The sequence below is a fragment of the Suncus etruscus genome, chromosome 7 (genome assembly GCF_024139225.1).
Source record: "Suncus etruscus isolate mSunEtr1 chromosome 7, mSunEtr1.pri.cur, whole genome shotgun sequence".
Lineage (NCBI taxonomy): Eukaryota > Metazoa > Chordata > Mammalia > Eulipotyphla > Soricidae > Suncus > Suncus etruscus.
The window spans coordinates 3559107-3703285 of NC_064854.1; positions in this window are offsets into that span (position 1 = coordinate 3559107).

Here is a 144179-nt window from a genome sequence, read left to right on the forward strand (position 1 = left end):
GGTAGGAACAAGGGTCAGTGTATAGAAAATAAAATTATGTATGTGCTTTTTTTATTTAACATTTTTGAAATTTCGATAAATTTGTGTGAGAAGAATAGCTGGGAACAAGCAAAATTAATATCTTCCTTTGTGAATTAATGTTTATGGGGACCAAGTTTCAAAATAAAAAAATCATTTAAGGGCTGGAGAGATGGCATGAAGGTGGGGCATTTGCCTTGCATGCAGAACGGTGGTTCAAATCTCGGCATCCCATATAGTCTCCTGACCCTACCAAGAGTGATTTCTGAGCGTAAAGCCAGGAGTAACCCCTGAGTGCTGCCGGGTGTGACTCCCCGCCCACAGATCATCTAAGAGCCATAACCAAAGAGAAAAATATAAATATTTTTATATATCTGAAATAATTTTATATTCTGAAGATAAATACTTGTTACTTTCATCTACTCTAGATTTATTTAGAAAAGTAGAAAATAATACAAATTATAAAATGATGAATTGTCTTAATTACTTCATAGATGAATAATGAAATAGGGTTAAGGAAAATAGGAAAAAAGCCCAAAGTTATCATGATTTAAATTTATTTAAATATTAAATTAGCAACTAATTATTGTTATAGTTGTGAGATATTCATATTCCCTGTTTTAATTGTATGAATAATTAATGGTGTGCTTGACATTTTCTATCTTAATAGAGTAATATTTAGGATTCATTTTTATTCTTACATAGAAAGAAAAGATACCTTGTCTGCTCATTTCTGACACTTCTAATACTTCTTTGAATTATTTAAAATATTTTATTAAACATATTAAATTGCATAAAAGTTGCTTCTAAAGCAAGATATTATTTTATACATCTGTCTCTTATGATAAATGAATGAGCCTGGCATTTACATGTCACAAAAATTTGCACAATTCTAAAACTCAGACTTTTTAACACCAGAAAAGTCAGGACGTGAGAAAAAGTGTTTACCATGACAAATAGGTATGTCAAATCATTCCATAACCTTAATGGTTACTGGTTACAGAGAAATATATTTATGTCCTCTTTCGATTAGTCTTGACATTTGAGAAGTGGCAAAATATATCTTCCGCACGAAAACTGATGGTAAAGATTTTCCATCATAAAACAAATGTGAAGTTGACACTGTTATTTGTTCAGAGATAATCACAGCCATCTATTTACCAGATCCAGCTAATATGATGAAAACATAATATTGTGATGCACACAAAGTCGATGACAATTTGCTGCACTGGAGTTTCCTACTGTAGCACAAAAAAGAATTGAGAAACAGTGTCAATTTAAGGAGAAATTTAAGGAGAAAACTGTAGCTACATTCGATAAATGCAAAATTGACATAATCACTTCCCATGAAGAGTGGTGGAAAACCAAAGTGACGAGCTAGCTGGTCCTTAGGTATGGGTTTCTGCTGCTGCAGCTAACTATTTACCTTATGATTTTGTGTACCTGTTTTTAAGTTTTGGGGTGTGGAAAAACAGTTGCCCTTTAAATTTCTTATATTATGGAGACAGTCCTCACTTTTTCTATAGGATTGTCAACTACATAAAACTGAAACAATAGGTAAGTAGAAGAAAGCGAAGGTAAGAGGAAAGGAAGATCCATAGAACAGACTGGTGAGTTTGTTTTTTAAAAGAATTAAATGTATCTGTACTTCTACTAGATTTTACAAACCACACTGGGTCAGTTTCTGTAAAAAATTTATTTTTAAGAGTAGCAGTGACTGAGATTGGAAACATGGTCCATTGGACATGACCCTTGGTTTACATGCCTCTGATGTAGGTTGAAACCTTGACATCCATACCACCCCATAGCAAACACTAGGGTGATCCCAGAATTCAGAGCCAGGAATAAGAACTGAGCACTTCTTGGTGTGGGCCCCTCCCAAAATAATTACTTTTTAAAATAAATCTTATCCCATACTTATAATATAGATAAATCATAGCCTGTGCATACATTAAAAGGTTAATTAAATGGACGTAAATACCATCATGAAAATATTTTACTAATTTTGCTTTATTTGCCTAAACTGAATAGGATATGAACCATTTATAATTTTGAACTACTAGAAATACAGAAATTCTCTTTGCAAGTAGGTTTAGGGCTCCTATAACTTTACAGCAGTGAGAAAGGTATCATTTTATAAAATAATTTAAATAGTATGGGTGAATCTTAATTTTGGTTTCTTTTGAAGAAACGACCATTTTTAGGAGGCATTTTCCTCTTTATAGGGGGAGTTGGTGGGTACACCCAGTAATGCTTGGGGTTACTCCTGGTTCTATGTTCAGAGATTATTTGTGGTGGACTTGAAGTAGTATAGGAGTGACAGAATTGACTCCAGGTTGAATATTTGCAAGACAAATCTCTCTACACACTGTACTCTCTCTCTCTCTAGCCCTGGAAATATTTTTGCTTTCCTTCTCTCAATTTATTAATCTCCTATTTCATTTCAGGTAAAGTCATGTATGATCTGTATTGCTTTCACCTGCTCAAAGATGTTACAGGAACTAACATTAGGCATGTGAAAAGTCCTAGCATATGTAGGGAGATAAATGGGTAGAGAGAGTAGAGGGCGTCTCCTGTAGTCTTACATACAATATTTCATGAACAACATTGGTTTTGTCTATTTCTTGAACTGTAAACAATTTGGCACAGAGAAGTATTGCTTATGACTATTGAAATTAAGAAATATGGACACATAAATACTGTGCCATATGCACAGTTAGTATTGATTCTCAATCCCTTTCTACTTTATAGCTAGTCTGTGAAATTTATTTGAACATGACAGTATTTTACCTACTGCTCATTTACTATCAACATTAACATCCATCCCTTCACCAGTGTACACTTCCCCCTGTCAAAGATTTCTATTTCAATTTCACCCACCTCCTGGCCAACCTCTGCATTCTCTCTATGGCAGACTCTCTCTCTCTCTCTCTCTCTCTCTCTCTCTCTCTCTCTCTCTCTCTCTCTCTCTCTCTCTCTCTCTCTCTCTCACCTTTTATTTTCAGGAACTGAGTTTTTGCAATTCTATTCCTCTTCTTTTTTATTTCAGAAAATAACCTGAAACATTATCTTTTGCCACAATATTTGAAGTAAAAATTTAAAAGTAAAAGTAAGCAAATTTATTCCACGACTTTACAAAATGTTCTTTGTATTCAACAATGGGGAAAATGTTCTCTTTACAGATGCTGAGATGATTTGCGGTTTCAGGAAAAATTTAAGTCAAATGGAGAAAATCATATAAAAATACTTTCATGAATGATATTAAGTATTTCCATTGTTTTCCATTCTTTCCCAATCCAATGTAATTCAATCAACTCAACAAAAATTTTAAACAATTACTTCATTTTTAATCTTTTATTAACATTTTTATTTTTAATTTTCCTTAAATTTAAGTTTCTTCAGCAGAAGCCCTCTTCACTTTATTTTATATGTGGCAGAATTATTGAATTAAATTTTTACATTTTGTCAAGATTTCCTTGCAATTAATTTATTACATATTTAATTTAGAAAATAGTGCCTTTTGTACTCAGCTGTTTTATTTTATTTTTGTCAGGTTTTGTGCCTTGTTAAATTTCAGATAAATTGTACTGTTTTCTTCTTGGCAAGCTTTCTATTTAACATTGATACTTTCTAAAGAAGAAAATATATAAACTTTACTGATATAGTTTTACTACCATTTTTCATCAGAGTTCATTGAAAATGCAACAGAATTTTAGGAACATCGTTAAATGTAGTTCAATACAACTAAACAGTTTGAATAACTGAAGAAATTCTTTAAAACTCATATAAGATAGGGACCTGAGTAGTTCTGATAGGGGACTTGTCTTGTTTGCAGCCAACCGGGGCTCAACCCTCATCATCTTATATGGTCCCTCAAGCCTACTCAGAGTGATTCCTGAGAACAGATCCAAAGTAAGCCCTGAATACTATTAGGTGTGGCAGCCACCCAAAGAATCCATAATTTGTATTTAATTCATTCACAGTAAAACTGTATATTTGCTTTGGCAATATACATAAACATAAAAGGCATTTATATTATTTATATAATACATGGCTTAATACCTATATCTATATGAATTCAGTGGGTATGTGGTTTGAATAAAGTAAATGTATGTGTATAATAGTCATTAAATTGATCAATTTTATTTGTTTGTTTTTGGGCCACACCCGGCGTTGCTCAGGGGTTACTCCTGGCTGTCTGCTCAGAAATAGCTCCTGGCAGACACGGGGAACCATATGGGACACTGGGATTCGAACCAACCAGCTTAGTTCCTGGATCCGCTGCTTGCAAGGCAAACGCCACTGTGCTATCTCTCCGGGCCCCAATTTTATTTTTTTATTAAAAGAATAATTTATCTGTTTAAGATAGAATATGAATTGTGTTTTTCCTTGTTTTTCATTCTCTTTCATTTATTTTATATATATTTTTTTTTGTGGTTTTTGGGTCACACCCGGCAGTGCTCAGGGGTTACTCCTGGCTCCATGCTCAGAAATTGCTCCTGGCAGGCACGGGGGACCATATGGGACGCCGGGATTCGAACCGATGACCTTCTGCATGAAAGGCAAATGCCTTACCTCCATGCTATCTCTCCGGCCCTATTTTATATTTTTTGTCTGGGGTGGGAGGGCTCTATCATCTTTTTTCCTAATAATATCTTTATTTAAGCACCATGGTTATAAACATATTCATAGTTTGGTTTCAGTCATAACATGTCTCTATCCTTAATCAGTGCAACCTTCATGACGACAGTGTTCCCCATCACTCTCCTCTTCCCACCCCCTGCCAGGCAGGCATTTTATTGATCGTACTATAATTCTGATGAGAGTTGTTATTGTAGATATTTCTCTAATTGCCCTCACCACTATTTGTGGTAAACTTCATATCATGGGCCAATCCTTCCAGCCCTATCTCTATTGTCTCTGAGTATATTAAAATACTGTCATTTATTTTTCTTAAATACCATAGGTGTGTGAGACAATTCTGTGTCTATCTCTCTCCCTCTGACTTATGTCACTCAGCATCATAGTTTCCAAGTCTATCCATATATAAGAAAATTTCAAGACTTCATCTCTCCTAACAGCTGCATAGTAGTCCAGTGTGTAAATGTACCACAGTTTCTTTAGCCACTCATCTGTTGTGGGGCATTAGAGTATTCTGGCTATTGTAAATAGATTCTGGCTATTGTAAATATTGCCACAGTGAACATAGGAGTGCAGAGGGCATTTTTCTTTTGTGTTTTTGTGTCCCACCCGAGGACTGGTATTGCTGAATCACATGGCAGCTCAATTTACAGATTTTTTGGGAAACGCTCATATTGTTAACCAGAAAGACTGAACTAGACGTAGACGGTATTTGCACCAGCAGTGAATGAGAGGTCTTTTCTCTACATCTCTGACAGCACTGATTCATTTTGTCCTTTGTGACATGGATCAGTCTCTGTGTCATGAGAGATACCTCATTGCTATTTTGATTTGTTTGTCCCTTATGAATATTGATTTCGAGCACTTTTATGTGCCTTTTGGCCAACTGTATTCCTTCTTTGAGCAAATGTCTGTTTACTTCTCCTTCCTATTTTTTGATGGGGTTAGTTTTTCTTCTTTTTGTTCTTGTTAAGTTCTTTCAGTAGCTTGTATATCTTAGATATTAGCCCCTTATCTGACACGTATTGGATAAATCATTTCTTTATTCTGTGAGTGGCCTTGTGTCCTAGTCAGTGAGGTGCAGAAGGTTCTCAGTTTAATGTAGTCCCACCTATTTATCTCTGTTTCCAATGGTGTTTCCTCCTTGAAGATTTCTTTAATCTAGATGTTATGAAGTGTTTTACAATGTTTTCTTATATACTCCTTGAAATTTAGGTCTCATAGCAAGGTCCATAATCCATTTTGATTGGACTCAGTGAGTATAGGTTATATCTATTTTTAAATAGGTTGTTTATGGCTTTCCTTATTGGCTACTTGGTCATTATACCATGCCATCTTATTCTTTTTTTCTTGTATTAATCATTTGCTCTTCTTACCATATTATTCTTAGCTTCGTACGTTGTCTTACCTGATCATATATATGCTCTATATCAGTGAAAAACTTGGGGATTTATAACATGATTTATGCTAGTTTATCTTCAAATTATGCTTGAGGTAGTAAGTTTGTTTTTCACTGTTATTCTACGTTGATATAAAATTCACCTTGTGAATGTCATTCACTTTATGACATGATTATTTTTCTTTTTTTCTCCCAGACACCAGTTATGTCAATTCAATACATGAACACACTTGTAACAGAGAGCAATGTGGTTTGACAGAAAAGTTATATCATCCAGATAAATATTTTTATAAGTGAACTTTTTACTACAAGCAAAAATTAAGTTTTCACTCTCAAAGAAAGTTTGTAACAATCCCCTTTGTTTTGTGGGATCTCCCACTTTACTTAATGTCACAAAAATTAAATGTTATGATCACATGAAACAAATATACCAGGTACAACTTATTTTTCTTTAGGATAAGTACCACTAAGTTTTGTATGAAAAAGTGATTGAATTAATGTATCTCCTTGTAAACCAGCCTCATGCTATGATAATTTCACACTTAAGAGTTTCTATAGTTTCAAGAATTTTAACCTAGCCCTGTTATCTTTGACAGAATAAAAAACTAAAAGTTTTTTGCTGAATCCCTGAATTACCCTAAATTATTTAAAAATTGATTATTCTTATAAAGCAAATACTATAAGCTATATAGACTACTAAATCATAATTGTCACTGAAGTCCACAAATTTTCTTATAATGCAGACTCACGTTACAGACTTAGTAGTTATTTTTCACACAAAAGGAACATTTTTCTTAAATTTAGATACTGTAAAATCATTAAATTATTCATTAAATGGTTTCAGGCATACAATGTTTCAACACCAATCCTTTTGCTGTGTCCACTTCCCTCTACCAAAGTCTCCTATGTCCATTTTCCTCTCACCACCTTGTCTCTACAAAACATATTTTATATACATATATATTAATAATATGTATATTACATATTTTGTGCACTGTGATTTATAGCAGTGTTACTCATGCCATTATTTACATAACTCTTTACCACATTTTATTGTCAGCTTCTACTGGAAAAAGGCTCCGCATTATTATAGAATTTCCCTTCTCTCTGTCCTATTCCCGTCACCTAATATGGCTATTTTCTACTGGAAGCCAGTCCTCATGTTCTTTATTTTAATTGTCTTTGTGTGTTCATTATTCTACCATTATGTGCTTTTTAATCTTGTATGTAAAATCTCTATCTTTCTATCTCCTCCTCTCTCACAAACATACCCTCCACACACATACACATTAACTTCACTCAACTCTCCTGGCCTTTCCATACATAAGCAACTTTCATGACTTTATCTTTTCTTCTTATTAAATAATATTATATATAATGTTTCTTGGGCTTCTAGACTTTGATTATTGAGGATAGTCCTGCAAGGGTCTATATGGAATATACCCAAGGGTCTAACAGCAAAACGAAGAAAAGACATTTGCATGCCCATGTTCAAGAGAAAACTTACCACTCATCAAAATTATCTTAGGAGAAAACTCAAAAACTAAAAATCAACTGGCAATTTACTACATGGAAAGTCAGGAAGTTAAATAATTGCCTGTTATTCTTTCTCCTTATATATGGATATATTGTGTTTTATCAATAGGGTTCTTGCATAATTTATTTCTTTATTTTCCTATACCCACTCTATAAATGAAAGTTGATCATGGTGGTTCTTGGGGTATTAGGCAGAACCAGGGATACCTCAGCCCTTTGAGCTCTTTACTAGTTTCTATACATGCTTCCTTAAAATAGGCACATTTGTTGTGCTGAGTTTGGAAAGGCTGGAGAACTAAAGGCTGGAGAACTAAGAAGGGTCATTATGATACATTTTTTCAGATTTATATTTATACCAAATTAATCACTCTGCTAGTCACAAATATTATTGAAAGATTTTTTGGGGGGTTGGGCCAAACCCGGCATCACTCAGGGATTATTCCTGATTCTGCACTCAGAAATCACTCCTAGCAGTTTAGGATTGAACCCAGATTAGCTGCATGCAAGGGAAATGCCCTATCGTCTCTGGCCTCTAAATTCTCTAACCAGGCAAAACATATATTGAATTCAAAAGTGAACAACAATATCCTATTGGAAGGAGAGCCAAGAACAAAAAAAAAATTAAAAGAGATGGAATATAGAATGAAGGTTTATAATGAACTGTGGTTTCTCAGCACAAATAGATATTGTATTGCAATTCCACATGAAAATCCATCTTGCAGTAATCCATGCCTTCAGTAAGAGTAGAAGGATACAAAATAATAGTAATAATAATGTTCCCACACAGTGAAGCATTAAAGAAATCCATCCATCTCTGGATAAAGAAAGGTTATTTGTAGACACTAGACCATAAGTCATTTCTCAAGTGAGTTTGAAGTCTGAATAATCTATGGCATTTCCTTGATGTCAAGTAAACAACCAAAAGAAGACAATCATATTAACAAAAAAATTATAATAGTAGCAAATTAATACTTTCTGTTTCAACATTCAGGAGTCTCCCATAAAAAGTACATGGATTCATAGAGCTAGAGATGTGCAGCTGGTAGCGTATTTGCCTTGCACACAGCGGACCCGAGTTCAATCACCAGTATTCCATATGGTCCCCAAGCACAGAACAGGAGTAACCCTGTGGGGAGCCTAGCTGATGAAACCTGGAACATAGGACACCTCAGTAATTCCTAATCTGGCCACCCACGTGACCGAAAGGCCCATGCCTTGAGAACAAAGGAAATAGACAAAAATAAAGTAATTCAGAGCAGCCCAATATATCCAGCCAGAAAGAAAAATATAGAGTTTGCCTTTGTGTTAGCAAACATTATTAAGAACTTTGTTTGAATCTTATGCCTTTTAGTAAAACGTGCTCAGGTCTACCTCTGCCCCTCCCTACTACCTGCCCCAATTTATGCTAATGAATGCTTGTAACTGTGATTGGTGTAAAATTTGTAACACCCCTGACGTGTTTCAGCCCTTAAAAGCTGATCCCCCAACAATAAACTTCCCTTTTTGAACAGCATGTGTTGTCTTGAAGGCTTCTTTTACTAATCTCTCTAGTTCTTCTTTACAGGTCGGTTCTGCTCGAGTGAACCCACTAATAACTAGCAACTTTCATCTCCACACCCCCGCGGGTCGGGGGACTCCCACGAAAGTTGCAGAGTGGCGCCCAACGTGGGGCTCGAGTTACAGAATCTGATCGGGTGGCAGAGTGCGACGAGTCCGGAGCTAATTACGTCAGGTAAAATAAATTAAAGCAACGTAATTTAGTTAGTCTAATGCCTAGGTAAAAACCGCCACCCCATTACAGTCCCAGAGTAAAGATGGGGACCAGCCCGAGTAAAGGGGCGAAAATTATTATATACAAGAGGAACTAAGAAGTAGGAAGGTTAAAAGTTAAAGAAACTTGTTAAAATTTTTGGATCTGCTCAAAAGCATTATTGTTAACTCAAATCTTAACCCTAAGAGCTTGCAGATTGTGAAAAATGCTCGGGAAAACTTAATAATGGCCTCCAGTGCCGGCTCCCAATCTCTCCAAAGGAAACTCAAAGAAATGTGCTCTCTCTCTACCAGCGTTTACCCCTCCCTTCGAGCTGTCGCCTCAGCTCCCCGAACGCATACTCGGCAACAACCTTGCTCTCCCCCCCTGCCTTCCTGGCCAGCTGCCGTTTTAGCAATCAGCTAGCAGGGCGAACACCCCTCCCCCCGCTAGCTCTAGCTCGCTGCTGGAGCTCCCACAGCCCCTCCGGCTGAAAATGTCGAGGCAGCAGCCCCAGATCCAAAGCTCCCCAGAGCGCCCCATTCATAAAACCTTTTGGTGTTTTAAAAATTTAAATGTACACACAGGTATTAAAATCTGAGTCTTTTTATATTTCTATTAGAAAATTTATTTTAATTCTTAAGGTATTTAAAAAAAAATGTTAAAAATAATGTGGTTAACCTTTTTAAATAATATAGTTAATTTTATTGCAGTTAACACCCAGGTGTGCTTCATAATACCCTTAGTTTTAATTTTGTGCTAAAGAAATTGTTCTTTACCTTTGCATTACAACAACTATCCTTTTAAGTGTATTCAAAAGGTCAGCACATTATACAAATCTGTACATTTGTGTCAAAGTAAAAAAATCTAGTATTAATAAAAATATATATATATTTAATTTTATAAGTAATATTATAAAAGCAAATTAACTAGTATCAAATATAATTTTGGTCTTAAGTTCTAGGTGTAAAAATGCATCAAATGTCTTTAACTATATTTTATAATGTCTAAACATTTTGTTAATTTGGTATCTAATATTTTTTACAAATTATTCACTTAAAGTCTTCAAAGTAAAAACAGTTATTTTTTAAGGTCAGTTTTTTATACCTTTAATAATCATAGTTCATGCTCTTGTGTTTAATCATAAAATTTTAACACTTTATTACAGCTGTCTTACTGTTCTACTGTGAAACCAATTTATAACAAACCTGTTCATTTTCAGCAAATAATATCATACTTCACAGTGGAAACTCCTTCTTCAGTGCTCCCCTAACCATTTCACTTAACAAAATTTTTTTTAATTGCTAACATTTTACTTCATGTTTTAAATTTCAAATTAGAATTGTTTTAAAAATGTTTTGTGTTAAAGCTAAACCTTAAAATTTATTTTCAGCAAAGTTCCACTCCAGCTACATTAAAAAAATTTTTTACAAACATGCCGGCTAAATATTTAAAAGCGCTTGTCAATTTTTCTAATGCAAGTTTTAAATAAATCCTCTTGTCTGTTCATGTGTGTGTGTTATGTGTGAAAGTGGCCACAATGTTGTGTTTCGTGTTGTTTGTTTTGTCTATTTGTTATTTTTGCATTTCATAATAATACAATTTTTAAAGTCTTATCCATTTTTGAAATTTCAATTAATTTTTTTTATCTGGCTTAGTCTGGTCATCTAACTAACTGTAAAATCCTGCTAAAAAATCCTGTGCTAAGCCAGCTTTGTCCTAACAGCATGGCAAAAAGTGTGGGGGATGGTAAAATCCAAAATTTTTCAATGGCCATCCGGGATAACTTTTCCCTGAAAAATTTCTGAACTTTACAATCCCCAACTTTCCTGCTATGTGTAATTTAAGGCCTATAAAATATAAATTTGTAGAAAAAAAAAATAGCATCTAGCTTTAAAATATAACTAATAAGTTTAAAAAAAAATCATTTAAGTTCAGGTTAAAAGTTTTTGAACAATTGGCTATCATTAATTATAAAATTTTTTAAGGCTAAAGTCTGGCAAAAGTCAGAAGGCATTCCTGTGGCATTCAAAAATAATCATTTTACCTCCTGCCAAGTTGTTTTCTTATAAACCTCCTACAGCTTCCTGCAGTCCTGTCCTCATTCACTTCAAAAAAGCCTGCCACCCCACCTGCTAGCTGCAATTCCTGCGGACCTGTTTCTGACTAACTCCACCTTTAACAATGCTGAATTTGGTACTCTGCCTGGCTGTCCTTAATGCCCACTGCCGCCAACCACCCCCTTCGCACCAAGGCTTCATTAATTTGTTTGCTACACTTGACTCTCCCTTGCAAGACGTTGACAACACCTCTGGTTCCTTCCCTTCCCCTTTTATGGCGCCGAAGCTCTTCAGAACTCTGCCTGCTTCCCCACCCTTCCAGCCCATGCTGTCCTCCGAACCCCCCTCCTCTTCTCAGCTCATCCTTGTCATAATCAACGCCTCCGCCCAGACGCCTTCGGTACCTGCTATTCACCCACCTCACCGGCCTAAATTGCTGCCTTGACCTGCCTTACTTCACCAATGACACCAACCTTCTGCAATGCGGTATAAAGCTTCAAAAACGTGGCTTAACTTTAAAACTAGTGGTGGGACTTGAACTTTGCCCCTTGGTACCCAATATGATTCCCCCTATTGAAAATTGTAATCAAATTCTTGTCGTTGATTTCTCCTTTCAGTTCATAATTGCCCCCAATTCAACGTTTCTTGCCTGTTTTCACTGGTTTATCTCCCCCATTGTTTTACATTTGTTTCTTTAGTCCTAGAACTACTGTGTTTTGGTTGTTTTAATGCCAAAATTAACTGTTAAATCAAAAATTGCCTTATTACCTCTTAAATATAACTTTGTCTCTCTCCCGCTGCAGTATAAAAACAAACATTGCCTCCACCCCAGCCTTATTGAAAGGCCTGGGTGTTACTGGTGTAAGCACAAAAATCTATTCATTGGTTCATACTCCAAAATCTGTTAATGCCTCATAACTGTTGTTAAGAATGTTTACAAACTTAGAAAAAGTTTACACTACTTAACTGTTCAATCCCTAGCAGTATTAGAGCAAAAAAACTGCCGTGGTTTAAAATTAACCTTTTTTGAGGGAGGGGGAAATTTGTGTCATCCTTAGAATAAAATGTTGCTTTTTAAAATAAACTTGACTTAGCTAGAGATAGCATTAGACTTATGGTAGAAAGTCTAGAGGATAGAAATAAACAGGGATTAAGATGAGTCCTGATATAAAAATTGGTCCTCTACCTCATCCTGGCTGTCTAAGCTGCTACCTAATTCGGTCCTTTCATTGGCTTTTTGCTAATTTTTCCTTTGGCCCCAAGGCATTCTGTCGCCTCACAAGTTTGTTAAAAATCCGGTTACTGAGATTGCCCTAATGTTCAGTATAGGTCCAATATCAGTGGCTCTCCTAAATGCACCCCGAAGAACTTGAAGCCTTGGATATACCTCTGAGCTTTAAGGAGTTTTGAGTATCTGGCTAAACGCCCCTGCTTGCTCTGCTCCTGGCTGTGGAGATGCCCATGACGGGGAATAGTTTGGTGCCAGTGTCTGGGTGCAAACATGGCATTCCTAATATTTTGCGCGCAAAAACTTTTAATTTGGTCTCTTGTTGCCATGTCCAGAACTGGAAGCCCACCAAATAACCTAAGACAGGTGACTCCACCCACTTTGCTCTTCTTCTTTTATTATTACAGTAAAGGGGGAACTGTGGGGAGCCTAGCTGATGAAACCTGGAACATAGGACACCTCAGTAATTCCTAATCTGGCCACCCACGTGACCGAAAGGCCCATGCCTTGAGAACAAAGGAAATAGACAAAAATAAAGTAATTCAGAGCAGCCCAATATATCCAGCCAGAAAGAAAAATATAGAGTTTGCCTTTGTGTTAGCAAACATTATTAAGAACTTTGTTTGAATCTTATGCCTTTTAGTAAAACGTGCTCAGGTCTACCTCTGCCCCTCCCTACTACCTGCCCCAATTTATGCTAATGAATGCTTGTAACTGTGATTGGTGTAAAATTTGTAACACCCCTGACGTGTTTCAGCCCTTAAAAGCTGATCCCCCAACAATAAACTTCCCTTTTTGAACAGCATGTGTTGTCTTGAAGGCTTCTTTTACTAATCTCTCTAGTTCTTCTTTACAGGTCGGTTCTGCTCGAGTGAACCCACTAATAACTAGCAACTTTCATCTCCACACCCCCGCGGGTCGGGGGACTCCCACGAAAGTTGCATAACCCCTGAGCACAGATTGATGTGCCCCCACCAAAAACACCCCAAAAATGAAAAAGTACTTTCATTCAAAACTTAGTCACAAAATTCTTAAGACAATGCTAGGATTCACCACAATCAGCAAAATAAATTTTTCAAAAATACATAAATTCTATATTTATTACATAGATAATAAAGTCATACAATCAGTCTAAAATATAAGGAAATAACACAAAAAGTGAGGATAATTAAAATTTTCCAAACTTTGTAGAAGATCAATGAAGTATATATTCGAAAAGTAGTTCAGTAATCCAAACAAATTTGTTAAATATCAGAATTCATTCTTTTCAGAGGAAAATCAATGATCAAGACAGTATGTCGAATAGCACATACTCGGAATGTAGCTCCGAGAGACAGGATAATGAAGCAAAAAATGTCAGAACACAAAAACACAAAAACCTGTCAGATTTCCTTTAGAATGGAATATAGAGATTGAAGTGGAGTGGCACAGAGATAATAACTGACATTTTTCCAGAAGTGCTATGAAGAAATTCACTGTCCTGGTTATTAAACACACTAGAAGTTATAATTTAGAAATTGGTATATTTGCAGGGATATACCAGAGTGCAGAATTAAAAGCTCAAAAGTTTACTCCTGGTTATGAGGATTTTTTGTTTGGTTGTTTTTTATTACTTGGCCACACCTTGCAGTACTCAGGGGTTACTTCTGGGCTTGCCTTCAGGGTCATTCCTGATAATGCTCAAATGAGCATATGGTTTGTCTTGGATCAAAGCTGGTCAGCTACATGTAAGTCAAACTCCATATCCACTATACTGTCACTCCATTTTAATATATAATTAGAGAGGCGATTTTAGATTAAAGGGAAATAAATGTTCCTGTTTTAAGATGCTTTTCATCAAATCAAAGGTAACTTTTAAAAATAATATTGTAACACTTACTTAATAGGCTAGGATCATAATCTGGATCTATGAGTATTAAAACATCAAAAATCACACCCAAGTATTCAAGTGAAAAAAGCTACATTAGTGATCATAGTATTGTATGCACATCTAAGTTGCATTCTGAAAATTCTGACAATGAAAAATGTACATAATCATATATTGCATATCCCAAGGGATCATCTGAGATTGATAAGGAGCAAAGGTATTTAATATTCACAAACCAATCACAGAAAAGAGGATGAATGATATTGTAGGAAGAAAGACTGAGGAAAAAGCACAGTATGTAGGATTTAGAGAACATTGTTCATATTTGCATTGGCTTAATTCATTTGGCAAAATATGATAATTCAATTATGATTTCATTTTTATTTACAGTAATTTCAATATACTTCTGAATCATCTATATTTAAATATACTTAATATATCTTTATTATAAATTTATGTGTACAATTTAATTATCTACCAATTCCAAAAATTCAACAACTGATGTCATGAAAGAAATTAGAGCATTTCTTTATATTTTTAGAATAGTTATAATAACATTAAATATTCTTGGGACAGGTATAGCTATTATATAGTCATCCAGAAAAACTGAAAATATGACATTTCTAAGGAAACTATTTTCATATCTGTTCCAATGGAGAACAATCTCTTCTACAGGAACACTTAATTATTCATTACAGTATTTTATATAACCTCATTTTTAAATTATTTAATGTTTTTAAAAGAATGTGCAAATACTAATAGATAGAACCAATATTTAGTCATAATACAGACTCTACCCTTGATTACTTAGAGAATTAAAAGGTGGTAAAAACAAATGTTTTGAAATGGAATTTAAAGAATAAATTTGGTACCATTATTTGAATAATTAATTTTTTTCTATTGATTATATATAGATTAAGGAAACTAAAGAACAGTTTTTTTTTTTTTGAGAAAATCAGTAATGGCTGTACTTATGAAAATAGTGCACTGATAGTGAAGGACAGGTAGGGAAAGACCACTCCCCAATTGCCCCAAAGGCAATGAACTCACCATATGTAATAAAACCACACTACAAGATTTGCAAGAGTTATTCTACCATTGATGAGTCTCAGTTGGCACAGCAGAAAGAGAAGACTGGACACCTTATCAAGCAAGCTTCAGCAAAAATAAAAGGCCAAAAGTAATATCAAAGAAGAACCCCAGTTGCCCACAACCTTCCATCTTAGTAACCACCCTAGCAATGAGAAAATCCCTATGAAAGTCAACTTGGAACAAAGCAAGTGCATATAGGTGCCACCTAATTTCAAGGCACGCAAGCACATGATGTCTGCACTATTTTCTTGAGATGAGGACATTCCTACCTTCCTTAGGGGTCGTATAATGGGGCTCTCTGCCATTGGAGAAGCTCATCCTCTCTCTAGGACATCTTTTCTTTCTTCTTTCTTTCTTTCTTTCTTTCTTTCTTTCTTTCTTTCTTTCTTTCTTTCTTTCTTTCTTTCTTTCTTTCTTTCTTTCTTTCTTTCTTTCTTTCTTTCTTTCTTTCTTTCTTTCTTTCTTTCTTTCTTTCTTTCTTTCTTTCTTTCTTTCTTTCTTTCTTTCTTTCTTTCTTTCTTTCTTTCTTTCTTTCTTTCTTTCTTTCTTTCTTTCTTTCTTTCTTTCTTTCTTTCTTTCTTTCTTTCTTTCTTTCTTTCTTTCTTTCTTTCTTTCTTTCTTTCTTTCTTCTTTCTCTTTCTTTTTTTGTCATATTAATCCAGGCTACTTTATCTATCTCATTATAGAAAATGCTATAATAATCAAATAGTAAGTATATCAAACATTGACACCACACTCAAACTTTTGTATAATATCAAGAATTATATAATAGACACTATTTAAAATATATATATATATATATATATTGGTTTTTGGGCCACACCCGGCATTGCTCAGGGGTTACTCCTGGCTGTCTGCTCAGAAATAGCTCCTGGCAGGCACAGGGAACCATATGGGACACCAGGATTCGAACCAACTACCTTCGGTCCTGGATCGGCTGCTTGCAAGGCAAATGCCGCTGTGCTATCTCTCCGGGCCCATATTTATATTTTTAACGTCATTGATTGATTGACTAGTTTCTGGGCCACATCCCGCAGAGCCCAGCTGTCACTCCTGGCTTTCCACTTAGCAGTCACCCCTGGCAGGCTGGGGGACCACATCGGATGCTGGGAATATAACCAAGTTTCTCCTGCAGGAAAACACCCTACAACTGTGCTATCTCTCTGGCCCCAATTTAAAATATTTAATAAATTACCCTTTTAGCTATATAAAATCTCTTCTTATAGAGTAAGTGTGATGAGAAATAACATGAATAATTTATTTTCATCTGTATAAAATAAAAAATACTAGTTAGCTTACAATATATTTACAACAATTATATATTGCCTATATATTATTTCAAAATCCCAAATATATTTCTAACATTTTCAGGATTTAAAAACGTGTATCATTAAATTTACATAAAACATAGCCATCTATTAGCTAGTAATTGCTTGCTCTACTTTACTGTTCATATTATAATAGATATAGCAACAATGATTAGAACCTTTTGTGTCTTAAGAAAAACCTTTATTTTAAGGGTAATGAAATTCATTGATATTTCTTATACTTTTTTCTAAATGGCATCTCAAATATTTCTCACATATATATTCATTTATATAATTATTTTTTGAATTACAGTGGTCCGAAACGAATTTATATTCTAATGAAACAAATATGTAGCTTGAATTATTGGGATGTGGTTTACTATGATAGCTAGTAGGAAAACAGCAAGCCACTTAAAGTTTACAATAAGAAGTTCTTTTTTTTTTTTTTTTTTTTGGTTTTTGGGCCACACCCGGTGACGCTCAGGGGTTACTCCTGGCTATGCGCTCAGAAGTCGCTCCTGGCTTGGGGGGCCATATGGGACGCCGGGGGATCGAACCGCGGTCCGTCTCCTAGGCTAGCGCAGGTAAGGCTTACCTTACCTCCAGCGCCACCGCCCGGCCCCAACAAGAAGTTCTTAACGGTCTCATAGCTTTCCAGGGAGATATTTTCAACTACCTGATGAAATAAATCTAGTCAAGAAAATAATAGAAACTAGAAAACTACATGTCAGAAATTTGTTCTTCTGAAGTTTGTGAAAGTAAGTTTTAGAAACATTGCATATTGGAATCCTCAAGTTATTTATATGTAGGTTTTGCATAGGTAAAAATAACAATCTCTGTCACCAATTGAGTTTCTTTTACATTCACTCATTTATAAGACATTTACTTTCCATTTACATTACATTACTAAAAGTTTTCTGTGCCATTGAAACATTTAAAACATAAATATATTTTGATTTGAGATATTTTACAATAATATGATACACAGATTACATAGTAGTTAATATTTTATGTGCTACACAATTTTGAACATTTTACAAGTGAATAACTCATTACCTCTCATAAGAGTAATGTAATATTAATATCTGTTTTATCACTGCTGTCAAAAAGCAAATATCATCCTGTTACATAGCTTGCTCAAACCAGGGAGTGATAGATCAGAGTTTCCAATAGAAGCAGAAAGATATTTTTTAGTCTAACTGTTGAACAACCGTACCCTAGAGTCATTTTAGAAAAATGTTGTTCATGGGTAGATGCCCAGATATGACTACCTGAAGGTTTTCTTAAGTGTTCAAAAATGGAAATTTTAAATGCTAAATTATAGTAGGTAGTATATCAGTGATTTTACTTTCTGCCAAGTACAGGTGTTAATGCCACATAAGGAGATATATATGAATAGAAGGATGTATTTAAAATTAAGTTGTATCTGTGATAGATTATGCATGGTTAATATGTTAATCACAGTCAAGGCAAGACATTTCACGGCAAGTATTTAGAACTATACTAGTGCTAGTACTGTTTTCAATTCAACATCTTAAAACAAATTTTATGCTTAGACTTACTAGAAGAAATATCCATGAGAATACTATAACTTATAATTACTATGAAATATCAAGTTTAATTAGATAATCAAAAAAAAAAGAAAAAATATAAAACCTTCTTTAAATAAATTAGTTAAGATTATCAACAAAGGTCAAAATAAAAGTCATCTTTGCAACAATCCTCAGAGATAATGAGAGGAGGGCTGGAACTTCCAGCTCACTTCATGAAGCTCACCACAAACAGTGGTGAGTGCAGTTATAGAAATAACTACACAGAGAACTACCATAATCATGTGAATGAATGAGGGAACTGGAAAGCCTGTCTAGATAACAGGTGGGGTCGGATGGGATGGAGGGAGATTTGGAACATTGGTGATGGGAATGTTGCACTGGTGAAGGGGGTGTTCTTTACATGACTGAAACCTAATCACAATCATATTTGCAATCAAGATGTTTAAATAAATAAAAAAATACTAAAAAAATATCCAAACAGAGATAGTGGGCAAATGCCATCTTTTCCTACTAAATTTTGATAAGCTTGAGGTATACTGAAGCAAATTCTTTTTAGGCCTGTAATTTAACTCAGCTTTCATTTCTATGCAGTACAGTTTTATAATTTAAAGAGACCTATGTGAATTAAGGAATTATAACATACTCTTTCCTATTTTCATACACTTGAACTACATGTATGCTTTGATATTTTATAGTAAGTGCGAACCATTTAAAATATTTCTGAGATTGTGTAGCTTCTATTGCATCAATATTCTCGCTGATGCTTTGGAAAAAAATGCTAATCAAGAGTAATATTCCTCCAAAGGGCATTAGTTTTAAGTAGAAGCACTCAAAATGAGACATAGTTTGGAACTATGTTTTCCAATTGACTTACTGTAGTGATTCCTATATCCTTAGCCAATGCAGGAGTTTGCCTAATAATTAAAAACTGTTTTTTTCCGGGGCCGGCGAGATAGCATGGAGGTAAGGCATTTGCCTTCCATGCAGAAGGACAGTGGCTCGAATCCCGGCTTCCCATATGGTACCCTGTGTCTGCCAGGGGCGATTTCTGAGCGTAGAGCCAGGAGTGACCCCTAAGCGATGCCGGGTGTGACCCCCCCAAAAAAAACTGTTTTTTACATAAATATATCTATGTCTTAAAAGTCCCATCCAACTTTGAGACTTTCTGTTTGCATTTGGCATCCCATTACCTGGTTTAAATGTTGAATGAGAATATGTGTTTCTTAAACTTTTTTATTACAACAGCAGAAGTTTTATGATTTGTTTTTACTTTTGTAACCTGGTCTGTTCTGCATTATGTTGTAAATATTCCTTCTGGATCTCTGTCCCTGAAAACTACATCCATCTAATCAAACATGAAGAGCAGAGAGTTCACCTACAGTGATTTACAGTTGCCTCAGGATTAAAATGTAAGAGCCTATTTACTAAACAATTTTTCCCGTGTGAACTGGTAAGTCTCCAAAGAGATGATCATGGTTGGTGACTTCTAATTTTGTAACAAAATTGATTAACACTCACTTTGGGTGCACTGAATTATAATCTTTATATATGCTCCAGTCATCACCTGACTTATTATACAGATTGTCATGGTTTCCAAGTTCCGAAGACTAATTGCAAGAGCACGTTTAATATATGAATTACCTAGAATTAATTTATCTGTTGTATTGCATTTTAAGTAGAACTGAACAGAAACCCATTTTTCAAACTTTGTTACTGTGAAAATCTTCAAACAAGAAAATAATGGATAAAATCTATATTTAAGATAGAAGACTCCAAATCATTACGACTTGAAAGGCATCAGTTAACAGGAGCTTTCAGAAAAATCGAAAGACAAAGGCAAGTGCAGGTTTATGCTGAAAATACCATAAAATGTTATATCAGCTTTTGAGTTGATAATACAAATATATTTCAGGAAAGATCATAGGATTGTATTTGTTAAATCCAAAAGGAATGAGCCCCATTCTCATTAACACAAATTTAATTTTTCCTTTTTTCCTTCTGATTGACTATTGGTACAATATTTTAATAGAATTGATGAAGATGCCTTTCATGTAACTAGCTTGAGATCTTTCTCTTTAGAAAGTTCAATTTTTCGGACTCTCAAAAGATAGTTCAGCAAGTACATCACTCACCTTGCATTAACTTATCTGGGTGCAATTCACAGAATCTCATATGGTTCTCTGATCTCTGTCAAAAGTAATACCTCTGTGCGGAGTCAGAAGTCACTCTTGAGCCCTTCTGATTGTGGCACAAAATACAAAAATAGAAAGAGTGAGAGAGAGTGTTCAATTTGTCATCAGGGCCAGATTAACACAGAAAAGGTATGAATTTTTGCACACTGACATAAAATTTCTCCCTAAATAGCACTGTAGATACTTAAATTTTGCACTTAATGCAGTAAATATTTAAAATCAACCTTACTCTTGAGTATGTGCAGTTTTAGTCATGGTGGACAGGGCAGGCTGTAGAATTCCCCTGAATAATTCTCTACACCGGGTCTCAAATGAACATGTAAGCAGAAAATCCTTTCAATAAATTGTTAATTGCTTGGCGAATTGTTTGCATTATGGACTCTAAAGAAACAACTTTGTAGATTGGTATTTAGAATCTTGTTAACCTAAGAAGTCTTATCTGTTTCTAATTTCCATTTCTGTAATACTTCTTTGTGTAAAAATACTTATATTCTCCTCCCCCTATGGATTAGCAGTCTTAGATCTTTTGGTAGTGTATCAGGGTTAGTTCCCATTGGTCATTTTATGGCCTTGCTTTATTTCTTTTTATTATACATTTGAGCCAAGTCACCAGTACTTACATTTCTTTTCTAAACTTATGTCGTTTAGCATAACATACTCCAAGTTATAATAAAAGGCAAGATTCCATCTCCTTTTATAGCTGAGTAATATTTCATTGTGCAAACACCACACTACATGTGTCTATCAATTGTCATTAAGCAGTTGAATCGTTTACATAAGCTGGATATTGAAGCAGCACTACAATTAAATGGGTGGTCATATATCTTTACAAATGAATGTCTGCATTTGTGAGGTAGATGTCAAAGAAAGAAATCACTGAACCGTGTTTTATTTTAATTTTTGAATACCTTTGTTACTATATTTCCTATATACATTGAGCAAGACAACCATGACATCAATAATGAATGGAGATTATGCTTATACCACATCTTTTTAACATTGATTTTTGCTGTATGTATATAAATATATATATATGTATATGTATATTATATATACATATATATGTATGTTTTGGGGTCACACCTGGCAATGCTCAGGGGTTACTCCTGGCTCTGAGCTCAGAAATGGCTCCTGGCAGGCTTGGGGGACCATATGGGATGCGGGGATTCGAACTACTGTCCTTCTCTATGTAAGCAAATGCCCTACCTCCATGCTATCTCTCCCCGTTTTATATTTTTTATGCAAGTCATCATCATTAGAGTGAGGGAACTACTCAATGCTATGTTGGTTTGCTTTTTTTATAACTAGTGATGATGAAAAACATTTTATTTTATAATTTAATTAATTAATTAATTTGTTTGTTTTTGGGTCACACCTGGTGACACTCAGGGGTTACTTCTGGCTCTGAGCTCAGAAATTGCTCCTGGCAGTCACAGGGGACCATATGGGATGTCAGGATTTGAACCACTGTCCATCTTATAAGGCATACGACCTACAAATGTGCTATCTGGCCCCTGAAAACTTTTTAATGACTACTGATAACTTGAATTTCTTATTTGAAGTTTCTGTTCATATTTTCATTTTATTCTATTGCTATTTGTTGTTGAGTTTTGTAAGTATTTACATATTACATAGTTCATATTCATATGAGCTTCATATTCACCTTTCTCAATTTTATGGTATACAACTAGTTTTTCCCTTTGAGTATGTCTTCTTTAATAAGCTAATATTTATTTAAATTTTATAGACATTTTATTTTTGTGTAATCATGTTTATATAAATTTGCTTTTAAATGTTTTTTCAAAGTACTTCATGAATGGCACCTCTGAGGTCAATATCATGAAGAGTCTGCCTGTATTTTCCATGACATATTTTGGAAATGTTGGTCTATTATTACAACATAAATAAAGATACATTTAAAGTTTTTAAAAGACATGAAACTATGCTTAAATTAGTATGTTTAATTATAAGCATCATAAATAATATTTAAAGAACAATATTATGAAATATATTACACAAAAACCATTGCACTGAAGCTTATCAACTTCAATTTATGATGAAGCAAATTTAAGAAAGAAGAATACAATCATTATGATGTTAACTTAAAATATGGTCAAAGAAATAAAATGCTATAGGCAAGTGAATCTGAAGTACACCATACAAAATCTTTCAAGAAATGTAGGATTTCTATAGTTTTCTACAAATAAGAACATATAAAATACATTAATTTATTTTTATGGAGTGGCTGTTCAGCTCATTATCCTAAATATAAATAGTTCTAAATTCGATGTTTTGAGTTTGTCCATGTTTATCCCAAGTAAAATTAGGAAAACAGTAAACATGGGTCATGAGCGAGATTCCAGGGCATAGGTTTTTTGCCTTGCAGGTGGCTAAGATGGGTTTGACCCTCAGCATTCCATATGGTTTTCTCAGCCAGCCAGAGGAGAGTGATTTTTGAGTACAGAGCCAGGAGTAATCTCTGAGTACTGACTCAGGCTGCAGCTCCACCCCTAAAACAAACAAACAAACAAACAAACAAAATAGCAAACAAAAATTATTTTTGCATCTGTCCTGCATTCTATGCATCCTCCTTCCCTGGAAAAATTTAGACAGTTATATAGATGATTCCTAACAAGTGAGTCAAAAGAAAATATAGAATTTCATTCTACCAAGGCAAATGACTGTTACTATAAAATCTGCTAGATCTTTCACATAAACCAATTAGAAATATTCTAGATAATAACTAATAATCTCTTAGAATTCAACCCATAAAATCGGGGTGAGATATATCTCTAGAAGTAATAACCCAGTGAAGCACCATATCACCACACAGTTAACTTCTATATTTTGCTTCAACTTTTCAAGTCTCCATAAATATTCAAAGACCTTTTCTTAAGATGACTATAAAGGCCTTAACTTTTATGAATTATAATCAATGTGGTCTATACAGCGTAACAGCTACTTCATTTTAATTAATTTGTTACTTGTGAAATGTAGCTACTGAATACTGCCAATTTTTTGAATTATTGAACTTAGTACATTTAAGATTGACAATATAAAAATCTGTATGTTTAAAGAAATATTACTTATATAAAAATTGCACTACTAATTTTACTCTGCTTTTAATAAGTCTTTTAATTTTCTACAAACTATTTTTATGATCATTTATGCTTTGATTAGCTAAATAAAATAGGTTTTGTTCTATTAGGCTGTGCTCAATTATACTGCATGGATAATACATCATGGATCTGGTGTTTATTTACAAAATACAAGGTTGCCACATTTCTAGTCCATAGATCCAAAACTTTACTTATATATAAGGTTTACTGTCCTCAAGATTTCCTCTGAGCTTCATATTTTGCAAAGTATTATTATTTTGATCTTGTTCAAATTGGACCACACTATCGATATGTTCGAGAAGTACTTTCTGCTTAGTCCTCCAGAGCTATTCCTGAAAGTTCTTAGGAACTTTCCAGTGTCTGGAATCAAGTCTGGGGCATAACACCCATGAGACAAGGAGGCTGTTACTATACAATATACCCTACCGTCAAAGGGAAAGTTAAGCATTTTGAAACTCACAGATTTTTCCCTATTTTTTTCTTTTCTTAATGTATTGAGACACTGAACTTTAAATGATGAACTATCTAAAATATAATCACTATATGGTACAAAACTGATACTTATATATTTCTATGAAAAACTGTAAGATTTCAAAAGATTAACTGTTTCACACTTTCAAAACGTACAATTACATGTGTATCTACAATTATGAATGGACTTCAATAATAAACAACTTTGTAAGTTGAACATCCAAAATTTGTTTTGAGTCAGATATTATCAATTACATTTGATGTGATCTTTAATAAAATTAGTCAAGTTCCTACAAAAATTTTAATTGCAAACTAAACAATATGTGTTACTTCCTTTCACAACTGAAGTGCAAAAAAAGTTCTTGCTTCTGCTTTCTTGTCTTAAAGTAAAAAATGAAAATATATTTAAGACATTGCCTGTGCATTTATGTTATATTATAATCCTGACAAATCATAAACCAGACTATTTAGAAAGATTAATCTTAATTAAGCTGTAATAATATCTGAAAAATTAAATATAAATGATTACACTTGTTTTTTAAGAATAATTGTATTTGTAACACGTTTTTATATAAAGCTCTTTTTAACTGAATCACCATGAGATAAGATTACAAAGATATTCATGAATAGTCATTCATAAAAATCTCCAACACTCAACTCTTCACCAGTGCTCATTTTCCACAATTAAGTGATATGAATGATACTCCTTCACTGTGTTGCAAACCATGGTGATTAAAAGGAATAAATGGAGGGTGAGAGAGAAAGACACACACCACCAGAGAGAGAGAGAGAGAGAAGAGAGAGAGAGAGAGAGAGAGAGAGAGAGAGAGAGAGAGAGAGAGAGAGAGAGAGAGAGAGAGAGAGAGAAGAGAACAAGTGTTTGCCAAAGAAACTAGTTTGGGATTGAGGTTGGAGCTATGGAATGATAACTGGAAAAATTAGTGGTGGTGGTAAACACCTTAAAAGGATGGCTTCGGAACATTATATGATTAAAACTCAACTATCAACAACTTTTTAACAATATCTTTTTTTTTGTGTGTGGTTTTTGGGTCACACCCGGCAGTGCTCAGGGGTTACTCCTGGCTCCATGCTCAGAAATTGCTCCTGGCAGGCACGGGGGACCATATGGGATGCTGGGATTCGAACCAACCACCTTTGGTCCTGGATAGGCTGCTTGCAAGGCAAACGCCGCTGTGCTATCTCTCCAGGCCCTTTTAACTATATCTTACAGTGATTTAATTAAAATATTTTATTCAAGTATGTTGATTTTCAAAGGTGTTTATAGTTGAATTTTAGACATAAAATTTTCAAGCACCTATTTCACCAATAATGCCAACTTCCCTCCAGAAAAGTTTTCAGTGTCCTTCCAATAAACCACTATCCAACCTGCAAATGTACCTGAATCAAAACCAATATACCTGAATTCCCTTGGCCATTCCTCAGTACTTCGCATTTGTCTCGTCTAATCTCCCCCACAACCCGCTCAGTTTTGTTTCCCTTAGTCTTTTCTTCCAGATTTATTCAGACTGTTCCTCCTGCTGGATTTGATCAAGATTCTCTAGGTATGTTCACAAAAAAGTAATTATTTTCTAATTCATATAATTTTTCTCATGTCATTTTATTTTTCTCTTAATACATTTTAACAAGCCCAGAAATTTTTATCTGAGTTGTAATCATTCTCATTTTCACCCGCTTGGTTAAAACAAGATTTTCAGTCAGTGCCAGAAATTCAGAATCCAAATTTTCCTGTAAGGAAAGGCCACAACTTTTGCGATTCACAAGTTCAATTCCATTTTTATAAACCTCTGGCTCATTCACTCCTGTTCGTCTTCCGATTTTAATCTAAAGGTCTCTCCCTCATAATAATAAAAGTAGTGAGAGCTGAACATGCTTTTCTCAGCTTCCTTCAAGTTATATTTTCTAAGTTATTTGATCATTTGTCTTAATACCTCATTCTTGAAAATGAAGCAGTGAGGGTCTGAAAAGTCCATGCTCTTTTACTATGTCACATATAGCATGAAGTTTGGACATATTTGATGTAATAAGTATTTATAAAAAAGGATAAAAACCACAAGTTCTTTTTTTTTTGTATTTTGTATTTTGGGGCCACACCTGACAGCATGCAATGGTTACACCAGGCTCTGTACTCAGAAATCACTCCTGGCAGGCTCAGGGAACCATATAAGATACCAAAAAACGAACCCAGATATGTCCTGGGTTGGCCACATGAGAGGCAAATGTCCTAGCACCATGCTATCTCTTGAACCAAAACCCACAATATCTATTTGAGCTACATGTAGGTATGAACAGGAAACATAATTTAGTATTATCAAAATGCAGACTTGGGTTTTTAGAGAAAATATTTGTAGAAAGAAATTGCAAATTTAAGTTTTACTCTAATCAAAGTTTTTATCAAATATATAGATGAAAAATAATTTATATTAAATATGGCACAATTTTATTGATGCTTAAACATTCTAAAAATAACCCCCATGGAAACAGGTTTCTTTATTTTCCATTCCCTTCTTAGAAATAAATTCATATTGATGGAATGAATAGAAAGTTTGCTATTAGGATCAATACTTCTCAGGGAATAGAAATTACCTTTATTCAGAGATATATTTATATGTAAATGCATATCTGACCTTTTATAGTCATTAGGAAATATATTGAAATCATTTAATTATGAGAAGGTGAAAAATAAAAAAAATTTTATATAGAGATTGTTGCTTAAAACTAATAGGAAAAAGTGAAGCAAGTTAAAAGAATGGCTTCCAAAATATGCTCTGGAAAAATTGCCACTAATTTCCCGCACAAAATCCAGTAGCAGCCATATATACCATCTGTATGAAAATTTGTAAGCCAAGGCTTAGTTGAAGAGTGATATGGTATTTTCTCAGAAAAATAGCTCAAGGATAACACTATCATTTTTATATTCTCAAATACCATAAACTTTCTTACTAATAAAATCACAACATTTTGTGATTCAACGCATTAACCAGATTTACAGATTCAGTTCACACTGCTACTTGCCCAAACTAGTTAAGAATATTTCCAGAAGTAGGGAATTCATTATAGAGCTGGGAAAGTATCGGTGATATATGAATGAATCTTTGTTGTAGTGCATGGTTTATAATGTCTAATGACATTATCACTGAAATTATGTTTAAATAGCTTTTGAGCTTATACCTTTCCAAAACTATAGTCATGGATTTTGGAGTTTTTATAGTGTGTTATTAAAGTTATTATTCCAAATGCCCACCAAGGGTTTAAATAAAGTTGTTTGTATCTCTGTCAATGATTAGCCCCTTCTTTCGCAAAGTCAATGGTTTCTTAGGGAGTACAACTTAATCTCATATAATTTTCGTAAAATCACCAGAATACAACATAGAAAGTTTCTTATTTAGATGCCAAATCTGATGAGTAATCAGTATGTATCAAGGAAAAAATCAGGTTGAGTTCTTCACATGTTAAGGTTTTATTTTTTTTACACATATTTTCTGGAATGTCAAGGATGTGTACCTGTTGTATTTGAGCTAAAAGTGAGTTTCTATGAACACAAGAGAACAAGGAGGAATCCTGCTACAAGGAGATGGTTTCTTACATTTATCCATTTGTCATTTCACTGAATTTAATATTAACTATTGAAATCATTATATATTTTTTACAAAAGTAACATTTTTCAGATTTTATTGCTTTGTATCTCTTATTTGATTCTGTGAAAATACTACCATATTTATAAATTATAATTTTATAAATCAAACTTTGAAATTAATATAAACTTATTTCTCATAATTTATAACTGGTGAGTATAATGAAGTAATGATCACTATGATTTTGTTAGAGAAAGCACATCTTTATAAAAAGAAGTAATAGTAAACTGTTATTTAACATATTACTCTGGAATTCAAATTAGATGCTCAAATGAACTAAAAATGCAAAATTGATGAAGAGAAGTTTCTAAGTTGGGCCAGGTGGTATTTAATAGGGCACTTCAATCATCTATACTTGCATTATAAACCCATAGTAAAGTGATATGAAGAGGAATTTATTTTCCCTCGGGCAAACGATTGAATCTATGAAAGCAAACTTTTGATCATGACAAGAAAAGTGTTAAGTATACAATACTAGCTGAGAGAGGCAATAGCACTGTGGCCAACTAATTATGTTTTAACTCAATATTTATTCAAATGTATTAAAACATTAAAAGAACCATAACATTATAGAAGGGATATGTTATTCATACTTACATAGTTAAGGTGAATGTTTTTGTTTTTGTTTTTCAGGCCACATTCGGTGACGTTCAGGGGCTCCATCTGGATATGTGCTCAGAAATTGCCCCTGGCTTGGAGGACCATATGGGAACCACAGTTGGCCTTAGGTTAGCATGTGCAAGGCAAATACCCTACCGCCTGCGCCACTGCTCCAGCCCCTAAGGTGAATGTTCTTAAAATAGATATATTTTTTTGATGATGGAGTTTTCTTTGCCTTGTCTCTACAACTATGATTTGATTCATGTAAACTGGATTTAAGTCAACCCTTCAAATGACAGCAACTAATGTCCACCCAATGGGTCTTCCCTCTTTATTCCCACTAATTTTGCATTTTTTAAAAAAATCCAAAGGTTTATTTCATTTGGCTTTATTTGTAGTCTAGATTATAAATTGTATTTGAGTGATGCCATGTGTTCTGTATTTTTCTCATTATAACATGTTTCACTTACTATGACACCACTGCTTATTCATGTTGTTGGGCAAGGCAATATTTTTTGCGTAACTAACATTCCATCATACATAATAATGCGTTTTTATTCAGTTTTCTGTTCTTGGTCACTTTAGTTGTTTTCAGATTTTGGGAATATCCTATAAAAATAAAGATAAGCCTTTCTTCAAATTCTATGTGGAATAATATTAGTGTCACATCTTTACTCTTAATTTATAGAAAAAAATGTTTAATTATATAGAATGATGTTAAATCTGAGTTATTTATATATCTACTTTAATATCTTGAGGTATATATTTTTCATCTCCATTAGAATTGTTTTTTTTTCTGGTTGCTTGTTTTATTCTGGGGGGGGGGGCACTCCCAGTGACACTTAGGAGTTACTCCTAGTTTTGTGCTCAGAAATTCCAGGCAGATTTGAGAGGGACCATATGGAATGCCAAAGATTGAATCCGGGTCAGCCACTTGCAAAGAAAATAGCTGTCCCTACTCACTGTGCTATTGCTCTAGCCCACAATTTTGATTGTTAATATTGTAAATAGAAATAAATATTTTAAAATATTTTCTTCATATACTGATAGATAATATGCCTTTTCACCTTTCTCTTCATTAATATGCTATATTGAAATAACTTTATGATAAAGGCTTTCTTTTTTCTCCTTTCTGATTTGCCATGTTCTGTCTCAGAAAGTATAACAATTTAACCATTTATTTCTAAAACTTTAGATTTGTCATTGTGCAGCAATGCTCTGTTATATTAATATAAGTATTTTATACTATAGTTCTTTGAAAGTATTTATCATGCTCTTTTAGAGCAGCTAAGAATTAAAAATCACAAATTAAAGATTTAATCACAGATTAAAAATGCACAGATTCCAGGATCTTTAACTACAGAAACTTGACACCAACAATAGCAACTGTGTGAAAAATAAAAGTGTATTGGCACTACAGACAATGACTTGGATTGAACAAACTAGTTTGCCTGGAGCCTAGAGTTGGTCTTATGCCAGAAACTTCAGGAGTTAGGTCACCTTGTATTTTGGCCAAGGCTTTTCCTTTCCATGTCCCCCATATTTTGTTGTGACTATGCAAACAATTGCCATCCTAACACCGTTTTTACTGTACTTATTTAACTCTTATCCTTAGAGAGAGAGAGAGAGAGAGAGAGAGAGAGAGAGAGAGAGAGAGAGAGAGAGAGAGAGAGAGAGAGAGAGAGAGAAAGGAAGAAAAGTTTATTAAACCTTCTGCTGGACCTTTAATGACTTAATTGGTCATTCAATGATTTTCAAAAATATACTTGCTACTGAAACTTTTCTTTCTCTTCCATCTCATTAGACTTCCTATTTTCTTTAATAACTTTGCCTTTTTCTTCCTGAAACAAAGGGATTATAATCAATTGTCTCAATTGTGTTATATTTTCTTTAAATAAAAAATCAATCAATATCTGAATAAAATTGAGATCTTAATAAAATAATATAAATTAAATAAATTATAAAATATAAAATAATATGTAAAATATAAATTAAATATAATGAAATATAAATATAATAATATTAATGACATAATATCTTAATTAACATTTTAATAATTATATTTTGTTTACTATTGGTAATCTGAATATTTTACGCATATCAATTTATATGCATAACAATACATACATATATGCCTGTCGATCTATACGTGGGGTGGGGAGTTTAGAGCCACACCTGTGGTGCTCAAAGATTACTCCTGACTCTGTACTAAAGAATAACTTCTGGCAGCCTCAGGGGATGGTAGAGATAAAAAATTATTTTGCCGCATGTAAGACATATGCCTTACCTGCTGCACTAACTCTTCAATCTCAATCAATCGAAAAGTTTTGAAATATTTTATTTAAATAAATGTAAAAATGGTCAACTGTCAATTTTGATACTATTTTAGTGATACTTTAATTTTTATTTTTCTGAGACAACTTTTCCTATTTTTATTATGACACCATAATTTACCAAATAGTTTTTAATGCAGTCATTAAATGGTCAAACTTTAATCTCACAACAAGTGTGACCTCCTCTTCACTAGTGTCCCCAATTTCTCATCCATCATGGTAGCCCATCTCTTTTGTAGGCACAAGCAAATTTATATCATACTTCATATGTTTTGTTTCCACACAAAGGAAATGAATGATCTAAATTTATATTAGCATGGTGATTTATAAATAATTGTTATCTTTATTATTGATAATAATGGTAATAATTATCAATGATAATAGTAATAATTGCTACCAAAATGCCTATGGATTAACTGGACCAGAGCTGATGGTGATTGAGCCTTCCATGCTACTGTTTAGGCACATTGAGTTTGGTAGATGACTACATAACATTATCATCGCATTTCCTGTGATACTAGATGGTCTGACACTATTATAAAATATTGAGCTAGTCGCCTAGTCCAGGATTTGTAGTTCTGACACTAATTTTGTGGCTTGACTGTTAGACAAGGTTAAGTCTCAGAACTGGGCCATTCTATCAAAAGATATGAGGAGTTGTATTTGAAGACCATAAATGGCAGTGGTGGACAGCAGTTGTTGATAGGCCTCACATTTTCAAGTGTACTAGAACTTAGGTAAACTTCAACGACATCATGTCAGCAACTCTTGGTCTCTTTATTAGCACAGAAAACATACATTCTATCACTCAATTATCATCTACACCAAACAGAATACTTTCCAGATCAAAGACAACAGGAAAGAATACAATAGCTTTTGAGACATAGAATATATATTTGACAATATCAGAATGTGAAACTTTTCAACATATGCTACCAGTATGTCAAAGGTTTCCTTTTGAAATCTAGTGATACCTCTGATATGGTTCTAAGCTTTGCCTTATAAATTTTAGGGCTTCAAGGCCTTACAAGCAAGGCTCAGTGGATCTGGGGCTACTCCTGGTGATGTTTGAAATAAATAAAACTTATATCTTGTTTCTCCCTAAATGCTGTTTGTTTGTTTGTTTGTTTTGGGGGGGCCACATCCACTGACACTCAGGAGTTACTCTTGGCTCTGTGCTCAGAAATCACTCCTGGCTTGAGGGACCATATGGGACGCAAGGTGATCAAACAGCGGTCTTTCTAGGTTAGCTGTTGCAAGGGAATCGCCCTACCACTTGTGCCATTGCTCTAGTCCCCCTAAATGCTGTTTCTATGTGGTTCTTGGAAACCTCCAGAACAGTCACTGGTGATGTTTGAGGACTCACATGGTGTGAAGGATTTGAACCTTAAATGTACCCTATCTCTCTAACATCCTAGACATCTGATATATGGGGTAATCTAATCAATTTATTTGTTATGATAGGGTGGAAAGACACATCTGGTTGTTCTCAGGACTTACTCCAATTATTCATTCAGGGATCAATTTCAATTTTTATGGTACTTGGGGATAGTATGGTGTTGGATAATCAAACTATTGCAAAATAAGTGCCCTCTGCTGTACTTCCTCTCTGGCCCACTTTGATTTCTTTTAATACATATGCTTCTTCTAGATCAAATTTCTGCATTTTCATATCGATTCCCATTGATCAAGCACAGTTCATCTTAACCTAAAATTACAAATTTTCTTTGTCTTACAGATCAAATATCAGGTCTATTATCATATATTTATTTCAACCCAGGAAAATAATTTAAGGGCTTAACAAAAATTAATGGAATGAGAAATTAATGGTATGAGAAAAGATAAGATGCTTGAGAAATAAATGTAACATTTTTTCAAAAGGTTCAAATTTTATTATAAAAATATAATTTTTATATAGCCCAACTACCCAAGCATATTACTGACAAATATAGAAAAAGTAGAATCCTCTGGAAAAATTTTAAGAATATACATGAAGAAGGTAAACCTTTATTTTAGATCATATAATAAAATCTAATAAGAACTGTTAGATGTATGCAAAAGTATTTTAAAGCTTCACAGTCTAAACAAACATTTTTAATAAAAGAGAAAACTGGGAGAAAAGGCCATATATCAAAGAGTGTTAGAGAGCTGTTCCTTTGTCAAGAGCATTCTTGGCATTTGCAACAAATTTGGGAAATTTCAAGCCAAAGTAACTCTCCAGATCAATAAAATATATGCCAATAAACAATGAACACCATACTGTAGCTGAACTTGAGATATAAACTAACCCCAGTCCACAATTTTATCAGAAAATATTCAATGAAAAATAGAATGGTTCCATGTATATGAACCCTTCTCTTGATCTGAACTACAGTTTCAGTAAATATGAGAAATATTTGAGACTGTATGCATGTGTTTATAGTAAACCCATTTTGTGCCTAAGTGGGACCTCCAGTCTTGTATACGAACTTAATGTAATCCATTTGGTCAAAATAAAAATTATTATAAAAATTAATGTACTGAATTCCTAATTTTCATAATCCTGTTTCCTATATTGTACAGTTTAAGTCAGTAGTTTTTGTTTCAGTCCAGCCCCTCATGTCCAGTCTTTCCCTAAAGACTTCCTGTTTATGAGAAACACATCCTGTCCTCTCACTCATCACTTACCAGTGAGCTATGTCATGTAGCCTGTCACCTTGTTGTCCTCTCCTATCTATTGTACAGGGTCACAAAACCTGTTCGCTGGTTTACTTTTTCAATGGACAATGTCTTCGCTTGTCTTGTTGCTCTCTGAACCAAGGCCAGCTATTTTGCAGTCTTTCACTGGAGATAACAGGCCAAACTCTTAAGGCCCCTCTACTCTTCATCTCTCTGGCTTTCCTTCTTTTGGGGCCACATGCAAGGATCTGTGTCCATCTTTTAAATATTTGTTTGATATTTCTATCATTTAATATTCCTATTGTCTACTTATCTACCTTACAAGTAGATAAAATTTCAGTGACAATTATAAATGTCCAATTGGATTTATTAACTAGAAACTAAACAACCTGACACTTTTCCCCAATCCAAATTTCATCATTATACTTAGGTTATTAGCATGTTATGGTGTTATGGTAGATGTCATTGCAATATTTCATTTGCCCTATAAGTTTAAATAGAACTGTCTTATTCAATTACACTCTTCTGCTAAATTGCATAACATAAGCTCAACTATAAAGTATTCTGAGACATCTAAAAATTGGAGGATGAGATAAAGACCATGTAAAGAATATTTTTTAAATCATAGAGAAGTGGACTTCAATGCAACCATTACCTATAGGAATGTAGTACATATATATGACCAGTGAAAGAAAAATAAAATAGCTTTAAACAATAAAAATATGACATTCAAAAGAATAGCAGAGTCCCATTATAAACAAACAACCTGGGGCCGGAGAGATAGCATGAAGGTAAGGCATTTGCTTTTCATGCAGAAGGTCATCGGTTTGAATCCCGGCATCCCATATGGACCCCCGAGACTGCCAGGAGCCATTTCTGAGCCTGAAGCCAGGAGTAACCCCTGAGCGCTGCCGGGTGTGACCCCAAAAAACAAAAAAACAAAAAAGTAAGCAACCAGAATAAAAGATATCTGTAGAGATATTTGATCATATTTCAGAAGATGTCCTTATTTTGTTAATTTAAAAACTTTCTGGGGTACGAGAGAAATATCTCAGTGAGTCAGCAGGAGTGATAGCTGAGTGCTTGGCGTGTGGAAGATATGGATTTAATTATTACCATTATATGGCTCTCTGAGCACTGCAGGGTATGACCTAAATTCCTAAATAAATTAATAAATAACATTAATTTAAAAACTTGCTATATTACAATGTATAAAGATAATTAAGATCATCTTTATAACCATTGGATATTAGTGACATGGTTTTTTATAAATAAGGAATATTAACTAAATGTGGTGGTAAAAAGTAAAAATAATAATTCATCATGGTTGTGAAAATTAATATAAGAAAAATATAAATGCATTTGGTTCTAATTGAAAATTAGTAATCTTTCTCAAATGCTATGTCATTAAAAACTTTGAAAAGGAACAAAAATATCATACAGTGAATATTGTGCTTTAATTACATGGAGTCAACCTATTTTCAATCCTGGCATTATGTATGGTACCTTGAGCCTTCTAGGAATAATGAGGTGTGGCCCAAAAGTCAAAAAAAATTATGATAAAAGGTAATGCATTATCTACATAAGGTATTTATCTACAATCTGTTTTATTTTATTTTTAATAATTATTTAATTTAAGCACTGTGGTTATAAAATTGTGCATGATTGGTTCAGTCATAAAAAATACACCACTCTTCAATGGTTTACATTTACTGCCACTAATGTCCCCAGTTTTTCTCCAACCCTCTCTCACCTTCCCCATTGCCTCCCTTCTTTTTTTTTTTCATATTTCTGACAATGGTTTTCAGAAACTATTTGATATTATATTTTCAATTTATTTTGTTTACATTTGGAAAGTACATATAGATTTGTATATATACAGATACATATCCTGAGCATAAATTAATGGCAATAAAATATTGCACAGTAAGTATCTAATTTATTTTGCAGTTTTTTTCTAACATATTCCTTAGGAATGGTTTAACTTAAAGCTAAAGTCATGAACTTCAGTAACTGAATTTACTTTAACATGTTGAATCTATCACGTCTTGGATGAAAGTGCTTATGAGGCATGATGTATTACATTGATAGCGCATGAAGATTGAGATCACTAAAAAGAATGGTTTGCTAATAATTCATCTAAGGAAACCCTTATTAAAATTAGTATTGTTTTTAAAAAATTTAAATTACTCATTCATATTTATACCTTTTAGCAAAGTAAACCCAATGACTGATAAACTATAAGATATTTTACCTTATATATGCTCAACATTATAATTTTTAATTTCATTGAAACAAAATTTCAAAATGTATTTATTATAATACTAAATTTTATTTTAAATTTATTAAATCACTTACATTCATACACAAATATATATGACTTTTATGAGTTTTGCATTTTGAAAATTTTTAATCAGTATAATAATATTTTCTCTTGATTTTTTTATATATAAAATCCCTTCCTCATACCTATATTCATTGCAGCATTGTTTACAATAGCCAGACTCTGGAAAAAGCCTAGATGCCCCTCAATAGATGAATGGCTTAAGAAACTATGGTGCATATATACAATGGAATATTATGCAGCCATCAGAAGAGATGAAGTCATGAAATTTTCCTATACATGGATGTATATGGAATATATTATGCTGAGTGAAATAAGTCAGAGATAAACACAGAATGGCCCCACTCATCTATTGATTTTGAGAAAAGTAAAAAAAAATTTGTGTAATGATTCTCAGAGACAAAATAGAAGAGGACTGGACAGTCCAGCTCACGACATGAAGCTCACCACAGAGATTGTTGGGTGCAGTCACAGAAATAATTACACTGAGAACTATCATGACAAAATGTGACTGAATGAGGGAAGTAGAAAGCCTGTCTAGAGTACAGGCCGATGCTGGATGGGGAAGAGGGACACTTGGGATATTGGTCATGGAAATGTTGTACTGCCTCACTTCTGAAATACATTTGACTTCTCTTTCTTTCTTTCTTTCTTTCTTTCTTTCTTTCTTTCTTTCTTTCTTTCTTTCTTTCTTTCTTTCTTTCTTTCTTTCTTTCTTTCTTTCTTTCTTTCTTTCTTTCTTTCTTTCTTTCTTTCTTTCTTTCTTTCTTTCTTTCTTCTCTCTCTCTCTCTCTCTCTCTCTCTTTCTCTCTCTCTCTCTGCCTTTCATTTATTTTCCCCTTTTGACACTGTGGTTTGCACAATTGTTAATGAAGCACTATGCATTATGCATATCATACTGTTTCCTTTTAACACCCCCATTTTTGTCCAGAGGGATCAATTTCAACTATCATCAGAGTGGTCCCTTCTCTACTTAACTGCGCAGCTACACTATTTGTGACAAGCTTCCTTCCCTGGAGTGGTTCTTCTTGCCCTTATCTCTGTTGTTTATGGATATTATTACTGTACTACATTTTTTCTTATATTGCCATGAATGATCAACCTATCTATTGTTACTCCATAACAAATATTCAGTTTGGCAATTATATTATGTTATAAGAAATTTCTGTGTGTTGATTTGTCATTAATTTTATTATGTACATTTTATCATATTATTGATACATTTGGCATACACAAAGGCTCCTAGAATATATATGCCTTATTGAGATTTTTGCATTGCTTTAAATAATTGCTTACTGATGATAATTTAATATTCTTTTCCATACAAACTGGTATTTTTACTTTTTATAGCTTTTCAAATATATATTTAGACCTCAATGAAATTGTAAAATGCAAACAAATATCTGAATAATTGTAAGAAGTGTCACATGTGAAGAAAATAATTGCGTAAGATTATGCAAATGATTGCTTCACTCTATAGAGTAAAATTTCTATCAAGTTCTGTTGCACATAGTGAAATGCTACAAAATTCATAAAGAATATGTGATTGTTTTATTTTAGAAAGGTCTTTACATTGAAGTCAATGATTGCTATGTAATTGTAAAACAAATATGTTGACACACAACTAATATTAAACATTATTTTAAAGAACAAAGTTAATCAATCATGTTTATGGAGCTAAAATGGATTTCTTCCTTTAGTTATTTTATACATATGCTACTGCATCCGAAATTAATACAACGGTACTTAGTATAAATATTAGTTCTATGTTCCAAATATATTAAATAAATCAATTTCATTTCCAAAAAAATCATTCATCAGATTTACATATCTCTACTGGAATCAGTGATTTCCTCAGTAGGAATTTCTGAATTAAAATCCTAATCATCATTTGGTTTAAAACTGTTAAGACTCAACAAAAAATATCTTTGATAACTTTAATCATATAATTTATGCTTAACATTTTAGTGGTTGCTATGGAGACATCAGAATCAGTTTCATATGTTAAATATAGCGCTATTTTACTTGTATCTAATTTGCATTTTAAAGATCTAACGTCAATCACTTTTCCACAAGTACTTTAGTAATTGTAACATTTAGGTGCTTAATATGCTATCTTGTTAATGCATTTAAATTTTTTTCTAATAAATCTTAATTTATAGAGTGTTTTAATAATCAATTACCATTTTTTATTTTTTACAATGGGACCACACCTGTCAATGCCAGGATGGCAGTGAAAGAAATGTGTTATCATACCACACATTTTTCAAAGGGCTTGCTCATGCAAGACAAGTGCTCTATATCTTGAATAGCAGCACTTACCCCTTTCAAAGAAAAGTAGGAATTGAATTTTCATTTAATCCAGCAACTCTTCATCTTACAAAGTAACCCAAAGGCAAAAAGAGAAAGAGAGAGAGAGAGAGAGAGAGAGAGAGAGAGAGAGAAATAACATTTACACCCCTATGTTCATTGTGGCACTAACCACAATAGCCAAAATCTGGAAACAACTCAAGCCCACAAGAATAGAAGACAGAATAAAGAGTGGTAGATATGCATAACAAAAAAAATACATAATGGATGGTAAAGTCATGTACTTTGCAACTACCTGGAGAGACCTGGAGTGTATCATGCTGAGAAAAATTAGTCAGAGGTTGAGAGATTGACACAGAATGATCTTTCCAATATGCAAATAAAAAGAAGCATAATGATGGAATAACAGAATAACAATTGCCCAAAGGCAGTAGAAAAAAAAGAATAAAAGAATCTGTACCCAGTAGAAAACAGCACTTGAGGGAACTGGAGAATAGGATAGGAGTAAGCAACAATTGGTGAAAAGAAATACTCAACCAAGAGGAGTAAGAAATTTTCAAAGGTATTTATTTATCATGTATGAAATCCAATCATCAGAGTACCATAAACCAGAGTACAAAAATTATAAAATGATAAAAAAAATAATACAGTTCTTCTTGAAGTCGAACCAGATTGCTATGTTGAGGCCAAGATGTGGGGTTAGACAATGGGCACTAGTAGAGGAAAGCGGATACTGGCAAAAGGAGAGATGTTAAAACATTTTATTCCTGAAAACCAATGATGAATATATTTGCAATTTTAGGTGACTAAATTTTTTAGTTGATATTTTACAGTCTTCACAGGAGTTACGCATTATTATTGACAAAATACATAGGCTTGTTTTAATTTTAAATTTTGTATTTGGAATTTTCACTTCGTATATTTCATAAGTAGCACAAACTTTTCTGAAAGAAAAACTCATCATAAAGATGATTTGAGGGAAGATGGCATAACTTCTGTAATCTTGACAACAATTATAAGCAATTGTTCTTTTAGCTCTCTGCTTATTAGTCTCTTCTCTGATAGAATAAAGAGAAAATATAGTACTTAGAATTTATAAGCATTTTTTAGAATTTTATTTTATTTTTTAATTTTTCTGTATTTGATTAAAACACCTTGATTACAAACATGAATGTGGTTGACTTTCAGTCTTGTAAAGAACACCCCCCATCACCAGTGCAACATTCCCAACACCAGTGTCCCAAATCTCCCTCCTCCAGAGCCCACCCCTGCCTGTACTATAGACAGGCTTTCTATTTCCCTCATACATTCTCATTCTTAGCATAGTTCACAATGTAGTTATTTCTCTAACTAAACTCATCCCTGTTTGTGGTGAGCTTCATGAGGTGAGTTGTAACTTCCACCCTTCCTCTCTTTTGCCTCTGAAAATTATTATTGCAAGAATGTCTTTCATTTTTCTTAAAACCCATAGATTACTGAACCATTCTGAGTCTTTCTCTCTCTCTCTGACATATTTCACTCAGCATAATAGATTCCATGTACATCCATGTAAAGGAAAATATCATGACTTCATCTCTTCTGACAGCTGCATAACATTCCATTGCGTATATGTACCAAAGTTTCTTTAGCCATTCATCTGTTGAAGGGCATCTTGGTTGTTTCCAGAGTATTGCTATGGTAAAAAGTGCTGCGATGAATGTAGATGTAAGGAAGGGATGTTTGTATTGTATTTTTGTGTTCCTAGGATATATTCCTAGGAGTGGTATAACTGGATTGTAGGGGAGTTCAAATTCCAGTGTTTGGAGGAATCTCCATATCGCTTTCCATAAAAGTTGGACTAGACGGCATTCCTACCAGCAGTGGATAAGAGTTCCTTTCTCTCAACATCCCCGCCAGCACTGCTTGTTCTCATTCTTTGTGATGTGTGCCAATCTCTCTGGTTTGAGGTGGTACCTCATAGTTGTTTTGATTTGCATCTCCCTGACGATTAGTGAAGTGGAACATTTTTTCATGTGCGCTTTGGCCATTTGTATTTTTCTTTGTCAAAGTGTCTGTCCATTTCTTCTCCCATTTTTGATGGGATTAGATTTTTTTCTTGTAAAGTTCTGTCAGTGACATATATTCTGGAATTTAGCCCCTTATCTGATGGGTATTGGGTGAATATGTTCTCGCACTCAGTGGGTGGCCCTTGTATCCTGGGCATTATTTTCTTCAAGGTGCAGAAGCTTCTCAGCTTAATATATTCCCATTTATTAATCTCTGCTTTCACTTGTTTGGAGAGTGCAGTTTCCTCCTTGAAGATGCCTTTACTCTCAATATCCTGTAGTGTTTTTCCTACGTGTTGTTCTATATATCTTATTGTATTGGGTCTGATATCGAGGTCTTTTATCCATTTGGATTTTACCTTCAAACATGATGTTAGCTGGGGGGTCTAAGTTCAATTTTTTTGCAAGTGGCTAGGCAGTTGTGCCAACACCACTTGTTGAAGAGGCTTTCTTTGCTCCATTTAGGATTTCTTGCTCCTTTATCAAAAATTAGGTGATTGTATGTTTTGGGGACATTCTCTGAGTATTCAAGCCTATTCCACTGATCTGAGGGCCTGTCTTTATTTCAATATCATGCTGTTTTGATAACTGTCTCTTTGTAGTAAAGTTGAAAGTTGGGGAAAGTAATGCCTCCCATATTCTTTTTTCCCAATGGTTGCTTTTGCTATTCTAGTGTGTTTATTGTTCCAAATGAATTTCAAAGGTAATTGATCTACTTTTTTGAAGAATGTCATGGGTATCTTTAGAGGGATTGCATTAAATCTGTACAATGCTTTGGGAAGTATTGCCATTTAAATGATGTTAATCTTGCCAAGCCATGAGCAGGATGTATATTTCCATTTCCGTGTGTCCTCTCTTATTTCTTGGAGCAGAGTTTTATTGTTTTCTTTGCATAGGTCCTTCACATCTTTAGTCAAGTTGATTCCAAGATATTTGAGTATGTGTGGCACTATTGTGAATGAGGTTGTTTTCTTAATGTCCATTTTTTCCCTATTATTATTGGTGTATAGAAAGGCCATTTATTTTTGTGTGTTAATTTTGTAGCCTGCCACATAACTATATGAGTCTATTATTTCTAGAATCCTTTTATTAGAGTCTTTAGGGTTTTCTAACTAGAGTATCATGTCACCTGCAAACAGTGAGAGCTTGACTTCTTCCTTTCCTATCTGGATTCACTTGATATCTTTTTCTTGCCTAATCACTATGGCAAGTACTTCCAGTGCTATGTTGAATAGGAGTGGTGAGAGAGGACAGCCTTGCCTTGTGCTAGAATTAAGAGGGAAGGCTTCTAGTTTTTCTCCATTGAGGACAATATTTGCCACTGGCTTATGGTAGATGGCCTTAACTATATTGAGGAAGGTTCCAGTCATTCCTATCTTGCAGAGAGTTTTTTTTATTTTTATCAAGAACGGGTGTTGGACCTTATCAAATGTTTTTTCTCTGTGTCTATTGATATGATCATGAGATTTTTATTTTTCTTGTTCTTGATGTTGTGTATTATGTTGATAGTTTACAGATGTTAAACCATCCTTGCATTCCTGTGATGAAACCTACTTGATAATAATGAATGATCTTCTTGATGAGGACTTGAATCCTGTTTTCCAGGATTTTGTTGAGGATCTTTGCATCTGTGCTCATCAGAGATATTGGTTTGTAATTTTCTTTTTTGGTAGCATCTCTGTCTGGTTTTGGGATCAAGGTGATGTTGGCTTCATAAAAGCTATTTGGAATTGTTCCCGTTTTTTCAATTTCATGAAAGAGTCTTGCCAGTATTGGTAGTAGTTCCTCTTGAAAGGTTTGAAAAAATTCATTAGTTAATCCATCTGGGCCTGGGCTTTTGTTTTGGGGAGACATTTGATTACCGTTTTAATTTCCTCAATAGTGATGGAGGAGTTTAGATATTCTATGTCCTCTTTATTAAACCGTGGAAGGTTATAGGAGTCCAGGAATTTATCCATTTCTTCCAGGTTCTCATTTTTATTGACATAGAGTTTCTTAAAGTAGTTTCTGATTAACCTTTGAATCTCTGCGACATTGGTAGTGATCTCCCCTTTGTCATTTCTAAATTGAGTTATCAAATTTCTCTCTCTCTCTTTGTTAGTTTTGCCAGTGGTCTATCAATCTTGTTTATTTTTTAAAAAACAACTTCTTTCGTTGATCTTTTAGACTGTTTTTTTTTTGGGGGGGGGGTTTCCACTTCATTGATTTCTGCTCTCAGCTTTGTTATTTCTTTCTGTCTGCCTATTTTTGGTTCCTTTTGTTGAGCACTTTCTAATTCTAAGCTATTTCTAATACTAAGCTATTCAAGTATGCTCCTTCTTCTTTCCTGATGTGTGCTTGTAAAGCTATAAATTTTCCTCTCAGAACCACTCTTCTGTGTCCCATAGGTTCTGATAGTTTGTGTCATCATTATCATTTGTTTTCAGTAAAGTTTTGATTTCCTCCTTGATTTCATCTCGAACCCACTGGTTATTCAGTATGAGGCTGTTTAACTTTTAGGTATTAAAGTTTTTCTTCTGTGTCCCTTTGTAGTTAATGTATACTTTCAGGGCCTTGTGGTCAGCGAAGGTAGCCTGCAAAATTTCTATCCTCTTGATATTATGGAGGTATGTTTTATGTGCTAGCATGTAGTCTATCTTGGAGAATGTCCCATGTACATTAGAAAAGAATGCATATCCAGGTTTCTGGGGATAGAGTGTCCTATATATGTCTACTAGGCCTCTTTCTTCCATTTCTCTTTTCGGGTCTAGTATATTGTTGTTGGGTTTCAGTCTGATTGACCAATCAAGTGTTGACAAAGCCGTGTTGAGGTCCCCCACAATTATTGCATTGTTATTGATATTATTTTTCAGATTTGTCAACAATTGTATTAAATATTTTGCCTGCCCCTCATTTGGTGTATATATCTTTAGGAGAGTGATTTCTTCCTGCTCTACATACACCTTGATTAATACAAAATGCCCATCTTTGTCCCTTTCTGTCGAGGCATGCAGCATGCATGTCTCCATTATCAAGGGAGGCACACCCCAGATGTGTCTTTTGGCTTTCCTGGTGCAGTGCCTAATTTTCCTTCCAAGAAATATTTCAGCCAGAAGGCCTGTTGGAGAAGTCAATCATAACCCCTGCGTGGATCACTGGCTATATTTCTGACATGGCTGTGACATTATGTTTCTCTTTTCCTTTTATTTGATTTTGTCTCCTTTGCTAACTACAGAAATTCGGCCTTAGTTATCCTGCAGTCATAAAGAAATTTCAGTACCAAAGAAAACTGCTAGAAGTTCTCTACTGGCTAAGTATATTTGCATCTCAAAGCCAACCTCTCTTTCTTTCAGCCTGTTTGCTTCCTAAGGCCAAGTCAAAACATGGTATGTTCATGACAATGGTCTTCTTCCCTGCCTTTCCACAGCAAAATGATATTGCCTCAGAGACTTTCCCTGTCACTTTGAATGCCTGCTTACAAACAGGTTTGGCCAGTGTAGAATTAGGCTATTTTACTAGGTTTAATTCTGTACCCTTTAGTTTTAATGGTCTTAGTCACTGCTAGAATACTATTTCCCTCAGGATAGTTGTTATCAGGATAGTTGTTATCAGGAGAAAAAGTGGATGTCCTGCTATTCCTTAATTTACATCAGTAATGACTCCTAGGGCCAGGTACTACTTTGATATGTAAGAAATTAGCCTTCCTTTTATCATCTGCTCTTTTTTCCCCTGGAAATATTTTGCAAACCAGAGTTGTGCTTAAAATGTCATCAGCTTAAAAGTAAAGTTTTTCTCTCTTCTCATAGATGTGGGTCCCCATACAAAGCATTTTGTGTGGTTTCAATTATTTCATATTTCATATTTGTCTGCTCCTGTACCCGTTTTCTTCTTGTAAAGGTTTTCTGACCCCACTAAGGTTTTGCTTAGAGATGCAAGAAGTCTGCAGCACCTTACAACTTTTCTGAGTATAAATTTTGCATCATCTGATATTAGTATGGCCACTCCAGCTTTTTTATGGGTGTTGTTTGCTTGGATAATTTTCCTCCAGTCTTTTATTTTGAGTCTATGTTTGTTCTGACTATTCAGGTTTATTTCTTGTAGGCAGCAGATGGTTGGATTGAGTTTTTTAATCCATTTAGCCACTCTGTGTCTCTTAATGTGTGCATTTAGTCCATTGTCACTGAAAAAAAGAATTGACATGGGATTTAGTGCCATTTTTTTGTTATAGTTTGATGTATCTATTGGTCTGTCTTGTCTTAAAGTAGGTCTTTCAGTTTTTCTTTTAAGGCTGATTTTGAGTCTGTAAAGTTTCTGAGCTTTTGTTTGTCTGTGAAGCCATGTATTCTTTCTTCAAACCTGAAAGTGAGTTTGGCTGGGTGCAGTATTCTAGGCAAAGCATTTATTTCATTGAGTTTTGTCACTATTTCCCACCACTGCCTTCTGGCCTTGAGTGTTTCTGGTGACATGTCTGCTGTAAATCTCAAGGGTGCTCCTTTGAATATAATTTTCCTTTTTGATCTTGCTGCTTTCAGAATTCTGTCTCTATTTCTGTTTCTTTTGAGAAACATCAAAGACTTCTATATTTATCCATTCAAATTCTTTGAGTAATTCTTCCATTGTCTGATCATTTGCTTTAAGGCTTTTTTCCAGTCTCTTCTGCTGTTATTCTCTTCTTCTGCTAGAGTTGTTATTCATCTCATATTCCAGCATACTAATTCTATCCTCAGCTGCTGTTACCCTGTTGGTGAGCTTATCTATTTTGCCTGTCAATTCGTCTACTGAGTTTTTCAGACCTGTTATTTGACCTGATATTGCAGTTTGGAGTTTTTTGATTTCTATCTTCATAAACTCTTGACTCTTATTAGTGTGCTCTTCTATACTTTGAGTTGCTTGAACATTCTCCATATTTCTTCTCTAAACTCCTCTGAGAGACTGACTAGTTCATTGGCCGTTTTCGGGTCATCAAAGTTGCCATCTTCATTCTCTATGTCTGGTGCTGCCTGCATTGTTTCCCCATTGTAACACTTGTACTGTGGGTTTTTCTACGTGTTGTGATGGTATCCATTGGCTAAATGATGTGCACGGTGCACTGCCGCTCTGCTTCGCTAAACAGCCCCGCTCCTCTGGCTCCTCCCTTTCTGGGCAGAACTACTCACCTCCAGAGAAGGCTAGCCATCTGCAGATGAAGCCACACACACAGAAATCAGGCCCACAGATACCGCAAAGAAGACAGACAGTTCAGAGAGATGTGCAGGACTTCAGCGTTCCATCAGAGTTCAACCAGCTCCTCCCTTTCTGGGCAGACCATTTATAAGCATTTTTAGCATTACAAACTAAGTACAAATAAAAAGCTAAGTTCAAAAACTCTAATGGAAAAGCAATGTAAGAGTTAGTTCATAACCATTTCCAAGATTCAACTAAAATAATTTATGAATAATTATTTTTAAAGAAAAAAATCCAGTAACCACCAAGGACTCCTGCATTGCAAATTCATGAGATCACTTTCAAATAAGGTGTAATACTGAAATTAAATTCTCAAGGATTTTTCTTTTGCATAAAATGGAGATTTATTCTGTCATACTATGCTTATTACTTTAATCACTCACTAACACACTGGAATTTCTTACTGAGTAAATCTGATTTATATTTATACTATACTTAAGTGGACAGTGAACATTTTCAACAAAATGAATATTAATTTTTAATTAAAATTTATAGACATTTGAAAGTCAAATACTTCATATCAATGCAAAAGAAAGTTTCATTACTTTTTTAAAATGACTATTTTTTCTTAAATATCTTTCAAAAAGAATTTTCAAAAGAAATAAGATTTTCTTAAGAATTTTATCATTTCTTTCCAGATACATTTGCAATAAAAATAGATGTGCATTTTTACAAAATTGAGGATTTATACTTGTTGCTAAATGTTAGTGAATAACCATACAAAAATAGATCAAACACACAAAAAATAAACTCCAAAAGAAGATAATGGATACCAATATTTCACAGGTAGCCTGGTCCAAGATGATACTTCTGTATAATTCTACAATGTTTGAAGCAAGCAGATTCCCTTTCTGCATGAACCAAAATAGCCCAGAACCTCACCATTCAATCTTCAGTAGAAACAGCCCCACTTCTTGACTTAAATTTATCATATGCCAAGCTACCAAGTTAAAAATCCTGGACTACATGGCTTCTTGAGGCTGCATGACACCTCAAAAATTTATAGTAGTATTAACCTATATGTACATATCAAAGTAAATCAGATGAGATAATTATGTAGTGAGCCTAACAATAAAGCGAAAGAGTCAACTAGCACAAACCACAGCCCAATAATTCATTAAATGCTTCTTGAGAGGCCAAACGAAATAACAGACTTCTGAATCTTAAATTTGGATCACCAAAGGAAAAGGATATTGGCAATCCTAAACTCACTTTGGATTCCCACCAGTTTCACAAGAGCAGTCAAATCCCTTTATGCCCTCTTAATACTGCTACAACTGCAACCCCATGCTTCAGGAATGAATAAAACCAACACAAACCAAAGATATATAATCAAATTAAATCACCTCACTACCTATTAGAAAAGTTAAGATTGTTCAGTTTTCTTGAGTGTTCTTTTTAAATAAATTTACAAAATGTAACAGGGGATTTTAAATTGATAATATGAACAAATGATATGTATAATAAATGACAACCTGAAACCACAAAGGGAGAAAGAATGCATTCTTCAATGTCCAATGTCCTATATAGAGAAGATAAAATTTAGTATCAGAGAATATAAAATTGCTATCATAAATAAACCAAAGAGGTGACAAAATCTCAGAATGAAAGGTCAATATGATAAAATAGAATTCTGGAAAGCCAATGAAAGAGATAACAACAAAACTCAGAAAAGCAACTGAATGCTCTTGAAAATGAAATCAACCATTAAAAAGTTGTCAAAAATAAAGTCAACACATAAAATTAGGTAACACTTTACATTAAAAATAGGCAAAAGAGGCCAAGTGTTCAGTAAATAATATAAAAAATGATAGAGATATTTATAGAAACAGTATCCAAGATGAGATATAAATCATTGAGATAGGAGATTGTGATGCAAAAATTAATCAGGTAGAAGAAGAGGGGGAAAAGGAATGTAAAAAATTTATAGCAATATAATGAGATATCTCCAGACTGTTTTCCATAAAAGTTGAACAGGAATATTTTTCACCAGCAATGCATGGGTTCTTTTTCACCAGATACTTGCCAACAAAAATGATTACCAATTTTTGATATGTGGCATTTCTCTGGTGAGAGATAGCATCTCATTTTATGTTGATTTGGAGTTACCTAACAATAAGTGATTTTAAGTTATAATTGTTACTAATTAGTAATTAGTAATTATTATTAAGTAATACTCACTTACATAATAAATGATAATAAACTTTTTATGTGCCTCTTGGCCATGCATTGGTCTTCCTCAGAGAAGTTTCTATTCATTTCCTTTTTCATTTTTGAATGTTTTTATTTTATTGCTGATCTTTAGGTACTTTATTTAATCTAGATTTCAACATGTTATCTGATGCAAATTATTTTCTTGCACTCCATTATTAATTTGAGCATGTTTCTCCTGACATGCATAATCTTTTTAGTTTGATGTAGTTCATTGTATTTGTTTACTTTGTATTCCATCACCATTTTTAATTTAATATATCATTAAAGAGATCTTTGAGTTCCAGATCTCGGAGATTTCTGCTTATACTTTCCTCATTGTGCTTTATAGATACCAGTCTGATCTCAAAGTTTTTGATTCTTTTTGAATTGTTTGTGCGTGTGTGTGTGTGTGTGTGTGTGTGTGTGTGTGTGTGTGTGTGTGTTTGTGTGAGGTGTGAGATATAGATTCTGTTTTAATATTTTACATGCTGTTATACAATTTTTGCCACAAAATGTGTTGAAGAGACTGTTTTTTCTCTATTACATGCTCTCAGGTTCATTCTCTAGTTAACTTATTATAAATGTGAGGATTTCTCTTTGGATATTCTATTCTGACCCACTGATCAGAGAGTCCTTAGACTAATACCACACTGTTTTGATCACTATGGTTTTATAGTATAACTTTCAGTTAGATAATGAGATACATACCAGTTTCTTTTCTTTTAACTATATTTTTATAAGATATATCACTATAGTAAATTACATAAACAGAAATGATAATTTATCAGTTTATTGAGTACTATTTTCCTCAGCCAGAGTACAGAAGGTTAGATATTTTCTTTGCATGCAGCACACCTGGGCTTGATATCTTGCACCATGGATGGTCATCTGAGCCCCTCCAATGAATTTCTGAGTGCACAATTAGGAGTAACCCCTGAGCACAGCTGGCTGTGGCCTCCCCCCAAAATATATGCAATTATGATAAAAAAGGATGTTTCATGTTTAAGTGGAAAAATGTTCAAAATATACCAATGGTATATGTATCTAAAATTAAAAATATAATTTTAAAAATATTTCAACTATAAGCTAGAAACCACCAAGTTACCCAGGTAGATTGCTTTCTGGGCTGAAAACTCTGAGGCCTTCATAGAATGGAACTGAAATATTCCCCTATTTTGTATTTGCAGATCAGTTACTAAGTCTTCTCCACCACATAAATCCACAAAAGAATTTGGGCAATCATTCATGTGCATGGCCACAACACACTTCCTCCAAGTTTCACAGTACCCCAGACCACCAGGGGTCTGGGATGGGAATGCTACATATACACTAAACAACTCAAAGAGCTAAAAGCAATTATATAATTGGCTGAACCAGCACCAAGCAGCTCAATAAAACCTCAGGCAATGACTTTAGTAGCACTAAATTTTAGTATTGGTAAATATAGCTATGATTACAAATCAACTTTGATTGTTCTATTTTCTAATAATTTCACTTGTCTCTTTATTGTAACAGGCAACTTGTAGTAAAAATCATTTATGATTGCTCTGCTCTTCGCGGGTCGGAGGGAAATTGGACACATTGGAGGAGGGCAGGTCAAACTGCTGGCAGGATTAGTGTTGGAATGTTGTATTCCTAACTCACCTGTATTATGATCATCTTTGCAAACCATTGTGTTATATTAAAAACTAGTTAAATCTAAATTTAAAAATAAAACAATTAAAAAACTAAAAATGGTGACTGAAAATAGTTTGAAACAAGAAAAATAAAGAAATTTTAAAAAAGATAAAAATTAAGAAATGGAAATTTTAGCATCTAATAAGTTAATGAATAAAAGGAACCAACTGACTTGTTGAAGGAAAATTATATCAGAACAAGAGATGGTGGAAATGTTCAGCAAACATGATGACATATCAATAGTCAAGATCCAATGTAAACAGCAGAGAGAAAATAGCTAACAATAAGAAAATTTCAAAGTTATGTTAATCACTAACAAAATCTATGGTTTTCCACTTAGGAGGAGTCCTAACTCTTGGATAAAAATCTCATACTAATGCTGGTTGATTTAGTATTGTACTTAAATATTGTGCAAGAATGTACTAGAAAAAATCCTACAAATACAGTATCTTCTATTCCCTAGACTAGCATAGCTAATTCACCATATATTTAACTCACAAATTGTAGGTTTATTTTGCTTGTTTAACTTTCAATATGTTGACTTGGTAATGCAATACTTAGAAATTTATTTTAGAGCATGCCTTGTTATGTAAATTTCCCCTGATTATATACTAAGACTATAACACTTTTTTATTGTCTACAATGAAACCATCAAATGCCTACTGCATTTTCTTAATGACTTCTCTATTTCCCTAAAGCTCTGTGAATTGATATGCTAGAGAACTAAACTGTAATGTAAAATAAAAGTAAAACTGGGAAATAAAGACTGGAATCATGAATTGTTTGAATCCAAGGAAAAATAGTGAACTAAAGTTTTAGAAACATTAAGAACACATGATATATGGTAAAGTTCAATGGGAGATTTTTTTCTCTGTGTTCTTTTTCTTTCTATATTACCTTAAAAATATGCAGGACCAGAAAGATAGCACTGGAATAAAGTATCAAGCCAACAATAACATCAAGAAAATTTTTTGGGGGAATCACATTCAGCTGTGTTCAGGGGTTAGTTACTACAGGCTCTCTACTCAGTGATTACTCCTGGTGAGATTGGCAGATTATATCAGACACTGGGATTGACCCAGGTTCACAATATGCAAGATAAACACCCTGCCCTTTGTATGATATTCACTAGCAGAGTAGCAGAAAACATGTCTATTCAGTACACCATAGAAATCTCAACTTGGGTTTTTGTGGCATGTTCTATGGATAGGTTTTCATTACTAATATTACAGAGGATTTGACCTATGTAGTATATATAGGATTAAGGCCCAGGATGTTCTTAGAAAAAAATACATTCATCAATTTGATTTGTAAATTAACTGAGAGCCCTCTGATTTCATAGAATTAGGGCATACAATTCTAAAAACAACGTTATTTCCTATGTCTGAGTAATCATTTTCTTATTGTGTGTCATTCTCATCAGGAATATCATGTTTCTAGAGCGATGTGACATGTTTTATCAAAGAAGGATAAATAAATTCATAATCAGAGAAGATACTAACTGAATGCATGCAGACATAAGTTTGCAATTGTTTCATGGTGCCATTTTTGTTACTATTTTTTGTTTAAACATAGCTATTTCTTAAATTACAGAAAACTTTTCAAAGCTTTTTGAAGCAGAAACTAATGGACCTTTAAATTTTTAAATAGAGACCATGTACAAATAAGAGGATCTTTGAATGTGAGGAGAGTCCAAAAATTATGCAACTTTTGAGCCAAGATCACTGAGGCATCGGGACTGATGATAACTTTAAAAGGCCCAGAAAATTTTAAAGCCTGACCCAAGTTAAATATGCCCATTCTGGAGAGAAAGTCAATTAAGTTCTGTATAACAAATTCCCCCCTCTATTTGTCTTATTCAATGAACTTGTAAAAAACATCTTATAGACCCCAAATTAAAGCCCACAAAACCCAAGGTCCCCAACCAAGTTAGGGTTTATTAACACTTTACTGGTCTAATGCATAATGAATTTATTTTTTTTCTTAGAAAGGCAGTGTCTTAAAAATTGACTTTTATGCATGTTGGGTAGCTAAATTCTTGCTCAGTTATGTTTTCACGTTTTTAATCTCAACATGAAATGAATTTCTACTTACAAATAAATTCATAATGAATCTGGCTCAAGGAAATGAGAAATGTAATTCAATATTAGAAATCAGAAAATGTTATTTAATTAAAGATGGACAAGAACGTATAGAGGGTTCCCCTTAAGGAAAAGAGAATGTAAAACTTAATCTGAAGTCTTCATTTGCAATGAAATCATGTAAAGAAATTTCACCAGACACAGATGAGTCTGAGATGCCTTGTAAGTGGTCTTATTTCCAAAGTTGGCAACTTTGAGCATATTAAAATCTCAAAGAACTCACAACCCCAAGGACAGCTAGGGACAAGTTTAAGTGTACATATGACCCTTTGGACAAAGAAGAGGAATTCCCTTTTCGAGGACTCATTATGAGAGAAATAAATATGTAGTTTCTTATGTCAGGAGCTCCCATTTCATTTTCCACCAGTTTTTTGAATATGGAGTCAAATTGTTGGTTCAACCATGTCATCCTCAAGTAGTTATATTTCTTTCTCAGAATTAAATATTTAACTGAATTGTTGCTATTTTGGACAAAATTTACAAGAGCTAAGACAAGAGCCTATAGTGAGCCTCAGAATAAGTGAGGTTAAATCATCGATTTTTAGTTGCTGCTAAAAGTGATGTAATTGGAACCAACTGACATAACAATAATTCAGAGAAATAGCTTTCTAAGTCTGAGCACCCAACATAGATAAACTTGGGGGTTTTACTCTCTTACTTTTACAAGCATGCCCAAGATGGTTTCTTGGTGCACACATAGTAACAATAATAATCAAAGAAAGTGTAATGACTAAGCTATTAATTGGATGAAATGTAATTAGCAGTTGATCAACTTATTGAGGGGAACAGAAAGGATGTGTTGTTCTGCCACAGTCCCCACTTTTTGATACCCAGAAAATCACGAGATTTTAGAGGACCTCATCTTCAGTATCTAAGGAACAATAACAAGCAAGGGGGTAGTTGGAATTTAGTCTTAATAATCTGGGTAAAGAAGGAAGTAGTGACACATGAAGATTTTCTTCAAGAATCCAACTTGCATAGAATGAAACAGAGATGGAGTCAATCTCCTTTATATTCAACCAGGGTAGGAAAGGGTTGTTTGAGTCCAGACTGGCTCTGGCTGCAAACAAACCTTATGACAGTGGACAGAACCACCATCTCTAGGTCAGGGACTACTCTATGTCTGGTAGGCCTCCAACCACTCTGTATGGTTGCTACCATCAGAAAACAATTTCATTTACATTATTAAATGAAGGGACAACATTATATTAAGCCAACTAAAGTATAACTGTCCTAATATTTCTGTACATCTTGGATCCAATTTACAAAGATGAATAAGGTTTCTCTAAACCTATACTAGTGATTAAATAAGTAATCACAATAACTGGTTGTTTCTGGTAAATATTGAGAGTAATTTTGTAGAAACATATAAGAAATATGCAAATTACTTTCATCTAAAACTGAGAATACTTATATATACTTATATATATATGTTTATATATACATATATATCATATCTATGTGATCCAGTCATCTATTGTTAGCCATCTAGATTGATTCCAATTCTTAGCTATTGTAGTGATTGCTGAGATAAAGAGTGGTGTGCATATATCTTTTATGAATGACTTTTGGGGGGGGTTGGCATAGATACTCCAAAATTTCTAGGTCATAAAACAGCATAATTCTGAATTTCATGAGAATTCTCCATACTATTATCTACAGAAGTGGAACCAAACAAAATTCCCACCAACAGTGATGAGAGTCCCTTTTTCACCACATCCTACCAACACAGATTGTTCTCAGTGGTTTTGATATGTGCTATAAATGATATCTCATTTTCTCCTTGATTTTTACTGAATTTACTTAATGGTAAATAATGATGAGTAATATTTCATGTGCCTAATGGTTATCAATTAGTCATCTTCAAAGAAGTTTCTATTCATTTCCTTCCCATTTTTGTGGGTGTTTGGTATTTCTGGGGTTAATATTTTTGAGTATTTTGTACAACCTAGATATTCACCTGTATCTGATGTGTTGAGTGCCTGTATTTTCCCCCAATAAATTAGCTGTCATTTAGTTTTAGCTCATGTTTCTTTTGCTATAAAGAAAAAAAATAGTATGATATAATCCCATTTGTTCAGATTTGATTCTGTAGCCTTTCCATCATATATTAAATATTTTTTGAGGTCTCAGCCTTGGAGCACTCAACTTGTTTTCCCTAAATACTTTATAGGTAGGTTTGATCTCAAGGACTTTGATCTACTTTGAATTGACTTGTCTGTAAAATGTAAGATATGGAACTAGCTTTACTTTCTTACATGTGTTTATCCAATTGTTCAATACCTTTTGTCAAAGAGGCTGTATTTATTCCATTTTATGTTTTCAACATCTTTGTCAAAATTTAGTTAACTATATCCTTGGGAGTTTGCTGGTGGATATTCTATTCTGACCCATTGATGAGAAAATCTATCTTTGTTCCAACACCAACCTGTATTGACATCTATGATTTTGTAGAACAGCTTGAAGTTAGGTGAAAAGATTCCTCCCATTTTCTTTGTTTTAGTATGCTTTGGGATATGATGGTCTTTTATGATTCCAAGCTAACTTTATAATTGACTGCCTATAGATATTTTTAAATCTACTTTTACATTTTCTCATTTTGCCTTTTTAATGTCTGTAGTAATTTCTAAACAGTATATGCTTCAAGATTTAAGAAAATTTCATATGTTAGAACACTTTAATAGTTTAGTTAATTTATGGTATTTTGATCTATTTATTATTTCCCCAATGAGAAATTTAGACTGAGATCTTCCCATGTCCAGTTGATAAACTTTTCAACTAAATCACCATCCAAAAGTTTCCTAGTAACCAAACAAGTTTGTGAACTGAGAGAGATAGGAATTGACACCAGTGGATTGTGGAATGAAAAAAAAAAAGTGAGTAAAAGAGAGAATTTGATGGGCAGGAGAAAGAAAGAAAGAAAAAGAATCAGGTGTTAATGATAACCAGTTCCTAAAGTGGCTTAATCATAAGAATTTATCTTCCAGGCCGGAGAGATAGCATGAAGGTAGAGCGTTTGCCTTCCATGCAGAAGGAAAGTGGTTCGAATACGGTCCCCCGAGCCTGACAGAGGTGATTTCTGAGTATAGAGCCAGGAGTAACCCCTGGTGTGACCCGGGTGTGCCGGGTGTGATCCAAAAACAAACAAACAAAAAAAAGAATTTATTTTCCAAGACCAGATAGAGACAGGACAGAAGAGACTTTAAAAGAGAACAATAGTCAAAATTGTAAGACTTAGAAATGGTGTCTGTCAGATGCCCCCAGCAACAGAGTTTCATAGAGATGGAGTTCACTGCCTACATCTGAGTCTCAAAGAGCCTGCTGAGGGATCTGATCTCCAAATGGATTGGCTCTACTCAAAAGGACATGTGTCTGATTTCAAAAATAGTTACTTGCATATTAAACATATCCACGACTGGCTATCAGGCCTCTGGAAAAAAGTTAGGGGCGTTGGCATATCACAGATGGTGTTTTCCCTCTTAGAAATTTCTGGTTCTAGCAGCCAAGTGTGGAGAAAAACTGCCTATGGTAACAAGACTCATCTTCCTAGGTCCTCTAAATATTGTAACGGAATTTCACAGGAAACAAAAGAGCAGCAGTAAAGAAAAGACTAAACTAGGAGTCTATTAAATGAGTTGACATCTTCTGTTTCAATTTGAGCACCTTTAATTTTCTTTTTTTGCCCCATTGCTATAACCAGTTCTTTAATTCAATCCAACATTGGATTAAAGAGGATATAGTCTTATGTCTGTTCTCAAAGGAAAATATTTTAGCTTTTCATCATTCAAAATGAGACTGAATGTGAGTTTATTATAGGTGATTATTATTATCCTGATGAAAGTTCCATTTACCCCTAAAGTAAATTGCTAAGGTTTTTTTAATCACAAATAAAAAGTGACATAGCCATATATCTAAAGCACAGACCCAATAACACTGAAAACATGAGATCAAGGCTACAATTTCTTAAAGGTTTTTAATATGCATGTCAAAGTGAGGTAATGACATCGTGTGGGAACACTGGTGGAAAAAGTTCACACTGGAGGTGGATTGATGTTGAATTATTATATGCCTAAAAATCAACAATAATAACTTTGTAAATAACAGTTATTTAAATAATAAATAAAGTTATTGTTTAAAAAGGAATCTGGAAATATAAGAGGACTCACATCCCAAATAATTTCCAACCTTGAATAAATTCAGAATAAATTTATAAAAAAAAATCACATACTTGACAGATAATGGATCTATTAGGTAAGAGACTATTTTTGTTATAATCAGCAAAGCAACTTAAAAAAGAAAAATAAGCTATTTATGTGTCATGTAGAACTCTTGGATTGCAGTAATGGAGTGCAAACAAGTCTCAGGGAGAGTGCTTAGAAGCTGAGCAGTTGTATTTTTTATGGGTTACACCTGACCTTAGAGCAATGGAGAGAGGAGTTCCATTCCTGCTGACAGACGAGGAAAAGAAATAAATATAGAATCATATCTACTATCATACATATGCCTCAGAAGACTAACAGCTAATGAATTTATTGAAGACCTTACACTGATAAGTCTGTAGGTCCTCATTCTTATAAATGTGCTTCCATTTTCTCTGTTCTATAAAAACACCTTCTTGTGAATGGAAAAAGTTGGGTACTTTGAGGACCTGGGTCTGCCCTTATTCAAACTTTGATTTTTAGCTAATTAAGTGCTCTCTTCCCTCATTTCTTGACCAGTTACCATGACTCTTGTTATGTGAGGCAGTAAAACTGAACTATATGGTCATAGTTATAAAGTAGTCAACAAATAATTTGAAGACATTCACATCAAAAGTCAAATATACAAATTATGAAAGATATAACTTATATCAGCGAAACCTGGGGACAATTTTTTGGGGGGGCCACACCCAGTGACATTCAGGGATTACTCCCGGCTCTGTGCTAAAAATCGCTCCTGGCTTGGGGGACCAAACCCAGGTCTTTACTGGGTCAGCCATGTTCAAGACAAAAGCCCTACCACTGTGCCATCGCTCTAGCCTCTGGGGGCAACTTTTTAATAATTCAAGCTTATAAAAATTTTCTGAGACATGGGCATGTGAGAATAATGGAGTTTCAGGCCAATGCAGGAGTAGTGATGGTATGTCCCTATACATGATTTCTAGGTTCTTCAAAAAGATGGTCAGGTTCAGAGTTAGAAAGTGCAAAATTGTGTTGGAAAGTAGAGTTGAAAGGAAAAGGAACTCTGTATGTAGAGAGAAACTTAGTATAAGCCTATGTTAGCTATTGTTCAGCTCCTGGTGGTTTCATAAGAAAACTGGGTCTTTGTGTTACAGAGCATTTAGGGAAGTTATAGATAAAGTTTAAAGTAGGCCCTTTTAAATAAAATTGGGCTTTTTGAATTTCTTATCAATTGGCATGAATGTTACAGAGATTACAAAGATCAACACAGGTCTGGCATTGTGCTTTAAAAAGCTTCCCATGTATCAAAAAGAGCCCAGGAATTGCAGAAATATTGAAAATGTAGGATGATGATAGTAATAAAATAACTATTCATTGCAGCTGGCAAGGGGAAACTGAGTCTTCCACTTTCAAGGAGAAATCCTTAGAGATATTTCCAAGTTGAAGGAAACTCTAGTTTTCTCAAATAAAACAAGACAATATGAACAAAAATAAAATAGTGACAGAGGAATAGATTTTGAAAATTAGAATAGTTTTGTGAACATTATATTTTCATGAAAATGAATTTGGAAAATTCTGAACTTGTAAAATAAAGTTGGATCACTTCAACATGGAGAAGATGATTACATGTTAGTAAAATAAAATATCACTACTGTATAGGTGAAAATATAATTGTATTTTCCTATATTTAGAATTTAGGGTTGCTTAGGTTAAGAATAATAGAAGAATTATTTAGTAGCTTTGTGAGCCATGCAATGCAATTGATATTTAAACTATTTTGAGAAGCAGGTCATTCTCCATAAAGAGTTGATTCCAATTGAAGTGTTAAAAGGCAGCACAACATTTGTCTTTTGATGAACTCAGGGCAATTTCCCACATTCTAGATGAATAAGGAAAAAAAGTGCAAGTTAGTATCTGTCCAAATGTGAGGAAATGCAAATCAAAAAAAAATAATTCATTAGAGGTTATGTTGCAAAAAGAGATGATCTTACTCTTCAAATTTTAGAGTAAGCCTACATTATTACAATAGTGTCTGAAAGGGACTGGAATGTAGATAGGCTAGAGTTGTCACTGGACATTCTGAGTTAAAATAATGTTTTTCCCACTGATGATGGTGGAGGTTACCAGGTGATTTTTGATGTGAAGTGGGCATGAAGCCCTGGGTTCTGAACAAGGAGGATGCCATTTTGTAAAGGACCATCTAGGCCAGGGGTCTCAAACTCAATTTACCTGGGGGTCGCAGGAGGCAAAGTCAAGGTGAGGCAGGGCTGCATAAGGGATTTCACAAAAAAAAGTCCTCAAACGTCATTATTAACAGTTTTAATTATTTCTTCTGAACATGAATAGAACGTTGAGTGAAGATCATGAACAGTTCTTCTGAACATGGCATCTTTTGCCTATTCCTTGCTGCCAGAGACTTGACAGCGCTTCTTCTCAAAAATCTGAACCACATTTGGCTTTAGAGAGGAAGCAGTTGAGACCCTCAGTATGGCTTGAAGATGATCATCATGAAGTCTAGACCTGTACTTCGACTTATTGAAGTTCAATGTGGAGAATAACTTTTCACAAATATGTGCTCCCTTTGACACATGGTGCGCTTGAACATTTGGGAAAGCTCAGGGAAGCTGGGGGGCAGTTCTCTCAAAAATTGTCCATGCATGTCTGCTTTTCCACTAATCTCCCTGAACTTGACTTTGAGATCAGAGTTGCATTGCAGGTCAAGGAGCTCCATTTAAATCACAGGAGGGGCATCTTGTACATCAAAGAAAAAGGGGTCCACAAAAATTTGGAAAGTGGCTCTGTGCTTTCTGAAGTCTGCAAATCTGCGATCAAATTCCTTCTCTAGCTTAAAAATAGCATCAACATATTTCTCACCACTGAATGGTATGCCTGATTCCACAAGTTCCTTGCATGCTGGGAAATGGCAAAGGTTTGTCTGAGAGAGATGGGATTTCCATAACACAAATTTTGTGGAGAATGCTCTCACGTTATCATAGGCAGCACTAATAAGATGCCCCGGGCCTTGTAACATCTTGTTTAGTACATTCAGCTTATGTGTGATGTCAACAAGAAAAGCTAAGTCCATGAGCCATTTGTGATCATTCAACTTAGAAACAGCATTTCCATCCTTCTCCATGAAGGCTTTTACTTCTTCTCTCAACTCAAAAAATCTTTTCAGGACATTTCCCCTGTTGACCCAACATACCTCGGTGAAATAGAGCACATCTCCATATTCTGACTCCATTTCCACTAAAAAAAGCATGGAACCTACTGTGCTTTAAGCCCCTGGATCTGATTTGGTTGATGCTTTTCACAACAAAAGACATCACATTGTCACACAGTAGGCATTTACTGCAGAGGGCCTGCTGATGGATAATGCAGTGAAGAGCAATGGCCTTCTCTACACCCTCCTCTTCAAGTTTTTTTTTTGAACAAGTGCCACCAGTCCATTTTTCCTCCCTGTCATTGATGGCACTCCATCGGTTATTATTCCAACAAACCTCTTCCATGGCAAACCTGCATTCTCAATGTCATCACACAGATGCCGAAATATCTCATTAGCAGTGGTCTGACCATGCATTGAATTATTGTGAGCAGCTCCTCTGTCAATTCAAAATTGCAATCAACACCACGGACATAAATTGTAAGCTGCGCAGTGTCTGTTACATCTGTGCCCTCGTCAAGAGCAACTGAGTATGCATCAAAACATTTGTCTTTCTCACACAGTTGATGATAAATGTCACTTGACATGTCAGAAATGCACTCTGCCACAGTGTTGGCAGAAAGGCTGATTTTGCTAAACTGACTTTTCTTTTCCAGACAGATAATACTTGCAGCCTATAACATGAATTTTTTAACAAACTCTCCTTCTGTGAATGGTTTCCCTGACTTAGCAATCATCTCACTAACCATGTATCTAGCTTTGACTGATGCAACATTCTCTGGTTGCTTTCTTGAAGAAAACTTGTTGCCTCATTAGACATGCTTTAAGACTGGCAACCAGTTTGGCTCTCTCATCTCCTTGATATTTTGCACATTCCTAAGCATGCTTAATTGAATAATGGTGTTTCAATTTGTATTCCTTGTGCACTGCAACTTTCTCTGAGCATATAAGATATGTGGGAATGCCCCCTATGCTCAACAAATGCTGTGTCTCCCACTTTTTCTGAAATTGTCTGTGCTCATCATCAATCTTTCTCTTCACTGCAGGCTTTGAAGAAATCATGATGAAGGTATGACAAAATCTAATTCTGTAATAAACTTTTCTCCTTTCTCTCCCTTCTCTCCCTTAGGCCTCCGGTACTGCAAGGGACAGCAGGCAAGAGCAGCGGAAATGACATCTGCACTAGGCGCAAAGTATTCGCAATTATTTGCTTACTAAATATTCGCAATAAAAATCACATTAGTAAGAAAAAATATCACAAAATATCGCATTAAATATTTGCATACCCGAACGGAACTGCTCAGTGTATGCGAATTTTTAATGCAATTTTTCTTACTAATGCGATTTTTATTGTGATTATTCAGTAAGCGAATAATTGCAAATATTGCGATATTTGAAGGCCGGCCGCAGGCCACAAAATGTTGTATGGAGGGCCGCAAATGGCCCCCAGGCCACGAGTTTGAGACCCCTGACCTAGGCTTCTCTTTTTCAATCCTAAGTTTTCATTAACACCATCACAATATATCTGCCCATACCACGTAACCTATCTAGAAAGGACGCAGAGACAGATAGGACAACAGTCAATCATCTTAAAGATCATCAGAAGCAAGAACCTCCTCATCCCTATCCTATCAATCCCTAACCTACCTCATCCCTACCCTAAACTGGCTTGTGACCTTGGCAGGGGTGATCTTCTCTGGTATATGGCCCTGGCAAGTCAGTTTGGGACCTGTAGCTGCTGTAATCAAGTTTTATTTTGCTGTACCCCAATTGTGTGATCTCATCCTTCAACTCTTGACCCTAAGATTTGGGGGTTCACCTGGGATTTAACAATAATGACTCAATTCTAGATAGTTTTTAACCTCCCTTATTTGGTGTATAACAAATTGCTCATCAGAAGTATTTAAAGTCAGGGATAGGTGACATATATAGTCTAAGACTACTCTGCAGACAGAGCAAAATGAAATGACATGAATGAACAAAATAATTTAGATCTGTTGATAATGATGATGAAGCAAGAAGGAAAAGAGGGAACCTTTACCTCGTGATGATGAGTTTTGGAATTGAATAAAACTTATTGTGAAACAGTAAAACTCTGATATGTAATTTGAAGAAGTTACTCCTGTCATGAGTCATAAGGATTCTAGAATACACCTTATGGATACTCAAACTATGATCTGATAAGAGAAGTCTCAGCAGGACAACAATCAGGAAAGGAAGATCAAAGATCAACTGATTCTAACTCTTCCTATTGGCAAACACCCCAGCAAAGGAATCTTACTTAGGTAGGATATGCAGCTTGGACCAGGTTGGAAAAAACCATACAAACCAATTTACTTATGCACCTTGGCCCCCACTTATATAAAGGTACCCCATGCACATGTCACTGCAACTCCCAAGATTTATATTTTCCTATTTTCTACAATGATTGATTGTCTATGTGGGCTCTCTACATCTTTGAAGAAGTTATGATTTTTTTTGAGCATCTTAACTCTCTCCTTTTCTTATCCTCTCCCTTTCCTTCCTTATAACCTTTGAATAAAATCTGTTTCTATTTCACTGTTCATTTCCTCCTGAAATTATTTTCTGTCAGTGAAGGAAAGAGACATGAAAAGTCTGGGCAAGGTCTAGGACTGACTTTCCTACAAAGATCAATTCCATACTCCAATTTCAGCCTGAGTCCATAGAGCCCTGAGAAATGTCAGGGATCAAGTCCCAAGCAGAGCAGATCAAGTGGATGTCAGGTCTGGCCTGACAGCCACCTATTAAAACTGGCAGGACCCAAGGTTTATGCCAGGAATGATCTTTTAGCAGATTGTATCTGTCCTAGTTCCTCCATCTATTCCCAGGCTTCAGATGTTGAGAGCATAAATAGCAGCAGATTCCTTTATCAGAGCAATTACCTCTCTCCTCCCTGCTTTACCTGTAACCTCCACTGGCCTCAAAATCGAGGAAGAGGTCAAGAGTAAACTAAGAAGATGAGTGTAAATTAAAACGTTCCCCCAATTTCCTTTATTCCTAACTTCTTCCTGTGAGATGTACAAAGCCACTGGATAGTTGGTTTTGCATCTGACTTGAACTTATTCCACCTGGTATTGGGCATTGGTTTAGAATAAAGGAAGAAGTCTGATTTGGGGCAAGAGAGAAGCAGCACACGGCAGAGGAAGGCCATGAAGCAGAAAAGCCATGGGTCAAAAAGCAGATTAACTTCAAAAATTCTTGTGCTGAGTGTCTTGGTATTATTTCTCCATTACTACCCTGCTTCATCAGATCTGTCCATCTAAGGACTTAGAAACATGGTGCCTGGGACAGTCTCACCCATCAGGTGGATATTTGTGTTTTTATTTTACATGTGAGGAATGAAGTAGAAAAAGAAAAGGCCAAAAAATAAAAAATAAAAAGGAAAGTCACTTAACCCGAGAAGACAGTAATGCAGTTAGCTGTGAGTGACCATTGTGTTACTCTCCCTTATGTAGAGATTTCTAATTCTGGGGTTGTCAATGCCTCCAGAAATATGCAAACATGAGTTGTTGAATAAAGTACTACTAATACTGAAGATATTTGATGGTTCTCCTACTAGTTTTTAGATCCTTATTTCAAGGTGCCAGGAGATAGCTGGTATTCACCATTGCAATACTATCTATACAGGCTAATTCACATATAATTAAGTGACTTTAGGCACTGACTTAAGACACACAAAATTTCTCCTTTGTTTCTTTTACAAGTCTGTTTCATATAGGCATTTTTCCTCATGAAATACTAGTTCTTATTTCTTATATAGCATATGCTGAAAAAGTGACATAATAAGCTATAAGAAAACTCTCAAACAAATTTGAAAAAGCAACATTTTCACTTCTAAACACACCTGAAGGAGACTCTCCTGAAAGATTAATACAAACCAGCAAGTGCAACTAATGAACAGGAACTTCTTTAAACAGGAACTTCTATTTTTATCAGTCTTTTTCAGATGCAATGTTTCACCTTTTTAGAAAGAAACAAGACAAACAAATGTCTTACATTAACATTCCTATTTCTTCATTCTTAAATACAGCCTGCAGATACTGGTTTATAATTGCAACTAAAATTAACATACCAATCAGAATTCCTAAGAGTAATATCAGAGGAATGAAAGACAAATAAAAGACAAATGAAAGACAAGAATATTATAAAGTTCACAGAGCTAAAAGTATGTTCTGAGAACTCATGCCAACGTTCTTTCCTTATAACTATAATAAAGAAATCTAATATTTTCGCAATGATTGAAGGCCTGCTATTAAAGAAAATTTGATTAAAATTTAAATATAAGCATTTGAATTGGATTATAAATATAGTCATTTATCAGAGAAATACAAAAAATCCATAAATTTTATTTGGAGATGGAAAAAATAAAATAAATAAATCTGACTTAAAAGAAATCCAGATTTTTCATTGTTTCTTTCTTCTAAATAGTTATGTTAACTTTGTTGTATTACTGAGTATTCTTGCTTTTTTTCTGTTGTTTTAAGATATATAATCACAAATTTACAGCTATAATTTTGAGAACTATTTGCTAATAACTTCAAAATGTTATTTTCATACTTTATTTTTTTAAAAAATCACAAAAATAAGTTCTTTAATGTATGCTTTGCCTATTATTTAACTTACCAAAAACATGAAAATAAGGCAAGCAGACAGTGCCTCAAATAACAACAAAGTCATAAAATGCAATAGAAATTTACCAAGAGAATGGAATTGCAGGAATTACCTGGGCAAAGATGCATCTCATCTGGCACCACCTCAGGCCAGAGAGAACTGGACCCAACTGAGAGAAGCTACAGCAGGAACAAAAGCTAGAAAAGTAAGATAAAAGAAGATCATCAATAACCCCCTGGAAACTACCCTAACAGGACTCTTGTCTATGTAGAAAACTCATAATAGGCAGGTTGGGAAAACCTATAAAAGCCAATTTAAAACAAATGAGTTGCACAAATGTGTTGCATAGATATAGGCTTCCCAAGCACATGTGTAATTTCATTCTCTCATACTTGCATAATGGGATGCTCACTGGGCTTCTGTTCATCATTTCTGAAGCCAGAACAATCTCTTGAACTACTTACTCTCTCTTTTTCTCTCCATTCGTCTCCTCAGAAGTTCCAAATTCAGCTCATTTTTACTTCACTGCTCCATACTCTCGTATTATTTTCTAAAAGAAGGGTGATGCACATTTAAAGGTCTGGGAAAAGTATAAGACTGAATTTACTTTTCAGTAAAAAGAAATACCCACAATCTTAGATCTCTCCTGTCATTGCTAGCTAGGTAGCAGAGGTAGGTAGAAAGTAGCATATATTTTTCTCAGGGTGCTTCCTCTCTGCTTCCCACTTCGCATAAATCACCCAGAGACCTTACCAGCATCAAAAAATATATATATTTATTATTTATATATATATATATATAAATGATAATTTGACACTGGTCATTCACCAACAGTGAGCCAACAGACACATGGAAAATGTTCATCATTACCTATCATTAGGTAAATTCAAATCAAGGCAACAATAAGATATCATCTTACACCAGTGAGGATGGCACATATAAAATATTGGGAACAATCTGTTCAAGTGGATGTGATAAGAAAGAACTCTTATCTATTGCTGCTTGACATGCTTCCTGCTCAGGCCCCTATGGAAAACAGCATGGAAGGTTTCATTAAACTCAAAATAGAGCTGCCATTTGATCCAGCATTCCTACTTTTGGGTATCTTTCCCCAGAACAGAAAAAAAAATCATCTAAAAGATTGTATGCACACCACTATTCATCGCAGCACTCAATATAATTACCAAGACTTGGAATCAACCTAGTTGTCCAACATAGTCAAGTGGATCATGAAGATGTGGCACTTATATACAATGGAATAGTGGGAAGGAAAGATGTGACTGCCATTTGCAGCAACATGGATACAACTGGAAGATATTAAATGAAGATTTTAAATGAAGTAAGTCACAAGAATAAAGGTAAAAGAGAATAATATCAATTATATGTGCTAGTTAGAAGAAGTACCTGAATAAATGCAATGGTTTAAATTGTAGCTGTCTTGAATATACTTGGCCCCAGAATATAGCAAAGAGAAGGAAAGAAAGTGAGTGGAATAGGAGAAACAGAAATATGAAAGGATGGGAGCCAGGAACCAAGCAGTCTCAAGTGCATAGGCAATATTAAAAAAAGGATATAACTAAATACCCAAGCCAAAGGCAATAATAAGGAAATCAAGACACCCAAACTTGAACAATTTAAACTTAAATTGGGCCTATCATACTGCCAAGCTTGGGGACAGGGGTGGTATGGGAGGCACTTAGGGAACATTGATGGAGGTAGGTTGACATTGGTGTTGGGATTGGCCCTGATTCATTGTCTGTTTGAAACCCAAATATGAAGGACTTTGTAATTCATAATGGTTTTAATAAACTTTAATAAAAGAGTGGTCAATCGCAGATAAAGATTGAATACTGAAAATAACAAGAAAAAAGAATAAAATCAATGGAGCATATTTAATATTTATATCCAGGCACATGTGTTGCTTAGTACAGGGGTCACATATTGCCTGCATCTCCACTCTTGATATTTGTACTTTCATTCTGTGTTGTACCCTAGGTATTTCTTGAGCACGTTACTCATTACTCTCTTTCTTATACTCTCCCCCCTTCTTCAGTACCTCTAAATAAAAACTAGATTACTGAAAAAAAGAGCCTTACATGATTTATCTTAGAAAATACTGTGATCCTGAAGACAGTGGTGGGATAGACTGAAATAGGTTATCAAAATAAATGCCTAAGAATACTTTACCCAGACAAACTCTCATTGAGATTTGATGGAATTAAATACAAGTTTTTGGATAAAATTATGTAAAGTTATATGAATGTAGATACCCCTATAGTAACAATAATGCAAAGAAGTGTCTAAATGATAATAAAGAAAGAATTACAGAAAAAAGAGAGAAAAAAGGAGAGAGGGAGAAGGAGAGATAATAAATTATCTACCACAGGCATGGAGGACTGCAGGGCAGAGGGCAGAGGGAAACAGGAGACCTTGGGGATGGAAAATGTTCTCTGGTAAATGGATGAACTCAATGGAAACTCAATCACATACAACTTTGTAACTGTACTTCACAATGATTCAAATTAAAATTTATTAAAATTAAATAACATTAGTTCCAAGGAAAAGTATTTCTTTTAAAATAAAATACTTTGGAATCCACTTAACTATAGAAGATGCGATATAAACTGCAAACTTATTGTTCAAAAAATAAGAGGATACAATGATATAGGAATACTTTTCCTGCTCAAGATTGGAATAATTAAATCTCTAAAATAGAAATATTCTCAAAAAAATTTAGTACAGATTCAAGGAAGTCCTTATAAGGATGCCCAAGTTGATTTTCTTAGAAATAGGTAAAACACTCCTAAAATTCGTATGGAATAATAATCCTCACTGAATATAAAAAACAATCTTCAGAAAAAATAAAGATGCGACCCATCATTTTCCCCAACTTCAAACTATAACATAAAGTGTTAGTAATTAAAAAAGCATGATATTGTACTAAACACAGACTCTTAGATCAATGGGATACAATTCAATATATTGAAGCAGATATTCAGATATACAATCAAGAGACACTTGTCATAAATACATTTGGTCACCTAAATTTCACCTAAATTTCAGAAGTAATCTATGAGTGCAAAGTGAGGTGTGGTTCAATTTTTTTAAGGAATAAAAATAAGAGTTTTTCAATAGGAAGCAAATAGTGAAGTAAACATTTTTATTTAGAGAAATGAGAGAATGAGAGAGAGAGCATGAAATGGACTTCTCCAGAAAAGAATTAACAAAGTATATGCATTAATACATCTAAGCTTAAGAAGTTAGAAAAGATGGAACAACTCTCTTGATTTCAGGTCCAGATATGATTGAACTTTTAAGGTTTAAAATTTGTGAGATTTAACTTTATGAATGAGAGCTAATAAGGGTGCTTTTCCCAAATTAATAATAAGTTGCCGTTGTCAAGGGATAGATCCTTTGATTTCTGATATTACAGTCACAAACAGAACATCCCCCTTCACCAGTGTAACATTCCCCCCTCCCAAAGCCCCCCTCCCCCTTTACATCCCCTGCCTGTATTCGAGACAGACATTCTACTACAATTATTTGTTTTTAAGTTCAGTAAACGGTTTTTTCCTTAAAGGATAAGTGTTTAAAAAAAATACAATAGTAAAGTTGTGACAGTGGCAATCGCCGTTGTTTGTATAGGCCCAGAAAAATATGGTGAAAATGGGGGAGAAAATAATCCTTGGCCTGATTACAAGAAGGCCTCATCCCAGAAGTTTATTGGCGTAAGACCAACTCAGGGCTCCAAGCATATCAGTCTGTCTAACCCGAGTCATTCTCCGTGGTCCCGGTGAAACTTTTGCACACTTTAACTGTTGTTGGTATCAGGTTCCTATATTTAAAGATTCTATGAATTTATTCCATCGAAATCAGGCTGATGTGGAGCATCCTCTGGTTTCAGCACAGCATTAGATGCAGAACGATCTGCCCTGCAAGCTGGTTGTTGCTGAGTTGTCTGGGTGTTGAGAGCACTCTTTGGAGTAAGTCAATGCCAGAGCAGTGGTAGGTCTTCCCTGGTAGAGGTTTGCATCCTGGTAATGTTATAGACAGTTGTGGTTGTTTCCATAGATGGTATTCATTGTTCAGGGGTGTATGGGCAATGCCCATTCTTCTGAGGCCTAAGACAAATCATTATGCCAATGTTCAGGATATAAGCCTAAGGCCTAACTGATTACAAAATTTGTGTTTCCATCTCTATTAGATAAGACTTGTTTGCATATGTATTATTTTCCCATTTTAATGTGCCTATGCAAAAGAGAAACAATGCCACAAGATATTGTTGGTGCATCTGGGGGCCAACAGATCAAGTCCAACATTCCCCGTAACTTGGTTCAAACATGAATTCCCTTTTACGTTTTAGAAATAGTTGAGGGGGAGGGTGTTGTTTCTAAGACACCACTTTGGTCTGTGATTTCATTATGAACTTTTGATATTGTTGGAACTTCTTTTCAGAGAGGATCTACCCTTGTCAAAATGATAGGGAATGGATCACATGGAAAAAAATAGTTAAGGCAATCAACTTCATAGAGCAAAGTTAAATTGGGACAATTCAGCTAGCTATCTTTCTTTCACTGGCACTTTTTCTGGAAGTTAGAATGACTGTAAGTCTAAATGCTGACTAACCTTTTAACTGCATATTATTTTCAAGGCCTTTAGATGATCCATTCTGAGTAACATGGGGTGTTCCTGAATCCTGCAATTCATGGTATTTACCTTGCTCATGTTTATGCCAACACTGGAATGGCGGGGTGGCAGCAAAGGTAAGTTACCAGAAGTATACTTAATTATGACAATCCTGCACTCAGGTAATTTATGAAAAATTCTGATTAACAAAAGCATCAGAGAAAGTAGCAGAGCTAGAAGTTTGGTTGGCTCGATAAGATCCAAAAGGCTACTCAATCCCCAGGCTGAAATGCACTTTATCCCATGACTTTGTCTTGGAGTGTGTGTGTGTGTGTGTGTGTGTGTGTGTGTGTGTGTGTGTGTGTGTGTCTGTGTGTGTGTCTGTGTGTGTGCCATTAGATGGGAAAAGGACATGTTTCTTAGTTATTTTGTCAGGAGTGATCACTGGCATTGTTCAGGGACAAATATAATATTGGGATTTGATATTGGTTTTTATACACTCATCTGTATGTAGTGTAAAAGTGTCTTACCTCCTATACTATCTCTCCAGCCCCAAGTACTTTAGTTTTTATTTATTTATTTATTTATTTTGTATCATTTTAAAGTTTTTTTTACTTTTTATTGTGGCCAAGGTAAATTGCAAATCTTTTATGGTGATATCTAAGGTACATAGTGACAATAAATGAGGGCTAGTCCCACCACCAGTGTTGTCCTCCCTCCACCACTGCTCCCAGCATGCATTCCATATCTCCCTCCTTTACCCCTCAGAATACTAGTGTAACTGGTCCCCACTTGTGCACCTTGTTGTAGATTGGGTATCAGATCTGTTGTCGTTGACTTTGTTTTTAATGAGTGAATCCACAGAGAGCACTAGTGGCCAAAATACACTGTATTAAAAACTTAAATAAATTTATTCATGCAATTTAATCTAGTGTATGACAAGTTTGCTATATAAAATAAGTAATAATTTATTCCTCTGGGGTTTTGTTAGAGGTTAGTAAAATAATCAAACAAGCATAAAACAGATTGATTGGAAAATTACACATATTTTTGCTCTCTTACATTGTAAAATAATTAGCAATTTATGCTTCTCTGCATTATATGATTATAAGTGGAAAATACTTTTTTCCTAGACTAGACCCACCTCAGTCACTCGAAGAGTGTCTGGTGGCTTAACACTGGGAAAATTAGCCATGAACACCTCCACACACATGACATCCCAACAGACTCAGAAGTAGTTGTGCCTGGCATACACTTTGTAACAAGGAGTGTTAACTGTTCCCCATCAGCCTCACCTGGAAATATATGTGCTGGGGACTCAAGCTAAATGTGTAACTGCTCATTACCAGAGAAGTAAAGTCAATTCTAGTCTATACTCAGGGTTTCCAGGAAGGATGCTTTCCCTTGACAAAAAAAAAAAAAAAGTCATCAGAAGACAAATAGTTTTGTTTAAAGAAAATTACTTACAGAAATGTAATGGGAGAAGGAGAAAGGGAACTAGATATACTATATGTTACAAGAGAGAGAACATCAGTTTCAGCTGAGAAGGTATTGCCAAGAGCATATATCTCAGAATGAAATTCTGTTGTTATAGCTGACTATTGTATTCTTTTAGTTCCTTTATTTCCATTTGTATAAACTCTTGGACACCTTGGTAAACTTCCTCTTTCAATTGGTTGAATCATTTTTCCAATGATTGCCTAATTTCCATAGCCATTATGAAGCATCATTTTAAGTTTCTCATACACGAAGGTTTAGGTTTTGTTTGAGATCAATGATTTGGTCCCACTGGTGTGACCTTGTTTACCAAAGCATTTGAGTTCCTTCGTTTATTCTTTTTTTTTTTTAGTAATTTGTGGTCTCTGTGGTTTGAGATTCAGAATCCTAATCGAATGAGTTATAAACTGTCTCATTTGTTTTTCTTTTTCAGCACAATTTTACTCTTTGTAAACTGTTGATCTAACACATCAATGTCCTAATATGCCATTTTATTCCCAAGTAGCATAACTTGTTATCCGATTTGGCTCGAGGGCAAGCGTTGAAGGATTTAAGAAAAGACATCAAAACCAGAAATGTTTGTATTAGTAGGATAGAGGTGAAGGATCTACCCAGTTTGGGGTTGTATAGGAGGGTGGGGCACAGGGGCTTGGCAGGGCTGGCAGCCAAGTAGAAGTGGCCCATCTCATGGGGGAGTAGGGCGAGATGGGACCAGAATCCTGAATCAATCTAGATGACAAAAGAGGCCATCATCTGTGTTATATGAGTGCGTTTAGATTTGTTCTGGTTTCTGCAAATGTTGCATGCTCTTATTCAGGGCAGGCAGGTAGGCATGGCATGAAGCCTAAAATGAATATATTTGAAATATGCTAACATAACATTGTTATACTAAGAGAAACTTATCTCTATAATGCATAGTTTTAGTAGTCTTGATATAAAAAATATAATTTCTGAGTAGTCTCTTTTTATAGTGATCTTTTTAAAGATTATATGCTTTTTTTTAATTTGGTTTTTGGGTGATACCTGGTAACGCTCAGGGGTTACTCCTGGCTATGCACTCAGAAATCACTCCTAGTTCGGGGGACCATATGTGATGCCGGGGATTGAACTGTGATCCATCCTAGGCTAGCGAGTGCAAGGTAGATAGATGCCTTACCACTTGTGCCACTGCTCCGGCCCCAAGATTATATGCTTTTCATAAAAATATTTTAGTTTATTGTCATGATTTTTTCGCAAGATTCTATGTTTCACATGAATAATTAAATCATTGATATTTTTAGTGTCATTGGTAATCTTTTTTGTTTGTTTTGTTAATCTTATCTCAAAAGTTCCAAGTCTACTTCTTTAGGATTTATTTTAATACATTTTTAATCTTTTCAATGGTTTTATAATAATCTACAAAATTGTTAATAATTGAGTTCCAGGCCAATCTCACCACTAGTCAGCTTCTCTCCACCAATGTGCCCATATTCCTTCGCACATGCCATCCTGTCTCCTAGACAGGTATATTGCTTTTTTATTTTTATAAATGGTGGTTTGCAATACTGTTAAAGGAAGGTTTTATGTATAACACAACATAAAATTTATAGTAGTAGTAACATATATCTCAACTTTTTGTATATGTGAAACTTTTTTCCACTTTCTATTAAAGCATATTCTAACTCTATAAAATTTAGGCTAACAGTTGTTTTATTTTATATAATATAGAATTAATTTATTTTGGGACATGAAAGGGTTGGGACATACCTAGCCATGCTCAGATCTTATTCCTAACACTTTTTAGGAATTCTCCTCCTGGTTCCCAGAGGACCACATCTATCAATAGTGGAAAACCTGGCCAGAGGGATAGCAGGTAGCGCATTTGCTTTATGACTAAGTTGGGTTCAACCCCACCTACCCCATCTTGTCTTCTGAGCACCGACAGAGATTATCCTTGAGTGCAAAACCAAGATTCACCACTGAGCACTGCCAGGGGTGGCGCAAAAGAACAACAACAAAAATGAAACTCTGGGAAATGCTTATATTCTTTTAAGAAAACTCTATATTGGGGAACTTGCACATCCGTGCTACATGCAGGGAGCATGCCTTGAACATATTCCTAAGCATAGAACCAGAATTAGACTCTCAGCAGTATTGGCTGTGGCCTAAAAACAAAGTGAAAACTGTCTTTGACTCTTAATATAGTCTCAGCTAACAAGATATCTTGAGTCTTTTAGTTATTCAGTTCATCTGAATTACGGTTTTATAGTTATGAAGCTAGGTATACATAAGTATGCACTTATGCTTATGGAAACATCTTTAAGGCTTAAAGCTTTTACCAGCTGCTTCCTTCCAGCCGGCCTTAGAAGGTTTTATTTCCCATCAGACAAATACATTCTCTCCAAATGACTCTCCATTTAGATGTGGCTTTTTTAAACCTCTTATCTGCTCATCTGATTATACACAAATCGGGAAAAGAACTTTTTCACAAGAAGCTCTATTAAGTGTGTTTTTATTGGGGGGAGCGCATACCCAGTGGCACTCAGGGATTACTCCTGGCTATGTGCTCAGAAATTGCTCCTGGCTTGGGGGACCATATGAGATGCTGAGGGGATTGAATTGTGGCCAGTCCTGGGTCAGTGAGTGCAAGGCAAACACCCTACTACTTGCAATACTGCTCCAGCCCCTACATGTATTCTTTTAAAAAAAATTATTTTGGAACTTGACCCACTTCTATTAGCTGAATTAGTGGAACTTCATTTCCCTTTAGCAGTTCCCCTGCCCTGTGTCCTTTTTTTGTATTAGCTTTCAGAAAGAAATTTGAGCTAATATGATAAATTCCTTTAGGTCTGGAAGGAGTAACCAACTTCATACAATATTAAACAGTACTCTTATTATCAGAGGACACTGAATAGATATACATTGAAATATATTTTAAGATTATCTAATTATCTTGTCAGTAGCATAATGATATTACACTGAATTTCTGAGTATGCTAAAAAGCTGATATTGTCCCGCTAAGCATTAGACTGCTGAAATGAAAGCAAAAATATTTCAACTTCTGAAGGAGTCTGAATAAGAAATTATTTTCTTCATAGCCTCAACAATGAAACCATGTAAGGTATTCCAAAATTTGTAATATTTGGAACTCAGCAAAAAGGAATGTCAATGTTATCTTAAGAACTGAAAGCAAAGTGGTAACATAGATTTCTAAAGAAAAACAATACAGCAAACAATTTATCTGTACCACAGATTGAAGTTAAGAAAAAGCAAATTAGAGATGTGGATAAGAAAAGTCAATCTGAGGACTTCGGGGAAAACTCCTATCTCTGTCTGCCTGAAACTGTGCTTCTGAACTTCCGAAGGTTTCCTCAGGGGCCTAGGGAGCGCACCCCCAAAAACACTGCATTTTGAAGCTGGTGAGTGCGTGCATTCTGGGGCCGCGGAATCGCTTTGCCCTGCCCTGCCTTTGTTCACTCTGAGGACTCCGGGGAAAACTCCTATCTCTGTCTGCCTGAAACTGTGCTTCTGAACTTCCGAAGGTTTCCTCAGGGGCCTAGGGAGTGCACCCCTAAAAAACTGCATTTTGAAGCTGGTGAGCAGCTGCATTCTGGGCCTGCGGGATCGCTCTACCTTGCCCTGCCTTTGTTCACTCTGAGGACTTGCAACTAGAGGCAACAGAAGCGCTCAGCCGCTTCGCTTCCCTTTGCAGCCGCGAACTCTTCCTAATCAATGAACCCCACCACAACACGCAGGAAAAACCACACTACAAGTGTGACAATGGGGAAAACTCGCAGGCAAACACCATCCATAGAGAATGAAGACGAAAGCTCGGTTGATCTAATAAATTACAACCACCTGATTAACCTTTCAGATAAGGAGTTTAGAGTAGAAATATGGAATATGTTTGTAGACCTCAAAAAGAGCATAGATCGATCTGAAGAGAACACAAAAACAGAAATCAGAAAACTCCAAACTGAAATAACAGATCTGAAAAATACGGTTGCTCAACTGAAAACCACAATGGATAGCCTCGCCAACAGGGTATCAGCAGCTGAGGAGAGAATCGGAGTACTGGAAGATGAGATGCAGAAAAGCTCAACACAACAGAAGAAATTGGAAAAGAACATTAAGACAAACGAACAGGCAATGGAAAATGTACTCAAGGCATGCGAAGAGATGAAAATAGAAGTCTTTGATAAACTCAACAGAAACAACATAAGAATCATTGGAGTCCCAGAAACCCAGGAAGGAGATCTCCAAGAAGAATCAACTGTCAAAGACATCATCAAAGAGATACTCCCAGAGTTAAAGCCTACATGCAATCAAATACTGCATGCCCGAAGAATACCAGCTAAAAGAGACCCAAAGAAAAACACCCCAAGACACATCCTCGTTACAATGACAAATCCCATAGATAGGGATAGAATACTGAAAGCAGCAAGATCAAAAAGGGAAATTACATTCAAAGGAGCATCCCTAAGACTTACAGCAGACATGTCACAAGAAACTCTCAAGGCCAGAAGACAGTGGTTGGATATTGTGACAAGATTGAATGAAATGAATGCCTCCCCAAGAATACTGCACCCAGCCCGACTCACATTCAGGTTTGGAGGAAGAATACACAGCTTCACGGATAAACAACAGCTCAGAAACTTCACAGAAGATAAACCAGCCTTAAAGGAAAAACTGACAGGTCTACTCTAAGACAAGAGAGACCAACAAACACAGCAAACTTATCTACAAAGATGACATTAAATCCTATGACAATCATCTCCCTCAATTTCAATGGACTAAATTCACCAATTAAAAGACACAGAGTGGCAAAATGGGTCAAAAAGATGAATCCAACCTTCTGCTGCCTACAAGAAACACATCTGAATAGTCAGAACAAACATAGACTCAAAATCAAAGGTTGGAAGAAAATTATCCAAGCAAACAACACCCTGAAAAAAGCTGGGGTGGCCATATTAATATCAGATGACACCAACTTTATACTCAGAAAAGTGGTAAGGGACAAAGATGGACACTATGTACTAATCAAGGGATATGTGCAACAGGAAGAAATCAGACTATTAAACATATATGCACCCAATGAGAGACCAGCAAATTATCTAATACAATTACTGACAAATCTGAAAGAAGAAATCAATAATAACACAATCATTGTGGGAGACTTCAACACAGCCCTATCAACACTTGATAGGTCAACCAGACTGAAACCCAACAAAAACATACTAGCCCTGAAAAGTGTTATGGAAGAAAGAGGACTAGTAGATATATACAGGACACTCCATCCCAAAAATCCTGGATACACATTCTTTTCCAATGTACATGGGTCATTCTCCAGAATAGACTACATGCTGACACATAAAACATACCTCCATAAAATCAAGAGGATAGAAATCTTGCAGGCTACCTTTGCTGACCACAAGGCTCTGAAATTAGATGTGAACTACAAAGCCACACAGAAGAAAAACTTTAACAATTGGAAATTAAACACCCTGCTACTGAACAACCAGTGGGTCCGAGATGAAATCAAAAATGAAATCAAAACTTTCCTGGAAACAAATGATAATGAAGACACAAACTGCCAGAATCTATGGGACACAGCAAAAGCAGTCCTGAGAGGAAAATTTATAGCTCTACAAGCACACATCAGGAAGGAAGAAGGAGCATACCTGAATAACTTAATGGCGCAGCTTAAACAATTAGAAAATGACCAACAGAATGAACCAAAAATAGGGAGACAGAAGGAAATAATAAAGCTGAAAGCGGAACTCAATGAAGTGGAAAATCAAAAAGCAATCCGAAAGATCAACGAAAGCAGAAACTGGTTCTTTGAAAAAATAAACAAGATTGATAGACCATTGGCAAAACTCACAAAGAAAGAGAGAGAGAGAAATCTGATAACCCGTATTAGAAATGAAAAGGGGGAGATCACAACAGAAATTGCAGAGATCCAAAGGATAATCAGAGGCTACTTTGAGAAACTTTATGCTACAAAACATGAGAACCTAGAAGAAATGGAAAAATTCTTGGACACTTATAACCTTCCACATTTAAGTAAGGAGGATGTAGCATATCTAAACACCCCCATCACTACTGAGGAAATTGAAACTGTAATCAAACATCTACCAAAAAAGAAAAGCCCAGGCCCAGATGGTTTTCCTAATGAATTTTTTCAAATCTTTCAAGAGGAGCTACTACCAATCCTAGCCAGACTCTTCCATGAAATTGAAAAAAAGGGAACTCTCCCAAACAGCTTTTATGAAGCCAACATTACCTTGATACCAAAACCAGACAGAGATGCTGCCAAAAACGAAAATTACAGACCAATATCCCTGATGAATGCTGATGCAAAGATCTTCAACAAAATCCTGGCAAATAGGATCCAATGCATCATCAAGAAGATCATACACTACGACCAAGTAGGCTTCATCCCAGGAATGCAAGGATGGTTTAACATCCGTAAATCTATTAACATCATACACAACATCAACAACAAGAAAAATAAAAATCACATGATCATATCAATAGATGCAGAGAAAGCATTTGATAAGGTCCAACACCCATTCTTGATCAAAACTCTCAGCAAGATGGGAATGGAAGGAACCTTTCTCAATCTAGTTGAAGCCATCTACCACAAGCCAATGGCAAATATTATCCTCAATGGAGAAAAACTAAAAGCCTTTCCTCTAAATTCGGGTACAAGACAAGGCTGTCCTCTCTCACCACTCCTCTTCAATATAGTACTGGAAGTTCTTGCTATAGCGATCAGGCAAGAAAAAGATATCAAGGGAATTCAGATAGGAAAGGAAGAAGTCAAACTCTCATTGTTTGCAGATGATATGATACTCTACTTAGAAAACCCTAAAGACTCTACCAAAAAGCTTCTAGAAATAATAGATTCATATAGCAAGGTGGCAGGCTACAAAATCAACCTACAGAAATCAATGGCCTTTTTATACACCAATAATAATAGGGAGGAGATGGAAGTCAGGAAAGCAATCCCATTCACAATAGTGCCACACAAACTCAAATATCTTGGAGTCAACTTGACCAAAGACGTGAAGGACCTATACAAAGAAAACTATAAAGCCCTGCTCCAAGAAATAAGAGAGGACACACGGAAATGGAAACACTTACCCTGCTCATGGCTTGGCAGGATTAACATCATTAAAATGGCAATACTCCCCAAAGCATTATACAGATTTAATGCGATCCCCTTAAAAATACCCATGACATTCTTCAAAGAAGTGGATCAAACACTTATGAAGTTCATCTGGAACAATAAACATCCTCGAATAGCTAAAGCACTCCTAGGGAAAAGGAAAATGGGAGGCATTACTTTCCCCAACTTTAAACTGTACTACAAAGCAATAGTTATTAAAACAGCATGGTATTGGAATAAAGACAGACCCTCAGATCAGTGGAATAGGCTTGAGTTCTCAGAGAACATTCCCCAGGCATACAATTACCTAATTTTTGACAAAGGAGCAAGAAATCCTAAGTGGAGCAGAGAAAATCTCTTCAACAAGTGGTGCTGGCAGAACTGGTTAGCGACTTGCAAAAAAGCTAACATAGACCCCCAGTTAACATCATGTACGAAGGTAAAATCCAAATGGATTAAAGACCTTGATATCAGACCAGATACCATAAGGTATATAGAACAACATGTCGGTAAAACACTCCATGACATTGAGACTAAAGGTATCTTCAAGGAGGAAACTGCACTTTCCAAACAAGTGGAAGCAGAGATTAACAGATGGGAATACATTAAACTGAAAAGCTTCTGCACCTCAAAAGAAATAGTGCCCAGGATACAAGAGTCACCCACTGAGTGGGAGAAACTATTCACCCAACATCCTTCAGATAAGGGGCTAATATCCAAAATATACAGGGCACTGACAGAACTTTACAAAAAAAAAAACATCTAATCCCATCAAAAAATGGGGAGAAGAAATGAACAGACACTTTGATAAAAAAGAAATACAAATGGCCAAAAGACACATGAAAAAATGCTCCTCATCACTAATCATCAGAGAGATGCAAATCAAAACAACGATGAGATACCACCTCACACCACAGAGATTGGCGCACATCACAAAGAATGAGAACAATCAGTGCTGGCGGGGATGTGGAGAGAAAGGAACTCTTATCCACTGCTGGTGGGAATGCCGTCTAGTACAGCCTCTATGGAAAGCGATATGGAGGTTTCTTCAAAAACTGGAAATTGAGCTCCCATTCGACCCAGCTATTCCACTCCTAGGGATATACCCTAGGAGCACAAGAATACAATACAAAAACCCCTTCCTCACACCTATATTTATTGCAGCACTATTCACAATAGCCAGGCTCTGGAAACAACCAAGATGCCCTTCAACAGACGAATGGCTAAAGAAATTGTGGTACATATACACAATGGAATATTATGCAGCCGTCAGGAGAGATGAAGTCATGAAATTTTCCTATACATGGATGTACATGGAATCTATAATGCTCAGTGAAATAAGTCAGAGGGAGAGAGAGAGACGCAGAATAGTCTCACTCATCTATGGGTCTTAAGAAAAATAAAAGTCATTTTTGTAACAATCCTCAGAGACAATTAGAGGAGAGCTGGAACACCAGCTCACTCCATGAAGCTTACCACAAGAGTGGTGAGCACAGTTATAGAAATAACTACACTGAGAACTACCATAATCAAGTGAATGAATGAGGGAACTGGAAAGCCTGTCTGGAGTACAGGTGGGGGTGGGGTGGGATGGAGGGAGATTTGGGACTTTGGTGGCGGGAATGTTGCACTGGTGAAGAGGGGTGATCTTTATAGGACTGAAACCTTATCACAATCATTTATGTAATCAAGATATCCAAATAAAGAGGAAAAAAAAACATTGCTTAAAAAAAAAAAAGAAAAGTCAATCTTTACTTGTGACATACTTGTAAAGACTGAATATTAATATCATGTGAGGCTGGGTCCCTGGGATATTTGTATCTAAAATTCATTTGATTCTTTCTTATAGTTTTTGTTTTCCAGCTAAATAATCTCATCAATCTTATATACTATTGATATTTTACATAAGTTAAAAACATAACATATTACTTAAATTTCATCTATGATAATTTAGACATCTCTACTGCATTTATGGTTCTTCTCATTGATATTTCTACCAAGACTGGAATATTTTCTGTCTATTTGCTTGCATCATATATTTTCCATTAAAATTTTTCTGCATTTATGGAATTTAAGTTTTTTATACTTTAAAAACTACAGATCACTTTCTGCTGTGACTCAACTTTGTACATTTTTTAATAATCTCTTTAGTAGGAAGACATGAATAATTTAAAGTTTACTATTACTATGGTTATCCCCAAATAACCTCTGGATTTCCCAGTGGTTTAAAATTCCTCTAGAAATAATTTTCCATAGTCTAGGCAACTTTCCAAAGGAGTTCTCACAGAATCTCCTAGGCATGGACATAGGTTACACCCTGAGCAAACTTCCTTTTTCATTCAGTTAGGAGAGGAAAGGGGACATTCTCTGATATTCAAGTTAGTTCTCCAGAGTAAGTAAACACAGACAACACAGCTCTCTTTTGCTTCTTTCTGTCTCTATTAATTGTCTTTTACTTCTTTGAGTATGGAAAGACTCTCCTTATAACACTTATTTCCATCTTCCAATGTTACAGGAGGGATATTGTGAAATGCTCAACAACAAGGCTATATCATGTGTACAGGAAGGGAGAATTGAGTTTTTAGCTCAGGCCTTCTGATTACTTTGGAAATAACTTTGAATTCATTTCACCTTTTATATCACAACCTCTCAAAATATGTTGACTTAATCCTTACGTGCATAACTTGTTGCTAATCATACAGGTTAAGAAAATACATAGTTAATTCATATATCTGATTGAACCTACCCCAGTTCTGAGAATGGTACTCAGAGTCAACACCTATACATACTTTCTCCCTTATTTATCACAAATTTGTTTTAATTTTTATTGTGACCAAAGTAAATTACAAATCTTTCACTGCATCATTTATGGTACATAGTGACAATGAATGAGGGGAATTCCCACCACAAGTGCTGTCCTCCCTCTGCCCCTGTTCCCAGTACGCATCCCATATCTCCCCCCTTTAACCCCCAGAATGCTAGTGCAACTGGTCTCCACTTTATAGCTTGTTGTAGATTGAGCATCCATTCCACCGTCATTGGAGATAAAAAGGATAAGAAAAAAGGGAGAAAATATTTGGTGACAACTACCAAAAAAAAAAAAAAAAGAAAGAAGAAGAGAGAGAGATAGAAAAAAAAAAGAAAAGAAAAATGGAAGAAAAAAGAAAAAAATGCACCCAGCAAATAAAAATAAAAATAAATCACCAAATAATAACCACAAGAGTGAAAAAGAAAGAGAAAAGTGGAAGAAAAAAGAGAAGGAAAATAAAGTCAAAAACTAACAAATCAAAACAAAACAAGAAAAAGTATGGGTGCTGGAGTGGCAGGGTTTGGCATTCCCCCACTTTTTTTTTTTTTTTTTTTTTTTTTTGCATAGGCACAGTAAGCATTGGGGAAGAAAGGGAATTCCTGTGGCCTATTTATCATAATTCTTAAAAACCTCTATCCCAAAACTCAGCATGAAGTTCTTCATTGAGAGAACTAGCAGACATGGATTTAGTATGTAGACTATCTCCTTAATAAAACCTTTGTATTATTTATTTACTGCGCCTTGTCCTTGCATTATTTCTCTAGAAATACAAAGAAATTCGTCGTTTCTCTTGGATTTAAAGAGGTATATTTGTTAACCCAAGTACCTTACTACTCTGAAATGCAATGTACAGCAGTAAATTCTTGGGCTGGACATATCAAGTGAACAGAAACAAGTGTGTGGCTGGTTCAGTCATCACCTTTATCAAATCTAAAATCCCCCTACTTCCTCCCTTCCCTCTGTGGTCTTCACAAATTTGTTTGCCAGCAATACGTGCACTGCAGAGAAAATTTTCCAGAATGCTAAATATCTTCCTTGTGAACATTTAGTGGGTGCAAACACCTCTGGAGGAAAACATGCAGAGCAGTGTCAACCTCCATATCTGTAGTTTGCAGTAAATATTCAAAAACACTCAACAAGTTAAGAACTTCAAGATATTTCCTTTGGCTATTTTCAGATTTATTGACGTCTTTCCTAATAATCATGTCTAAACCATATCACTCATTCTAGACATCTATTCTTCTACATTATAAATCATTTTTTGTGATCTTTTGTGATTGCAGAGAGTGCAATTTACAATGTATCTGTTTCCTTTTCTCTAGGGTTAATATGTCAAGGACTGCCCATATGCTTCTATTCAAGCCTAATTTTTCAAGTCCTTTCATTTGATAGGTTGAAACTTTAGCCTATAAATATTGAAAAAAATTAAATTTTTTTGAACAAGCTTTAACATTTCTTTTTTAAAAAAATTTATTGATTGTTTGATTTGTTTTGGGGCAATATCCAGTGTTGCTTAGGGCTTACTCGGGCTCTGCACTCAGAAATCTCCCCTGGCAGGCTGGGGGACCATATGGGATGCCGGGAATCAAACCAGGTTCCTCCCAGGTTAGCCATATGCAAGGCAAATGCCCTACCAATGTGCTATCTCTCCAGCCCCAAGCTTTAACATTTCTAAGCTCAAGGTGACATCCTTGGTCAACTCAGTCTACCTACAAAGGACTGCATAAGGAAACTCATGCCTCTCAGAAGTATTGGATATTTGTCCCAGTTAAATTCTGAATCTTATATTCCATTTTCTAGTATCAGGGAGAGGGTAGAATCCTAATTTCAATAAAGATCAGTTAACAAACACAGATGGATGTCACCTTAATTAACTCCCTGCTGATTTACATATTATTCTTAGTACCCAATTGACGCTTATGTAATTTATCCTTTTCCCATAAAGTAAATTTGAGTTCAGAATTTGCCTAACCTTTTCTTTAACGTATAGTTATTACTGATTAAAATTGGCCCTTATAACTTAAAGTTGTGTCTGATAATGTTTATATTTGACAGGAAAACATTTTCCCAACTGTCTGAATCTCTAAACTATACTATTTCTGTGTATTTGAACCCAATCATTGTCTTCCAGTTAATTCCCTATTGCAGAAGCTGAAAGTCAGCCCTATCTTATCTTACCTAATAATTTTTTATTCTTTAACTAATACAGAAAAGTAAAGCTTTCTATGTCTTAAACATCGGAGAAAATGTCTTTTTGAAAAATTTCTAAGAAGAGTCAAATTTCACTTTCCAGTCAGACATAGAAAAGATATAGCCCTCGGCATATTGACTGAAAGTCTTAATCTTAGACTTTTGTGTCTTACATATGAGTAACTCTCCGAAGTGAAGCGTTTGATGAAATAAATGTCAGATTCATTGGCTTGCAAATATAAAGTAAAATGCTTTCTGGTCAGCCAACTGTAATGATTTTATTACTGACATGATCACACTGATGATGAAATATAAAATTAATGAAAGCATAGTGGAGGGTGGTCTACAGTACTTTTTGTCTTATTTTAGGAGTACGGCTAGACTTTTTGCAGTAAAACATGCAGCTAGCTCTTTCTATTATAAATTCCAATTTACGTGAGTTTGTATCTTAGAACTGAGAGTTAAAGATGGACTTCAGCTTCAATTTCCAAAGCAATGTAAGCCAGGAGCTATATTTAAAAAGATTTGTCCATGTTACACAAGTCAAAAGAAGCAAAAATGAGCTAGAATTTTCCTTAACTGCTTGTCTTTTTTTTTTTAAATGACAAAATGCATGCCTATAACCAAAATGGTGTGCTGGCATATTGAATACAATATTCTTAGTCATATTTTGTGTGTTGAAGTTTTTTGTTTGAATTTGTTTTTTGGACCTGGCAGCACTCAGGGATTCCTCGTGGCTCTGTGCTCAGAAATAGCTAATAGATGGGGAACCATATAGAATGCTGGGGGACTGAACCCGCCTTCTTCCTGTGTCAGCCATGTGTAAAGCAAACACCTTACCACTGTGCTACCACTTCAGCCTCTATATTTAAATAAATTATGTTGCTTTATTTTGGAATTCAAAAGCTCTTAGTGTTGATGGGCCATATGTGTTTAGGACTGGCATCTGAATAAAAATCAGGAAAAATTAATAATAATTAAGGCTACCACTTTTCTGGAAAAATAATTAATAGAATGTATAATTAGCAATCATCTCTTCATGGACATTGTTTTACATTTACACTTGAAATAGTCAATACAGACTAACATGTAAATAACCTTGATTCTGCCTGTCTGGATAGCTTATCAAATTACAGCACACACAAGAGAAACTAAATTTGTAATTATATCAACTAATATGAAGGCAGATCTTATCTTTTATAAATTTGAAAAAAATTCTACTTTAAATTGTTCCTCCTTCTATATTATATAATACTTCCATATGCTGTGTTTCATGTATTGATAAAGCTACTAGAAAGTAGTCATCTATATATACTAATTATAAATTTTTCAAAAGGAAATACAAGCATTGTTTTTTTTCCTACTGCAGGACACTGAATGGAGCAAAGTTCCAAGAGATATTTATAAAAGATTTGTACCATCATGTTTCAGAGATCTAATCAATAACAGTTCAGGGTAATTGAGTCACAGCAGGAAAGGAGAGAGCCCCGGGGTGTTGTTTCATGCTCTAAAAAGCACCATCTCTAGCAATTTTTATAAGAGTGAGTTTCTATCTTCACTAAAGGACTTAGTTCCTGAAGGTACTTTCCATACTATCCCTCAAGAGTGACTAGGAGTTGAAGCCTCTTCTACCTAAAAAGGGGTTCCTCGACTTGAAAGAACACTTTCTCAACTCTCTTTAGTTGTGCTGAGCTGACACATTTTATTGTTTTAGAGGCTATTCTTTCTCACAGTGATTAAGAATTGTTTCAGGAAATTGGAAGGTACTGCAAGTAAATTCCTATCCATTCTATAGCACTTAGAAATGCATTGATATTAAAATGCATGAAGATTGTCTATATTAATAAAGTGTAAGAGTTGAGAGACCTCCAGACCTAAACACCCAACCTAAAATCAACAACAATAGAATCAAGAGACCCAAACTACAACAAGCTATACACAAAAGGGACTTGTTACCCAAGCAGTTCATGGGGTTAAGGGTGGAGGTCTGGGAGGCATCCTGGGAATTCTGGCAGAGGGAGGTCAACACTGGTGGTGGGAATGGCCCTAATTCACTGTCACTATGTAACTGAAATACAACTGTGAAAACTTGTAAATCACATTGGTCTCAATAATAATTTAAAAAGAAGGAATTGAGAGACCTCATAGGAATTGACTTACTACTCTGCCTAGAGTTTTACTTGATTTTATTTTATTTTACTTTTAGGGGTCCACTCATGGGGGGTTAAGGCTTATGACTGCATCTTACATTCATGGCTGTGTTCAGAAAACCATATGAGCAGCCAGAGTTATAGTCGGAATTCCTGCACTAGACAAGAGCTTCACATGCTATACTCTCTTTCTAGGCCTCTTTAGCTTATTTTTATTCACATCACACTGTTCCACCTACATGACAATGAATTTAGCTAATATAACTTCTATATGTATAAATTATAAGTTATATTCAGAGATATAATCAATAAATTATATTCATTCTTATATAACATTCATTATTTATATTATTATTCACTATTAATAACTTACGTTCATTATTTTATATTATTTTCTAAGTAAGAAAAATGGAATGGATAATTTTATATACCTACATGCACAATATTCACTAATTTATGGCATTTAGAAATTAAGAAAGTATTTGTAATTCTATCATAGAAGTGTTTTTATCAAAACATCTCATTTTTTTATTTGAAACAGGGACATAATCATTTAGACTTTAGCTTATTTATAAATACAAACAAATAATTATTTTACTAAGTTTTACTTCTGTTAGAGGAACTAAATAATAACATTTTCAATAAATAAAAGTTAATAAGTAATATAAAATAGATTAAAAAATTAAACTTTATGAATGCATTATTCTATACCAGGTAAAGGATCCATTATTTTAAAAGATATTTGTTGTGCAGACAAACAATACAGTAATCTGAGGTGAATGTTTTGCATTAATTAGAACCTGAGTTTGCAGTCTCGCACAGACAATCCTTAAGCAATTCCAGGTATAGCTCTGTAGGCTCCATCATTATAGGGAGACCATAATAAACCTGTACAGAACAGAATCACTGTAAGTCTTTAACTTGTAACAATTATATTAACAATTATTCTTGGGATTGACATCTAGGCACCCAAGAATTTCTTGGGAGATTCTCACCTCCTAAAAGGCACCTGTCAAAAGTATTTCTGGGGGGCTGAAGAGATAGCATGGAGGTAAGGTGTTTGCCTTACATGCAGTACGGTGGTTCGAATCCCATTACCCCATATGGTCCCCCGAGCCTGCCGGGGGCGATTTCTGAGTGTAGAACCAGAAGTAATCTCTGAGCGCTGCCGGGTGTGACTCAAAAAACAAAAAAAATAAATAATATAATAACCAAAAAATATTTCTGGGACTTTAAACTTGAAGATATTTTAAGCTATTGTTCTGCTTTACTAAAAATATTTTCTTTTAATATTTTTTTTATTTTGAGACACGTTTCCCAGAGATGCAATGAAATTCTGGAATCAGACATATATTTTTAACAAGGTAAATCCTTTAAATATTGATAAAAGAAATGTGGGATCTCCTGCTTTTAAGGTTTGTCTCATTTTTCACCGGTGTCCAAATAAAAACTGTTGGAATACTGTAGTAATTCATTCCCATAAATCTTAGCAAATTTAGATGTGTCAACCATGCCATAGCTTGGATTTCCATTTAGCTGGAGAGTATATTCTAGCAGTCTTTAAGGTCCCATTTTAATCAACTCTGGCAGACTATTCAAGTGTTCTTAAAACCCTATTTTCTCAAAGTCTGAATTCACAAAATCCTCAGAGAACCTAATAATATCTCCTGACTATCAAAAGAAGTGCTTTTCCTATTTGGTTGCTGCTTCCCACTCACGTGACCCAACTTTTAGACTCAGAATTGTACAATGGATGCTTTGATGTATGAAGGTTACTAAAAGCATTGATTTCAAACGTCGTACGCAACACAAGGGAACCTAATGTAGTATTTGTGTAGTAGACTTTCTTACAGAAAATAAGTTGTCCTGACAGAAACAAGTTTAGTGTGGTTGGGTAAGAGCAAAGAATAATTTATAGCATGACATGTGAGTTTTCTGATTAATGAAAAAGATCCATAGCATCTTCTTGTAATCATACATGTATTCCCAAAACAAGACAATAGGTAAGTTATTTCACAGAAGTTCATTACGGTTCATCCTCCTCTGTATGACTTTACTAAATTTTCTGTGAAACTCATATATACTGGAGTAAATAACTAAAATTTTGGGACCGGAGTGATAGCGCAGTGGTAGGCCATTTGCCTTGCACGCAGCAGATCCAGGATGGATCACTGTTCGATCCCCCAGCATTCCATATGATTCCCCAAGCCAGAAGCGATTTCTGACCACATAGCCAGGAGTAACCCCTGAGCATCACCAGGTGTGGTCCCAAAACAAACAAACAAACAAAAACAAAATAAACAAAAAAAGAACTAAAATTTCTTAAGGAAGAAATTTTTGCAGCAATTATGTGAAGGAAACCAGAACTCAAGCAAAAGTAAAAACTGGTTTGAGACTTTGGAGCCCTTACTATTAGTTATATAGAACATATGTTCATATGCTATCTGGTCATTTGTATTTCTTTGTTTAAGACCATTTATCTCTTTACCTATTCGTATCTTTTCTCCATTTTTTGATAGGGTTATATTTTTTGCTTAGAGTGTTTAATTAATGATTTATATATTTTGATTATTAAACTTCTAACAATAAGTTGTAGGCAACTAATTTTCCCGGTCTGTGGGCTGTCTGCATTCTGTTCAGTATTTTTTTTGAGATATTTATACTTCTTAATTTAATGTAGTCCCATTGGTTTCTCTTTGCTTCTCTTTCTTTGGTCAGTGGCTTTTTATTCTTAAAGATGCCTCTAACTTCAATGACATAGTGAGTTCTAAGTTTTTTTATATTCGATTAATGAATTCAGATCTGATATCTAGGTTTTTAATCCATTTTTATTTGACTATCCTGTATAGTGTTAGAAAGAGGACTGTGTTTTAATTACTATGAATTTATAGTACATTTTGAAGTCATGGAAAGAGATGCCTCCCCTCTTTTTATGAGGATTGCTATAGCTGTTTGATGGTGTTTATTGTTAATATACATTTCAGGAGAATTTAGCTACTCCTGGCATTCAACAAAAGAAAAACAACAATCAGTGTTGACAAGATGTGAAAATCATCAATCTTTTCTAATGGGAATGTTGACTGGCCTAACATTTTAGAAAACAATAAGGAAATTCCTAAAAGAAAACAAAACAAAATACGAACCTAGGAATAGAGTTTTCATATGACCCAACAATCCCACTCCTGGGAATATATTACAAGAGTTCTAAAGCACAATGCAGAAAGCAAGCAAACAAACAAGCAAGACATATCTGCACTCATATTATTGCAGATTTTTGTATAGAAAAAAGTCAAAATATTGAAATGCCCAAATGCACACAAAAAGAAACTATGGAGAGTTTATTTTTACAGAAGACTGACTGTGACAAACACAACTGGGCAGAATTTATCCTGGGACCAATAAAAAAGTTTCTAGTTTAGGCTTTGGCCTACGATCTGTACAACAACCAAGACCTCTAATTCCAGAGGTCTGACTATGACAACTGCAATCAAGCAGAACTTCTGGAAAAATAATAAAAGACTCCATCCTAGGCTTTGACCAAGGATCGGTGCAAAAACCAAGACCACCAACTACAGAAGACTGATTAAAACAATAGTAATGGAGCAGAACTTCTGGAACTGTAAAGAAAGACTCCATCCCAGGCTCCATCCTATGACCTGTGTAAATACCAAGACCTCTACTTACAGAGGCCTGATCTCATCATTCATGACTGAGTGGATAGTTTCCAGACACCAAAAAAGGACCTAGGGGAGAGTAAACAAACAGGTACAGAGCCTGTAGTATACTACAGGCACACAAATATAGACAAAAATTTTGGAAATTTCTTGGAAATATCCTCATGGGGAAGTTTTAGGCTAATGCTTACTGTTGTAACAGGAATTGTCTTGAGAGCAGTAGTGGATTATGAAACTGTTCCAAGCCTTTAAAAGCAAATAGAAGAAACCCAAGAAACTGAACAATTTGAGGGCATGATAAATGCAGTGAACTTTTATAATTCCTGGTTCCTTGAGACTGAAATGTTTAATTTTAAAAGTAGGATATGATTGTAAGTGAAACCAAGCATGGTGGGTGCTTCTCTTCTGCTTGGGCTTAAATCAGGTCAGTATTGTACCACACTGACGCAGAACAAATAAAGAAATCTTGGATATTTCTCAGGCACTACCATCTTAATTACATGAGATGAAGTGGAGGCAGATTCCCGCCTTCTGTGCTTCCCTCTTCCCTCACATTCTCACATTTGCGGGCACACACACACACACACACACACACACACACACACACACACACACACACATACACACACACACACACACAGGGAAGTCCCTTTTCTCTGCTCCTGCCAACACCAGATATTCCCTGTTCATGAAAATATTATTCATTTTCAATGCCTAGGGAGCCAGTGGTTGACAGCTTACTCTGAAAAGTACCTGCTGGAGATCGGCTAGCTGCTTTCATGGTTAACAGATAAGACAGACAATCAAGAGAATTTCCTGCTGAAACGAATAACCACTCTTTGTGCCATTCAATTAAAAGTTTAAATTCCTTCCACCACTCCATCTGTTGTTTTATCTCTACCTAGCTTCTCAACATGAGCCTCGCATCAGTCGAGAAAGAAATGCTAATTGCCTCCCTCAGACCATGGAGGAGTTAAGCATGATAATGTATTCTTAGCTTGACTATTATTTGATTATTCCACAATTGGCTGGCTTGGTACCAACGGAGCCCTTTTTGACCTACTTCTATAAAACTGACTGGAAGTATAATCTATTGAAAGGTTTGTCAGACGCTGCAATGCTCCCAAATGGCATACAGGAATAACTTTGCCCTGGAGACAGTTCTAGAACTCTTTCTCAGGAGTGTGTGTCAATGTGTGTGTGTGTGTGTGTGTGTGTGTGTGTGTGTGTGTGTGTGTGTGTGTGTGTGAGAGAGAGAGAGAGAGAGAGAGAGAGAGAGAGAGAGAGAGAGAGAGAGAGAGAGCGAGAGAGCATCAGCTGCCCTGGCTCCAGTCTTGATGAGTCAGAGAAATAGCAGTTGGACAGATTGATTTTGCATGTGCTGGTGTAGATTTCTGTGTAATCATTCTGGTAGTTACTCATCTGACTATGCATAGGGCTGCAAGATGTTAATAACAAGCTTAAAGTTATAAATGGTGCGTGAATAAAAATTTAAAAAAAATATGACAAACAACATGCACATATGGTTAAAAAGGAAATCAAAATTAAAGCATTAAGATAGTTCTACATCTAAGTAAGATTGGTCCTTTCTTATTAAAGAATGAGTAATAAAAAAGTAATAAAATGGAAAGTTAGAGAAAAATAGCAAAGCAACTGTTGACTTTCAAACTGAACTAAACTTAAAGAAAATGACACGTTGTTCTTTTCCTCTATCTTGTGTTTTTCAATGGTTATTTTTAAAAATACAAACTTAAAGTATATGTAAGACTTTTCTGATCGTCTAAGCTATATGAAACAGAATATGGCAGAACTTCTAAAATAGTTTTTAAAGTTTTTTTGAAAGTTTAAGGACTTTGGGGGGGGGTTAAGAAAAATTCTTCTTGAGGCCAGAGTGATAGCACAGAGCAGTTGGGTCTTGCCTTGCGCATACCCCACCCAGTATTGACCCAGGTTGGGTTCCCAGCATCCCATATGGGTGGACCTGAGCCTGCCAGGAGTAATTCCTGAGCTCAGTGCTAGGAGTAACCTCTGAGCATCATCAGGTGTGGCCCCAAAATAAAAACAAACAACAACAACAAAAACCTATTCTTAAGAGTTACTGAAAATTAAGATTTCTACATGAAATAATAAATTTGATTTTAGATTTTATTCTTGAAACATGTTTAATTTCAGGAAATTAAAAATATCCTTTAAGCTATCGCCTATAAAACTGTGGTAGACTATATCTATTAGGTAAAACATATTTGTTTTCTAACCTTGATACTATTTTTACATTATGCTCCATGACAATGTCTTGTTTGTACAGATACAAAAATTAGCCAATGTTCTGCATTTGTAATAAATGATTTTTAAAAATCTCTAAATTCTATTATTGCAGGTAAATCCTGATGGTAATTATTTTTTAACAAAAAGGGAGAGGTCACACTAGGTTAATTCACTACTGTTTCCTGAAACGAGTAGTTTCTAGTCACATTTTACATATTTTTTCTTCCTCTCAATTTCCCAGATGACTACCCTGTCCACTACAATCCTCAGAGTGAATGGGACAAATTGCTGACCTAGAGCAGAGGAGATGCTGAACTCTGTTGTCAGACTCACTTTTATGTGTGTCATTTGGATAAATCAAACCTGAGCACCATCAATGTAAGCATGGAAAAACATTTTCAATCTAAGCATTAGACCACACTAACCTCACATTCCTAAGTCTCGGACATATTGCTGCTGGCTTCAAGCTCAAAAGTTCCAAAGCGCAACCTCCCAGCCCTGCCTGAAACAGAAAAGGGGGCTGTACACTTAATGCCCACTTTAGAGATTGGAAGTGCTTTTTATCATGGAAGACTAAGCCATCCGCTTACAACATTTTACCTTTTCTAATCAGGGTTCCTGTAATCACCTTCTTTTTCATCACCAGAGGGTGAAAATACAGAGTCTAATCTATCATTCATATTATATTGAATTAATTAATAAATGGTTGGAAGCAGAAGCTGGAACAATAGTGTGTAGGGCACTTGCCTTGCACATCGATCACTCTGGTTTATTCTACAGCACCCCATATGGTTTCTGAGCCCTGCCAAGAATGATCCCTAATACCAGGGTTAAGTAAGCCCTAAGAATCACTTGGTGTGGCCCCAAACAAACAAAAACACCTATAAATAATTTAAAGAATAAGTGGTTGGAAGTAGAGTTGAGCAAACCCGAGAATACAGTTTTAGTATCTCCAATTGTGGTATGAATGGTTTTGGTGGCTAAGTTTGTCCTTCTATACCCTATCTCTGTGGCATGGAGAGTACAAATACATTTGAATAAATTACTCTTTATCCTCTTCCATCTCTTTCCCAAGATCATAATATATACCAATCTTTGCTTTGTTTCCTTGCTAGTTAAAAACAATATACACTATTTCTCAATACATATTTCTTAATACATTCATATTGTTATCCCCTGGGAAAAACTGTATATTTTGATTGCATTGTTCATGATAACTTGAATTACCATCGACAAAAAGCAATCTTTTCATCCATTGTTGTCAGTGAACTGATTGGGGATAGAGCAATTTTGTTCCCACACGAGCAAGGTGATTTCCCAAAAATCAACAAGGTTTATAATGGAAGAAGATATTTCATGTTATCTTAAAAATAATATTCTGCTTATAATTTTAAAGGATTTTTTCTTATATTTTGAAAAGATACTCTAGGCTAAGACTGTTGAAAATGTATGATATATTATTTTGAAAAGATTGGTTATTTAGAGTTATCTCTTTATTCTATTATACATTATGTAATTATAAGTATTTATATGTTTCATAAAATAGATATGTCCATATCAAGCATAAATAATCATATAATAATAGACTGAAATAACTATAATAATGTATAATATTATACATTATTGAAGTTGTATGTTTATAATAAGAAAAGCAAGAGAGCACAAATTTATGTAATTAAAAAATGTACAATAACTACAAAATATCTATTAACAGTTTTCACATTTAATATCAAAAATTTCCTATATCACATCATCAGTCATAATTGTAAAAATATGTTTTCTGAAATTCAAGCTGTCTTTATTTTAAATCTCACAACTCATTGAATATATTATTTTTAAAGTTTTTTCTGTATTTCACTTGGTAAAATATCTTAATTAAAGTGTTCTTTAATTAATTTAATCTAATTAATTAAAGTTTGTTTAACCTATGTTTATTGAAGCACTCAGCCAAGATATAGAAAGTCTAATGAAAGATGAATAAAAGAGTTTGGGTATATAAACATGCTGGAATACTAAGAAATAAAAAATATAAAAATCATGCAGTTTATTTTAACCTGAATATAAGAGAAAAAAACATATTAATTGAAGAATGGTGAAGTTATCTATGGTTTGTATTGACAACATGAAGGAATGGAAATGTTTTTTGTGTGTGTGTGTGATACCATGTCTGCTTTTTGGTTTTAAAATGATATTTGCTTCAGAGAAACTGGGATGATTCCTGTCTACAACTTTATAATGAGTCTGAAAAGGATCTGGAATAGATCTTGAAAAGTGAAAAAACTCACTAGAAAACCCATCTGGGATGGCGTTTTGTTTTAGGGACACATTTGACTACCATATTGTTTTCATTGATATTCATTGTACAGCTCTAATTATCTCTGTCTTCTTGATTCAAATTTGTGAGGTTATTTATAGGTATTTTAGAATTTAGCCATTTTTCTGGATTCTCACATTTTGTGATCTAAAGTTTTTCAAAGAATCAATGATGATACTTTAAATTGCTGTGGTATTGTTGTGACATTATTCTTTCATTACTGAGTTTGTTTACTAGAGTTTTCTCTTTTTGCTTCTCTGTAAGTGTTACTAATAGTTAGCTAAGCTTATTTATCTTTTCAATGAACCAGATTTTGGTTTTGTTGATTTTTTAAAAATATTTTTTCATTTAATTCATTTATTATTCCCGTTCCTCTGCTTCCTTTGCATTCCTTTAGCTGGTCTTTTACTAGAAACTTAATTAAACTTTATAGCTAAGTTATATAAGTGGACACTTGCTTTCTAATCAACATTTGCATTGCTCCAAATTTTTCTTTGTCCTTATTTCTGGAATAGAGCTTCATTTCAGGGGTCACTGCTGGCAGCGTTAGGGAGCCACAGTAGTGTCAGGGATTGATAATAAATTGGTTACATGCAAAAAAATATGCCTTACCTGCTATATTTTGTAACATGTAATAATTGAATTGTTCTTGCTCTGCTCTCACTGAACTCTTTGACTAAGAAATACATTATATTGATGCATTGTTATAGTTTTGGGATTTAGAGAAATGAGTTCGTAACTAATCATGAGTACCCAGGGAAGAAGTCAGTGGTAAGAGATTTGAGTGGCTTCTCATGGGAATTGAGCATAGATGAATGGAAAATAATTCATAACATCTAATTCAGAGTAGTCCCCAATGCCACATCACCCAGTGGAAAGTGGAGCTGGCCACTGAAACAATTAGTAAAATAATAAATGTCTTTATGGCACCAAAAAAAAAAAGTTTCTATATCCAGGAGTCTCTCAACTTACTTCCTGCCTCAATATACCTCAGGATATTATGGTGAAGTAACCAATTGAAAACTCCATTCTTGTTCTCTTCTTTGTTTTGCTATTGCTGCTAGTAATACTTTTATAAAAGTGCTCTGCTTCCCTGCACTGTCCTCTTTTTTTAGGTGATTATCAAGCTGCAATTCCATCATGACATTCAGTAATTACATTTTTGTTTTCTCACCTAAAGATGTTTCCCAAGAGATAATGGCGAATTCCATTATAACATCATGTCCCTGACCCTAAACTTTCCCCTTAACACTGATTTTGTTTTGTCACATATGTTCTAGTTGCTTGAAAAGTTAATCTATTTTCATTTCCATGAGCATTTGATTGTTTTCCTGACTCACTCCTTGACTCCCTATTCCACTGAGTTGTTTAGTTTAAAATTCTTTGGGAGATTTTATTCTGTTCGTTTCTGATTAACTTCTCTTTTCACAAACAGAAGATAGTTGCCACAATTTGCATCCTCTAGATTTTGTGGACCTATGCTTTGTGACACAGCATGAGATCTACATTGGAGAATGTCTCAAGTGCATTGGAGAAAAATGTGGCTTAAATTGATGGGATAAAGAAAGTCTCCAATGACTACTGAGTGGTTGTCAATATCTTCCTTTTGGTCTATTCTTTTTTATAATATCTTTACTTAAACACCATGATTGCAAACATGTTTGCAGTTGGGTTTTAGTTATAAAAAGAACACTCCTTTCACCAGTGCAATCTTCCCCCACCAATGTCCCCCATGCTTCTCTTCCTCCACCCCCTGCCTATATTCGAGACAGGCATTCTTAGCATAGGAGGAATTCCCTTCCTCTTGATTTCCAGACGGAGTCATGATATCAGACTGGATCCCAGAATTTGCAGGACAGGAAAGTCAGCCCTAGACATTGCCCAAGTGAGGTCAGCTTCCCTCGCAGAAAATAATTATAGGAGGAGACAGCAGTGAAGAATGGTTCACTTAGAAATTCTGAGGAATAGGACTGAAAGAAATAAGTCACCTCAGAGGATGCAATAGAGGCTTCTTCAAAAGGAGTGTAGGGGTAGGGGAGGGAGAAGAGACAGAGAAAGAGAGAGTGCCCCAGCACACATCCCATGATAGCATAAAAGTGTTTCTTTTCTCAAGAATAGAGATGCGGGTGACACGTACTGAGGATCAAGTACTGAAGGTGATATATGAGGGCACATTCTTTGTACCAAGTTGACTTTTATAGAGGTTATCCCAACCTGCCACAAAAGGGGTATTCTAGCTAGGCTAGAATCTTGTTTTTAGAATGGTGGCAGGAAGCGGTAGTTAATGGCCTCCTTTGATATTCTTTTCCTGTTTTTCCAGAACAGGGAGGGTCCTGATCTTTAGAGGGTAGATTCTGTAGTTTTGAGCTAACTCCCTCTGATTTAGCTTAGAGTGGAAAAATACCGTGAGCCTGCATTTTGACCTGCAGCAGACGTGGCTTTACCAGCGGCTTGGGACCACTTTGGTCTTGGGTCCAGGGAACTTTGGTTCTCACAGTGGCAAAAGGTGCGCTAAAGTCTAAAAAAGTGTGACTCTTTCAAATTCCATCTCATGGTTTTATTATATCCTAAGAACATTTGCCATGTCACAAGAACCACTTGTTGCCTCAAGAATTCATTTTCCTGTGGGGCCCTTCTCAATCTGCATGTCTGCCTCCATTAGGTGCAGAAATATTTTGAGGTGTGAGTTCTTCCAGATATATATCTATATATCTATATCTATATCTATATCTATATCTATATATATATATAGATATAGATATAGATATAGATATAGATATAGATATATATATATATCCCAGGATCACAAATAAATAATTATCCTGGTGCCTTAAAACATTTTTTAACTTGATGCCTAGAAATAAAATTTTTAAAAAAACAGTTGAGGTATAACAAATGCCCAAAGACATCCTGAGATAGAGGGTGGGATTAGAAAGGGGTGATAGAGAAAGGGAGGTGAAGAAAGCGATGGGCAGGGAGTAGTGAGGAATCCTAGACAGGAATCTTCTCTTAGACCAAGGTGCCTAAAATAAAACTAGGGGGAAAATACTATAATTTTCCTTTGACAAACTAAGTAAGGCCAAAAATAAATATGTTCTGTTGGGTCCAGAATCAAGATTCCCCCATGGCACGGAACTCAGAAACCGTTCTTGATAATGTAATAGCAATAGCAAGATTTTATTTCTAGCTAGCTGGGGTCCAAGCATGTCCAATGCAGTGGAACTTTCAGGGACCCTGGATCAAATATTCAAGCAGTATATAAAGGGTTATAATCTTAACATTTCAAGCAGCCACCTGGTATCTATTCTAAGCACACTTTGTTGTTTTTTGGGGAACCTATGTTTTGACCTTAATCTCTTACTGTTTAATTATTCTTGCCTTCTACAGCCATATTGGTGGTAAATCCTCCCCGTTGGTTTTCCTGAGGAGCAATAGTCCAAATCTTGGGCGCACCTTAGTGAGAATATTCTATGCTACCATCTTCTTCAAAAAGGGGATTTGAAGACAGGTTATTCTCACATTACAAATTTTTACATGCTTATTGTGGCTGGCTATATATTTAGGGTCTCGGGATTTAACAACAGATACAGGGGTCTCAAACTCGGGGCCCGTGGGACGCAAACGGCCCTCTGTACAACATTTTGTGGCCCTGCCCTAGAGGAATCTTTTTTGTTTTGTTTTGTTTTAGTTGTTTGGGTCACACACCTCCGATGTTCAAGGCTTACTACTGACTTTGCACTCCAGGATCACCCCGACTTTGCCTCCTGCGGCCCCCAGGTCAATTGAGTTTGAGACCCCTGCAACAGTTCTAGAGAAAAAGACAAGATATAATTGTAAATATAGTTTTGGGTGACAATATATATTTAAATGTGGCCCAGCATCTGATTCAGTTCTTCTTCTTAAGGATCTCATGTTGTCTCCTATTTTCCTATTTCAATCTCCATATCCATTGGTTAGTTACTATGGAGTGTTTTAAGTAGGTAGGGGAAATTCTTTCCCAACTTGAATCTATATTGAAATTGCCAAAATTGTATTTTTATAGATATATTAATTTCAGATTAAAACTAAATACTAAAAGTCAAAACATTCTAAGACATAAATTCTATGATAAAATATTCATTTGACTACTTAAATCATACATAATAGTAGTGTAAAATTAAAGTTAAAATATTTATTATTTATCTAGAAATAGCAATATATTTTATGTAAGGGACACCATAAGATGGAAATGATCAAGAAATTAGGAAATGCATTACCACATAATTTCTGTAAGAAATATACTCTTAATAATACAAATAGAACCATTTACTTTGTGTATTGATAGTTTAGAAACAGTTAATCATAATAGGAGGCAGTGCTGTTTTGAGAAGTGCAGGCGATCAAATGTCATCATATCTTCAAATGTCATTTTATTGAAGCTGGCAGGCAGGCAAGGAAAGCTACTCCCCCTAAGGGAATTAATTTATGAGGCATAATAAAACCAAGAGACAGGATTTAGAGGAATTCCTTCTTCATTGAATAAAGTCTCACTTGGAGTCTCTATAGGCCCAGAGGAGAATGGACCATCTACAAAAGTGTTAAAATCCTTTCCCAATTTTATCCCAAAAGGAACAGAGAGCTCACATTAAAGTAATGCAAGTCACACAGCGAAGTTTATGGAGCCAGCATGCTGGGGTCCAGTATTTCTCTATTTCCACATGGACCTTAAAAGTCACATGGTCAACTATTTTATGTCTTACAACCAGCAATACATAGTCACCCAGGAATTTTCTACAGATAAGCAATTACTTTAATCTGATCTTTTCCCATCCCGCCCACTCCCCATCCTTGTGGTATAATAGGATATGCTTAGCTTCTGGGGGATTGATCTTTAAAATTGTTTGTCCTTAGTGCAAGGTTGGACTAGAAGTGGTTGTAATTCCTAGCATTTACCTTAAAGAAACTGGCTGTTCTCTGGGCCTAGTCTTTTTACCTCAAAACTGCACTTAAGCTCACAGCAAGACCAGGTTTACAGTAGTTAACTTTGTTAAGCAAGCAGAAAACAAAAGCCAAAGCATTGCTATTTTTAATATGATTTCTAAGCAAAGACACACAATTCTAGCACCGACATAATTAATTTTAAATCTAGGATTCTAACAGAACACCCCACAGGAGAAGCCTAGCAGGAAAAAAGGCCATAAAAGGAATTCAAAGAGACCATCACTACCCCCAATTTTGACCACCCTACCAACTGGACTCTTATCTAGGTGAGAAGGTTTGCTAAAACTAGGTCTGAGAAAACCTCTGGAGGTCAACTTGTAACAAAAGAGGTAAAGGTGGTATGCGCTGTGATGCCTGCCTACTGAGTGAGTGTGGGACACCTCTCCCCTTCTAGAGATGTAGAGTTCAATGCTCTCATGCTAGGCTATGCATCAGGGCTCTTTCCTTTGGAGAAGCCTGTGCTTGCTCTTCAGCAATTCTCTCTCTCTTATCCTCTTCGTCCAATTCCTCAGTAACTAAAAATAAATTCTGTTTTAACTATGTCTCCTATTCCCCCTGAAATTCATGTCTGTGAAGTAAGGCAATGGATCCAAAAGACCTGGGTAAGACTAGTACTGACATTTTTTTTCTTACCAGAGCAAGGCCCACAGTCACTTCCAGGGGTGATGGCAGGGTAGAGAACAAAAGGCAGATTCCCTTCTTAGGGCTGCTGTCTTTCTCCTTCCCACTTTATGAGTCACTGGAATTTTCACCAGCATCAATGCCAACATTTGATTGATAAGATATAATGTGGGCATTCTCACTCTCTCTTTTATTTTAGAAAAACTACATTTTTAATTCGTCACAGATTTTGTTTGTTTAGGGTTTGGAGCCCTCCCTGCCTTGCTCCATGATTACTGCTGGCTCAGCACACAGGAGTGAATTCTGATAGGGCTGGCCTATGTGGTACTTTATTAGCTTGTGATAGGCATGGCCATCTTAAAATTGAGTTTGTGGTGAGAAAACTACATTGTGCATAAGTCAGATGTGAATATAATAGCATCTTCAAGTAAACCCCACGTGTGAAGAACTGGTGTAGCATGTAAGTAGTAAGATTCAAATACAAGGTTTCACTCTCAGCTCTGTCATTGGCACTCACTCTGCACATGAATTCTTAGTGATTAAGTCATCCTCCACTATGGACACATAATAGTTGTAGCTAAAAATGACCTGGTAAAGGTCAAACTGAAAAGAAATGGTTGGCAATACGTTATTTGTAAATGTGCCGTCTGCTTCCTTTCACTTATTTTGCCTAACGCATTTTACTTGTGTTTACAAGTATTAGGTAACCTTAGAACAAATATACAATTAAAGATGCAAAAATAGGGTCTGCAGTGATTTGAGCATTTGCCTAGCATGCGGCTGACCCAGGACAGTCTTATATGGTTTCCCAAATCAGGAGTGATTTCTGAGTGTCACCAGGTTTGGCCCAAAAACCAAAATTTTGAAGAAGGAGGAGGAGGAGGAGGAGGAGGAGGAGAAGAAGAAGAAGAAGAAGAAGAAGAAGAAGAAGAAGAAGAAGAAGAAGAGGAGGAGGAGGAGGAGGAGGAGGAGGAGGGGGAGGAGGGGAGGAGGAGGAGGAGGAGGAGGAGGAGAAGAAGAAGAAGAAGAAGAAGAAGAAGAAGAAGAAGAAGAAGAAGAAGAAGAAGAAGAAGAAGAAGAAGAAGAAGAAGAAGAAGAAGAAGAAGGAGAAGAAGAAGAAGAAGGAGAAGAAGGAGAAGAAAATGCAAGAACCTCTATCAAGTGACATTAGTCTCCAGCCTCTACACAGCACAGCTCTGCAGTTCCTCGTCACACTTCGCCCTACTCAGTTTTTCTTCCTATTATTGGATGTAAACGAGTGGAAAAGGAAATGATCCATTTTAGTCTAATTCCTCACATAGTTTTAAGGCAAATAAATCCAAGATTCATCCTTAGAATAGCAGGACTTAAACAAATCCAGTAGAGAAGACATGTAAAATCCCACAAAGCAAGTGAATAAATGAATGGATGAACAAATAAATGAATGAATGAATATGTATAAAAATAAAACACAAAAGGTTCAAATAAATCTGCAAATTTCTAGAAGACTTTAGTAACTTGCTGTGAGAATGCTTAATGAGCTCAAAGAAATCATGGCACAAGTAGTCATTAAGCGAAAGAGATTATGAGAAATGAGGAAATTACTGGCTGAAATTACTGACATAGAGAATATTGTCCATGATATTTTAAAAAAATTATAGGATCGCTGAGAAGAATAACAACTGTTAAAGAAGCAAGGAACTCCAAGATGAGATGTAGGATTTTGCTAGAAAACACCAGGAAGTGAAAACACATGAAAAATGAACAATATACCAGAGAACTATGGGATGGGATGAGCCATTAACAAATAGTATATGAACCACTAGAGTCCCAAAGAAAAGGAAGTTGAATATGATGAAACAATAATAGTTAAAAAATTAGATAAGACTATTTTAGAGTTAGAGGGGCTGGAGAGATAGCATGGAGGTAAGGTGTTTGCCTTGCATGCAGAATGTCAGTGGTTCAAATCCCGGCATACCATGTGGTCCCCCGAGCCTGCCAGGAGTGATTTCTGAGCATAGAGCCAGGAGTAACCCCTGCGTGCTGCTGTATGTGACCCAAAAACAAAACAAACAAAACAAAAGAATGCTCTAGAGTTTAAAAAAGCAGGCAACAACATCCAAGAAGCCCAAGAAAATAGACTCAGCTAAGCCAACTCCAAAACACATTGTACTCAAAATGAAAAGTAAAATTCAATGACAAAAAAGAATATTGAAAATAGCAAGACCAAATAAGGAACTTACATGTAAGGAAAAGCCTATAACGTTTACAGCAGATCAATGAAATTAGTCTAAGAACTAGAAAAAAATGGATATGCTATAAAAATTGAATGAAATGAAAATATTGCCAAAAATACTCTATCCAGCTCCATTATCACTCAGAGTTAACAACAATGCAGTGATTCAGGGACAAGCCACAGTTTAGGAAATTAATAACCTTGAAACCATTCATGCAAGAAGAATTAATAAAGGAGTTTCTTTAGAACCATGACCCAAACCTCAGCATTTTGTACTACACATGTTATGGCTGCTCTCTGAATTAAGGTAGGTTTATTTATGCCTTCCTATACCAGAGATTTTATAGAGTTACAATAGCAAACAAATATTTATATCAAATTATCTATACCAAACAGTTTATATATATATCTATATATATATATATCCAAAGATATTTAATTACAGGCATTTAATTACTAGTATATATACCATATAATGTATTATATAATATAAGATTCTTTAACATAAATCCATTATTTTCTTTTTTAGTATAAAACACACTCTTATACTTCTATATGGTTATTTGCATTCTTTCCTTACATTTTTCCAACACTCTTTACTCGAAATATATTCTATATTGTAGGTTTTATATATTTCACATAAATTTTAAATGTATCCACATAGAATCACGCATACTATTATTTTTAAATTTATATGCCTATACTAATTCATATTGTTTTGAAATGGTTACTTTATTAGTGTATCATTAATTTAATATTTTGTGAAATTTAAGATTAGTTCTATTTACCTATTTGTGTAGGTATCATCGCTTGCATAATTATTTAAAAAGAGATTATCATTTCAAATATGAGGTAAATAATAAACAGTAAAGGACAAACAAATAATTCATGCCTCAGAAATGAAGTTTGTCGAACTGAGCTTTCTAATTGTGTTGGAATACTGTCTCCATAAAAAGGCATCATTAAAAGTATTGTGATTTCTAGAATTTCAATAGCAATTGTTTAAAAACTACAGTCAAGTGAATTGCTTGATATCATCACTTTATGTAATCAAAAGAGGAAAAATACAAAATGTGTATTTAACATTTTAATGGTTTTTAAATATCTTCGTAAGCTTGAATACTCCCAACACACATATACCGTATTTGCCGGCGTATAAGACGACCCTTCAACCCATGAAAAACTTCCTAAAAGTTGGGAGTCATATTATATGCTGGTATATGCATGCTGAAACTTGTTCCAGCTTCAGGGACGAGTGAAACACACCCCTCTTACTTTTAAGTAACTTACTTTTAAGACTTTTAGGAAGTTTTTCATGGGTTGAAGGGTCATCTTATATGCCGGCAAATACGGTATATACATATATATGTGTATATATATATATATATATATATAATATATATATATATGATAATGGTTACCAAGCAAATAATTGAGACGATTGCTACATTTATTTGTTTTATGGAACTTTTATAAATGATCCAAGCATAATTGTTAAGAATACTTGTATTAAGTTAATATAGTTGCAATAAATATTTTGAATGGAAAAACAAAACAAATTAAAAGTGTTTTCATATTGTTCAAGTAAATATGATTCTTTGTGCATCATCTAGAATTTCAATTTTTATTAGAGAAGTGCATCCAAGCTGTCTTTAGGATGCAGGCTTTGGCACATAAGCAATTCTCCTCCACTTGGATTGACAGTTCAAAGCAAAATCTTGAAATGTAATACTATTTGACTCTTGCAATGTCCTGACTTACCTAGGTCAGCTTAGAAGACTACCGCATTACATATGGTATGGTTCAGGCTACCAGACTTCATCCAAAAACGATTCTGGATGATATCTTATTGAGAGTCAATCTTTTGGAGGGTATGCTAGGCTTATACCCTACAAATCCATATGTTTTATGCAGTTTGTAGACATTTTAAATGAAATAATCATATCTCTAGTATATATAGAATAATGTGACAATCTTTTATCATGATTAATATTGGTGACCTGAGTCTTCATAAATGATCTTGCTATATTTTCCAGAGACTTATAAATTAATCATATTGCCAAAATTACTTATTAAGTAGGATGTGGAAAAATAATAATTTGTGATTCATCCAATTATTCTAGACTTTTTTCGTTGACATTGTTCTGCGAACAAAGATACTCTTGATTTTTGAACTAACAAAGTACACTAAATTGAGACTTTCTGTCTGAAGTCTGTAATGAGGCATTTCTCCAAGAAACATTTCTTTCATTAAAAAGGCACTTACTCTCTAGTCTCTGACGGCATTCATTGTTAAATGCTGACACTTATTCTCAGTTCATTAGCAGACAGATGGAGAAATATAGTTAAAAGTCACTTTTTATACTGATCTTTATGCATTAAATTCAAATTCAACACACTTTTAGTCTCCCATTTTGTGTTTTTTTTTCTTTCTCCCTTTGGCTACAAAAATATATTTGAGTCTAAAATATATCAACAGAAGCATTATTGTTCTCTATCATACAGTATACTAAAATAATCTATGACGCGTATGTGCTGATACATACACCAAATTAAACATTACATTTTTCTTATAATTTATTTTGTCATTGATGCATTGCTTTTCCAAAACTATATGTTTTGGAACATATAGTATGGTTCCTTTAGTCATGTAATCTCTAAAATCACTTATCTAAGCTTAGGAAAATGGTTTAAAGGTTTCATATAAAATATATACACACTTGGAAAGAGGATTAACATGTTTCTGAAGTCGAACGAACACATTTAAGATTTGCCATTTGTTTAAGATTGCTTTCGTGGAGCCAGACTCAGAGGATATTTCAAAGGACTGGAAGGAATGCTTTGCTTATGGAAGCCCTAAATTTGGTGCTTGAACACCAAATGCAAACACTGATTCAGAATATCCTACTAGCATTACTGGGTATGTCCCCAACTTTCTTCTCTGGAAACAAACCTTCTTTTTGTCTCTCTGATATTTTAATATACTGTTTTGCTGTATACCCTTTACTTTTCATTATTGACTATAATATTTTCCTTAATTTTTTTTTTGATTTTTGGGCCACACCCGGTAATGCTCAGGAGTTACTCCTGGCTATGTGCTCAGAAGTTGCTCCTGGCTTGGGGGACCATATGGGACACCGGGGGATCGAACCGCGGTCCGTCCAAGGCTAGTGCAGGCAAGGCAGGCACCTTACCTTTAGCGCCACCGCCCGGCCCCATTTTCCTTAATTATATAAGCAAATATTGCACATCTATATACAAACTACTGATTCTTTCAAATGCATAATCACTTATCTCCCAAGCACTAAATCAATTCCAGAAAATTTACCTTATATTAGAAAATGTTATCATGCCATTCTCTGTACTGCAGCACCAAATATCCACTGTTCAGTGACTATAGATTAGTTCTGGTTTGTTTCTAAATTTTTATACAGATAATATCTGCCAACTTTCCATAATCTGATACCCAAATTTTGTTACTATTTATTTCCATTAAGAAATAACAGTTCTGGGGCCGGGTAGGTGGCGCTGGAGGTAAGGTGTCTGCCTTGCAAGCGCTAGCCAAGGAAGGACTGCGGTTCGATCCCCCGGCGTCCCATATGGTCCCCCTAAGCCAGGGACGATTTCTGAGCACATAGCCAGGAGTAACCCCTGAGCGTCAAACGGGTGTGGCCCAAAAACCAAAAAAAAAAAAAAAAAAAAGAAATAACAGTTCTAAAGGCCCAGGAGACAAGTTTGACCATATCTTTTATAAGCAGAGGTTATGTACAAGACTCAAGTAAGTGTTTGAGTGACCATTGGTTCTTCTTTCTAACACTGAGCACAGGGAGACACTCGACATCAGTATCTTCCCCTTTCTACCCAATGGAGTGTCATTGACATTCATCCATGTTGAATTCTGTTAGATTTTGGAGCTCTAGGAAAATGTTTCTCTTCTGATTCATCTGAAAACTGTTCCCAATTTTTAGATGTGGTTCACAAGTGTAGGCCTGTGACTTTATTCAAAATCATATGTTTAAATAGAATTCATACTTTATTGGAAGTTGTAACACAGAAACAAAACATTCTCTTCTAAAATATTAAATGATTATAGTGTACCTACCTGAAAATTCAGGATGATCTTTTTGAATGACACTTCCTAACTTAAATCTTAGTTACAAATTATTTCCTTCAGTAGGTTGACTATTATGTACTCTGGAGATTAGGAAAGAGAAATAGAGAAAATATTCTGTTTCAAGAAAATTAGGAAATGTGGCCTAAGCAGTGGCACAGCGATAGGGCATTTGCCTTGCAGCTGATCTATGATGGGCCTCAGTTCGATCCCCCAGCATCCCATATGGTCCCCCCAAGCCAGGAGTGATTTCTGAGTGCAGAGTCAGGAGTAACCCCTGAGCCTCACAGGTGTAGACCAAATGCAAAACAAACAAACAAAAAGAAAATAATTTCTTTATAATCCTGAGAGTGGTTTGTGTTTGCTAACCTTTTTTTTTTCAGATATTTTTATTTATTGTAGTAATTTAGTGATTATCTTGACTTTCAAATGATGAAAAAAATATATCTTAGTGGACTAATTATCAAAGTTTCAAGATATATTTTTATTTCTTATATTTACTAAATTTAAATTGTTAGCATTTTATTGAAGTTTTTGCATGATAGTATTCATTTGATCTTGTGTTTTCTATTCTTAAATTATTGAGAAATGTCAAAAGCCACTCCTGAGCACAAAGTCCATAAACAGGTTAAGTGTAGCTCTAAAACAATAACAAAAAGAAATAGTGCTTTAAATATTAAAGTTATGCTAATGTCATAAAAATGTTCCCCTCTACTTTTTAATATTTTTACCTCATTTACTTTTATGGTTTTCTATTAAAATGATATAGCCTTTGCATCTCAGAGTGCAAGATAACTATAAATATCTGTATTAAATATTTGAGTATTCTGAATTTGTAGTTATAAGTTTTCAGCTACATTCTATTATTATTAAATATATTGGTAACCATTTTGTTCATGGTATAAGCATTTTTAAAATTTTGTACTCTATGATATGTATGTGGCAATTTATATCATTGCATTTAAGTTATTTAGAAATATGTAATCTTAAACACTTGTAAGATTTATAAACAACTACTGAAAATCATGAAGAAAAACACTGATGGCGGGACCCGAGAGATAGCATAGAGGAAAGGCATTTGCCTTTCATGCAGAAGGTCATTGGTTCAAATCCCGGCATCCCATATGGTCCCCCAAGCCTGCCAGGAGCGATTTCTGAGCCTAGAGCCAGGAGTAACTCCTGAGCGCTGCCGGGTGTGACCCCCCCCCCCCAAAAAAAAAAAAACACAAAAAAAAACAAAGACAAAAAAAAAACTCTTTCTTTAGGGGCCTACCAGGTGGCGCTAGAGGTAAGGTATCTAACTTGCAAGCGCTAGTCAAGGAAGGACTGCAGTTCCATCCGGGCATCCCATATGGTCTCCCCAAGCCAGGGGCAATTTCTAAGCACTTAGCCAGGAGTAACCCCTGAGCATCAAACGGTGTGGCCGAAAAACCAAAAAATAAAAACCAAAAAAAAAATGATGGCAATACAATAACAGTAAAAGTCTTTAACACCTCATTTACAGTACTGAAATGACCAAACAAATATGATATTAATAAGGAATTAAAAACCCTAAATAAGGTATTAGATAATATGAAAATAATGAAAACATGCAGGTAATTTTCTTTAACCCTAGTACAATGAAATCACAATCTTCAATGCACATGTAACAGTCTGGGGCACCATATAAATATACATAAAAATTAAAATTGCAATAATATCAACTATATTCTCACAGCACAGAGCCACGGAGTTAGAAATCAAACACAAAAGAAAGTTGGAAATGAAATGCCATCACCTGAAAACTGAACAGCATACTCTTAAAGTATCCATTTCCTCCCACTGAAGATGAAATTATGGAACAAAAATGCTCTCTTACCATTTATTCTTTCCATTCGTGAATGTGGGACATATTTCTATTTCCTAATCTATTTCTTCCAGTAGTGATCTCTAGTTACTGATGTCTAAGTCTTTCGCAGATTTTATTAGCTGCTCCCTACTTATTTGATGTTTGAACACTTTCAGAATTTTGTATTTCTTTTTTTTTTCTTTTTTTTTATTATTTTAATTATGACAACAAAGATGCAAAGAAAGAGGACAGGGTAAAGTTACAGTGGAAGCCCAATCACCCATAAACAGAATTCTCGGTAGTCCCATAGATGATATCCCAGCCTTGAACTTTCAGCCAAAGAACATTAAGAAAAACAAAACTGAACCCATGTACAATACAATTACTTTGTCCCTCAAATCCCCAGTTGTAGTACATACTATTTCTTAGCAGCACACAATATAATCTAAAGACATTAGACTTATGTAACTCCTTAAACATTGAGGGCAAAGTACATTTCTCTAGTTCCATGCACATGCTTACTAGTTTAAGTTAGCCTCAAAAGTTTTAGTGGGTTGTTTTTCTTAAGGATTGGAGTCAAGGGAACATAGTAAAAAACGGTATTAAAGTGGCATTTGTTTGCATAGGCCCACCAAAACATAAGGGATATGGAAAAGCAAATTATGGTCTAAATACAAGGAGACCCTACCCCTGAAGTTTCCTGGCACAGGACTGACTCTAGGCTCCAGGCACACTAGTTTGTCCAATTCAAGTCATCCTCTGTAGTGGCAATACACCTCCATTCCTCACTTAGTCTCTGTTGTTGTTGGTATCATGCTTCTGTATTAAAGATCCTGGAGTCTGCATATCCCATATTATAGTCAGGATGGTGCGGAGCATCCTCTCATTTCACCTCACACTTATGGGGCAATAGAGAGAACCATGTCCTGTAGAGCAGGTCATTGTTGTTGTCAAGTCTTCTCAGTGTAAACGGAAGTCTCTTTTTAGGAGGTCGATGTCAGACCCTTGGTAGAGTCTTTCCTGGTAGAGGACTGCTTCCAGCTGTTGCTATAAAAGACCTTGGACGTTTTGTAGATAGCTTGCCTGGTTCCGGCGTGAATGGAGGATGCCCATTCTTCTGAGGCCTGTGCCAGGTCATTATATCAATGTTCAGGGTGTAAGGTACATTGTACTGAGATTTATTAGATAAGAACTTATCTGTATGTATGGTGTTTTCCTATTTTAATGTGTCTATGCAAACAAGGATCAATGCCATGAAGCGTTATTGGTGCATCTGGAGGCAATGGGAACAAGACCAGCAATTTCCATGACATAGTTCAATCATAGGCATCAAACTGAGGGACAGTTCCACCAACAATCATTACTGAACAGCTTACAAAGAAAAGACAAGATGAAAAGTGGATAGAAACATCATAGTAGAAGAATATATAGAGAGTTACATCAGTTAAAGAAAATACCCATAAAATATTCAAAAGATATATGTGTTCAATATGTGTTCAATTTCTGTCCTTCTAAGTAGTTCTGGGATTTGTTAGATCTACTGTATGTCTTTGGTCAGAGAATAGAACTGTGTGTTACTGAAGTTAAGAAGAGTAAATCTGGGATACTAATGGTTGGGAGGAGCATATGTTCGGTTTGCAAAATGTAGACTGGTATGGAATTGCCAGTGACAGCCTGAGTATAGCTGAGCAGCTATCTGCCACCCCCCAGATCAATCTCCACCCCCTTAGCCAACCTCTGTAGCCAGCCTAGGAGTGGGGAAAACCCAGGGTGCCCCATCAGCTCCTTCCAGAAACCCACCTGGAGATCCGGAGGAAAGGGGGAGAGGGGGGTCGGGTGACCCATGTCCGAGCCCCCCTACCCTAAGCCGGGCCAAGAGGCCGCTGGCACATGCGGAGGCCTGCCAGCTGCCCGCCCGTGCTGGCCAAAAATCCTGCTCCAGGAAGGGAGAGAGACCCTCCCAGGCATTATGCGCTACTCTTGCTTGTACTCAGGGATTACTACAGGCTGTGTGTTCAGGGGAATGAAATTATACATAGTGCTGTGAATCAAACTTGGCCTGTATAAGGCAAAGGCCATATCTGGTCCATCAGCTCTGGACCAGGACATTATTTTAATAACTCTATTTTTTTTTGGCTTAGGGTTAGCTACTTGATTATTGAATTGGAAAATATTGTCGGTGGTTATCTTGTAGTCTACAGCTTTGCTATATTAGTTTCTGGTTTCTGCATATATTTTAGCAGGTTCTAAAATTTCTATGTGTATTAGAAATGTCACTTCTAAAATAGAGCTAATCTAACATATTTTGCAAGTTTGATACCTTCTATTTGATTTTCTTCCTTTATTGTTATGGTGAGGACTTCATCTACAAAACTACATTGTGTGGAAGTTCAAAGGGGACAGTATAGTTCTGTAACTGATCTCAGGAGGATAACTTTCTATTCTTTTGCTACTGGATATGATGCTGGCTGTAAATTTGCTAAAAATGATTACTATCTTTTTTGGGGAGGAGGGACTTACCCCTTTGATGCTCAGGGATTACTCCTGGATATGCACTCAGAAATCGCTCCTGATTTGTGGGGGATCATATGGGATACCGGAGGATCGAACCTCAGTCCAACCTAGGCTAGCACTTACAAGGCAGATGCCTTACCACCTGCACCATTGCTCTGGCCCCTGAAAATTATTACTATCTTGAACTCATTTCCTCCATTCTTATTTTGATGAAGGCTTATGTAATTAAAGAATGCATAATCTTGTCAAAAGCTTTCTCTGCACCAATTGACCTAATCATAAAATAATTTCCATCTTTTCTTAATTGATACATCAAATTAATTGACATGTGAATACTGAACCATCCATGTATTCCTATCATCTATTCCTATGTATTCCATCCATGTATTTCATCAATATATTCCTGTTCTTGCCATACTATTATAATTTCCTAAATTTGTATTATTGTTCATTGGATTGATGTCTATCAGAGTTATTACTTTTATAAGTTTTCTATTCAGTGATAGTTCTATTTGGCATACTAGCATAATATTGGCTATGTAAAAACTGTTAGATTTTGTTTCCTTTGTAGTTTGAAATACCTTGGAGTACATTAGACTATACCTTGTTTTACCAAAAACAAAGATCATTTCTGGTTTCTTTGTACCTATTTATTTATAACTTGGTTTTACCCCCAACAGAGATTGTTTTGCAAGTAAACATGGGCAAGACAGGTTCAGGATAGCTTAGTGCCCTAGCTATCTGCCTTATATTGTCCTTACTGCCCCACTAGTGGTGGTCTCTTTACTCAATAAAAACGACCTTTCGGGGAGGCAACTAGATCTCCATACAAAATAGAGATTTCCAGATTATATGTGTTTCACCCTCAACCCGGTCTGGATTACTTCATGTGTGACCCTGCTTGAGACTTGTTCACCTAGGGTTGGAAATATAGCGCGTGGGGTGATTTTACAGAGGACTGTGGGCAATAAATCTTTTAAGGGTCCATAAAACTCGCAAATGAATTCATCTGGACCTGGGCATTTTTATTGGGGAGATTTTGAAATACGCTTTCAATTTCCTTATTCATAATTGGCCTACTCAAGTTTTATACTTCCTCCTAAATTAATCTTGGCAGATTTAATGATGTTAAGACTTCATCTATTTCTTCTTGGTGGTGGGTGGGGATGATGGCCACCAGCAGTATTTGGGCTATCTGCCTCTGACCTCAGTGACCAACTCTGACAGTGGTATGACAGTATGGGATACCAAAGATCAAACACAAGTTAGCAGAATACTAAACATTAATAGTAAATACTAAACAAATAGTACATTACCCATTGTGCTATCACTCTGGTCCTTATCAATTTCTTTTAGATTCTCCAGAAGGGTGTCATAGATTTGTTCATAGTGACATTTATGATTATTTTTAATTCTGAACTTTTTATATGAATTCTTTATTTCCCTTAATCTATTTATTTAGATTTTTTTCCTTTTTTTTTTTTTTTTTTTTTTTTTTTTGCTTTATGAATCTAGGTAACAGAAGCCATTTTTTTTATTATTTGAAAAATCAGATCCTGGTTTCATTACTATTCTGTATTGTTTTCCTGATATTTATTTCATTGGTCATTGACTTTAAGTGACACTTATTAATTACTTTGGGATTATTTTTTTTCTATTTTCTCAAAGTCAGAAGTAAGCTTTTCCTTTGTTATGCTTTACTTTACTTATTGATTGTTATGTGTCCAGACATTCTAAAATTTTGTGTATACTCAAACATATTTTAAATTTTATTTATTATTGTTGTTGCTATTATTTAAATTTACTTTATTTAAACAGCGTGGTTACAAAGTTGTTTATGTAAAGTTGTTCTGTTTTTTTTAAATAAATACCAAGTTGGTTTTTTTTATTGAATTTCAGTCATAAAATGTACAGCATCCTTCACCAGTGCACGTGTTCCACTATAAATATTTTTATTTCCCACAATAATCCTCAGTGAGATCTCTACTCTCTCTCTCTCTCTCTCTCTCTCTCTCTCTCTCTCTCTCTCTCTCTCTCTCTCTCTCTCTCTCTCTCTCTCTCCTTTCTCATTCTCTCTCTCACACACATTTTTCTTCCCTTTTAGATACTGTGGTTTCTAATGTTGTTACTGATGGGGTATTATACTTATCACTTTATCTCCTTTCAGCACCCCATTCTTTTCTCAGAATGATCCTATCATTGTCATAGAATTCCCTTCTGTACCTTAACACACTCGCTCTCATTTGTACTGCCTCTTTATTTATTACCATACTAACAGTTTAATATAAATTTATTTATTATTATAAATAAAATTTTATTACCATATTAACTGTTTAATATACCACAAATAAGTCTATGTTTATACTTCTGCCTCTAATTTTGCTCAGAATAATATCCTCCATATCCATCCAGATATAAGTGAATTTCATGTCTTCAATTTTACTAACAGCTGCATAGTATTTCATTGTATGGAAGTATCAAAGTTTCTTTCGCCACTCATCTAGTATTGAGCACTTGGGTTATTTCCACATTTTTCCTATTGTGAATATTGCTGCAACATACATAGATATGAGGGCTTTATATGTTGTGTCTTTTGGGAATTCTAGGCTATAATCCTAGAAGTGGCATTTCTGGATCATGTGGTAGTTCAATTTCCAGCTTTTTGAGGAATATCCATATTGTTTTCCAAAAATATCCCAGACCATACAGCATTTTTCTGACCAGTGAATGAGAATCCCTTTCTCTTCACATTCACAATAGCTAATAAATTGTTCTTGTTTTTCTTGTTCTTTGTGATGTCTGCCAATTTCTGTGAAGGGAGAAGATATCTCATTATTTTGATTTGCATTTTCCTGATGATTAGTAATGTGGAACATTTTTTTCATGCGCCTTTTGGCCATCTTTATTTCTTCTTTGAAGAAATGTTTGCTCATTTCTTCTCTAATTTTTGTATGGGGTCAGATGTTGGTTTTTGTTGCTATGCTCTATACGTGCATTGTATATTTTAGATATAAACCTATTATCAGATGGGCTTTTGGTGAATTCCATGACTACTATTCTTTGTATCCTCGTCACTCTTTGATGTGCAGAAGATTCTTGTTTCAAATATAGTCCTATTTGTTTATCTTTGTTTTCACTTTCTTGTTGAGTTGTGTTTCATTTTGAAGATGCCTTTAGTTTCAATGTCATGAAGTGATCTGACTAGATTTTCTTTTATGTCCCTTTGTATTTCAGGTACTATATCAATATTTTTAATCCATATTGATTTGATTTTTGTTGTTCTTTGTTATAAATTTATATATTCCAGATATTCATCTCTTCTTTGAAGTTTGAATGAGAATGTTTTTCCCATCTTGTTACTGTTCTATTAGTGTTAGCCTGTGTTTCTTTATATATGCAGTAACACTCTAATTTGATGTAGAATTGATTGCCCATTTTTAGCCTTTGACAGTTGTATCGATCATTCATGAGAACTTGTAGGACCAAATATTGGAGTGTTCAGCCAATATTTTCTTCAATGTTCTTTATAATTTCTCCGACTTTAATAGTTGTTTTATCAACTTTAAATTGACTTTTGTGTAAGGTGTAAGATTCATTTCTTACATATATTTATTCATTTTCACAGAGCATTTGTTATATCCTTACTTTGTCTAATGTTTCCAGACCCTTTATCAAAAATTCAACATGAGGTTACATACGCATATCAGGCTTTTGATTCTGACACATTGATCAATAAAGCTTATCTTTATTTCAATACAGGACATTTTTAATCACTATAATTTTATTTCAATACAGCACATTTTTAATCACTATAACTTTATTATACAGATCCGAGATATAGAGAGAGATACTTTCACATTTCTTATTTTTCAGTACAGTTTTAGCTATTTGTGTTCACAGGATTCCAAACAAACTTTACTATTGACTTATCTAGGTCCTTGAGGAATGTTATCAAATTTGTATAAGATTGCTTTGAAACTGTATAATCGTTTAGATAGGATAATCATTTTAACAATATTGATTCTTCCAGTCCATGAGAATGGAATAATTTTGCATTTCCTAAGTTCCTCTATCATTTCCTTAACTGATTTTGAGTTGTCATGTTACAGATCTCTTACATTTTTTGTTCAGTTTTTTTCTAGATACTTAATCTTGGATCCTATTTAAAATAGAATAGACTCCTTGATTTTTTTCTTCTGATTCATTTTTATATAAGAATGAAATATTTCTGTATTTTTAATATTTGAACAATTATTTTATTTTACTCTTTTTTAATATCTATATTTAAACACTATATTTACAAACATGATTGTAGTTGGGGTTCAGTCAGAAAAAGAACACCCCCTTCACCACTGCAACATTCCCACCACCAATGCCCCACCTCCCTCATCCCTTGCCTGTATTTCAGACAGGCTTTCTAATTCCCTCACATATTGATATTGTTATGATAATCCTCAGTGCAGTTATTTCTCTAACTACACTCACCACTCTTTGTGGTGAGCTTTATATGGTGAGCTGGTTCTTTCAGCCCTCACCTCTGGAAATTATTTCAATAATGTCTTTTATTTTTCTTAAAACTTAAAATGAGTGAGACTATTTTGTGTCTCTCTCCCTATGACTTGTTTTACTCAGCATAACAGATGCCATGTACATCCACATATAGGAAAATTTCATGCCTTAATCTCTCCTGATGGCTGCATAATATTCCATTGTGCATATGTACAATAGTTTCTTTAGCCATTCATCTGTTAAAGGGCATCTTGATTGTTTTCAGAGTCGGGCTATTGCTGTATCCACAGCATTTAAATGAATGTAGGTGTGAGGAAGGGATTTTTGTATTGTATTCTTTTGTTCCTACGGTATATCTCTAGAAGCGGTATAGCTGGATCGTATGGGAGCTCAATTTCCAGTTTTTTTGAGAACTCTTCATATTGTTTTTCATAAAGGCTGGACTAGGTGGCATTCCCACCAGAAGTTAATGAGAGTTCCTTTCTCCCCACATCCCCGCCAGCACTGATTGTTCTTGTTCTTCATGATGCATGCCAGGCTTTGTGGTGTGAGATGATACCTCATAGTTGTTTTGATTTGTATTTCCCTAATGCAAATTTTTTCTTTTTTTCACTTTTTTTTCATATTTTTTCACATTTACATTTTTTCTTTCACATTTTTTCATGTGTCTTTTGGCCATTAGTTACCTTTGGGCACTGTTGAGTGTGGACCCAAAACCAAAACTAATAACAAACAGAACAAAAATCTCAATATACAGCATTAAGTTAAAGTTGCTGAAATGATAAATGAGATGCTTCAAAATGTGATGTGGAAACCTGTAAGAAATAAGACCTTAAAAGCCAAATGAGAATGGAAGGCTGTAGTACAAAAATACAGTTCAATGAACACCACACCTGGACTATTAAATTTAGCTAGATTATTCAGATTTGAAGGAGAAACAAAACTCTTCAGGCTGGCAATAGCTTAAGAAATTCATAAATTTAAAAGTAGGTTTACAAAAAAACATTAAAGGACCTTCTTTGAATGACAGAATAAAAAAATTACATCACAGGATCTTTAAAAAAATTAAAATTAAAGATAATAGACTAGGACAAATTTATTAGTGTATGGTACTATTTATGGCACTAGCTTATAGTTTCCTCTACTAGATTAAGAACATAGGAATATACTTGATAAGAAATTCTATAACTTTTAAATTATAGCCATTATTGAATATTGGCCATTTGTATTTTTTCTTTGAGAAATTGACTGTTTATTTCTTTGCCCCATTTTTTGATGGGGTTAGATGTTTTTTTCTTGTTAAATTCTGTCAGTACCTTGAATATCTTAGATATTATCCCCTTATCTGATGGGTATTGGGTGAATAGCTTCTCCCATTCTGTGGGTGGCTTTTGTATCCTAGGCATTATTTCTTTTGAAGTGCAGAAGCTTCTCAGTTTAGTAATCCTATCTGCTTATCTCTGCTTGGACCTTTTTTGGAGAGTGCTGAGAATGAAACATATTTTTGTTTATTGACTTAGACGCTATGTAATTTGCTGTATTGATTTATTTTTTTGTAGAATGTTTTTTCTTGACTCCTTAGGAATACACATATATTATCAGGTCTTCTCAAATACTCATAATGTGACTTTTTTTTTTATCAATTGAATAACTTTGATTTGTTTTTCTCACCTGATTGCTACAGAAAGGACTAACAATTTTATTTGAATAAAGGAAGAGGCAGTAGATATCTTTCCTTGTCCCTTATCTCAGAGTAAATAAATTTTAGTTTTTCACCATTAGGAATGATACTGGTTAGGACCAGAGCAATGGTACAGTAGGTAGTATGTTTGCCTTGAATGCAGTCAATCAGGGTTTGTTCCTCTGTATCCTATATGGTCCCCTAAGCATGCCAGGAGTGATTTCTGACGACAGAGCCAGATCACTACTGGATGTACCCCACCTCCAACAAAAAAAAGATGATAATGGTTGTGGGTTTGTTATAGATGACCCTTATTATTTGAAGAAAGTTCCCTGTATTCCTATTGTTGAGTGTTTTTTTTTTAATAATTTCTTTATTTAAGCATTATGGTTACAGAAATGTTCGGAATTGGGTTTAAGTCATAGATTTTACACTACCCTTTACCAATGTGACTTTCCAGCCACCAGTATTCCCTATTTCCCTTCTCCCCCACCCCTCCTGTGTTTGGAACATGCATTCTACTTATTTCTCTCGCTATCATTGTCATGATAGTCGTCAGTGTTAGTGCTCCAACTGTGCTTGTCACTCTTTCTGGTAAGTTTCATGCCATGGGTTGTCCCTTCCAGCCCTCATCTCTATTGTCTTGTTGAGGGCTTTTATCATTAATGGATGTTGGATTTTGTCAAAAGCCTAATTTGCATCGATTTCTGTGATCATATGGTTTTATTTTTACTTTTATTAATATAGTGCATAATGTTAGTTTATTTGTATATGTTAAACCATCCCTGGGAATAATTTAACTTGATAGAGTTAAATTATTTTTTGATAAGTTGTTGAATATGTGATCTTAGATTGTGATAAGAATTTTGGAATCAGGGGCTGGAATGATAGCACAATAAGTAGGGCATTTGCTTTGCATGAGACTGAACTGGGTTTGATCCCAAATATCCCATATGGTCCCAGAACATTCCAGGAACGTTTTCTGAATACAGAGTTAGGAGTAACCCCTGAGTGCTGCCAGATGTGGCCCCAAAACCAAAATAATATTTTGAATATTTATACCATAGCCTTAAATTGTTGACCTGAAAATATCCTTTCTGGCAATATTTCTGTTACCTTTGGTTATTAGTGTAATATTAGTTTCATAGAAGATGTTAGGAAGGATTTTTGTGGCTTAGCTGTTTTAGAAGATCTTAACAAGTAAAAATAGTAAATTTTCTCTGAAACTTTTCTAGAATTTACCACAGAATACATCTGGAGCAGGAATATTGTTCTTGATTTATTCATTTTTTTTATCTGGTTTATTTGAACATTTTCTTTTTCCCTCTTGAGTAGACCTAAATATTTATTTATCTTATATTTTCTTTCAAAGAACCAAATTCTGGTTTTATTAATTATTTTAATTTCTTCTTTACTTATATGCTGTTGATTTCTATTCTCCTTGATTTGAGATATATTTGTTATTAATTTGGGATTTTCTTTCTTCTAAAGTAAGACTGCAATGTTATGAATTTCTCCCATAGTGCAGGTTTTTCTGTATACTATATATTATTACAGTGTCATTAGTTTTAAAACATCTTGTTTTTCTATTTTACTTTTTTTGATTCAGATGCTATTCAGCAACATTTTGTTTAGCTTCCACATGTTGGAAATTTTCTCCATATTTTTTCTGTAGTTAGTTTCTTTTTTTGGCATTATGGCCTGAGAAGGTACTTTATATAACATGTATTTGTAACTTTATCAATTTTGCTTAGGTATATTTTGCACAGTCAGAAGATGTATGATTTTACTTTCCTAATCTATGGAGCTACTCCGTGCCTTTTTATATGGGAGTTTAGTTCACTGACATTGAGAGATATTAATAATATATATAGGTATGCTATTTTGTGTATGTGTGTGAAATCTAGCTGATTTACAAGAATCTGTTTTTATTGGTGGCTTTTCAGTAATTCTTGGAGGATTATTTAGTTTTAACAAAGGTTTCCAGATCTTTTGATCTGAAAAGGGTCCGAGCAGGAGGCAAAGTCGGGGTGATCCTTGACTGCAAAGTCAGTAGCAAGCCTTGAACATTGGGGGGTGTGACCCAAACAACTAAAACAAAACAAAACAAAACCAAAAAAGATTCCTCGAGGGCAGGGCCACAAAATGTTGTACAGAGGGCCGTTTGAGACCCACGGGCTGCGAGTTTGAGACCCCTCTCTCCCTCAAGTCTTAAAGATTGCTTCCCACGGTACTGGATTCTTAAATGGAATCTTTTTATTTTGTTGTTCCATACTTTTACTATGTCATTCCCCCATTTCCTGGATGTTTATTGCTATTCTTGTATTGTTTCTCTTTTATTTTATTTTTTCTTTGTTGCTTGAAGTAGTCTGAATTTTTATTTTGGTTTTACCATTTTTATTACAACGTGTCTTGTTTTGTTAAAGTTTACTTTGCTGGGCAGTATTTGTACCTTTGAATCTATGCAGGAGCCTCTGGAGAGATTAGGTCAATTCTTCATAATTATTTTTCTGCCAGTTGTTTTTCCTCTTTCCATTTGTTTGATTCCTCTGATGCTTTTATGATTTGAAGATTATTCCCCATTTTATTATCTATCACAAATCTTTTAGTTACTTCATTCTGTTTATTTCTCTTTTCTTTTGTCATTTTATACTTAGAGATGGCCAGTATTTTGTCTTCTATAACACTGACACGGTCCTCATCATTTTGAATTTTGTTGTGATAGCTTGCTATGTATATTTTAATTCCTTGGTTCTATTTCAATGCAGTCTATTAAACCCTGAATCTGATTCTTTTTCAGTGCATTGAAGTGTTCTTCCAATGATTGCCTGACTTCTCTGGCCTTGAGCATGAGCATTGTTTGAAGTTTTTCACTGATGAGGGTTGAGGCTTTGTTGAGCTTGATGAGTTGGCAGAACTAGTGATCCTCTTTATCAGTGCATGTGAATTTCTTTGTTTATTCAATTTTTTAAGAGCTCCAGGTGCTGTGCTTTGAGATTCAGATTCCCAGTTGTCCAATATCTGTTCATATTTTATCATAATGTTACCTTCTATAAACTGTTAATCTAACAATGTCACTGTCCTAACACACTACTCCAATGTTCATACATTGGAAAAATTAAACATTTCATTTGCCTAGAGGTTAATTGTGGAGGTATTTGAGGCAAGGTATAAAAACCAGAAGTATTTGAAGTTTTGGGGGGTGAAAGGAGTGTTATTTGTGGTTTGGGATTAGTCAGTGGCCTTTGATCTTTTGGTGCTGGGAACAAAGGGGAAGTGACGCACTATATGGTGTCAGTGTGGCAGGCATCGGTTTAGTGGACCAGTAGGAATCCTAGATGAACCTAGATTACAACAAAATGTCAGAGTCTGCATGATGAATACCTCATGGTGGGTGCTGTATTTCAGAGGAACATTTATACATTATATGGTCACAGTGAGGTGGACAAGGCCATTCTCTTTTATCCGTTATGAGTTCATCTTTAATTTAAATATTATGACAATGTTATATAAGTTTCAAAAGTTAGAGCTTTTCTAAGTTTTAGTTATTTTTGTTAGGGTATTGAACATTGTGTGCCTGAAATTCAGTCATGAACAACTGTAACTCTGAGAAAAAGAAATCATATTATGAACAAACTTGTAACCATAGTGCTTAAATAAACTAATTAAAATGAAATATAGATTATATCAACATTTTTAATAAAAACAAATATGAAACTTCTCAAAAGACTAAAGTTCAACTTTCACATGATGCAATTTTACTACTGGGCATTGACATAAGGGCCCAAAACTTCTGTTCAAGAAAGACATTGGCACTCATATATTCATGTTAGCACTATTCATAATAGCTAAAACCTGGAAACAATTCAAGTGTCAAAGAACAGATGTCTGAATTAAAAAAACAGTGGTATAAACACAAAAAAGGTGAATTTATAAATTCATAAAGCTTACCATTATTATTTTTATTCTTTATAGCCATACCCAGTGATGCTCAGAGGTTACTCTTAGCTCTGTCTTCATAAATTACTTCTGATTATGCTTGGGATTGAATGCATGTCAGTTGAGTGCAAGGCAAACACCTGACTCATTATCATTATTGTCTCAAATTGCCACTAGTTGAATGGCTCTGAAAAGGTATAGTTTTGCATCAAAGAGAGGAACAGATAAAGAATGATTCCTCTCATGTGTGATATATAAAACATAGTATGGACATAATAAATGGCTCATTACAATAGAATTTGATAACTGATCTATAGAATAGAGCTTTTTATTGCAAGGAGATGACTGGGTATATTTGAGGGAGTTGTGGAGACAAGTCAACACTATTATAGATATGGTGGTAGTGAAAAGTTGAGTTCATGAGCCTGTCATTAACTGTATTGAAAATCATGGAGACAGGGGGCCAGAGTGATAGCACAGCGCTAGGGCATTTGCCTTGCCTGTGGCCAACCTGGGACAGATCCCTGGTATCCCCTATGGACCCCAGAGTCAGCCAGGAGTGATTTCTGAGTGCAGAGCTAGGAGTAACCCCAGAGCATTGTTGGGTGTGGCTAAAAAACAAACAACAAATAAACAAAAAGTTCCACAAAAATCATGGAGACTGAGATTCAAAAGGAAAAAGAATCAATATCTTGAACTGTTGATTATTAACCAGTATGCAGTACGTGATGTCTGTTTCAATTTCTTTTTATTTTCTTTAGCTTGAAGGTTACTTGACTTATACTTGTCTGACTGTCCTTGCTTTTATTTTAAGCCTACTTTAGACTGTTTTTTATGCCTTTCACTCCAAAAAATCTCATTATTACAGTTCAAGTGTGGCTATTGTAAATATCAAAAAGTGAATTTGTTTTCTGATTACTCTACACCTATTTATCAGAGTTTTGTCTGTTTATGTTTAGATAAATTTTTGTTATAAAAGTTTTGACATGAATTTATTAGAATCTGGTTGCTTATTCCATTAGAATATTTTTAAGTCATTAGAGCTGAATTAAATGCTACAAATACCCTCTGTTGCTGTTATTATTATAATGTTTCATCTATTATTTACCATATTTTCTGGCATATAAGACGACTTTTGAAACAAAAAATGTCAACCAAAAATCGGGGGTCGTCTTATACGCCGAGTATATCTCGAGAAATGTTTCAATATGGCACTAAACGAGAATTGTCTGAATATTGCCACAAAACGAATTTTCCAACTCGATCCTGCACCAATCACTATCAGGCTGCTCGGCTGCCTCTCTGACTCAGCCAATCCAAGCAGGCTTTTGATGCATACAAATGAGACACTGTTCTGCAGCAATCACTGCAAGGCTTCTGGACCGCCTCTCTTACTCAACCAATCCAAGCAGGCTTATAAGCATGCACATTAGACAATGTTCTGCAGCAATCACTGCCAGGCTACTCGGACCGCCTCTCTCACTCAGCCAATCCAAGCAGACTTTTAGTGCATGCAAATGAGACAATGTTCTGGACCTGAATCTACACTGTCAAAAGCTGCTCAGATTGGCCAGAGTCAGAGGAAGTCTATGACAGTAGAACCTTTGGACCTTTGCTGGTTGTGATTGGCTCACTGTGCTACATACAGTTACAGCAAAGAAACGTCTGTCTTGATACAGAGAATAGAGGCCTAAGCCTATGTTTTAACTGCAAAATTATGGGGTCGTCTTATACGCCCCATCGTCATATACGCCAGAAAATACGATAACTCCAAATGGTAACCTTAAAGATTTGAAAGTTCTTTTTAGAAATATTAGGTAGACATCATTCCATTATCTCACTATTTCTAGAGTTTAATTCCATAAATCATGTATGAATCTTATCTTTTGTCCTTGTATAAAAGATTTTGCTTCTCTTGTGTTACTGGATAAGCTGCGTTTTTGGTTCTTGCAACTGGAATCACAATGTATCTTGGTTTTGTACTGTTTGGAAATTATTTGGTTGACAGTTTCTCTTACTCATGGTTCTGTAATCTCCTTTGTGTGGGAATGTTTTCACCAATTTTGTCTTTAATTATCTATTTGTACTACTCTATTTTTCTCTCCTGGAGTTCCTATAAATCTGAGGGTGTATCTCCTATTATTGTCAGCAGCACTGCATACTCCCTTCAGTTATTTTCTCAATCTCTTTTCTATTGTTGCTTCTTTATTTATGGATAAATGTATCTCACCTCAAAGCACTGATTAAGTCCTCAATGCTATTCATTCTGTTGGTGTGAATTACCAGTGACATTCTCCGCTTCCTTTGTTTATTTTTGAATGAGTTTCTTTTATAACCCCATTAATTTCTCTTCAGACTTATTAGCTCTCTGTTCAAATGTATGCTCCAGATAATGAAGAATTGACAGAATTGTTTTTTAGAAAGTATACATTAGGCGGATTAAAATGTATTGACGCATATGGGGTTTCCTAGAATTTTGTCTCCCATGGACTGAGGAGTTACTTCATATTTTTTTTCTTCTGCCTGGTTCTCCATTTTTTGAGGTGGGATTCCAGCTACTAACCACTCTTGGACATATTTCTCTCTGTTTCTGGTGGGGACATTCACCAAAGGAGCTGTTGTTACTGTGCTGCTAATATTAGGGAGTGAGGAGTAGGACAGGACTTAACTTGTGGCTCCACAAAAGGTGAAATTGCTCTGGGATGGATAAAAGGGGCACTGAGGTAGGAATTCTGCGTTAATCTCATCAGTTATCTGAAAGTCCTCTAGAAAAACTTATCTTGTCCTTAGTGAACAGTGAATTATTTAACTATTTCATTCATTTTTATTTCTTATCTTGCTCTTATAAACCTAGTGCTCATAAATATCTGGTCTTGCACAATGGACACTGCCTTAAGAGTAACCTCCTAAATATTCAAGGGAAACAATCACAGCACTAAATAGTAGATTTCTTATATCTTTATTCTATTTGTTATCTAATATAGAAAAGAAGTAACTTTGTTTGTTTGTTTGTTTTTTGTTTTTTGGGCCACACCCAGCGGTGCTCAGGGGTTACTCTGGGCTGTCTGCTCAGAAATAGCTCTTGGCAGGCACGGGGGACCATATGGGACACCGGGATTCGAACCAACCGCCTTAGGTCCTGGATTGGCTGCTTGTAAGGCAAACACCGCTGTGCTATCTCTCCGGGCCCGAGTAACTTTGTTATTCATGTATATTTTATTTTATTTTGAAAGTTTTGATGTTTACATGGCTAAATTTTGCATCTTTTATGCTTGCTATATCCCCATTAATTTATTTTAATTTTCTGTAATAAAACGCATGTTTTACTCTATCAACTATGTATATTTTTAATTTTAAACATATAAAAGTGTGTTTGCTTACTCATTTAAAAATTGAGATTGGAGAGATAGTGAAAGGATTTGTGCATTCACCTTATATGTGGCTAGTTCCATTTTAATCCCCCAAACCAAATGGTATCCTCAAGCACTAACAGTGACACAGAGCACTGAGCCAGAATTAGCTCCTGAATATTGTCAAGTGTTTTCCCCTAATTACTCTCAACTAAATATTGAGTCCTACATTTCTATATTTTTTGGCTTTTATTAGTCTATAGTAACATTTACATCTTTATTTTTATTTTTTAATACATGCTTTTTTTCTCATCCATATCCTTTGTAAACTAGCAACCAAAACATCTGAATATTTTTTTTCAGTTTAGATATAAAAGATTCATACCTCTCCATTCTGTTCAGCTTTGGTAAAGAAGTGGGCTTAAAGCGTTATTAGATTTTTAACTTCTGTGGAAATAATTGTAAAATTATAATCAATAATAATATAATCAATAATAAATTTTATCAGTAGTTTCCAAAGAGTTTGTTTCCAGTGTGGAAGAAAAAAACTTTGCTTGTTATCTATTATTGTGCTTATATGCTGTTGAATTCTGGTTTTACACTATTCTATTTTAAAATGATTTAGTTTCCAGATGGAGCACATTGGGTTAACACGCTTTCCTTAAAAATTATGCTTTTCCATGATGTGGCATATGTAGCTGAATATGAAGAATATGGGCATCATTCTTTAGTGACTGCATAAATGCTACACCAAAAATTTTGCTAAATACAGAATGCTATCTGAGAACACACACACACACAAAGACACTAGGAAGCCTCCAAATATTATGTAGGAAAGGGAAATTGTCTAATGCTATACCTAACCGCCTGGGGTCTATAGTTAAGGTGTGTAATAAAAAATGAGGATGATTTGGAACAGTGACTAACAGTAGAAAATAAAAGATACTTTAGGTACTAAGCAGTAGGAATTTGCATTCTGAAGATGTGGAACTAAGCAAAAGATAACATACTGAACTTTCAATTCTACTGCTACAAAATGGAAAGGAACAGCATATTCTAGAAGATAAAGAACAAAAGCAGGAGGAGTAGCCTCTGTGGAACTTGTAGTTTTTCAAAGAAGATAATCTTTGATCCCATTAAGAGAAGTAAATACCATGAGGGAATATTTCTGAGCTGAGGCAGAGTCTTAAACAAAGGGCTAAATAGTCCAGTGATGGGTGGCATTTACTTAATCCTGTTACTTAATGCTTTTAACTTGAAGCCATATGCCTCACTATCCAAGGTTATACAGTTGTGAATGGACTCTCATAAATGGAAGAAGCCTGCACAGCTACCAGAATTTTGCCTATTTCTCTGAAGAAAAAAAAAAAAAAAGAAGTTTGCCTATTTCTATGTTGGCAAAAAAAAATTATTGGCTAGGTTCAAGTATATCTGAGATAACCAAGAAACTTGAAACAGTTATCAAAATTATTTTCCCAAAAAAATAATTGGAGGCACGCCCAAACTTCAGTTCTAATATGAACTGTTACCTAGATATCTCAAAATCTTATAAAAGTTTGGAAGTTGCTAACATACGTGCCTTAACCTATGTAATCCCTGAAAAACTGGATTTGTTTACCGAATTCTTTACGATCCCTTGAGCCCATCTGGAGTGAACTAGAGTCAGGGGTAAGCATTGAGTACCACCAGTTGTGGCACATACGCCTCAAAAAATCTTGGGTTCCCTCAATATATAACACTTTAGAAAGTTATGAGCCAATTAGAGAATGTTTAATGTTCCTGATTTTTTCATAATGTTACTTTTACTGGAATTTGGCAGAAATACTATGTATAAAATATTATTTTAATTCGTCATATACAATAATATATAAGTGATATTTGTCTATTAAATTACAATGTTCATTTCATGGAAGACTCATAACATTTTCAAAGTAGTATAGATTGAAAAAATTATAAATCAGTATTTCAGATCTCATCTAAAAAACTCTAATAACTTTATCATTGTCCTTTTATTTCTGCTACTAATTGGGAATTACAATACTTAAAGGTGAACTAAAGTAACCTACTCATGGGGCTAATGAGATATAGACATAAGTTCTTAACAAAAATGTTTCTAATGACATATGTTCTCAATGAAGAATTAAAGTTAATAATGACCCTTCAATTATAATCCACATAAATTGGTATATAAGGAAGAAAGTATTATTTGAAATGATTTCTTATGACAGGATTAGAAGCCAAATTCTACAAAAATCAATTCCTGCTTAATCTTATTTTGCAGAATATAAGTTTATGTATTACAACATTGAAATCACTCTACATATAATGTACAATAATGGTAATATAACTAAAATGTACATTAATTGTATATGTGAGAACCATAAATGTATAAACTTTTAATTGGGTCAGAGATAGCTTAGTGGCAAAAGTACATATTTGCAAGTATGTGAAACCATTTATTTAATTCCTGATACTAATTATATGCATTCAGTTCACATCTAATATACATAAAGCACCATAAAGCACATCTGAGCACCACTGAGTGTGGCCCCCAAAACAAAAAATAAATAAATAAATAAAAACAAAAACAAACTAAAGCCATCCCAAAATGGGAGAAGATACATACGGAAACATCCTCATGAGAAAATTGTACATTAACACAATGAGATATCATCTCCATCCATTGAGACTGACACACATTATAAAGAATAAGAACAACCAGTGCAGATGTTGTTTGGATTGTTTACTAGTCCAGCCTTTTCAGAAAACAATATATATATTTCTCAAAATGCTAGAAATTGAGTTATTGCTAAGCCAATGATATTGCTCCTAGGAATATACTGTAGGAGCTCAAATACACTATGAAAATAGAGATGAGGAACAGGAGCTCCAGACCACGGTAGAAAACTTGCCACAAAGAGCATGGAAGTGAAGTTATGGCAGAGAAGGAACGTCAATAACAATGATTGTTCAAAATTATGATTTTGGACAAAAACTAGATGCTGACAGGAAGTAAAATTATAAGTATGATCTTTATTCAGTAACAACATGCAAACCACAGTGTGAAAATGAATGAGAGAAGAAAATGCCTGCAATAGAGGCAAGGTTGTTTATGGCAGAAGGGAAACTGGGGACATTGATGGTAGGAGATGTACACTTTTAAAAAATCTAAATTACTTTATTTAAAGATCCTATATCACATGGTAGAAAGAATTGATCATAATCCATTTATTGCCAGGTAACTAGGAACAATACATTCTAAAAAAAGGAAGTGGGGAGGGAAAGAATAAAAGGAAAAAAGAAGAAAAAAAGAAACAAGAAAAGTTGTGAAAATTACTCCATCTTTCAATATTCCATCTTTCAATGAGGTCATAAGTCATTTCCAGAAAGTTTAGTAAGCTCATGTTGCTAGTTGATTTTTCTGTTTATTTTGTTTCTAAACACTATTTGGTTTTAAAACCTACCTTGGCAACTAAATCAGTGTCTTTCTACAGAGAAAACCGTATTCAAAAATAATTGAGTTGTTCAGAAATCCCAATCACTATTGCTGATACTGCATTTTTGTGGGGTTTAGTTTCTGCTGCCAGGGCTTCTGGAAGTACAGCAGGAGAGTGGGAGGGCATCCACACTCACTCCATAAAAGAAAAAGTCCTGGTGAAATCAGCACCAATACTGGTATACCTGGAGTTTTGGTCTGATTGGTATCTATGCAGAGAGCTATAGATGAGAGGTGACACAGGGGGATTAGGTAAGTGGTGATTGTGAGAGATCTGTGCAGCAGGTATGACTTTGGCAGGAAAGAAACCTAGTCCACAGAGATTACAAGCTTTTAGCTGCATGGCCAGTTTACCCACAATTTTTCAACGCTGGTCTCAATCTCAATTCAGAACACAGTGATTCGATGTAGCTGGCCTAATCAAAACACAATAGTCTGACTCTTCTGTGGGATTTAAGAAAAATGAAAGACATTATTGTAATAATAACCAGAGAAATTAGTGATGAGAATTGAAAGAACCAGCCCACGATATAAAGTTTACCATAAAGAGTGGTGAGTACAGTTAGAGCAATAACTACACCAACGATTCTCATGACAATGGTAATGAGTGAGAGAGAGAAGTAGAACGCCTGTCTCGAATACAGGCAGGTGATTGGGGAGGAACAAAATGGGGAGAATTGGTTGGTGGAAAGGTTGCACTGCTGAAGGGGAGTGTGCTCTCTTCATGACTGAAACCCAACTACAAACATGTTGTAACTACGGTGCTTAAATGAAGATATTATGAAAAAGTAAAAAAAAAATGTGCACTGTATGAGGACTGGATATTGCATGACTGAAGCTCAATCATGAAAAATTTAGTAAATATTTATCTCATGGTGAGTCTGATAAAAATTTTATATAAAAATAATGAAAGAAATATTTCTTCAATTTATATCCTATATTGAAACCATACAATTTAAAGCTTATAATTTTCTAAACCATAATATATAAATCACATTTTAAACATATAAAATAGTTTGTCATATTTAGAAAGCCTGAAGTAAAATAGAATACAGTTTGCCAATAACTTAAAAAATAAATAAATGAAATTACAGATGCAATTTTGCAGACAATTTCAAGAGAAAAACATTGAAAAGTCAATACAATTTTATAAATATCATAAGCCAGCAGCTTTGAAGAAGAATGAGAGAAGTGTTTGAAGACAGTTTAGAGAAATTAGGCTCACTCTAAATCAAAACCATTAAAGATATGGAGTATAGAACACATCTATGAGAAAACATGCAAACCATTTTATAGTACTAGAAAAAAATTATTTCTCTAACTGCACTCGCCACTCTCTGTGGTGAGCTTCATATAGTAAGCTGGTCCTTCTGGCCCTCATCTCTGGCATTATTAATAATGTCTTTTTATTTTTAAAACCCATAGATAAGTGTGACTGTTGTGTGTCTCTCTTGTCCTTCTGACTTATTTCACTCAGCATAATAGTTTTCATGTACACCCACATATAGGAACATTTCATGACTTCATCTCTCCTACGGCTGCATAATATTCCATTGTGTATATGTACCATTGTTTCTTTAGCCATTCATCTGTTGAAGGGCACATTGTTTGTTTCCAGAATCTGAAGATTGTAAATAGTGCTGCAATGAATATAGGTGTGAGAAAAGCCTTTTTGTACTGTGTTTTTGAGTTCCTAGGAGAGATTCCTAGGAATGGTATAGTTGGATCATATGGGAGTTCAATTTCCAGTTTTTTGAGGAACTCCATATTGTTTATCATAAGGGCTAAACTAGACCACAGGAGGGTGGGAGGGGAGGAGGGAGATGGGGCATTGGTGGTGGGAAGGTTGCAGTGGTAGAAGATCTTTTTTTTTAAACTGAAACCCAACTACAATCATGTTTGTAATCATGGTGTTTAAAGATACAATTTTTTTTAAAAAAAAATAGAAATATAATACTTAAAACAAGTACCCAAGAGTATTTCTTTCTCTGAATAATGAGATCAAACACTCAAGGAATTTATTGACAGAAAGGGCTGTAGGGTTGTTGCTTTTAAAATAAATTTTTGTTTTGTTTTGTTTATATAATTGGCCTTTCACTAGTTAATTTAGATTTTGTTGTTTATCACATGAATCTTGCAAGTTCTTTTTTTGTCTGAGAATTATGTTCTCTCTTCCTCCCATGTAAATGACAGATTTGATGAGTAATGGACTCTAGGTTGAAAATGTCTTTTATACAGTAATATGAATATGTAATTTTACTGTTTTTTTGACTGAACTATATTGTCTCGAATATTTAGTGTATTCTTATGTTCCTTCATTTGTATATACGGTTTCTCTTATTCCTTACTGCTTTCCAAAGACCATCTATCTTGTTTGTGCCATTTTGATTACTTGATGTTGCTTTTGGTATTGGTGTTCTGGTTGAGCCTATTTTGTTTGTTAGAATGTCCATCGAAAGATAATTTTTTAAACAAACTGGCACATCTTAAACTGGGATAGGTCTCAGCAATAAAAGTAAACAAACACTAATGATGAAGTAAGGATGGACCTTAACACATAAATACAGTTTAAATTAAAGACAAGCTCAATAGTATGATTCATATACCAATTTTTAAGGAAAATATGATAAGATCAAAGCAAGATAAATAGCTCCAAGGGCATATGATCTCAGACAAGTAATTTTTGTAGAGAATAAGGGAATGTTTTGAAATTTATTGAAGCTTTGATTACTACAGCATGTCTGTTTGAGTAAACCAGTTATAGATCCTGTGTTCTTAATACCTTCTGAAACAGGTATTGACAAGAGACTAAACGCTTTCCAGTGGGGGTTTAATTGGGGGATAAAGATGGGTTGGGAATATACTCAAACCAAAGGAATCATACTTGATTGCCTTTTGGCTGAAAGACCCAAATCTTTCATCTGAAATGGGAGAAATATTTGAAGAAATAGTTAAAAAGATTTTACTTTACAACAAAAGTGGGTTTATTTCTAAATTCATTGAGTACTGTATGAAAAAGTTATATACACAATTTAGGTGCTTAAGGAAATTGATGTTCTCAGATGATGACTGGGAAAAATGGGCCCAGGCTCAAGATCAAAAACCCTTTATTCCATCTCAAAGATGCTTCTATGGGACCAGAGGAACCAGATGATGTGAAGGGTGGTACACATAACAGAAGGGTAGCCAATGGGGAGTGAGGTAACAGGGGGAAGCTAAGCATGAAGGTTGAGGCTTAGGAATGTCTTGGACGTAATGCTGTGTGTGCATGTTACTGTGTAAGTCTGCAAGGATCAGTTTCTCTCCCTGTGCATCCAGGACCAAGGACACCCCCTCCAGATGATGATTGGGAAACAACAGGCCTACACTGATGATTGGAAAAAAGAACAAGAAAATTAAAGTTTATAGGACAGTGTGAATACATTCATATGGGCCCCCTTTCAATGCTCATTTTCCCCAGTTACTAATGCATAGCTTCTTTACAGCATTCTGATTTTGTCCATTTGGATGTCTGTTTGCCTCTAATGCATAATGGCCTTGTATTGATTTATAATGAATGTTTTTGCATATGCTGCTTCTGGTAGGTACCTAATATTATATGTTTATAGCATACATAGATGCAAGCCAACCCTGGTGACTCTCAACACCACAAGAATGGCCCTAAGCATCTTCAAGTGCCACAGAGCATGAGCACTTTTCATCATTGCACTCTTAGGACTGAAGCATAAATCATCAGACCTGGTTAGCAAAAATTACCTGAAAAGAGATTTCAGCACCCTGATACCTCTGGAGAGATTCACCCACCTTTTTCAAGAGAGTAATATCTACCTTCAATTAACATTTCCCATTTAAACATTAAATAATAAAACTAAATATTTTATTACTTATTATGTAAACTGCAGCTCAAAAATGATTTTTTCACTTAAAAATGAGACTTTACAGGGCATTAATTATGGTTAATTTGTTCCATGTATCAAATTGTATCTGTATTAAACTTATATCTAATATACATGTTCAATTTCATTGAAATTCCTAATAGAGGAGCCATAGGGATAGCACAGCAGTAGGCATTTGTCTTGCATGCAGTCAACCCAGGACAGACCTGGATTCACTTCCCAGCATCCCATATGGTCCCCCAAGTCTGCCAGGAGGAATTTCTCAGCACAGAACCATCTGATGTGCCCCCCAAACCTGAAACAAAAAAATAATAATCCAAAAGTACTCTGTGAAAAAATATGTCTTTGCACAAAAAATTTCTAGTTGCATTTTAAATTTTTAGGATAAATTCATGAAAGTCAGATTTTTGAGTCAAAGGAAGGAGTACATCAAAGAATATTAATACACATTTTATTATTTCTATTTCTAAATAATAATATCAGGTTAAGGTTTTATTATCAAAATGCAAATATGTGTTATGTATTGTGACAATTTTTCTTTTTTTTCTTTTTTTTTTCTTTTTTAATTTTAAAAACAAAGTATGCAGATACCATTTATTTGGTCCTTAGTATAGCTGTATCTGAGTCTTACAAAACATGGAATATAAATAACCTGAAACTTTAACAATACACAAAAATTGGCTTCTTACATAGACATACCAGGCAGTACAAGCTGAAAAAACTTGAGTAAATTAACATTGTTTTACATTAATATACATAGTGCTAGATAACATTCTTAAAAACAAGTCTCAATGCATAGCACTTGATACTTTTCTCTGTCTGTCAGTTAAAAGTATGAAAATGGTTAGATCTAGGCTAAAAATAATTCTTTTTCTAACCAAAAATAAAGGCATAATATTTATAACCAGGTATCAACTTTACTAAACCACAATGGTGTAAAACTATTAAATGATACCGAAGGTATTTACATGAAAGGCAACATGCACTGCATTGCTTCATCTCATGATTGGTTATGCACACTTGCTCAAGGGCTTAAAACTATCCTACTTGCAAACATACTGCAATGTTTCTAACGGGTCTAACAAAATGAATGCTTTCAAAGGGAGCAGAAATGTCTTCAAGTCACTGGGATCAAACAAATATCCTGGCCCTGCCCCAACGGCTGAGTGCAGTAACAGCGGTTGTGAGGCAAAGCTCACTGCTCTTTAATCCAATGCGATAACATCAAGGTCTTCCGGCTGCTCAGTACGGGCCCTCTTTGCACTGACATTCTCTTTCTCTTCCAATTTTCTCTTGTGACTTCTGTCTTCTTCACTGATGTCAGCATTATTGGAAGGCTCTTCTTCATCTGAAGTAACCAGGAGCACATCATCTTGCTCTTGTACTGTGGATGTAGAAGGCTGAGCTCCATCGTCGCTGCCATTGGTTATGCTTTTGGAAGTATCTTCTGCTTGTTTGGGCCCCACTTTTTCCGGGGCATCACCAACAACTTCGAATTCAACATCCTTTCCCAGGTCTTCACTATGAAGAATATTAATCAATAAAGTGTAGTCCTGAAGAAAATCATCTGCTTGAAGTCGGCTCCCATTTCTAATTCCAAAATCTGACAGTTTCTTGTGATTGTTAGCCCAGCATCCAGAAGAAAGCAGGCTATCAAGGCTCTTGGACAAACCACCAAAAGCTTTGCATTACCATAAAAGCGCCTTCTATTACTTTTTTGAAAGATAAAAAATGGGTGGTGTTGGGGGCCCCACCCAACAGTGCTCAGGGGTAATCCTTAGAGGTTTTAGGAAACCAAATACCGACAATTTTTATTTTAAATAAAGAACATTGTACCTCTTTAATGTAAGTTGTTATATATTAAATTTTTAATATTATCACAACTTGTAGAATGTTATTTACTCATTTAAAAACTATTTTTAATATTCTTGGGAGAAAACACACTACATATTAAAGATTTGATCATTATTGTCATGTTATAAAATAAAATATTATTTATAAAAATGTGTATGTACTTAACTTATTATTTTATTTTTATTATAAAATAAACTATATTTATTGCAAAAAATCCATGTTCCTGCAACAAAAACATTATTATATGATATATACTAACATAATTATTAACCTGCATAAGTATTTTGAAGTGTTTTGATGTCAGGAAAATTAGAAGTTAATAGTTTTATTTTATTTTGCGTTTTTTTCACATATATTAACCGAGTTTAACTATCCTAAAATGTGAGGCTATTTTCTTATTTTCAACATCCTTTTAGATGAATTCATATAGGTATTACTTTAATTCAGAGGTTTGCCTTCCTTTAGAAAGAATTCTTTTCTCAATGCCTTGTGGGAAGTTCTTCCTTCTTGAAGTACAGAAAATACCCCCCAATTGCATAACCTTCTATTTTCACCATACTGTGGTTATTATACCTCTGGAAAACACTGTGCTTAAAAACACTGTGTTAGAAAATATATACTTAACTTTTTGGGGAAAAACTTATATTATTATTTCAAGTGAAACTATAAAATTGAAAGTATATTATATATTGTATATTTTAATATATCTAAACTTAATTATATAAATTTCCTTATACGTGTGTTCATTGTTGTTCAATGTTTTCTAATTATGTTCATATATTTATACTATTAAACCATAAATATGTCATAAATGAGAAAATTACTTAATAAATTATACTGAGTTTATGTATTATTGAATAATTTCTGTTTCACAAACTTTTACTAATCTTTCTTTTTCAAAATTTTTTTCAAGAAGAGAAAAGGCATTTTTCTTCTAACATTAAAAAATATTTATACAAAGCAGAAACAGTCTGAATAAAATAATGTACTGCAAACACCACTTTGAAGTTCTGTGACTACTGTCTTTCAAACTTTATTCTCTATCTTACCCAAATAAGTCACTTTTAGAACAAACATTCTTTTATGTCTTTATCATATTCTTACATATATAAATATATCTCTCATTTTGTCTACAAGAAATCAAAACTAGTGTAATTTTTGACTATGAAAACACTTAAGTATATTTTGCTCTTCTGTGCAAGTATAGTTTTTATTTACATTTTTCTAGTGTACTGTTTTATTTTTAATATATTTTTATTCTACTCAGTAAATGATTTTATTTTAATTTTGGAAAATAAAGATGGCTCAGTGAGCATTTCTTTGAATAGAAGTATAACTTACTAAGTGAAATCAAGAAGGGTCATTGATTTTTCTGTTGTTGTTTGTTGGTTGGTTGGTTTTGGTTTTGTTTCAGGGCCACATCCAGCATTCAGCTGATATTCCTGGCTCTGAGCTAAAAAATGTACTCCTAGTAGGGGTGGGGGACATTATGGAATGCAATGGATTGATCTCAGGTTGGCCTAGCCAAAGATGAATGCCCTACTTGCTGTGCTATCACTAAAGCCTGGATTATTACCTCTGTACTTGCTCAATGATACATAAATAGATATAAATATGTATATGTACAATATAGCCAATTCATATTTTTCCTAGTAGTGTATGTGGGCTATATAACAAAGTGATCCCTTTTTTGAGAGACTTTTTTGGAATTAATTGTCACATAGGTAATTAGATGATGGGTAATTTTATTTAAATTTAATAATGTTATTAGATGATTAAACAATGCCTTAAATTTTTGAAATTTTTGATAGACTCACTACTTATTCCTTTTTTGTTTGTTTCTATTTGTTTTTATGTTATTCAAGGTGATACTTAGGATTTACTCCTGGCTCTGCTCAAGCAGAGTTTGAGGGACCCATATGGAGTCCTGGAATTGAATCCTGGTAAGCTAGGTGAAAAACAAATTTTTATAACTGCTGCACTCTCTACTGTCCTTCTTATTATTTATTTACAATTATAAAATCATATATTTCTAAAATTGTTATTTATTAGTATATTCCAATCTTTATGTCTTTTATAGAATCCATGTGTTTAATTTTTAGACATTTTACAAACTTTTTTGCATCACAGGCTTTCAGGGAAATAATGAAATACATATGCATGAGTCTTAATATAATTTTTATTAAGTTTCATTAAGATTTGGGAGACAATGAAACTATAATTCATTAATGCAGAAAAGTCTAGTCATGAGTGGTGAGTGCAGTTAGAGAAATAACTACACTGACAGCTATCATAACAATGTGAATGAAGGAGGGAAGTAGAAAGCCTGCCTCAAATACACGCAGGGGAGTTGGGGAAGAGGGAGATTTAGGACATTGTTGATGGGAATTTTGCACTGGTGAAGGTGGGTGTTCTTTATATGACTGAAACTCAACTACAATCATGTTTGTAATCAAGGTGTTTAAGTAAAGATATAAAAAAACCCTACAAGACTGGAAAAAAATACAAGAGTGAATGCTCCCCTAAATTCCCAATCTGTATATTGCTGTTTTGACATTTCTGTTGGCAAAGAGATGATAAAAGTAGATCTTGTCTTGTGTTTGAATAAAAGAAAAAGAAAGAAAAGTCTAGTCATTATTGTAACAAATATATGTAATGAATTTGTCTCTTTTTTGGGGGTAGGTGGGATTTGGGCCACACCTGGCGGTGTTCAAGGATTACTACTGGTTATACATTCACAAAACATTCTTGGCAGGTTAGGGAGATCATATGGGATGCCAGGGATTGAACCTGGTTCAGCTGCAACAAGATAAGCCTCCCCTATTCTCTGTTCTATATCTCCAACCCCATTATGTTTAGTTTAATCCTTTTTTAAAACCACCAATATACCTGAGACCCCCTAAGATACCTTATCTTTTCTATTTGTGTTTCTCTTCCTACACTCAATTTCATTCCTCTCCTCACTATACTTAGGGGCCTAGTTTTTTTCTCAACAACCCCCATTTAAAAGATTGCTTTTCTTCATGCATTTACTCTAAATACCACATATAAGTAATATCATCCTGTATTTATCAATCTTCTTCTGGCTTACTTTATTTAACATAATGCCTTCTAATTCCATTCATGCTCAAGCAAATTTCATGATTGCATCATTTCTTACAGCTATGTAGTATACCATTGAATATATGGACCCCATCTTCATGAGGAGCACATTAAAATTGTTGTTTCCTATATATAATCTTTCTAGTTTCTGAGGCCTGCAAAGAATTATTGGTCAGGTAATAGATACTTCCTAAAATTCAGGATCAGATAAAGTCTTTTTAGTTTATAACATCAAAGTTATTATGAAAAGTTCTCTAAAAGAAATATGTAAAGGAACGATCCTTATTTCATAATTAGAAGAGTTCAAACAGGGCCCGGAGAGATAGCATGGAGGTAAGGTGTTTGCCTTTCATGCAGGAGGTCATCAGTTCGAATCCCGGTGTCCCATATGGTCCCCCGTGCCTGCCAGGAGCAATTTCTGAGCATGGAGCCAGGAATAACCCCTGAGCGCTGCCGGGTGTGACCCAAAAACCAAAAAAAAAAAAAAAAAAAAAAAAAAAAAAAAGAAGAGTTCAAACAATAATACCAATATTCCTATGTGAAATTTTATAGAATGAGTTTCTGAAGTCTTAAAATATGCAGATATCTTTTTAGGTATTTGCTACAAATCCAACATATTTAGATCTGTGCAGTTGTTAAAACTCAATCAAAAAGGCCTTAAAAGAACATTTTTACAAAATAAAAATGTTTCGCTTCAGATTTTAACAAATCCTAATATCCACTACTTTTCTGTAAAGTATTTTCTATTGTGAAGCAAATAATTCTTTCTTCAGACAAGTCATCAATTATGTGTGGGAACACAGAAACTCTGATAAGTAAAGGCCAGGAAACATAACTCCCACACATTCTGTTAAAAATAATACTTAAAATATATCAGCAGCTTGTGAGATAAATGCAACTTTCAAATTAGTGTTTTTTAGGAAGAAGGAAAAGAGTAAGTAAAAGAAAAGCATTAACAAAAATGGACACAAAGAAGGTAACTTACATAATTTGTTGTAAAATGAAAATGCGATTGAATTATGAGCATTTTAGTTCTAATTTGTTAATAAATATTAGTCAGGTATGAATCAATCATTTAATATCAGGTCAAAAATATTAATATGGTAACCAAAATAATGTGATTCTATAGAATTTAATATTGCCAAAGACATAGTTTTAAATGGTGGAGATCAACTTAAATGTAAAACTAATGAACTATTTCTGTATATCACTGATAGAGACAGAATTAATCCAATACTTAGAATAAAGCGAAGAATTAATGATTTTCCGTTAGCCATTGTGAAATTCAGTCCTAGTTATCTATATATGTTGGTCGTTTTTTCTAGTCACAGCAAAAACAGCTATAGTCCTTGACTCAGTTATTCAAAACAGAGTGATGGAAACTTTAGGAGTTTCATTAATCTATTTTAATTAAATATGCACTCCCAAGAGTTATGTGCAGCCATACTTACATGAGCTTGACTGATGACGTATTTTGGTAGCTAGAGAAGAAACAGTAAACTTAAATCACAGAGAATATGTTCTTCATAGAGAAAATATACGTAAAATAGAGAACATGGTTCTGAACTAATCAAAGGAAGTCAGAATAAAATTAGCAAATCAGGAGTTTAATAAAATCTCAATTATCCTTATATATACATATTTACATTGTAAATTGTATGTTCCTATATATGGGAACTATATTTGTACCCATATATATTATATACAGTTCTAGTTACATATATACATATAACGTATGTATACATATAACTATATGGAACTATATTTTCTCTATGCATTATAAACCTTTAAACTACACCTAAAAGTTATAAAAATATGAAACTACTATGTATTTTGTATCTATTATGAATCGTTTACACTGTAATATGCAGTTGACACTATAATTTCAATCTATTAAAGTATCATTAAACCAGATCAAATTATATTAACTATATTATTCCAGAATAAAACTAAATGCTACTGACTAAAATATTTTGTCTGTCTCATATTTTATTTTACATTTGTCTTTTATAGAGTTAAGAAACAATCATAGTTGATTCTTTTAAAGGTAATTGGATATGAGAGAATTTGGAACACTTTACGTGTTTTGCTTTTGTTCAATCAAAAAAACTATAAAAGTTGCAAAAATATTTTGAATATGGAGAATTTTTCTTCAGTGGGTGAATGCCATAATATTTCAGGGTTTTACTCAACAAGACAAGGTATTACTGAAGTTGAATTATACTGTAGCAAAAATGGATGATGCAAAAAAAGTGAGCCAACAACTTAGAGGTTAGATTGAACATTTAAGGCAGAATTCATTCAGGATTGACTTGAAATGCTGGGTGAAAGAAATTAACTTTGATTTTAGTCATCCAAGAAAAGAGAGAACAAACATCACAAATATCTCCCTTAAGAATTAAATTAGTTGGGGCCGGGCGGTGGCGCTAAAGGTAAGGTGCCTGCCTTGCCTGCGCTGGCCTTGGACGGACCGAGGTTCGATCCCCCGGTGTCCCATATGGTCCCCCAAGCCAGGAGCAACTTCTGAGCACATAGCCAGGAGTAACCCCTGAGCGTTACCGGGTGTGGCCCAAAAACCAAAAAAAAAAAAAAAAAAAAAGAATTAAATTAGTTGAAATAATGTTGACCTTAAAATATTGTAGTTAGACAAAACAGCTGTATGGATTAATTCCATTGCAAACTGAATTGTGTAATTTCCTGTAGAAAAATAATTTAGGGTCCAGTTTCTTCTAGTGCAGAACAGATAATTTAGGGTCCAGTTTCTTCTAGTGCAGAACAGTTAATTCCAGTATATTCAGCTAAATTCCAAAGGTAAAAGATGTCTGCAAATTTACCCTAAGTTCTAAATTTTAACTGCAGGTAGAAAACAGCTTACTTTTTTTTTTTTTATCATCTCTTTGGTGTTTTATCTCCCAGCACTATATATTCTCTTGATTTTTTAAAAGCACTGGAGGCTTTATATTTCTAGCAAGTAAATTATAAGCAAATAATATAAACTAGCACTATACTTTGAAGCTGTAACTCTTTGTTAAGTGACTATTGTAACAACATTAACTTAAATGTGCTATAAATTTAAACTGTTCCTTTTTGTTGGGTTTATAGTAACTTGCTATAAAGAAAATTCTGAACAGACCTTGAACTTTTCAACTGATTTATACTGTCTGATATTTAATGCAATGTGTCACCTCTGTATGTTATCTCACTATGTGTTTGTCTTTATTTAATATTGCAAACACACCATGTTAAAAGAAAGCTTTTTCAGAGGTTAGAACTGTTGTTTCTCTCTTGGGCCAGAGCGATAGCACAGAGGGAAGAGGGTAGGGCAATTGCCTAGCACGCTGCCAACCAGGATTCGATACCTAGACTGCCCGGAGTGATTTCTGAGAGCAGAGCCAGGAGAAATCCCTGTCGTATATTATACTGTATATATGCATATAAATGCATATGTATATATATTATACGGCACCACCAAACGATGTGTCCAAAAACCAAAAATAAGAAATGTAAAAAAAGAACAGTTCTATTTCAAACACCAGTGTATTCCAAGACTAAGTTAATTTTTTAAGTACTAATGGGAGGGACTGGAGAGAGAGCATGCAGTAGGGTGTTTGCCTTTCAAGCAGTCGATCCAGGACTGATGGTGGTTTGAATCTCAACATCCCATCTAGTCCCCTCTGCCTTCCAGGAGCGACTTCTGAGAGCAGAGCCAGGAGTAACCCCTGAGCGAGGCTTGGTGTGACCCAAAAACAAAAACAAAACAAAAAAAGTATTAATGGGAAAACTGAAAAAGAAAGCTGCAAGAATAAATTGCTATCATTACTAGAGCTTTGTTTCTAAAATCTAGTACAAAAATCACATACATTTACCCTTTTAATGTTAAAATTATTTTTAAACTTAATTGTTTTTTAAACTTAATTATTTTTAAGAATGGAAATATTAAAATTAATTATTAAAATATTATTTAAAAATAATTTTAAAATTAAATTAATTAAATATTAATTATTCTTAGTGTATCCTAATCACTTAAAAACTGGAAAAGACTAGATACTGAATGAGACTGTTTTGATACTTGTAGAAATAAATTCCTATTTTAATTTATTTTTCTAGCTACCTCCAAGTAGAAAGTTTATGCTCTGAAGGAAAACATAGCTAGCTACTCTCAGAGGTGGTAGTAATTATTAATCCTTAATAATTAGGATGTGCATACAGATTGATATAAAATTATCAAGAAGACATGATTCATTATTAGTTAATTTTCAGATTTAAATATTGAAGCAACAGACAAAGTAAAAAAATATTTTGTCTCCATATAGGGAACTATGAAAATAAGGACTGTTTGACAATGAACAATTTCATAAAAATTATTTTTTACATGTTAATCTTGAGGCTTGAATAATTCAGTGGAAAGGGAGATGTTTCCAAATCAAATTTAATTTCTGGAATTTTATTGGGTCTCCAAGTCGTGAATAAGTTCTGAACATTGTCTCGTGTGGTTCCTAAACAAACAGCAAATAAACAAACAAACAGTTCTAATCTTTTTTTTTGTTTTTGTTTTTTCGGTCACACCCAGCAGTGCTCAGGGGTTACTCCTGGCTCTATGCTCAGAAGTCGCTCCTGGCAGGCTTGTGGGGACCAGATGGGATACCGGGATTCGAACCACGGACCTTCTGCATGCAAGGCAAATGCCTTACCTCCATGCTATCTCTCCGGCCTCACAAGCAGATCTAATCTTAATTCATAATATTTTTTTAAGTCTTTAAGGGACTTCCCAACCATATATAAAGAGTAGGAATTTGGTAGAAAGGAAACTAAAAGTCTACCAATCCATGACTAAATTAACATATTATAAAATTTATATTTGCTATTTAGTTTTGTTTAATGCCAACCATTTGTTTGTAACTAATGAAAATGATTTCCTAATACATAAAATATTTTCAGAAAAGTATGAGTGATGAATGCTGCTCCTAAAATGAGTATAATAAAAGAAAAAATTTCTCTGCTTATGTGATGGCAGTTCTAAAATGTATTTGCCTTTTTCTTCCTTGATTTAGAGGAGTCTGAGGAAAACATGGCATTATTATATCAGCTGTTTCTTCATGTCACAGTATCTTGTTTCAATAAATTATGACTATTCTTCAAGAAATTCTTAGAGGTATAAAAATAGGGGACTATGTAAGAAATTTTCAGAATGATTCAGTGTTTCATATTATGATACCATCTTAATAGTTTTATGGAAAATTGAATATGAAGAAAGGGTTGATTTGAACATAAAATATTTCTCTGATACTATATTTGGAAGATGAACACCCCAAAATTTCTGAATATAAACGTACATATTTTAGATTTTATTAACTTGAATCATGGTGATTTTGCTTCAGAAAAAATGGCTAAAAATAAAGCAACCTTTCCAAAATGCCAAAGAGAATCAAAACAAAAACAGGAATTGTAGAAAGGAATAAACCAAAAGTAAGTATTGAAATAAAAGTGAATTTAACCATGATACAATGAACATTTGAGTCAAATTATTAAGATCAAAAACTTGCATTTATCTATCAAAAAAGAACAGGTTCATGGGTCAGAAAACTATGATGCTGCAAATATATAGTTGTATGTCAAGGGTAATTTAGATTAATTTCTTATAACATTTTCAGTATTTTGAGATGGATTACAATGTTGAGAATTTATAAATACTGTAGTTAAGGAATATTGTTTCTTTAATTTGAACATCTGTATAGCTAAGCATTTTAATATTTTAAAATAAAGACACATTTTACAAAAATAACGGTATAGTCTATTAATGGTATGTAAAAGAACTGCTTATAATGAAAATAACTTAAATTTGAAGAACAATGATAACTATAAAAACAGTTATTTTTTATCTCATCTTTGTGAGAGAAAAATTTTCTCTTTGGAAATTACTTAAAAGCATAATAACTAAATTGACTGTATGAAGAAAAACTCTTAAAATAGAATACATACAATAATAATAGCAAAATGCAGAATTTTGTGACACTATACTTAATTATGTTATTTTTAAAATATTCTTAATAGATGAGACTAGCATATTGTAGCATAAAATTCACATAGAATTTTAAGTGAAAAGATTTTCCTATATATTTTATATAATTTTTAAATAGGTATGCATATATCATGCACATTCATACTCCATAAAATTAAGTTTCAAAGATGCTGTGACTTTATCAATTCCAGTGTATATTTACTTTTTCTTTTTTTGTTTTTTTTTTGGGGGGGGGTCACACCCAGCAGTGCTCAAGGGTTACTCCTGGCTCTATGCTCAGAAAATCGCTCATGGAAGGCTCAGCGGACCATATGGGATGGCGGGATTTGAACCACTGTCTTTCTGCATGCAAGGCAAACACCTTACCTCCATGCCATCTCTCCAGCCCCTCCAGTGTATATTTTCCAAAGCACCTAATGTGGCCCAAAACAAAACAAGAAAAAGAAGTATTAGAAAAACTCTAATGACTAGTATTTCAATCTTTCCTGTATACTCAGTCCAATTTCCATCCCTACCAATTATTTAGATACTGACAATTATTAAAATAAGCCATTAAATGGTAATATCAGAATATAAAAGGCATGTGTAATACTTTTGTTATGCATAAGCACAAAACATATTGAAAAGATGTGGTCACATTCTTTATCACAAAGATGCTATTCACAGAAGTTATTCAGTGAGCAAAAGATGAAAGAATATAGGTAGGTGTGAGATTATATACTGAATAAAAAATTTCTGTGTGTTTGAGATAAACCAGTCCACTTTTCTGGGGATGCTTTTAGAAAAATATTATGGTTTGATCAGTTAGGAATTAAAAAAAAAAGAAGTTACGGTTTGTTTATATTAAACAGAAGAATTAGACTGCTGAAAATATCTACTATATCTTTTCTTCTTTGAAGACTTTGTCAACTGAAAATAACAAAAAGGATGAGGATATTGTCTAGAGCCATAAATACATTAAACATTTTAGATACCTTCACTTACAAAAGTGGTACATCTAGATATCATGCATTCCTCTAATAATTTTAATAATCAATATAGGAAATCAATAAAACAGTATTCATGATTATCATGGTTGAATATAGACAGATACATAACTATCTTTTTAGCGCTAAGAAGAGGTAGAGCTCATTTGAATATAAAGATAATTCTGAGAAATAATATGAGAATTTATTCATAATATCTATGCTATAAATGCAACTGCTTTTATCTAGGATTATTTAATGTAAAATAGAATTTAAAATGTTTTGTAAATTTATGTATTGACTATTTTAATATTTTATGTATTGATTATCTGTATATTTATTTTTATATGGAGCCAGAATACAGAAAAATTTCATGCAAAATAAAATTCCGAAAACTATATTTCTTGAAGTCATTCCTGTGTTTTTTCTTAATTTTCTAGCTGCATTAATTCATTAATTCATTTAGGTTTAACTCAGGAGACAGGTTTTCCTTAACTTCTCACCCTATTTAGGTTTATTCTACTGTTTATACAAGAAAGTAGTGTTAATATTTCTATCTTCTAGAAAGGTGTTTTATGTATGTAGGAATGAAAAACCTTAAGATAAATATTTTGGTAAGATAATGTCTCAACTGGCTTAAAGTGTGTCTGTACCTCATTATCATCATCTTGCCAGATATGATACATTTATGTAGTCATTAGCCATTGTCATGTTGGTGAAACAGTGCCACCATGTTAAGTCTCCCCAACTCTTTGTTTTTGGAGGGGTTTGGGCCACACCTGGTGACGCTCCGGGGTTACTCCTGGCTCTATGTGCAGAAATCGCTCTTGGCTTGGGGGGACATATGGGACGTGGGGGATCAAACCATTGTCCATCCTAAGTCAGCTACATGCAAGGCAAATGTCCTACTGCTGTGCCATTGCTCAGCCGTCGCCCCAATTCTTGAAAGACTAAGTTCAAAGGAATTTTCTAATTCCCACAAATATGTTCATAGAATAGTTTCATGACTTCCCGAGATGTTTTAGTAAGCCTGAATACAGTGTTTGCCTCACAACAGGAGGTTCTTTTTAAAACATATGTTTGTAGCTAGAAAGGCTCCCAATGGAGCAATTATCTTAAAACAGAATTAGAAATGGCACAGTTCAAGAACTTAAAGTTTTAATTTGCAGAAGGAAATACTGGAAGGTAAATAAATGATATTTTCTTAAAACAATCAGCAATGGTCAGCCATGTTTTTAATAAGACTCCCATGAGAAACTCTCATCTTTCTTCCAGTATAATACCATCTAGATACCATTTATTGTGAGGAAAGCAAAGGAATAACAAAATAGTGCCACTCGTATAGATTAGTGCTAATCAGTTGACTTTGGGTTAATGAAAAATAAGATGATGCAGGTTGGGTATAACCTTTTGAATACCTAAAATAAATAGATTAATAGACTTTTCTTACTTGTCTTTGAAGTAGACTAACAAATTGTGGAAAGAAGAAGCTTCATAAAAATAGACTTAAAATGGCTTCTGGGAGTATAAAGAAGAATACCAGGTTGACAACTAGCAAGAAATGAGAGAAAACCTCTAATTCCATTGCACCTTGTTCGGTTATCTCTTCCCAGTCCTGTTGAAACAACAGTGGATATGCAATGGTGACACATGTCATTTGGATACATCAAGAGATTCTGGCTTCCACCTGTCTAGTTGCAACTCTGTACCATCATCTCCTGGACCTGGAACCCCAAAACATATGACTGTAATAACTCAACCACATTAACTCGAAGACTTCAAAGGCTCTGGTATCTGTCTTTAAATACTTTCACAATAACCTTACGATGGAAATAGGAACTAATATATATTACCCTGAATGATCTAAAATAGCATGCTAAAGGCACAAACATTCTTGGAATAATAGACTCTGTATAGTAACCACTTCCTGAAAAATAATGAATCAGATCAGATTTGGGAAAATTAGGAATTTGAAGCTCAAATTCTTTTGTTTCCTATGTTACCACATTTTCAAAAAATTATAATACAAATATTATTATGTATAATTTACTTACAAAGAGAGTAAGCATAGTAACTATAAGAATGTTCTCTTTTTCTGGGGCTGGACAGTGGCGCTAGAGGTAAGGTGCCTGCCTTGCCTACGCTAGCCTTGGATGGACCACGGTTCGATCCCCCGGCATTCCATATGGTCCCCCAAGCCAGGAGTGACTTCTGAGCACATAGCCAGGAGTAACCCCTGAGCGTCACTGGGTGTGGCCCCCCCAAAAAAAAGAATGTTCTCTTTTTCAATACATTAAAATAATTTAGGTACCTTAGTGATAGTACACCAGATAGGGTGTCTGCCTTGTACATGGACAAACACAGGTTTAATCTTTAGCATCCATATGGTCACTTTAACCTTTCAGGAGTAATTTCTTATTTTTATTTTTTATGTTTTTATTTAAGCACCATGATTTCAAACATATATGTAGTTGGATTTCAGTTATAAAAAAAGAACATACCTATTTACCAGTGCAACAACCTTCACACCTCTCTAATCCTAATCCTTAACCCTAGTCCTTAAAGACAACGAGTAACAAAGAAATTTATCTTCTCTGGAACAAAGATACAGAAGTCTCAGGAATCATCAAATTCAAATAAAGCCTCAAGTCCCAACAAGAAGGACATCAAATTAATATTCCATGCAATGTCAGTGGACATAAGAAAATCACTGTTGAGAAAATTTTAGCCAGGGACTGTGTGATGGCACAATGGTAGGCTGACCTAGGATGGACCATGGTTTGAACCCTAGCATCCCATATGGACCCCAAGTCAGGAGCGATTTCTGAGCGCATAGCTGGGAGTAACCCCTGAGCTTCACCGGGGGTGGCCCCCCCCCAAAAAAGAGAAAATTTAGCCAGCTGAAGGATGAACTAAACATGTATATAAAGTATTTAGAAAAATGGATCTGAAGTGAAGCAAAAATATTATGTAAGAGCAATAGATTTCAACATGTAGAGAATCATATTAGCAATATTAGACTTTTAAAATAATGAAGTGGCAAAGGAAATGAGAACTAACAAATAAAAGAGAATGTA